The 135,000-nt window shown below is 44.3% G+C and overlaps 9 protein-coding genes across 14 annotated transcripts; 6 read left to right on the forward strand and 3 right to left on the reverse strand.

Moving 5' to 3' along the window:
- Positions 1-7,997: 7,997 nt before the first annotated feature.
- Positions 7,998-58,364, reverse strand: bsnb (bassoon (presynaptic cytomatrix protein) b; the record flags this gene model as incomplete). The annotated part of the gene is made up of 11 exons (XM_080000945.1): positions 7,998-8,038; positions 8,242-8,388; positions 8,513-8,621; positions 9,474-10,294; positions 10,724-12,815; positions 15,304-21,669; positions 22,925-23,764; positions 42,336-42,601; positions 42,788-43,331; positions 51,675-52,077; positions 58,183-58,364. 11 exons carry the CDS (start codon positions 58,362-58,364, stop codon positions 7,998-8,000), a joined length of 11,811 nt encoding a protein of 3,936 aa, XP_079857071.1.
- Positions 58,365-62,132: 3,768 nt separating this feature from the next.
- On the reverse strand, positions 62,133-74,506 carry bap1 (BRCA1 associated deubiquitinase 1). Its single transcript, XM_079999995.1, has 17 exons — positions 74,377-74,506; positions 73,822-73,851; positions 73,622-73,676; positions 73,107-73,239; positions 72,518-72,637; positions 72,213-72,274; positions 71,937-72,079; positions 71,718-71,796; positions 71,500-71,623; positions 70,880-71,015; positions 70,616-70,782; positions 67,369-67,502; positions 66,790-67,253; positions 65,357-65,604; positions 64,961-65,053; positions 63,941-64,013; positions 62,133-63,558 (listed from the first exon to the last, which is right to left on the reverse strand). Exons 1-17 carry the CDS (start codon positions 74,411-74,413, stop codon positions 63,425-63,427), a joined length of 2,232 nt encoding a protein of 743 aa, XP_079856121.1. The 5' UTR covers positions 74,414-74,506; the 3' UTR covers positions 62,133-63,424.
- Positions 74,507-75,176: 670 nt separating this feature from the next.
- On the forward strand, positions 75,177-91,221 carry rad54l2 (RAD54 like 2). The gene is made up of 22 exons (XM_080001490.1): positions 75,177-75,307; positions 76,552-76,739; positions 78,179-78,506; positions 79,141-79,277; positions 79,463-79,603; positions 79,856-80,091; positions 80,428-80,610; positions 80,703-80,836; positions 80,920-81,116; positions 81,432-81,774; positions 81,884-82,061; positions 82,182-82,394; positions 83,115-83,233; positions 83,594-83,712; positions 84,228-84,327; positions 84,571-84,776; positions 86,246-86,421; positions 86,787-86,983; positions 87,404-87,588; positions 87,747-87,836; positions 87,921-88,013; positions 88,487-91,221. Exons 2-22 carry the CDS (start codon positions 76,601-76,603, stop codon positions 89,482-89,484), a joined length of 4,512 nt encoding a protein of 1,503 aa, XP_079857616.1. The 5' UTR covers positions 75,177-75,307; positions 76,552-76,600; the 3' UTR covers positions 89,485-91,221.
- A 178-nt stretch (positions 91,222-91,399) lies between these two features.
- cyb561d2 (cytochrome b561 family, member D2) lies at positions 91,400-94,959 on the reverse strand. The gene is made up of 3 exons (XM_080000338.1): positions 94,709-94,959; positions 94,497-94,534; positions 91,400-94,386 (listed from the first exon to the last, which is right to left on the reverse strand). Exons 1-3 carry the CDS (start codon positions 94,830-94,832, stop codon positions 93,883-93,885), a joined length of 666 nt encoding a protein of 221 aa, XP_079856464.1. The 5' UTR covers positions 94,833-94,959; the 3' UTR covers positions 91,400-93,882.
- Positions 94,960-99,723: 4,764 nt separating this feature from the next.
- On the forward strand, positions 99,724-103,135 carry rassf1 (Ras association domain family member 1; the record flags this gene model as incomplete). The annotated part of the gene is made up of 6 exons (XM_080000978.1): positions 99,724-100,018; positions 100,293-100,417; positions 101,748-101,852; positions 102,004-102,289; positions 102,765-102,880; positions 102,986-103,135. 6 exons carry the CDS (start codon positions 99,724-99,726, stop codon positions 103,133-103,135), a joined length of 1,077 nt encoding a protein of 358 aa, XP_079857104.1.
- A 1,344-nt stretch (positions 103,136-104,479) lies between these two features.
- On the forward strand, positions 104,480-107,704 carry tusc2b (tumor suppressor 2, mitochondrial calcium regulator b). Its single transcript, XM_080000101.1, has 4 exons — positions 104,480-104,621; positions 105,262-105,462; positions 105,852-105,972; positions 106,064-107,704. The coding sequence occupies exons 2-4, from the start codon at positions 105,314-105,316 to the stop codon at positions 106,127-106,129; spliced, it is 336 nt and encodes a 111-aa protein (XP_079856227.1). The 5' UTR covers positions 104,480-104,621; positions 105,262-105,313; the 3' UTR covers positions 106,130-107,704.
- A 2,148-nt stretch (positions 107,705-109,852) lies between these two features.
- On the forward strand, positions 109,853-114,569 carry hyal2b (hyaluronidase 2b). 3 transcript variants are annotated; one of them, XR_013844159.1, is made up of 6 exons: positions 109,853-110,005; positions 110,342-111,320; positions 111,507-111,596; positions 111,677-111,956; positions 114,051-114,188; positions 114,319-114,569. XR_013844159.1 is itself a non-coding variant. In XM_080000495.1 (5 exons), exons 2-5 carry the CDS (start codon positions 110,379-110,381, stop codon positions 114,095-114,097), a joined length of 1,359 nt encoding a protein of 452 aa, XP_079856621.1. In that variant the 5' UTR covers positions 109,853-110,005; positions 110,342-110,378; the 3' UTR covers positions 114,098-114,569. The 3 variants fall into 3 exon arrangements, 2 of the variants coding, with proteins under 2 accessions (XP_079856621.1, XP_079856620.1); XM_080000495.1 differs by having other exon boundaries at positions 114,051-114,569; XM_080000494.1 differs by lacking the exons at positions 114,051-114,188; positions 114,319-114,569 and having other exon boundaries at positions 111,677-112,219.
- Positions 114,570-119,476: 4,907 nt separating this feature from the next.
- On the forward strand, positions 119,477-124,529 carry abhd14a (abhydrolase domain containing 14A). Its single transcript, XM_080000339.1, has 5 exons — positions 119,477-119,906; positions 120,370-120,647; positions 122,540-122,655; positions 123,202-123,437; positions 123,793-124,529. The coding sequence occupies exons 2-5, from the start codon at positions 120,388-120,390 to the stop codon at positions 123,973-123,975; spliced, it is 795 nt and encodes a 264-aa protein (XP_079856465.1). The 5' UTR covers positions 119,477-119,906; positions 120,370-120,387; the 3' UTR covers positions 123,976-124,529.
- Positions 124,530-125,019: 490 nt separating this feature from the next.
- LOC307230840 (aminoacylase-1-like) lies at positions 125,020-134,526 on the forward strand. 4 transcript variants are annotated; one of them, XM_080001291.1, is made up of 15 exons: positions 125,020-125,142; positions 125,927-126,067; positions 127,120-127,184; positions 130,496-130,600; positions 130,697-130,791; positions 130,933-131,009; positions 131,191-131,280; positions 132,400-132,456; positions 132,608-132,681; positions 132,859-132,908; positions 133,073-133,217; positions 133,310-133,378; positions 133,483-133,562; positions 133,670-133,730; positions 133,914-134,526. In XM_080001291.1, the coding sequence occupies exons 2-15, from the start codon at positions 125,941-125,943 to the stop codon at positions 134,076-134,078; spliced, it is 1,260 nt and encodes a 419-aa protein (XP_079857417.1). In that variant the 5' UTR covers positions 125,020-125,142; positions 125,927-125,940; the 3' UTR covers positions 134,079-134,526. The 4 variants fall into 4 exon arrangements, with proteins under 4 accessions (XP_079857417.1, XP_079857420.1, XP_079857419.1 ...); XM_080001294.1 differs by having other exon boundaries at positions 125,028-125,111; XM_080001293.1 differs by having other exon boundaries at positions 125,115-125,168.
- The last annotated feature ends 474 nt before the right edge of the window (positions 134,527-135,000 follow it).

Genomic DNA, 135,000 nt, shown 5'->3' on the forward strand with positions numbered 1-135,000 from the left:
TGCGTGTGCGCGTGTGTGCGCGCGCGCGTGTGTTTCAGTCAAAATCCATAATGAATTATATCTGATTCTCATATTTAATGTATATCTATATATTTATGGTCCATTTATATTCAATAAATAACTAAAACGTCACCTAATCACAGCTTAGTCACGAACAACCCCGTTGAAAATTGAAAGTCACAGACAGCTCCTCTCCGGACTCCGCCTCACAGCCGGGGCCCGTGTGTGCTGTAGCCCGCTTTCCGGGTCGATGTCGGGACTATCGATCCCTTCCGAGCGAGCGGCGTTTCCACCGGAGAGCGGTCGGGCCCGGTGGAGGGCCTCGCCATCTAAGAGTCGTGCATCGATTAGGGCGAAAGTCAGGAATAGTAAATAAAGACGGAATTCTCTGTTGTCGTTTTTGTTTTTAGTCCCCCCCCCCCTCGGGAGTAAAACCGGGTGATAAAGTTTGATTTATTTATTGAGGTTAGGGCGGCGCTGGGCGATGCTCGGTGCCGACACCTTGTGGTGCTGGTGATCATAGCGGTTATCAGAGCTTTTCTTTTCTTCTTCTGCCCCCCTTTGGATTACATTTATAACCAATTAACAAAAAAAAAAAACAAAGACTTTGATTTTTCGATTTCGATTTTTTTTTTTTTTCTTCGATCAAAATCCCACCCTAGGTTCATGGAATTTGGGAATTTATTATTCCATCATTACATTTTTAATTTGACAAATAACTTTATTCATTATAAAATGATTAGACTGTCACTCAGAGATCACGATTCCTAAAACAACAAAAAAAAAAAAAAAAAAAAAAAAAATGCGCGGAACCCCAAAGTCGAGCTGTTACATGCGTTTTACAGGGGGTCCTTTACCACACGCAGGGGCGGATGGTTGCGCGGTGTTCTAGGTGAGGCGAGACGGTGACTCAGGCTCGTGAGTAATCGCCTGGATTCTCAGAATATGCGTCGGTGCAAACAGGCTGTCGGAACAAAAAAAAAAACAAAAACGAACGCTCTTTATTCTTTTATTCCCGTCTGCTTATCACCCCCGTGGTGCGGCAGGCTCTCACGCCTCTTTTTTCCTCCTCCTCCTCCTCTTCTTCTTCTTCCTCTTCTTCTTTTTTTTTTTTTAATCTCTGCATGTCTCATTTGCCATCAGAGAGGTGAGTCAAAAAACCACTGAGGTAGACTGAGACCTTAAAATAACACGCACACACACACACACACACACACACACACTCGCACACACTCTCACCGGCTCCTTCTTCGGCTTCGCGATAGTGGCTCTGCGCAAGAAACACCACGGGAGGGATCTCAATGAGCCATATTCCCACGCACGCCGTGGAAACGCTCTCCAAGGCAAGGAACCCCCATTATAAACCACAGCCATTATAACCCTCAACGGGAGCCCAGCGCAGAGTGCAGAACGCTCGGGGGGGGGGGGCGCGCAATTTCGGCGCAGTCGCGGGCAAAAAGATCCCGGTCGAACGCACTGTTGTCGAACCCTTCCCGGAGAACACGCCCGCCTTCCAACCCCGTACACGACCGGGTGGGGGCAGCCGAGGACCATGGGTGCGGCTGCTGCTGCTCCCCGGGGTGACGAAGGTGCGACGACTGGGCGGTGGCTTCACCGGCTACGTCACGTCCTTGAGCTGGCAACGTTCTCCCACTTCCATTGGAACTTTCAAACAGTGGTGGAGGGGTTGGGGGGGGGGGGGGGGGATAAATCCTCTAATAAATATCTCTTCGAATGATATGAACACATCAAGAGAACTTTACCCCGAACCCACATTTGAATAGACCTGGGTTGGAAAATGGTGAACCTATCCTTTGGAAAAAGTAGAATAATTCAGGAAAACTGAATACTTTGTAAACAGGCCGTAGGAGCGCGCACACACACACACACACGCACACACACACACACACACACACACACACACACACACACACCGCTTCATTAGATATCGGCGTACGCTTTTGCTTGTTCCCTTGGCTGCTCTTGCCTGCCATCTGCACCGTCATCCCTTCTCTTTCTGTGCCGTAAACCTCATTTATTCCAGAAGGTTCTGTCTTTGTGCTCGTTGGACCCCAACTGCGTTCCATGTGTGCGCCACCGGGATAAGCCGGTGGGGCCCAGTGAATGGGTGCCTCTCACACACACACGCACGCACGCACGCACGCACACACACACACACACAGACGCACACACACACACAGACGCACACACACACACACACACACACACACACAGACGCACACACACACACACACACACACACACATACAGACGCACGGACACACACACGCACACACACAGACGCACACACACACACACACACATACGCACGGACACACACACACACACACACACACACACACTCGCACAAACAAACAGTGCGACAATCACTACAATGATGTCCATTTCTCTTTATTTATTTTCTGATTGGAAATTTCAAGGTCAATATTTTGATTGATCACATTACTTGACATGATGCACCAAAATTTACTCTATCTGTTTACAGGAATACACTGAATAGAACACAAGGTTTCACAACTGACGACTGACATTTTTGCCCATTGCACTTACAACAGTGAATGAATTTTTCCGGTTGTTTTTTTTTTTCTTTCTTTTTATTCTGTTTTTTTTTTTTTCTTTTCTCTGCTGTCTTGAACTCTCGTAGCCTCAGAGGTCACATCCATCGTTTTGAGGACCTCCAAACGGCCCGATAAAGGAATTCCGCACTGCATTCTTCTCCTTGTTTCACTGGCACACTATCCATCGAAACTCTACACAGAGGGGAGATCTTTCTGAACATTATTTGAATACATTTTAGCCAGCGCAAGTCAGCCACACGCACTAATCTTATTCCTTGTATCATCATCATCATCATCATCATCATCATCATCATTATTCTTCATCATTCTTCATCATAATGATAATAAATATTATTTTTATACACAAAAGTTGGCAGCAAATACGGCATGGGGATGCACATGACAGCCGTACTCAGAACTTAAAAGCTATACATAAGAATCAACCTTTATTTACAGTAAGAATGTGTCTTTCTGCCCTTCAGTCAACAAGGACGGCTGCACAGTAGCTTGTTCTGTCTCATGCACCTCAAAGCAACCAGAGTCTCTCCATCCACCGAGGTCCCCCGGGGCCCTTCCACCTCCTCTTGGTCAGATCCTACCATGTAGCCGTGGTGGCACAGTGACACGTTCGCAGCGTTTCACTTTTTCTTTTTTCGACAGCTGTTACCAGTCCGGCTTGTGCTTTCAGAGTGACATGCCCTGATTAGGTGGACGATTGGCTTGGGTTCAAGATGTGAATTTTTTTTTTTTTTATTATTATTTTACTAATGAACATTCGCTTGGCTCGCCTGTGAAAAATCAAGGCTCGGTGAAACCCCGGTGAAAACATGCCTCACGGTGTTCATTCGGGTATAACTCTCGAGGATATAAGGTCTAATCATGCACCTTCCAGGCGACTTGGCTGCCGGAATGGTCCGGCCAACAAAGAGAGAGTCCGTCAGATGGAACCATTCCATTCACTCCACAGATTAAACACCAACACCCAAATATGTACATTGACACGTAATTAATGAGAAGTGCTGACCATTTGCATCACATGTTTTTATAGCAGCACAGACAGTAACTGGAAGCCAAACACTGAGGAGCTCTGGTCAGCCAAACACACAAAGACCGAATGAGGGCTCATAAACAGCCTGACGAAGCCAGGCAAACCCATGCTCAAAAGCGACATGATGGTGGACATTAAAAACTAACAGTCTACACAGGTGACCCTTTGGCAACAAGTCCCCAAACGGGGAATGAGGGGTCTAAACATGCCACGAAAATAAAAACAAATCTACAGTAGTGTAATATTCAAATCCATACACACAAGTTGCTAAGTAAAAACATTTTCATAGCCATTGTTAACATTTCAGTTCACACTTTTGTTCATTTATTTTTAATTACAATGATACCAAACGTCCAAGTTCAAGATGAATCATTGCATAGAACATTTTAATTGACAATTGCTTTCGACCTCTGATTTGTGAATGTGTGTGTGCGTGCGGTGTGTGTGTGTGTGTGTATGTGCATGTAACTGTCTATGCATTTGTGTGCAGTGTGTTCTTGTTTCAGCAGTGTGTGTGTGTGTGTGTGTGTGTGTGTGTGTGTGTGTGCGCGCGCGCGCATGTGTGTGTCTGCTAGTGTGAATGTGAGTGTGGTATGCTCAAATGGAGGCAGTGGGCCCAGCTTGTTAGTGAGATTATCTCATTAGTAAATCAGTAACCTTATTAAGCAACATGAGGTCAACATGTCTGCCCAGTGGAGAATAAACTAAATCCTGCTGCTCAACTGTAACTGAGATGCAAGATGTGTGTGTGTGTGTGTGTGTGTGTGTGTGTGTGTGGGGGCGCGCAAATGCATGAGTGTATGTCCATATGTGTTTGTTTGAATGGGTGTACCTGTTCCATGCTATATGCACTTGCAAAGATATGCATGTCTGATGTCTGGACTTGGTTTACTGTTGTCGTGATCCCTCTGACAAAATATATTTACGGATATTTATCAACAGAAGGTTTGATATTTCCCACCACTAATTGAATTGACATTGATACCATTGTGCTATACACCATTTTCTGCATGCTATTGCTTTTCAAAATCAACAAGCAAAATATTGAAATGCAGGGAAACGTAAAGAATACACATTAAAAACTAAAGTATAACCAAATAGCAAAAAAAGAGTCACGGAAAAATTACTTAATAAATACACAAATGAGCAATTTACATAAGTACTCTGATTTGATTTATGTACATAGAGTATTATACAGCTGTGCAAAACAAAATAAAACATATGGATGGACAGTTTCAAAACATATGAGGTATGCAAGTAAAAATATGTACTGAATAAGGCTCTTCCTTACAGTGAATATCAGGCAAAAAAATGAAAAGAAACTAAAAGATGAGTCACAAATCAAAAAAAACAACAAAAAAAAAAAACGTTCCAGAGGGCTCTGGGACGGACAATAACGATGGCTTTGCAATGGCTTATAGGTAGCCGTGGCCGCGCTCTCATTTGGTCCTCTTCGCTGCTGTGTGAAGCTCACACTCGCCGGCACACTGGTAGTTTTTCCCCCCGTTTCCTAAATCTCCTAGAGTTAAAATAATTGGTGGCCTCAGCGGGTGGTAAAAAAAAAAAAAAAAAAAAAAAAAAAAAAAAAATTGTTGATATGGGCTTCTTCTTTCAGTGTTTTCTTCTGAAACCTTTGTATCTGCATTCTCGTGTCTACGTTTACACAAAGCTGACTGTAGACAACGCAAGGGAAACAGGAGAAATAAGAAAACATTCGATGAGAGGGTTCAATTCCCTATACTGGAATGTCGAGAGCATACAAAACAAGCATTCAGGGAGTAAAGTAGGGTCAGTTTGTCGTGCTGTGTTCTGCCTGGGCTCCACCAGGTATGAGGTGGCGTCGTGGGCTCTGGTAGGTCTCTTTGGTACGAGGAAAAACCTATGAAAATTCATCAGCGCACGCCTTTTCCTGGCGAGGGGAAAAGGCTCCGAATCGACCAATGTGGGACCAACCATCCAAGCGAGACATTGAACGCTGCGGTCGTGAGTCGTTTTCCATCCGTCCTCGAGAGGGCGCCTCTGAAGCTTTCTTTCTGGATCGAGCTCACGGTTCCCCCTCCCGCAAGGTGGGGAAGGGCGGTGGATAAGAGGGAAAATCCAAGATAGAAGAATTGCCAAGCACGTCGATCTTCTTCCACGGTCTCCAGGTTGAGCCGTCGTGTGTGGGCCCGCTATTGAGCAAATGAACCGAAGAGCCCCAGTGTAGCTCCTCTTGATATCGGGGAAGAGAAATAGGATTTATATTCGTTAACCCCTCGAGCTGAGCTATGTGAGACGAAATACTCATTTTTTTTTTTTCTTCTTTTTTTTTCTTCTTCTCTTTTCGAAACTGTTGTATCTGGAAGAAAGAGGAAAACAGAGTAAAAGCTCAGTGGTCCTACATCGTTCCTGATGATACAACACACACGTTTTACAGTCAACTACACGCTGCTCTTCAAAATTCTCCATTCGCCGTGCCACGCGTCATTGCCACAGCACACTGCGTAGATCAAGTCAAAACCTCTTGACGACGTGACAATTGTCGCCGGGCTAGTCCTCGCTCACTCGACAGTGTACAGCGGCCAATCAGACCCCTGCTGGGATTGGCGGTAATCCGTGCGTCTGAGCGGGCTCGCCTGCTGCTCCGAGTGGCACTGAGCGGGGTTTAACTCTGGATTCTCTCCATGGATCGTTCTGTGACCAAATACACAAGATACGAGCGCCGCGAGCGCTGATTCTACACCGTGGGTCAATACGTGTTAGTTTAAAAAAAGAGCTGAAGGGCTGTGCCCGCCTGTCGAGAAGATCACATCTTCCTGGTAAAGTCAATATGTGATCTGATGGGAGCTAAAGGCAGTTCATTTCGATCCATTTTACTTTACTTTCTGCCCCATTTAATAGATTTAGTTCATTAGCTCATTCTACTCTGTAATCAGTAATGTTTACTGTGAGTCATGATCCCCTGTGTGTGTGTGTGTGTGTGTGTGTGTGTTTGTGTGTGTGTGTGTGTGTGTGTGCGTGTGTGTGTGTGTGTGTGTGTGTGTGTGTGTGTGTGTGTGTGTGTATGTGTGTGTGTGTGTGGCATGAGTATGCATGAGTGTGTACATGTTTTTTGACAGTAAAGCCTCCCCTGAATAGTAATAGTCCAGTGCGCCTTGCCCCAGGTGATAGAAGTATGTGGAATTCGGAGGCAAACTCTAAAAATATTGATCCGTCCTACTGCTGCCTTCGACCTCCTACCTCTCCAGCAGTAGGGGCTAGAAGACAGTGACTTTAATTACCTTTCGTGACACCAGACAAAACCAATTTAGTAACAATGGTGAAAAATACAACCAATCCCAGCTGGCTGGAAAGCCACGCACGCACGCACGCACGAACGCACGCGCGCACGCACGCCCGCGCGCACGCACGCCCACACACAGAGGGATGAAAATGATCTAATGGTCCTCACTGATGGCCAAATGAGGCAGCAGAGCTTTGTTTTTAATCGGTGTGAGATAGTTCTGACAAGGCGTCCATTCAGTTGCATCCTTCTCAGCCCTCCGCGTGCGTCTACCGTGCTGAGAAAGCATTCGCCCCTTTTTTTTTTTCTCTCCAATCACCTGCCCATGTCTCGGGAGCTCGGCGCCGATGGGGCATCCTTTGAATCCATCTCTATTTGGTCATTTGAAGTGATAGAGGAGAGGAAACCCGCGGCCGGTCAATGTGGATGTGCAATCGCTGTATACAATGAGTCACCACGCTGCGGAGATCCGGACGGTGTTAATCTGCACATACTGTAGCCGCCACCAGATTCATTCAAACGCCACGGCCTGTTCCCACAGCTTGGCCTCTCCGGCTAGCAGACTGATGGGTGAGGTTGGAAATATCACCGGTGCCCTCGACCGTTCACATGGCTTTTGATTTTTTGTTTTGTTTGTTTATTTGTTTCTTTTTAAGAATTAGTTATCACAAACCGCAACTTTACGTGTTACGTTTCACCCCGGCATGAATTATTTGACTTGGTCTTGAAACAAGGTGGATATATATATTTTTTTCAAACAAGCACAGACAAGAAAGACACGTCAAAGAACGTGAGCGCGTCCTGAAACGGAGTTAAGGGGAGTTAATGAGATACTCACTGATGCACTCAGGGCCACTCCTCTTTGTCCTTGCTTCGTTTCCTCTATGATGGTGAAATGTATTAAAATGCTGTTTCATAGGTTTTTCCAGTACAAAGCCTCCAATTCCTCTCATTCAACTCCTCATACACTGCGAACGTCACGATCAGAATATTATTTCAAGTTAAAAGCGGCAATTTTTGCATTTTGACTTTTGTTTTTCCTTGCCACCGTTCTAGAAATCCATCCGTCTATTCACAAATTTTCACTCACTCACCCTCCTGTGTCAGTTCACCATAATGAAGTGAACTTCTTCCCAAGGCCAGACAAAGCTGAAATGGAGAAGATGAGCAATAAAAAGTAAGAAAACCAAACCAATACAAATGCCAGGAGAGCCTGTGTAACATGTCAAGTTATTCATGTCTTTCTCATGGGAAAAGATGAACTATTGTTAGACGTGCATGATTGGAAGGTACGTATGTATTGTGTGCATGAGCAGTGCATGTACTGTCTGTGTACTTATTCATGAGCTTACCATCTCCCAGCTTCCCAGCTTGTTCTGCCGCTCCTCCTGGCAAGATTTTGCTGAGAACGTTTTCTCCTTCTGCAGGTGGCTGTCCTGCTGTCGCACTGCCTACACCCCCAGGCTTACTACCTATACCAACAGGAGCTGCCTTGGAGCCTGCCGGGGGAAAAAAAACCCATCATATTTGAAAATTACAGAGATGTTGACATGTTTGCCGCTAAAGATGAACTGAGCCAGTGGGTGTTAGTTACTCAGTGTGGGGCCATGATGTGAAGCTTACCGATGCCTGTTAGAGGAGGTGTAGCTATTTTGGCTGGCTGGGCTGCTGCTGGGGGTGCTGCTGTATGCCTCACTCCTGCAGCTGCTGCAGGTGTAGCTTCCATTTTTGCCTGTTGTAGATAAAGTGTTGACAAATTTAGGGATGTGCAAGGTTAAGATTTTCCAGCTATACTTCAGTTTCTTTTATATGGAATCTATTTCATAAAATTTGTTTGATGATTGGAACGTTGACAATGACAATCATATTTTTTGTCTTGTGTTATGATCTGTCAGCACAAGTGAGAACTGATGTAAAATATTTTGATATTTTCTTCCTTTACAAAGGTTACCGGCATTTGTTACTATGGTAAAAACAAACAAGTCTGATGGCACAGTCACACCACCGGCGACGGGGTGCTGCAAAGCGACAGGCTGCAATGCATTTCAAACGGAGCTCAGCTTCATCCGGCTGCAAGGGGCGGAGCGACAACCGGCGACAAGTTGACAGCTTCACGGGGACAAGGAAAGTTGAGAAGGTTTCAACTTCATGCAAATGTGCGGTGCCGAGCGCCGGGCGACAGCCAATATGGACACCGGACCACCGCATTGTTATAACTTTTTTAGATTTAAAATGTCCCTTAAACTATCGATAAAATAAGGAACACGTGATTTTATGTTTCATCAACAAGGACGATTCTTTATTTGAAGGGACGGATGGCAAGATTATTTACGTAATTTTTTATTTTGCCAAGTAAACAAGCTACACCATTTTAATAAAAAATAAGTAGACAAGGCACCATTCATCTATATAATGTATATTGAATACGGAAAGGAGAGAGGTTTGAAATGTTTGGTGCGCCCACAACAGCCAGGGCAGAGAAGTCCCATTGACCTACGTTGACGAAGTGAGAGCTGCTCAGCTTCACGCTACAGCCCTGTCACCGGCGGTGTGACCTTACCATAACAGAAATTGTACGAACCATTGTTGTCGTTGGCTGCCCTATAGAAGACCCAGCTGGTTGTCGGACTTGTGGGGGGGGCTGGCCAGGTTTGGACTGCTGCTGCACCGCCCCTGCCCCTGTAGTGGTTGGAGTGGGCTGGGGCCCGGCTGCAGTGGTCTGTGGAGGCTGGCTTTGTTGCATCGCTTGCTGCTGTTGTGGTGCACGCTGCTGCTGACCTTGCTGGGCACCGTCAGGCACCTCAGTGCCTGGCTGTCTCCCAGACTGGGTCTGGCTGCCTGTCCGCTGTTGCCCAGCTTGGCCTTGAGGTTGCTGCTGCTTTGGACCTGCAGATGGATCCTGCCTCCTGGAGGTTGTACGATCTCCCTGTGGCCTCTGGCTCCTTCCCCCGGTACCATGGTGATGGCCCGAGGCTGGGTCACGGGAGAAGTCACCTGAGTCACGATGGCTGCCCTGGGAAGATCGTGAGTCTGGACCCCCTCTTCTTTGTGTGGAGGAGGAGCCTCTACCCTCCGAGCGGACAGAGGAGTCTTTGGGGTGTGTCCTAGAGGAGCGGGAGGACCTTGGATCCTCTGCGGAGTGACGGGACGTGCCATGCCTGCCAGAGCTGCTACCGTGGTGACGGTGTTCCCGGGACGATGCAGCGGAAGACTGGCGTTGTTGGTTGTACTCATCCTGGGGCCAATCCTCCTCTGGTGGCTCATCATAATCATGGTAAGTGTGCTTGACATTACCACGCCTACCTGAAGAGGAGTGCCCAACACCTCCATGGTGTCTTGAGCGATCAGAACGGGCCTCCCGTGGCTTTTCAAACCAATCGGTTTCCTCTTGGCCCAAATGATATGCTTTTTGGGACCAAAGTTAAGAAATATCAGTCAGTTTTGGTTTGGTTTGTGATGCGTCCGAGGAAGTGACATGCAGTTTTTAAGCCATGCAATATAACTAAAGGAAAGCATTCCCACATGCCAGCGAAAACCATGCAAAGTCCAGAGAAAAGCAAAGCAACAATAAAAAACAACAACAATACAATCACACAAAATCACCTTACATTTAAAAAAGGATGCATGTAAAACATAAATAAAAAAAACAGGCATATTTGGCTTTAGGTAAAAGGGAAAACATTCAAGTTTTTTTTTACAAATAAAGACAGGACAAGAGCTGTTGCTGCTCATGCTGCTCTTGATACACTTGCACGTGCACTTGCAGTCTCTTTCCAGCAGGCAACCGATGACAGGAACATTGCACTCAGGTCGTAATCATTCAGCACCAGTTACCTTCACTGTCTGAAACGGCGCAGTGCATGTCATCTACGAGGTATGGGTCATCTGGTTTGTAGACATGACTTCTGGGCACGTCCTTCATGTGGTGGTCCTGCACATCTGGCAGGGAATGGCTGGAGCCATACTGGTTTCTGACATCATGGGCGTCAGAAATGCCAGAGCCTCTTCCCATGCCCACAGGCTTCCCCACAGGACTGAGTGGGCTCTCCTCTTCTGAGTTTTGGCTACGCATAGGAGGCCTTCCACTACGTCCACTTCTCTGGGACCTCTCTAGAGCATCCCTCTCGTAGGACTTACTCCTGTAGCCCGCAGTGTCCCGCGAGGAAATCTTATCCATTCCATACCCCGTAGACCTGGACCTCCCCGAGCTGTACATGCGGTCTTCCTCCTCAAGGCCCTCCCGACTGGTGCCATAGCACTTCTGTTGGTCATACATGTTTTTCTTCAGCCCATATGTAGCATCATCTGGATGTTTCTTAGACCGAGACACAACTGTGCAGCTGCCCCCTGTTGATGTTGTCATGGTATAGGAGGCAAGGTCAGACTCTACATCCCGCGCCTCCTCAATTGGAGAGAATTTCGAAATTTTTTGCTCCATTCCCTGTTTTCTATGTTTACTCCGTTTAGAAGAGACAACTGCAGGGGCTAAATTCTTTGAGGAAAGTTTTTGGGTGCCTGAACCACTGCGTGAGCTTGAGTGCTTGTAGTCATCATAATAGTAGGAAGACCCTCCAGTCACTGCAGTACCAGTGTGGCTCTCCACTACCTGGTAGCCTGTTGTGCCTGTGGGTCGACCATAAGCATCCACGGGCTCGTCTTCAGGTCGTCCGTAAGTACTTCCCCGCGCAGGGCCATTCTCACTGCCATAACGCCCTGCACCAGGATGACCCAGAGCATCAGTAGATTGGCCGGGATGCTCTTTCGTCAACTCACTGATGTCGTCGATCATGACATAGTTCCTAGGAATGTTCTGCTCTAGGTTAGAGGTGTAGAGGCCATCTGCAGTATAGCCAGAGGTGGGGCTTTCCACAGAGTGGCTAAGGCCAGGCTCAGGGGGGCGGTACTGCCCATAGGCATTACTGTAGACTGAGCTGAAACCAGTTTCTGGAGCTGATGTAGCTACTGACACCGCAGGGTTGCTGATGACTTCGTAGTTGGTGGGAAGTTTCTGCTCGAGGTCAGCAAGAGACGTCTGCCTTGGCCTTTGGTGAACTGAGAGGATCTCTGCCTGGGGCTGGAAGGAAAGTCCAGGTTGGAAGGAGCTGTGGGTGGGGTATGGCAGGTTCTGGCCCGGCATAGGTTGAGAAGGAGGCTGAAAGCCCTGATGACCATGCTGTTGAATGCCAAGGTCTGTCTGATAGGAAGACTGGCCGTACATGTGGGATGAGTAGGTTCCCTGGGGCTGGTAGCCAGGGCCTGGAGGTGGATGGGGCTGGAAGGTTCCTGGTTGGGGTGCCGAAGGTGAAGGATACTGAGGGGTTTGAAAACCTATCTGTTGATATGCAGGTCCTGGCTGCTGTGTTGACGGTTGGCTCTGAAGATATGGATAGGACATATAGGAGGAGGTGGAGGGATACTGGGAAGTTGCATTGAGGTCATTTGTAAACTGGCTCAGTGGTGCTGTGTTTGGCCTTGTCAATACACCATTAGCATCAAAGGCTCCTGTTGCGGCTGCCAGCCTGAGGTTATTGAGCTCGCTGTCTGACATGTAGTCCCGGGCATCGCCCATACAACGCAGATATGCCAGCTCTCTCCTCTCTCGCTCCTTAACCATTGTCTCCTTGCGCTGAGTGATGCCTAGTTCCAAGTAGCGCAACTTGGCATCAATCTCCTTCTCCTCTTCCTCCAGCTCAGCCTGCTGTTTACGAAGCTTGGAAGACTCCTGTTCCACCATCTTCAGCTCACTCAGTAGGCCCGCCTTAGTGACCCCCTGGGGAGGTCTAGGCTGAACCCTCTGGGGCATACCAGGAGAAGTGTACATTTGTGCTGGAGTGACAATGGGGAGAGGAGACTCCTCTGGTGGGGGGCTGGGGAGAGTCCTCTTTACCTTCCTCATCAGAGAGTTCTGCTGCTGCAGGGAGGCCATCTGTTAGGAGAGGCAAAGAAACAACATCAGCAAACACTGAACTATAAACAGAATACATTTATGTAAATCAGATTCATTAGTGTACATTGGGTGCTCACAGTATGCAAACTCGCCCTCTCCTTTAGATTAGGGCTCAGGGCTGTAAAAGCTAGAAAGTTGTCTCATTTCTTTATAATAAGTTCACTTTTGTATTGAGGAAGCTTCCCTGCTAGTTCAGTTTGAATAGTTACATTTGAAGATGAATCATTATGTTTATTGTTTGGACAGAAGACCTTAAGTATCTCTTTGAATACTCCGCCTTTTAATATGATATAGGTGTCACTGCAATTAATGTAGTCACAAGAAAGCTGAATATGAATTCTATATCATTATCATGTTGCAAAATTGCCCATGAACATGATGTGTTTAAATTATTCTGATAATTCCATATCAACCAATTAGGCATTAGTCAAATATATTATACAAGTTATACAGAGATGATAAAATATTTTTTCTCTTTTTCCTTCTTGATTCTACATTGTTAAATAATTATGTCAAACTGTCGAACCTAGTTAAACTTCTATCTGTATAAACATGTAAATATCAAAGGTATAAGTGGGAATATGAGCCATCAATGTTTTTTTCTGTTTGTTTCGGAAGGAAGTAAATTATACTGTAAACAAATATTTTGGGTCTTGATGACATATTTGATCACACACATTAAGCAAAAAAGCCTGTATACTCTGCTGTTCCTAAAATATTTATTGGCTTTTACAAAAATGTGCTTAATGGCATGCAATTAAATGTACTGAGGTAAGAGGAATAAATGCTCAAATTATTCAAAAAGAAAGTCACGTTTGCTACTTACAAATTAGCTGTTTTGTGTAGACCCATGGAAGAATTACGTATCCTTGAGATAGTCATTTTTTCAACGCTCATAGATGACACGGAAACAGAATATTTCTATCCGAAATCGTCATCGAGCTATGTGTTTCTTCCTCGGACTGATTTTGCACTGACTGCAAAGGAAAATGAGTGCACTTTGACCAGCTGCTAACTAGCAGGGAAGACAGCAGGGCACTGCCAGGATGCTTTCACATTGTGTGTCCCCCTGGCATCTCTTAAGGGTTTGCCAGATATAGAAAGGAGCACATCACAGAGAGAAAGGGTAACAGAGGAAGAGAGGAAATTAGTAAGAGGGATGAAGACAGATGGACAGATAGAGAGGGAGACCAAGAACGATGCAAAGATGGGAAACATAAAAAAGTGTAGAATGGAGTATGAGACAATAAAAAGGGAAAGAGAAATATAAATAAAAGAGTGACAGGAAAGCTTTCCTGGCATGGCCAGCTGCTCTCCTGAGAACATTCTGTCACGTCCTCTGATGCCAAGCACTGTGTAATGTATCTACATTCACAGACAAGACTCTTCCAATGTGAACTGATCTCAGAACTCAGTACAGTATTCAATTTGGCACATTATTATAAATTATACTAGGCCATTAAATAGCCATTAAATGACCATATAAATATATATAACATACTCTGCATTTACATGAGATCATAGAACAATGTGTGGAACATAGCGAACAAGAGGGATAAATGTGTAATTAAATCCTGAGTCTCCAATTATAATACTGTCAACTCAAGACCCAAACTGGCTAAAATGTTTGTTATAATAATGCAAACAAATATGCAACCATCGCTGTTTTTATTGGGGCGGGGGGGGGGGGGGGACTATAGTTTCTTCTATGTTTTGGCAAGCTTTATAGCTGCGGTGGCATCTCTCATCAGCATTATGGTCTACTATGGTTAGAGGTTTGAAACAGTGAAAATCCTACGATGAAAAATATTGTGCCTTTATTATACTGTCAAGTACACCTGAATGGTGGGGACTGTTATGTCTGTCGGAAGTACTTTGTTTGAAAATGTACATACAGGCAGTCCCCTGGTTTCAAACGAGTTCCATTTTTAAGTCTGTAAGTTGATTTTGTATGTAAGTCGGAACAGTTACGTACCACTCATATCCAGCCTCAATTAGTCAAATGTAATGTTTGTCTTAGTACATAGTATATGTTTTACCTACAACTTAAGTATAAAAATAAAAATAATAATAATGATAATAATAATAATAATGATAATAATAATAATAAAAAATGTAACTACAGTACAGTATTTATGAGAGCGAGAGAGTGAGTGCGCACAGTGTTTTGAGCGTCGCCCAAAGTAGTACACCCATTCGTTAGTAGGAACCATTGTATTTAACTCGATTTTTTTAAACAATAGGCTTTACGAAGTTCGGTACGTAAATACGGGCATTCATAAGTACGGCTGTTCATAACCCAGGGACTGCCTGTATTCAATATTTTTACAATTTCAATATCAGCAAGATCAGAGCTATGTGATGAGACAAATTTGTCTGGATTCTAGTTTTTGGTATAAGGTGTTTGTGGACGTTCTTTTATATAATAGTATTTTAATATTGTCAAAGAAAGAATAATATGTCATACCTGACTGTTAGAAAGAGCCTGCTGGTGGTATGGGGAGAACCTGCTCTTGGCAGGGTCTTCAGATGTAGGGCTGAGAGGCTTGGGATCTGACATGGAGCGCTGCACACTCTTTATGGGCCTTGGTAGAGTCTGGTGGCGCTGGGGGGATTCAGCAGTGAAGGCCTTCTGTTGGGGTGTGACATGTGCCTTGTTGAGCTTCTCCTGGGACGCAAATGTTGTCTCCAGCATCCGATGAGGTGACAATGGTGATACTGGCGAGTATAACACCTGGGGAGATTTGGGAGGCTGGCGAGATGGAGACTCCTGTTGCTGTTGGTAGCCAATATCCAGGGGATCCGGCTTTCTCCTTTCAAACTTTGCCACCCCCTGGAGGCGTGGTGAGGCTGGATCAGATAGGTTGGAACCCACCATATGCAGACTGGTGGAGTATGGACTGATGGTTGTAGGCACACTAAGTTGAGGGGCGACCACACCCTGAGAATGGGCTTCTGGTTCTGTCTGGCATGCAAGACTTTCTCCTTTCTTGGTTCTCTCAGGGGCAGCTATGTAATGTAACAGGTCAACCTTTGAGGTTTCAGCCATGGTTATGTGGATTGCAGGTGAAACCCTACCTAGCTGCTCTGTCTCTGTCTGACATGAGGAATCGTTGGTGGTTTGAATAGCAATACTCGAGGATGACACTTTGGAAGAGACTTCTGTTTTACTCTCACCACTTGCATCAGAATGTTTTGATACACGTGACCTTCTGCGTCTCACTGGCTGCTGGTCCCATTCTCCCTGGTCCTCCTCATCAGTTTGCACACTACAATCTGCAATCCGCCGAGTTCTCCTGCGCCTGTTCATAAATCTATCCTCTCCATCTTCATCATCAGTTTGGACACAACTGTCTGCGATCTTTTTTACTGAGTCCTCCTCTGAGCCATCCCTCAGCCGAGGCATTGAATTCTGTTTCTTCATGATCCTGGAGTCAGCCTGATCATCACTGACTCTCAGAGACATTTCTGAGGCAGAACTATGAATAGGCCTTGAAGCCACCACTGCTTGAACAACCTGTCCATCCTGCCAGAACTGCACACTCTGTCCCTCTTGTTGAATTACTCTGCCACTCTGGTCGCAAATAATAAAACCTTGAGTAGGCCCTCCTCCAACAACTACCCCTTGTATGGCACCCTGTGCAGATGTTGCAGCCGCAGCTGCTGCTGCTGATGCTGCAGCAGCTTCTGCCACTGCAACAACCGCTGCTGCCTCCACTGCTGCTGTCTTCTGCCTTTTCTGCTCCTCCAATTGTTGCTGAAGTTGATGCTGCAGAGACTGTATCTGATCCAGCTGCACTCTCTGTTGGGCCAATTGTTCTCTTTGCATAATGAGCTGGGTTTCACGTTCTGCTTGCTGCTGCTGAAGAACTTGATGTTTGATTGTTTGCAGTTCTTGGATCTCACGTTGCACAAGCATTTGTTCTTTCTCTCTATGTCGCTGGAGCTCCACCCGGTCTCTCTCAAGCTCTTCGTGTAAGCGTAGCTGACGTAACTTCTCAAGTTCCACTCTCTCACGCTCTAGCTGCAGCATGTGCTCTTGTTGTTGACTCAGTCTCTCATCTTCCTTCTCTTTTGGTGTATCCGTGGGTGGTGAAAGTTTGGTGCTTGGTGTTGCTATAGCTGTAATTTGTGCCGTGGATTGGGGCTGGGCCTGTGGTTGGACTAATGCCTGAGGTTGAGGATGTGTTGTAAGTTGAATTTTTGGTTGGATTTGACTTAGGGATAAAGGTTGTGTTGGAGCTGTTAATTGTTGAGCTTGTAATTGTGACTGCATTTGGGCCTGTTCATGCTGAGACTGACCTTGAACTTGGGAGAGTGACGAAACATTTTGGATTGGGATTTGAGGTTGGGGTGTCTGTGGGTCTGTTGGGTGAATTTGTATTGCAGTAGTCTGAATAACAGGTGCTGTCACATTTTGTGCACCAAAGTGAGAAACTGTTTGGGTTGGTGGTAAGGTTGCAGTAACAGTTGTTGATGGCTTTCCAAGGTAGACTGGAGTTTCCTGGTTGGAAGAGTTGGCAATAGGTACACTTCCTTGGGCGGGGATGGAAGTAGGATACTGGTTTTGAGGAGGATAACAGTATGGTCCCTGTGTTGATATAGGCATTCTAGGAGTTACTTGAGGCAACCTGGTAAGACTAACCAGTGGTACAGCCGTCACACCTGTAGGGTAAGGTCTATATATACCCCTTGGCATGGGACGCATGACAGACCCAGGCTGGGTGGTAATTGGCAAGGTAGAAGCTATAGGTGTGTTTATGGTTGAGTATATCATGCCATCAGCTCCTCTCAAAGCAGCAGGGTACAAAGCCCGTATACTTGCTTGTCTAGCATTAATGAGGTTAGTTAAGGTTTGGCCGTGTGCTGTTGGCCTTCCATCAGGGCCATAGAGTAGGTTGGCTCTTATTGATGCTAGGCTTTGGTGAAGATTGAGCCTTCCCATAGGCCCTCCCCTTCCCGTCCCATATTGCATTAGTTCAGGGTTATTCCCAAAGCGGTTCCCAAAATGGTCCATTGAATTAAGAGCTGCACACATCCGGCTGATTTCCCTGGCAGTGGTTGCACTGTATTGTGCTAAATTTGAATCCTGTACTCCTATCACATCACGTGGACCATAGCCATAATCAGAATTTATATTTGACATGGAGCCATATCGACGCAGGGGTAACGGAGGGCCTGCAACATCTCCTTGGTGGCGCAAATCTGTGTAAGATCCATACTGTGCACCCATGCCAAGGTAACCACCTTCATAGGGTTGATTTATGCTGCTAAGATCAACTGGCAATCCCTGGTTATTACTCGGATGATGCTGAGGACCAACATCTGTCATAGAAGGTAGATTAGTGTCAGACATGGAAGGCTGCAATCTTTCTGGTGGGAGTTGTTGATAGGGTTTATGTTCATCTGTTACTCCTTGCATGGCTGGTGCTTGTTGTAGCCGCTGTTGGCTTGGGTTGTAGTGTGGGGCAGGGGGAGGATGAGCAACTTGTGGTGGTTCAGAGGTGGGATTTTTATCTGGTGTAACTGTGGAAGGCCTCTGAGTGAGGGAACCCGAACAGCTACTAGCAAAGGGCAGTTTGTAAACAACATCACAACAAGCAACTTGACTCTCATGTTTGATATGTCCTGTAAGATCAAGTATCTGAGGAGGGGGTGGAGGCTCTTCCTTCTTTACCAGCTGGGTCACTGTAGCCCCTTGTGATGTGTTACTCTCATCCAGTTGAACCATCATAACATGGGCCTTTCCTGTAGATAAGTTCATTACAGTGGGCTTATTTTTCAACTCCAAGGCAATACCACCATAGATCCCATGTGACTGATTAGAAGAAGTAGTCCCAGATGCAGGCTGTGGAGGGAGAGGTGATACCCTAGGAATGGCACTAACACTCACCACAGGTTGGGCATTGCTTGTCTGGCTTACGAGAAGGTCTTTTTTCAATATCAGTGGTTGGACTTGATTTGCCAAGTTGTAACGAGCAAATGAGGATTGCTGTTGATGCTGCTGGAGCTGCTGCTCAAGAAGCTGTTGTTGCTGCAGAAGCTTCTGCTGCTGTAACTGTAGTTGTTGCTGTTGGATACCCAAGTCCTCTAGACAGGCATCGATTTTCGGAATCGATGGGTCTGTAATTGGTGCCTTAGTCTGTGTTAAACACACTGCTGAACCAACACCCTGGCCTAGATCTATACGGTTTTGAAGTGGATCTCCATAAACCAGTGGTTGCTTAGGCTGGGATATAAACATAGAAGCGGCAACTGTAACACTTACTGTTGTTGGAGTTGAAACTGCTATATGTGGTTGCTCTTGTGCATTAAGATTCATGATAAGTGGTTGCACTGCTGTATGTCGAATAGATGGTGGTTCTGCTCCTAGAGAGTACCTTCTTGTGTCAGAGGCCAGTGATGTTAGATCCATCCCCTGTTCTGTCATTATAATTGGGGCAGGTCTCACTGGGGCTCTCAAGTCCACTATGTTACCACTTGGATGTATCACTTGACCCTGTCCTACAACCTTTGATGTACCTGGAATGTTTGAGATTTTACACAGAGAGATATTTTCCATTGACATAGATCCCCGACTATATGTGGATGTAGTGGTGACTGGGCTCATGGCAATGTTAACCTTTTCAATATTTTGGGGGTAATGTTTGGGGGATTGTTGTGGGGATGTTGGGGAACCTGTTGAGGAAGGCTGGGAACGATACAATGGCTTGCAGCCTACTTGTGTAGGTGATGACAAGGGAGAAGTGGAAGAATTTACAGTAATGGGCTTGGCAGCACTTGTTGTTTCTGAACCCAGTGTTATTACCATTACAGGTGAGTCTTGAGAGGACTGTTGACGTGTAAGACGGGGTGAATTTGCTCTATGAGGTACTTGGCTGCCAAGAGATGAGGCTTGAGGTGTAGAGCCATCAGGCAGGGAGGGAAGCTGCCTACCAACAGTGGGTCGCATGGATGATGAATGAGTGGGGCTTTGTGTCGGAGAAGTTTTGGGGGATAGAGGAGGACTAGGACCTTTAAAATAGGAAAATACTTTGGAGGAGAGGGATGCTCCAGATTCAGATGATGCAGCCATTGTTGGCCCCTGGGCACCTGACCTGTTTGTGGCAGGCACTGCACTTCCAGCTTGTCGATTCGTTGTGGCTGTTTGATTACCCTGTGCTTTGGTTGTGGAAATCCCAACAACACCTCCAATTTTAGCAGTCTGTGTCATCATCCTATTTTGAGTTTCTTTTGACAAATGCTGTGCTGCATGTATTCCTGGGATTCTTGGATCATTCCCAGTAGTGGAGAACGACATAGGTGCAGCGATTTGGGTAGGGCTGGAGCCTGGTGTTAAAACAGTTCCAGTATCAAGATGCTGTTTATTGGCAGGCTGTGGAGCACCTTTCTGCTGATTCTTAACAGGTTGTCCTTGCTTCTGCATCATCTCTGCTTTCCTCATCATCTCCTCATAGACTTCTTCTGCACTTTTTAATGTTTTATCAGGCAGAGAAGTCCCTGAGTTTTTTTCAGTAGGAGAGTAGAGAGATGTGAAGGTTGGAAGGTTGTACTCACTTCCAGATTTGTAGAGCTTTCCACCAATCATTTCAAACCCCTCGGCCTCAGAGTCCATAGAGGGGGAGTATTCCGAACAGGAGGATCTGTGAAGCTCCTCCATCTCTGCCGCTTGCCTAAGCTCCTCTGTTGGTGACGCATCCTCAATGGGAGAGAGGTTACTCGGGGGAGTTTTGGATCTTTCTCTTCGTCTCTGTGCCCTTAGCTCCTCCTTGTCCCTCTTTGTTTTCCTAGCAGTGCTACGGATCCTCTGCTGCTCCAGATCTCTCATTTGCTCCTGCTCTCTAAGTAGCTCCTCCTCCTCTCTTAGCTCATCCTCCTCAGAAGAGTCCTCAATAGTGGGTAGCAGTGGGCCATGGGATCTGTGGCGAGCCTTCCTCTGCTGCTTGGCCTCCTCTAGTCTTGCTCTACGACTAGGACTACTGTCACTATCATCCTCCATGGATGATACAGATGTGGGGGATGTTCCAGAAGTGTAACTTGGGGTGGTGGCCGGTAAGGTGGAAGAATATTCCCCTCTGGACCGCTCCTCTGGAGAGCCAGTAAGGCTCTCCATCTCAAGCTCTGGTTCTCTAAGGTCATGCTCAGTATTGAGCTCCATGTCTCGGTTGTAGCTGTTGGTGTTGTTCAGCTCAATAGTTTTAAAGCGCCTAAGGCCTCCTTGAGAAGCAATCATGCCTTCATCATCTTCATTTGCTTTGTAAACACCATCTGCTCCCTTTGAATCCTCCTCAAAACTATTGGAATGGTGAGTAAGACGCCGTCTCTCCTTCCCCAATTCTCCACTGCTTTTATGTCCCTTTTTAGTTTTCTGGCTTCCATGTTCCTCTCCCTCTTCCTCATCAGCGCTCATCTCCATTATTTGCTTTCTCATGTATTCCTCATCTGTTAGATCTTTATGTGACTTCTTTTGCCTAAGTGGTAATGGTGAGAGTCCACTCTCACTGCTGTCCTCAACATAGTCATGTCGCAGCTTACAACTAAGGTCATCTTCTGACTCTTCCCTGGTTGCTTCCTCATCTGAGTTGTACTCTCGTTCATGTCCAACAGACAGTGAGTGTGGTCTCTGCTTCTGGTCTGGGGCTGTCTTTGACTCCAGCAGGGGCCTCATGGAGCTCTCAAGCTTGGTAATCTCTGAAGGACTTGAAGCACCTCTTTCGTTGAGCTTAATTCCCTCCTCTCGGATCTGGCCTATGATCTCTCCCTGGGAACTGGATATCCCATCAGAAGAATAGCCAGTGTCACTTAAACTCTGTGAGCTTGATTTGTTGGAATCCTGTAAAAGACAGAAAGACAAAAGAGATCAGGGGCAGAAAATGGCTTGTTTTTGCCCTTAATCATGTTCTGATAGGGTTTATTAGACCCCTAAATGCATACTTTTATTACTCATTTTTTTTCAGATATATCAGCATAAAGAGTTTTATTAGCATTAGTTAAAATAAAATCTGGATGGAATATAATGGTGGAGTATGCTGTAGCAAGGAGAAAATTTGATTATAACAAGGTATAAGATAACAATTATAATGCAAAAAAACATTTTTCATCAGAGCACCAGAGATAGTAACATTTCAAGGTAAAATCAACCCAAAATAACATTCAGTGGTGTACTTAAAAGCAAGAGAAAGCAAAGCAAAGTCTGTTGTTTTTTTTAGGTGTGGTTCAGAAGCAATATGATTCCAAGAAAATTATCCCAGGAATGATTACTCAGAATTCGAATTCTTAAATGCTATCCAGTAAATTTCCAGTTAAGATCAGGTTTTGCACTTTATGAAGATTAGAATTTTAATTCAATCTATTCAAATCTATTCCATCTATTTATTGTTTGGGTTGGATTTGCCTTTAATGTAATGTACATATAAATGGCTAACCAAATTGACACACAGAGTGAATATAACAAACAATCAAACAGAGGAACATCTACAGACAAATGTCATTTGGTCACATGCTTGATTGTCATCTTTGATGCATTCTCCACTGTATTCTTCGAAACCACTGAAGAATAATGAGAATGAGAATTCATGAACATGCTCAAAATGTTAAAAAGGACATTGTCACAGATAGCTACACTAAACAATACATTGCATTTGATAGAATTAAAATAAAGGTTACAAAAGAACATAAAATAGAGTGGGATTGGCCAATGAGTGATGATGATGATGATGATGATGATGATGATGTTATCAAGTTGTAATCATTGTTAAGACATAAAGCAAGACCGATAACACTATTATAATTAGATTGTAGTGACAAAGGACGTATGAATGATAAAACAATGGAAGTGGCCAAAATATAATTATTATAAAGAAAATAAAGATAAATAATTGGATGGAAAAATTGAAGTTCATAAACAATAATGTACATAGTGTACTGCCATAATTTTACTGATTATGATAAGGTTGATCAAGAACAATGCAAAAATTAAAATAACGTGTTTTATGATAAGTTGTAATAAATGGAAGAAAAAAAAACAGAACAACAAACTGGTGATTCAAGAGTAACAGGTAAAGGCGAGGAAGTTGCAGGTAGCTCACTTCATGGTGGCTTGACTTCTGTGAGTCTTCAGTTATCCTCACATCTTTTGTTGAGGTAATAGCTTCTGACACAGCTTTCTTTGATGGCACCTTGGCTTCTTCTTTTAGAGACTTGGCTGTGACTTTAGTCTTCTCCTGACCCTGCTGTTGTTTCCGCATCTGGCTGTTACCTGTGGGTTTAGGTTGAGTAGTTGCTGCTTTGGTAGGATTAGTAGAGGCCTTGGCAGAGGTGGGAGCTGCTTTACCAGGGGTGGCTGATGGCTTGGCACCTGAAGAATTAGATGGGCCTTTAATCTGAGCAGAAGTCTGAGCTTTTGCCTGAACAGGCCCTTTGCCCTGTGAGGGGCCCTTTACTTGAATAGCAGACTGGGAATGGCTCTTACTCTGTGCACCAGATTGGTTAGAGACTCTCATCTGAGGAGAAGGTACCTTACCCTGTGAGGGTTGGGTTTGACCCTTACTTTGGGGATAAGATTGGGTAGAAGGCTTAGGTTGAGGGGAGGGTTGGGTAGAAGCCTTGGTTTGGGAAGAAGGTTGACCATGCCCCTTGGTTTGAGGAGAGGGTTGGTAAGACCCCTTGGTTTGAGGGTTGGGCCCAGCCTGTTTGACAGAGGAGAGAGGGCCACTTACTTGGGCACCCGGTGGTTTCTGTTGCTGTTGAGAACCTGTGGGCCTATGCCCTGGAAGTTGACTGGGCGCTTTCTGTTGAGGTGATTGTTGATTGGCTGGAACTGGTGGCCGGGGGGATCCCATTGGTTGTGGAATGGGAGCAGGAGCATCTCCCAAACCTCCTGATAGAGCTCGCTGGGTCTGGCAATTCAAACAGAGCCATTCTTTCTTCTGAAAAACAAGGAGAAATTTTGAATGGTTTAAAGCGGACCTATTATGCAAAACTCACTTTATCAGTGAGTACACACATTTGGGTCTCTGATGGGCCGACTAACAACCGACAACCAGTCAATTCCAACAAATCCTTTCAAAGAAAGAGGAATTAATAACAACTAATACCAACTGTCCGTGAAGAAACTGCAGCAAGGGAAATGCAGCAGCGCCCTATGGTTGTTTCTCAGCCACTGTCTTTTCCATCCACACCTCAAAAGTTAACTTGAAGAGCGGGTGAGTGTTGAGCAGTTGCGAGCACGTAAGGAGGGTCGTGCGAGCACGGAGGCAAGACCGGTTGCGTGCGGTTCCCCGTGCATTTTACATGCAAACGCTATGGCCCTACTCCCCTTCCTGGTTCTCTGTAGTTTAAAACCACAATATACATGTTAAAATAAACGTGTTAAAATGTACGTTGTTTGTTCGCCGTTAACAGTACACGCCACCATGTTGCCATGACATGCCAGATATGAGATGTATACCCTCCGCCAACAAGGTTTTGTTGTGCCACCCCAAGATTTTCTGTGGTCCCATCTGGCCACCCCTATCAAAAAGATCCTGGGGCGCCACTGTGCACGATCTGCTGTGCGGTTCTCTAAACAAAACCAATAAAAATAGTGTGATTTTATCAGAGATGTATTTATTTATTTTAAGCTAAAAATAAACAGTTGAAATGAAAATAATCTTAAATGGGCCTGAACTTTAACCTAATATTTATACATTAAGGAGACAATAATTCCCTAGTAATTGCATCCCCACAAGTTGTTCAAGATATGCCATTTTTATTTAATTAAGTTGTATTGCTTAACTAACGTCATTAAGTGAGATGAGAAAGTTATTGGGTCAGGGAAAACCAAGAACTTGGTATAGCCTGAGTGTGAACAAGTGAATATTTGAAAGCCTGTTCAAACGAGGTCTTTCATCTCCTTGAGAGGACTTCATCATCTGACAGTGTTAAGCATTTTACCAAAGAGCACACAGGGGAATGGTTCTGTGAGAATACAAATTAACACATCCTTTATTAGATTACAGACACAGCACCCAACTGCAATCAGAGGAGCATAGAGTGTACTGCGTACGTCTCATCAGCGTGAGCAGGAAAGGACCATTCGTCTTTCCCAGCGAAACTCTCTAAGCCCTATCTCTGCAAATACCCCGGGATCCAGACACTACAAAAAAATAAAATCTCAAGCAAAACCCATCAACGACAGGATATTAGCTGGAACAGATTCAATTTCAGGTCAATGCAGCCGATCGATGGGACTGCTGAATGGGAAAGAAATGGTTTTATTACAGGTTATGAAAGCTAAGTAGAGAGGAGATGGTACCATGTTTGTAACCTAGCACTCAGCTTCCAGGTCCTCAGCCGTCCTATCAGAGGACATCTTTACTGCAGTTGTGCTATCCAATTAGATGAAAGGGACAAAAGTGAAGATATTTTTTCCCGACAATTAATAATAAATAATAATAAAAACATTTAATACTGCCCTATTTTATTATATCTTTCTCGATCTGCCATAATACATTGCAAACATTGCAATTGCCAAGAAATACGTGAACAAGGTGAGCCATTTTGTACATTTTGGAAATAGACAGGACTCAAACGATTTAGTGAGGAGATACTCCTTAATGACTTATCAGATGATTGATATCAGATTAAAGAAAACAATGCCTACAACTCTGTAGTTCCAGAGGGTGAAACTTCACCCTACACAACATGTTGAACATACTGTCCACAAAGCAGGCACACGCAATAGCTCTGGTGAATGTAAAGTGATGGAATCCATTCTACATCAATGATATTACTGATTGATATTTATTGATATAACACAATAGAAGACTTGACCTAACTGCTTTTGACATGAAAATAAGAATAAATAAGTGAATGATAGTGATCAGGGGATGCTGTAGGTTAGTGTTTCATCCTGTTCTGCCCACTGACTACCGTTCCAAACAGGCTAGTCACCAGCGTCACGATTAAGGATATCCACGCTGAAACAAACAATATTGTGACACTAAGCAGAGAAAGTGTGAAGCAGCTTCAGATCTTTTAACAACAACCGGCTGACCCTCTAGTATGGAGTTGGGGAAAATCTCAGGCAGGAGCAGCCTAATTCTAGAGGAGAGTTAATAAAGAATTTAGCAGAGCAATCTGCTGCCATGGCCTTGGCTTCGTATGAGAGATAAAGTTGCATTATGTTTTGTATCCCCAAATGGTGTCCTGTCTTTATAGCCCGTGGCTTTTAAAAGCTGCATCAAAATCTCTAATGACAAACTCCTAACTATCTGTATAAACTAGTAGTGGTGAAAGTGGGTGATAAATTCCACCCTTGACATCTAGCTGAATATGCACATTATTATTTACCATGTGCTATACTACAAGTGCCCTAATTTATACAATATTTTGTCGGGGGAAAAAAAAATCCTCAGGTGAAAACATGATGGAGTCATAGTCAAGTCGTCCATACAAGCTGGAATGAGGCGGAGGCAGATCCCAAGCTATAACCATATTAACTCACCATAACACTGTGTGCAGCATATGGTTCATGAAAGAAAGTATAACCCTTTTTAAATATTTAGTAGACATTTCAATAGCTGTAATGATGGAACAAACAGATTGTACTGGAAGATTTCCAAAAACACCTGAATGTGCCGGTATCATATACCATTTATATGTCATATATCATTTATATATTTGTATGGTGACAGATATATGAGGTTTACAGTCACAACATGCAGTCTACTAATAAGGGTTGTGCCGCCTCATTCATTAAATTTCACTGCATATATGTATGGAAGTATGTATATGTATGTGACAAATAAAAAAAAAAAAAAAAATCTTGAATCTTGCCTAGAGGCATTGTCCTTTGTGAATGTTATTAATTAATATTATTTTATTAGGAAATAAGGTATATACTTGCAGAAAAGGCATTTCAGGCTTTTGTTTCTGATATTTAATCTCTGCAGGTTGCATGTTGTTTTTTTTCGTTGTTTTTTTTTTTTGCTTTTTCCCATTGCCAAATTCAAGGTTTATGCTGTTTTTCCTATTTTTAATATTCTCATACAAGTACTGTATTTTCCCTGTAGCCCAAATCAGCGTATTAGTTGTGGTCTTTTGTATCCACTTACAAGTCGTTTTACCTTTCACACCGCCCACCAACTAGTCGAAAAATAGTTTTGCACCTATTGGCACTTAATGGCATTTTCAATATAAGATGGAACCTCTTTTATTGTCGCTAAATCCTGCAGGACCGTGCTGACTGCCAAGGGAGGCCATAAAGTGCGGAGGGAGTCATTGGCATTCTAATCAGACACACTTGCTTTGTTTTCATCCCTCTCAAGTGTTCCACTGAGAAGCTAAATATAAACAGGTGCAGTAGAACATGCCATCTGTGCTATCCATTCACATTGCAAAAATGAAATTCTTTAAAGAATATATTTATAAATCTATATACTGTATGCAGTACATAGAGAATGAGAGAACATACAGTATATACAGTATATAACATAACATAGAGTATATATATATATATATTTCTATATATAGAGAAATGTGCTATAATCTCTGTATAAACACAGAGATCTGCATGAACACGGACTATAAAGGCCACAATGCCATTGTTCATCCCATCCTCTAAAGAGTCCATCATTTCCTTCAATGAATATGGGCTCGCTCCAAACTGTGTCCAAACCAGCACATCCAATCAGATGCTGGTGGAATTTGATGTGTGCTCATAAAATAAAATATTTTAGAACATAATAGACCATAATAATAGAACATTTACATTTCATTTCATTTCATTCCACCAAGGAGTTTCCCTCCTGCCCTGTTTTGCAATGAGAAACAACATCTCTCCGCTCCCAAATCGGCATAACGTCACCGTGCGGGTGAAAAGGGAGTGAAGGGGCGATGCCAAAGCGGAGCCCAGAGCAGCAAATTATTGATGTAGAGTGCTTTGGCTTGTGCGGCGGAGAGTGATGTAGGCTGCGCGCACGTCCTGAGATCCTGAGGGTCGTGAGAAACACTGCGTGCTTCTGGGGCGGGGGGGCCAAGATGGCGGCTTGATAACAAAAGAAACAGTCTAGATGACTGTCCACTGTCCACCAAAGAACCTCAAGTGTTAAAGAGGGCATAATATGAAAAGCTCACTTTTACAGTCCTCATGTACATACTTTGGCGGGGGTACTAACCGGCCCCCATCTGAGTATCTCCACCCACGGCTTGAGAAATACCGCTCGCCGCTTATGTCGAAGCTGAGAGTTAGGCATGGGAACTGCTTTGTTGCTGGCTGCACAGTCCAGCACAAATATATATTAAAAAAAAGTATACCAACTGTCTGTGACAAAACTGCAGACGAGGGCAATGTCAGTATTTAAAAAAATAATTGTGCTGTGTGCTTCTTTTGACGTTTAGCACGAGCTAAGCGCTAACGTTAATAGCTGAGGCATACCTGTCAACCCTCCCGTTTTTCCTGAGAAATCTGCCGTATTTTTTATTTCTAAAAAAAAAAAAAAAAAAAAGGTTGCCGATCAGATCTCTCTGAGGTGTCGCCAAAGACAACAAAATAAGAGCTTTTTTTTTTTTAAATAACTAACAATTAATTTGATCATTTAGACCAGGCCAGTTTCAGGGTCAGGCCAGTGGTTCTGGTGGACCCCGACCAAAAACTGCGGCACCACTTCTAGTGGACTATGGACGTATACATCCACTTCTTGTAAAATCAACACATATATACTGTATATATATATATATATATATATATATATATATATATATATATATATATATATATATATATATAATATTCAATGAATCTAATTTCCAATGTGCTTTTATATTGAAAAACTGTTTCCAGCCATGTGGTGTGGCTGTCATGACCTTGTGTCACGTCCTTCGTCTCACAGGTCCCAACGTTGTACAGTTGTTGTGAGTCAGGTCAAATGACAACAAATCTTCTGAGATACTCACTTGCTACGATCAACCTCTCCACATCGATATCAACGGTGCACTCAACTGGGTGGATTACTGCACTACTGTTTTTTTGTGCAGTAAACTAGAGCGGTTCAATTATGGTCCAATTATGTTTGGGTCGTGGGGTAATGACGAGGGACAAATGTGGATCCTGAGGCTCCAACCACTGGCTTAAGACGACTGTTCTGATTTCCACGTCTGTAAGTGTGTGTGTGTGTGCCCGTGCATGTGCATGTGCGTGTGTGCGTGTGCGTGTGTTTGTGCGTGTGCGAGTGTGCGTGTGTGTGTGTGTGTGTGTGTGTGTGTGCGTGCCTGTGCATCTGTAATTAAGAGCTTGTTCCTGCGCTTGCGTGAGTGTGTGCGTGTGTGTGTGTGTGAGTGCCCACACACATGTGTGTGCCTCTCATATGGAGACAGTGAACCCAGCTTGTTAGTGGATTATCCTGTTAGTGAATCAGTAACCTTATTAAGCAGCAGGAGGTTAACAGGTCTGTTCAATGGAGAGGACACTTAACCCTGGCCCTGAACGCTTGCGGAACACCGCTGACCTGACAGCAGAGCTGCGACTCACATCGGAGGGAGAAACCAAACCAGTGAAGCTGATGAAGCTTGTCACTTGGATGTGGACTGTTGTTGGTGTAGAGGTTTCTGTCCCTGGGATCAGTGAGGAGTATGTCCAAACACCGGGGCACCTTGCTGCGACCGTAATATGCTGCGCTTGACTCGGCGCCTCCCATTAAGTCGGTCTTAAAACTCACAACGCACAACTTTGTATCTGACCTTTGACCCCCCCAGCAGGGAACAGCAGGTATAATTCCTCACTTACAATTACGTCTTGCCGTAATTGAGGAATATTGGAAAATTGCCTTTTTTTTTTTTCACCCTCCTTATCCTGACCTGCTGTATCAGTCATGTTTCATGTTAATTGTCTGGAACAAGGACAATAATGCAGAAGACCGAGACCTATTCACATTTTATAATCCCGAAAATAATGATAATCTCCCTATCAACATGTCAGACACACAAAAAAAAATCAACTTTGTACTAAAGCCTCGTGGAAGACTTTCTCACAAGTATTGATTAAACTTTCCCTATAAATAGCTCATACGAATTATATTGATTATATATATAATTATATAGCAACTTTTTTTTTTTTTTTTTGTCCCCATAACAGACAACAGTTATAGACATCGCCAGCTGGCGGCAGCCGGAAAGGCTGCCCTTTCGCTGTCAAAATAACGAGAGATTGAACACTGCAGGTTACCAGATGGGAAAAGGTCAGAAAGATTGATCCCACTCTCACCCTCAGAGAAGATTGCTCAGACACCTCGGCTCTGGTTCATCACACTGCTTGTGCACGCCCGGAAGAGTGTATGTGTGTGTGTGTGTGTGTGTGTGTGTGTGTGTGTGTGTGTGTGTGTGTGTGGGAAGCCACCGCTTATGCAGTTGTGAATGCACCGTGGTTGGCTCCAGAATGAATCACTGATAAGAGACTACCATCCTTAATACTTATCAAGCGCAACACGATTCAATAAACGAAAGCAGACACAAAGTCAGGGAATCAGATTAAACGGTAAGGCTGAGTGGAACGTCATTTCCTCTTCTGGCCCACGGAGGGCGCCAGAGAGGGGCAAGGATCACATGGTAGGAGATGCAGCCCCGTGGGAGCGTACACACCCATACATGAACGCGCAGAGGAGGGGAAACGGGACGCCGACAGATTCAGGGGCGCAATGTATATCGGTGAAACATTATCTTCCTTTTCCTTCGGCAGCATCTGTTCCCTATGCCTGGCTCCTCCGGAGGAGAGGGTGCGCCGAACGATGTAGAACAATGCAAAAATAAAGGCAACCAGGATCAAGGTCGAGGATACATGGCCAGAGATGTACCTTTTGTATTTATTAGAGAGCACACACACGCACACCCGCCCGCCCGCACGCACGCACACACACACACACACACACACACACACACACACACACACACGCATGCACAATATGAGGTTGAGATGTGTTTGGCAGTGTGTACACAGGTATGTCTTACTGTATGAAAACAACCTCAGCATCCTCAGTGTCAGTCAGCGCACAGCTAGACACTCACTTCCACACAGATCCTCCACCAGGAAGCAGGCCACACGCTGACAGCATGAAATGTCAGCTGTCATTAAAAAAGCAGCCGCACAACCCCTTGAGTCTCAATATTTCAAATGCTCATTATAGAGAAGGCCGGATCACAACCGTTCCACGTATGGGACCCCCCCCCCAAAAGAAAACAGTAAAGATGAACCAAAAAAAAAATCTCTTTGGTACCACAGTACCTCAATGTTTCACTTTTCGTGTGTGTGTGTGTGTGTGTGTGTATGGAAATGATCAAGAGCCGAAATTATCAACAATTTTACAATTTTAAGAATGTTCTCGCGTTAAAATCGTCAAGAATTCACAAAGCAGAAAAAAAAGAAAACAATTAAAGTTGTGAGGGGTAAGTAGTATTTCTTCAAGTGACAACCTATAACATCATCCTCATTGTGTGGATGACACGACTAGTCCCAGAATCCCACACATCATGTGCAATCACATCCCCTCTGCCGTCTTCTTATTAAAGATATTAACCCCCATTTCAACCGACTTTCAAACTGAGTGACCATATGATAATTCTTTCCTCCATCTTGACCCACATTATTCAATAAAATATGTAGCGTTTGCATCTTTCCCACCAAAGAAAAGACAAGTTTAGTCCTGGTTCAGTGGGTATAATGTATTTCAGTGGACGGGACACCTCGCCCCGTGTGATCCCTGCGTTAAAAAAACAGCAACAAAAAAAAACAAGTGGCGAAAGGAGGACGAGTGATAAAAACCAAAGGCAGACGCCGTCATAACACATAATACCGTACAAGATAAAACACTTTATGTCCTGGGTCTCACAATGATTAATGGGACATTAACGGAATAAATTTGTTACAAGTGAAGGTCACAGAAGCAGAGGGTCACTGTGAATTATTAACCATCGCGTGCACGGCGGCACCATGCCAACCAGGTGAGAGCGAGGTGAGTTTAAGGTGAGTGGGGAAATGTGTCACACACAGGTTGAGACACGCACGCACACACGCACGCACGCACGCAAGCACGCAGGCACGCAAGCACGCAGGCATGCACCAGTAGAGCGGTCCCATTTTCCAAGTAATTAAAAAAATTGAATTGGAATCAGTCTGTAATGAAAACAACTCGTGTTATTCAAAACCACTCAAATAATCTTGTTATAGCCAATCCTGTTATTCGATGCAGTATTGTACCCAATATGATTTCCAGGGCAAGATTTGGAATCGTTGTTTGCTGTAATCCCCATTATCCGCTGCAACCTCTAAAAAGAAAAACCACCACCCCTATCGCAAATTGCTGGGAACGGTCGAAATGAAGCGCAACCGTAAGACCGTGGAGTGCACGGCGCGTGGCCCGGGCGAGCGGGCGCCTGCCGCGGCGGCCGTGCCCCGCCCCGCCCCCGCCCCCACCACAGCCATGACAGGTCGGTGCGAGTCAGCAGGTATGTGGGTCAATCCCCCGGGACTCCTTCAACGGGGCCACGTGGTCCCTCCGGATTAGCGAGGAAATTAAGGATCATCCACTGAGAAAGCAGGACTCCGCCACAGCCACTGAACCGCCGTCCAGCGCAGCGGAAAGGCCCGTGGCGTGAAGCTTAATAACCTGTCGCGTGATGTCCCGTCATGGTGTAGAAGTGGAAAGCCTCGCGTTGGGTGGAGCGCAGAGCGGCCCGGCCGGTCTGCCTCAAGCTCAGCGGGAACACCATCCTTTAGCTTTAAAGCAAACATTGCTTTTCAGCTTTGTGCGGCATAGTGACACTCTGAGCGTGAAGCGGTAATGAACAGATATTTCATCTCTTAAAGAACCACTTCTGTAACCTGACCTCCAAAGAGAAGATAATCCATTTTGGAAAAAAAAAATTGGGACTTTCTGACTAGGTTGAATTGTTTTCCATGTGTAGTTAAGAAGGCGGAACTATTCTGTAAATTAAAATAATTCTCCTCTCTTTATAAATATATGTAACGTCCAATATAATATGGATTATTATTGCTTTAAATTTAGATAATTTTGATACTGTAATAACACATTGACCTTGTATTAAGGTTTGTCAATGAACCCTATCCCTTGCAGACACCCCACCCCAGGACATATTAAAATGTAATGTGTCCAAACTACTCCATAACCCACATTGTCCCCTTGCTTCGCAGCAGTTCTCAGAGAGGGGAGCGATGCAGCAGCCATAGCGTTAAGCGAGGGAGGGTCAAGCACAACGCGCTTTGTGCAACGTTCTCCCTGCGATCATCCTTTTCAGGAAAACACCACGAACCCCTGAAGCCGAGGTGGTTCTTATGTGAGACTGCAGTTTGTTGTTGTTTTTTTTCAGAGGCTGGACTCCCATTCTACGGTTCATGGGAGGAAAGCGTCGCTGCAGGACAACAGTCTGTCATCTGCCATTAAGTGTGTGTCTCAGCTGCAGCACCCCCCCCCCCCAGAGCCTGTGTGCTTCAGTGTGTGTCTGTGTATTATGTGTATTATTAAGTAAGTAGTAGTAGGAGTTAACTAAGTATAGATCTGGCTAACTTTTCAAGCCCCTAAAATCTGACCTGGCTTAGCGGTGGAGTTTTACTGTCTACTTAATGGAGTGCCGAGGCTGTTGCTATTTATATTATATTTAGGGGGGGCGGAAGTCCTATTGCTTTTGTTAATGAAAACTGACGTCAGTGGTGTATGGATCTCATCGATCCGCTGCACTCACAGACAAGATGAATTAAATGTGTATTCGGGGCAGTTCTGACATCCCGTCGTCCAAGTTTGATCCAGATCGGTCTATTATTGTGGAATAATTTAGTAAAAAACTGTGGGACGAATTGACAAAGAATGGATTGCGGTCGCTCATAGCGGCATGAATTGCGCATGAATTTGCGCCCGCTATCTTCACTGTCTTAGCATCCGATTCACAAAAGATATAGCGCGAATGACATGCCAGTGCAAAAACACGCCCATAATGTTTTGCTATTTTCCCTTGTTTTGCAAATATCCATGTGGCAAAGCAAATAAGGGCAATTGTCCGGCGGTGGACAAAAGAATAAAGATAAAACGGCAGCAGTGCCTCGATCCACTCTGCTGCGAGATTATTAAGCATACCTGTCAACATGGGGATTTGAAAATGAATGGAAATGGTTGCCCTTACAATTATTTACTTTGCCTGATGGATAATTGCCATGAACAGGGTCTCCCAATGGGGTCTGCCCGGGTCTCTCCGCGTTGCTCGTTACGTGTAACGCAACCAGACACTTTGCGATCTGATGCAATCAGACGCATAACGGGCAGACACGCTGGGAGACCCAATTGGGTCTCACTGTGTGTCTGATCGCAAAATCCTCGTTGTGCGTACGGGGGTGTTGCTGTGTGTAACGCCCTCGCTGGACCATTTCCATTATTTTCAAATCCCATTGTTTAATTTGGCAGGTATATATGCTGGGAGGGAGCAGATCAGCACCGCTGCCTTTATTTTTGTACGCGCAAATACCACCAGGTCTCTACAGATGGTTTTAGTGTCACTCTAACTAAGTGTGGTTATGAGCGCCCGTGTTTGTGAATGGATGTTATCTGCAACAAAGCTCATTTGCATGGAAAGAGGCCAATTTTGCACAAAATTCATGCATAATACCTCATTTAAATATGCGCAAATAGCGCCGGCGCCAACGCTATTTTGCATTAGGTAGGTCCCCACATGCCATGGCTCCACCCCCTGACGACGTCATTAGCTTTCATGTCATCAATTAATTGATGATTGTTTGTTAAGGTTAGCAACTATCGATTAACGAAATTCTGTTAAATTTGCATCCATAGTTCGGAGCAGTTCCAACATGCCGTCGTTCACGTTTAATCCAGATCGGCGGTTCAGTATTGTGGATGGAGTTCGCCACGCACAGGGGTAGGCTGCGACACAGAAATCTTTGTGCGCATGCACAAGTTGAAGGAGTACACAGATACGCGATTTGACTTTAACCAAACGAATATAAGATACAAACTCTTAACTTTACAAAGTCATGAAGAGACAGGTATTATTTTTTTGCTATTGACATTCATTTAAAAAATTTGTTTAAGTATTACCAGAGGACAATTGGATTAAACAAAGCGCAGCATATTAAATGTCATAAATATGAAGACAAGTGGCACGCACCATAGTAAGTTCTACAAAATAAAAACCCAATAACATAACTGTCAGAATTTATAGATATTCCAGAGAAATCAATGTATCCAATCGAACTGAATTATAATTACTGGTAACTGTAACCATAAGCTATTTCATAATACAAGGAACATGTATTTATTGTGTATGTGTATGTGAAAAATGTACTTATTTTTGTGTTTTTGAAGGCAACATTTGCATTAATGTATGCTGAAGCGGTTACTGGCTGTATTGGTGTTGAAAATTATAACTTTACATTATGAAATATAGTCATGCCAACTGCTAAAGCCATTCAGAGATGGCATAATGACGCTTGCTTATCAAAAATTACTGGCAATAAATTTGCAATACATAATCGTGCTCACAATATTGACTAAAAAAATCGTTATTAACATCTCAGCCATAGTCATACAGCCCTACCTCAAAATGATAACTGCAGTTTAGTTGCGGCGTAGGAAACCCACTCACAGCAGCAAACACCGCCCGATCATAGAACTAGACAATGAAAACAGGCCGATACAAATGCACTTCTGCAGTCACGAAACACATCGGAACAGAGAGCCAGAACAGAGAACAGAACAGAGAGAGTTGCTGCACACTCGCCCACTGAACTTTAACGAAGGGCCGACAACCCAATACGACACCGCCTATTGCTGCCTGCAGCTATGTTGTTGTTGTTGTTGTTGTTGTCAGCAATGTATGCAGACCCCCTTTTTTGTCGGCTGACCAGGACCTCAGATATCATATCTGTCTGGAGCCACTTAAGGAGATTGTTAAGGGTTAAATTGAATAACTGAGGGACCAGTGTGTGCTACGCTCCCCCTCCCTCTGTAGCTTCCTTTTTCTCTGTTCACCAGACGGAACCTCCAGTTGAGACTTCCGTCGTTCGCAGCCAATACTTTTGCGCTCCGTGCCCGGCACTCGACCAACCCCCTCATCTTCACCGAGACCAATTAAGCGGCGCTCCTCCCACACCGCGCGGGAGGCGCGCCTCGCCCTGCCTCCGCCGTTTCCGACGGTGGGGGAGAGCCTGGAGCAACGTTGCGGCTCGTTAGCAACAGCCAGCGGGCCTTGACGAAGATGAGTTGTGAAGAGGTGATTAAGCCAACTCCGGGGTCCCTGTTAGGTTTCAGAGCGCCCTCGCAAAGGTAGGGAGGAAGGCATTTGAAGCCAGAAGCACAAAAAAGGAACGGACAAGTAATCTTAATTCAATAGAGCCACCGTGCTCTTCGGATGGTCATTCATCATAAGAGGTGATATTGCCGCCGGGGTCGGTATGGCTCGGAACAGGTCGAGGCTGGCGCTAGACGCGCCTCATGAAAAATGAAAACCTGTGAGACCATTGTGCTTAGCAGACTGAGGAGAATAGGTTATACGGAATATAATGCCACTGGCTCCAGACTAGCTGATGGCCTAGGCGGCATATCTTTGCCTTTGCGCTCAACGGCCTGATCCGAAAAAAAAAAAAAAAAAAAAAGACAAGAAAAGGCAAACGATAAGAATATAAAAGCAACTTCTACTATAAAATAACTATTGAGGCAAATCTGTGATGCACAGGGGTGTAGTGCGTGAGTTTAACCAAGCTTACGCTGAGCTCCCCGCTTGCCGCAACACACACAGCCCCAAAGCTGAGGGACAGAGGGGCGTTTAAGCCTTCCAAACCAGCGAACATCCCAATTCCACTTCCGTTTAGCTTCCTGATGACGTTCTGGTCACTGGCTGCGTGACGTCATCGAAAGGTGCATCACTTGGCAATGACGGAACGCGGCAAATCAATTAACCCGGCATGAAACCCCCCCCACGCAGATTGGAAAAAACGGCGTTGAAAGCGTAACCTTTTCCCAATTATAGTTTTGTAAAACACTCTCTCCTACTTAAATTATGCAAATTAAAGAGGGTAGTGTCACAGCTTAATCATACAACAGGGCTTACTATTCTCAGATGGCGCTCATTTGTGTGGGTGGATCTTTACAATGGTGTGTTGGGGGGTTAAGCACCATACACAAGGGGATCACTACACTCCCTCAACAGGGATTAGAGCCGCCAACACCCTAAGCTATCAGGTCACTCAGCGCCATGTCTCGGTCTCCCTTAGTCTCTCGTCTTCCCCCCTACAAATAGACTGTCTTTATGTGCGGGGTTTTTAAAAAAAATGCTTTCCTCGACTCTGCTGCTAAATCAACAGCGTGGGCGCCGTATCGAGAGGGCCGAACGGCTGTGTTGCAACGTCAACCGCATGCAAATTCAACCGGCGGTAATTGCCAATTCGCTCAATGTGTCAACAGCGAGCAGCCTCCCGGCGCGGCATGCGGACGGGAGCAGGAGGAATGAAGGGAGGAAAGCGACGCCGTGAGAAGAGGAATGAGCGCGAAGACCCGTCCAAGTAGAATGAAACAAAGACTAAACGGGGACGAGAGAGCAGTGACACTGGTTTACGAGTGAACAGACTTTTTCTGAATTAAGGAATGACACAGGAAGAGCAAAGAGACGGGGGGTTGTGTTCAACATGTCTGATGCCGTTGTTCAAAATCAGCGCTTCGTAATGGAAAGACAGCAGACGGCACACGGGAGCGATGACGGAATATTTCGTAACATGAGGTCCCACAGACTGTTTGTAAGGGAGCTACGGTCGCAAAGAAACCTTGATTGAATCCCAAAGACAGAACAGTGACAGTTAATGGTGACAATGTATTTTCGAGTGTACGCCTGTGGGCGAACGCCTGTTTACAGATAATCAATTGTGGGATGGATTCGTAATTAGTACGTTCAGTCCTAAAATCGCAATCGATGATGCACTTTTGTTGTTGTTCGGATGATACCCCGCGGCAGATCGGCAAACCTAATGATAGGGCTGCCTCCATTAATGTAGACACAAAAACTCCATTCATTGCTAAGATTATGTTTTGGTGTGTCATTTTAGTCTCTCTCTCTCTCTGGTTAGCAGGTGTGTGTGCCTGCATGCATGAATGCTGAGTGTAGCTTGTCCCTTATGTATGTGTACTTGCCAGAATGCAGTTCAGTACTGTGTAATTTCAGGCATGGCTTATTATGCGTGCTGGCTGGCACAGGCCCATCAGTACCTGCCCCCGAACCGAGAACTGATGGAAATATTAAACGGCAGCAAGCTGCCGACTGTACAGTAGACGCTTGTTGGGTCTGTGTTGGTGTACAATCATCGGCCCATTTGGGAGAGGGCTGAGCTGAGTGCTGCGGGCTTGGATGGATGGTGCCGGCAGCCATCTGGCTCTGGATGGAGCCCCTGTGGGAGTCGCAGAGCGGTGCCAACCATCAGTAGCACTTCCAGTGTGTTCCGGAATGTTCTGACGTGCTCAGCTATACTGGGGCGCCGTGTGATCATGGCAGCCATGTTGCTGCCAACCTGCGACATATTCACAAATGTTCTACACTTACGCTACACTGTGTTATGAGCGTATCACTGTATGTCTGAGTGTATCGGTGTTGAAAACAAAAATTGTATTCGCCGTGGAATATGTCCACCCATTTCTCTCTGCATTTGTGTTTGAAAGAGAAGTTCCCGCTGCGTGTGAAGAAATGAAAGCAAGCACAGCTCGGGGCATAATGTGATTCTTCAATTTAGGTGATTTAACACTGTTTCCTATTTGCAAGAAGAAATGTTTTAAAAATGAAGTTTTTCAAAGAGAAAACATGTGAATGTGCAGTCTGTTCAAACCATCTGATGTCAGCCGCAGCGTTATTGCACGTTGGGATAACATCTAGTTGAATATCGTCAAGAGACATTTAAAAAAAACAATATGGATAAAGTTAAGAAATTGTCATATACATTTCTTGGCCTTAGTTACTGAGTTAAAGTAAAAATGTGTGCATTGTACGACAGAGGTGTATGTCTGGCTGTTTGTGTTTGCGTGTGTGTGTGTGTGTGTGTGTGTGCGAGTGCAAGTGCGTGTGTGTCGTTAATGCCTGCATGTGCGGGCATGCATCTAATATTAAAGTGAAAGTACAGGGACTAAAATAGTCATTGTGTTTGTCCACTATGCTAATGTGCCCTGTTGTGTGTCCAGGTGACCACACAGATGCTCTGTAAACAGCGTTTAGAGACTCATCACACGCACAGAGAGAACTGCCAGACGACAGGTCAGACAGTTCGGCTAAAAGTGGCCGAAAAGAGTTACCACTAGAAGTAAACCAGTTCTGCTGTCCCACTTGGAGTCATCTCGCCTGGAAGAGCAAAGCTGTGGTCGGGCCAGTGAGAAAAGCCTGCAGGGCTGACCCCAAACAGGCCATCTTTACCCCTGGAGCAGTGTCTATTTATATGGATCTAATTTAATTATTAATATCAGCATTTTCGTTTATTTTAATTTTGTAAACCGTTTCTGCCGAGCAGGTGTTATTGCCGCCCTACAAGTCTAATTTGCAGTCAGACACATCCACAGGTGTGGATCGTCACTGATCGCGAATAGTAGGCGCCTAACACGCCTGGTCGCAAACACGGGAGCGCACGAGCACACAAACACGGGCCAGACCGCGAGTGTCATCAGCAGTCAAACACGGAGCTCTGCCTGTTCTAGATTTCACAAGCTATTTATAATGTTCTCTCTTGCTGAATTATTGATGAGCTGCGTGTTTTTTCTTTTTTCTTCCTTTGCATTTTGTGAATACGAGAGACTCGACCCCGTCGCTAATGACCCACTCAGCCCGCCCCCCCTCTCTCACCATCACCGCTAATAGGGTTAAACCCGCACGTGGGTTTGACCACGAAATAGATCTCAGGAAAGAGGGGCCGAGAACTAATATAATAGAGTCCGCAGAGGAGTCTAATGCAATCGAATACGCTGTGTCAGGCACCTCCCTTCCTACATGTACAATCAAGGCCGAGCTGCAGAGAGACAGCCATTTTGCAGCTTCCGGAGAGGAGGAGGGGCGCTTCCGAGGGCGAGAACTGACAGGGGGCGTCAATCAGATCTCAGCGAAAAAGGGTTCAACGTTCTATTTACACACTGTGCAAACTCTGGGGAGACAGCGGTGACACCGGTTTAGCTTTAATCTCCTGGAGAATTAGTATGGGGGAGAAGACAAGCACATCTCATTTACTGTCATTTACACATGGGGTTCAGCAGTCGCTTCCTCGCTAATTGGCGGGGAAAGCATTCCGCCGTCCTGCAGGACGGGAGCCAACATCTCACTCATGTCCCCCCCTCCCCTTCGTCGCCATGGACGCATCACCTTTTCCGAACGCGGATCCCTCTCGCCCCGCTTCTCTCTCCCTCTCTCTTAGTAGTGGCAGCCCGCTGACGATTAATGTGGGTTTTGTCGCGCCATGCGCTGCGGCCGAAACTCGCTTCGACTGAACAACGCGTTTTTGCGTCGCTCCTGCTTCCCCTTGGGTTCCAGACGCCAGGGGGTTCGGGACCCTCTCGCGCGGCGAACGACTCATTTGCGGTCGGTTCGCACTGCACTAACAGCTAAATAAGGAACACCAGAAGCAGGGAGAGGGAATTGGGGTGAGGACGGCGAGAACAAATCCCCAATGCGCCACAGCAGCTCTAGTTCTACTCGGCTGCATTACGCCCTGATCCATATTTTGCAGCTGTCCCGTCAAAGCCCGCGGAACAAATAAATGCCGGCTTCCGGGGATCGATTCGGCGCCGTCGCCACTTTACAAATCTGTTGCGTTCATTCGGCCTCCACCACAAAAAAAAACCAAAAAAAAAACCCAGAGGTGTGTTGGTGCTCAGGGGCGCCCGCAGGTTTCCATCTTGTGAAACGGCCCCCGGATCCCCTCCATTACACACGCATGTAGTACACCAGGCAGTACGACACAATAAATCAAGTTTCATACAAATTTGAATTTTAATCTTCTGTATTTTTGTATCTTCCTGATGAGGTAGAGACAGGGTCGGAGGGATGTGAAAGGTGATGGCTCGCACGGAGTTGACCGGCGTCCGGCTACAGTGCGCGTCGACTGGTCAGATGTGTGACGCTAAATGCCGGAAGCTCAGTTGGCGTGGTTACTCGTGTATTCCTGTTTAAAAACAAGCTCCTGACCGACCGGTTTTTGAAACATTAACCCTGTGTGTTCAGAAACGATGTCCTAAGTCGCTAATCTCTTCGGCATCGATGAGCCAAAAATAACATTAAAGGATAATGGGAGTACGCATCCAGTGTACTTTCCTTGTTGTTATGAGGGATTCTTTTTTTTTTTAAAGCGCGGGTCGGATTATTTTATTTTAATACTGGTTCTAATTCTAGTTAGTTGAGACCCAGATAAAAATAGACCTCCGCACCCTCAACGCTGTTCCAAAATGTTTTCGCCCGCTCTGGCACAAACCCCGCCTGCGAGCTCGCGCCGAATGGAATCAAAATGGTTCACAGTTATGGGAGAGAGCGCAGCTTTACGCTGGGCTGGCTTTCAGATTTCTGCCGGCGGGGATGGGAGGATGACAGACAAGAGGGTAATAAAAAAAAAAAAAAAAAAAAACAGCATTCTGAAAGTTTGCGCAGACTTCCCGCCCGTCAGTGGCGGAGCACGAAAGTCACGGCTGACGAACAACATCTCTGTTCAGACGCCCGGTGACAACCAGACGCCGGTGAAGACGAGGCTGGCTCATAAAAAAATGGAAAAGAGAAAAAGCTCTTGCAGAAAGTCTGTTATTATTACAGCTATCATTCAATGGGGATTGATTTGCATATCCAAGCTCTGCGGTTGCCTCGCATGTTGAAGCTGAAACAAGCCCCCGTTCCCATTAATTGAGGACAGGGGACGCCTAGGGAAGGTAGAATGACTAAGACCCGCTGTCCTGACTTGTGGATGACACGGGATGAGCGTATCTCAGTCGCTAATTAATATGAAGATCATCCATTAAATCAGAATTGGTAATATCCCATTACACAGAGATTAGCCGTATCTTTCGGAAAGACACAAGGGGGATTGCGCGCCGCCGAAGTGAGTCATAACAATGGCCTCACTCTGCTACCCGTACGATCGGCCATGACGAGCACTTCCAGGAAGCGGGGCGCTGAGCAGACCGCACGGGAGAGAGGCGCGAAGGAAGACGGGGGAGGCAGCGAGGCAGCAAAAAAACATCAAAGCCTGATATACAGTAATTAATATGAGGGACAGCATGGACCACAAAATGTCAACCCCTTGACCCAAAACTAGCAGGAACACTCTTTAAATCCCAGCTCTCAGTCCTAAGACCAGGCACTTTCCTGCATGACACAGCATTTTTCTTCTTTTTCAAAGAGACAAAACTTCAAAAGATAATTCAGTTTCTAAACAGACAGACAGAACCCAACCACCCTCCCCCGCACGGCTGAAAACACACTCAGAAGACGTTGTAAGGACCTTACCTCAACGAGGTGTGGAGTGGGGTTGAATCCACACATGTTGCACACCTGGGACTGGCACTGGGTGCACGTGTTGTAATTGGGAGGTTCTGCGGTGTTGCCCACATTGAGGCTTGTCTTACAGAGGGGACAGCAAGCTTTGGGTTTGGAGTGGGGGTCCTGATAAGTCTGCGGTTGTTGGTGGTGTTGCTGAGGAGGTGCGTTAGGCCCTTGTTGGGTATGGGGGGGTCCTGACGGTTTGCCTGCTCCGGGCCCTGGACCATGAGGCCCTGGACCATGAGGCCCTGGACCATGATGTCCTGGACCATGAGGCCCTGGACCATGAGGCCCTGGACCATGAGGCCCTGGACCATGAGGCCCTGGACCATGAAGCCCTGGACCATGAGGCCCTGGACCGTTAGGCCCTGGACCGTGAGGCCCTTGACCGTGAAGTCCTGGACCGTGAGGCCCTGGACCCTGAGGTCCTCCGGGTTTGGGGGCTGGTTTTGGCGGTTGTTGCTGGGGTTGAGCAGTCTCTGATATGAGCGTGCTGGCCTGGTTGAGTAGAGAAGCACCAAAGCCAAACAGTTTCCCGAAGGTCTGCTCTGGGGGCGGGGGCTGTCGTGATGGGGAGCTTCCTGCACTACGGGTCTGGTCCTGACGTGGGTTCTGGGCTTGGTGGGCAGGGGAGTTGCGGGATAAGTCAGGCTGGGACGGAGCCTTGGCCATACCAGGGAGAGGAACAGCCCCCGGCGGCAGTTTCACCTGGTGTGGACTTGGGCCAGTCTGTTTGTGAGGGCCAGGCGTTTGTTGGGGTTGCGTGGGAGGTTGTGTTTGAGGAGGTGCCTGTGTCTTGGGTTGAGTCGGGGGCGCAGGCTGCGTTGAAGGATCAGGTGTGAATTCCGGTTTGGCAGAGTGGGAAGGGGAGTGGATCTGCTGCTGACTCTTGGAGCGTGGCGTGGTCATGTCCATCCCCAAAGCTCTCTGCATCTGACAGTTCAGACACAGCCACTCCTGCACCTATAAAGAAAAGAATATTTACACAACGTTTACCACGGTGTCCTCATAATCTTGTCATAATCGTTATTATACTGTACTGTATGTGTTATACTAACATCAATGCCATAGTGTGATTCAACAGTAAAGATAAAAGTTTCATAATATAAATATTTGTATAGAACCACAGTGCAAAGTTTCACATTCAGCACATAATTAGGTGTCTCTTTATTCCTGGCTTGAGCATGAAAAAAAAAATGAGGCACTCTGAGGGAAGAGAGCACTGACTTCACTTCCCTCATAAAACTGCACAATTTCCAAGCACTGGCCACCCCTCTCTTTTCCATTCTATCCCTCCCTCATTTTGACTCACTTCCTCGTAAAGTGTGCGCGCGCATGTGTGTGTGCGTGTGTGTGTGTGTGTGTGTGTGTGTGTGTGTGTGTGTGTGTGCCTCCCCACTTAAGTCCAGTACCACTATCCCTCTCCTCTTGTTTGTCCCTCCAGCGTCATCTACTCCCTTTCTTCACCTTCCCATCTCCTTTGCCTCCTTTCATTTTCTCCTCACGTTGCAGTCACAGGCAAAGGTGAGTCTGCAGGTCCCAGCGATGGCACCCGGCCATATGTAATAATTGGCGTCCTAGTGCTTTGACAGCTGCCACACTACCATCCCTGCCTTGGACCGTAGGCCTTTACCTAAAACCACATGTGACTGACTGATTATACAGTATTATAATAGCACACAGAAATAAAAAAGGCTGTAGATGAAGGATGGGGCGCTGAATCAACACGGTGGCTTGTCATTTATGCTCTAGAATTAAATATCTCTTCAACTTCGCTACGGCTACATAGTAAATTGACCTGAAATAAACATCGTCATCATCATCATCATCATCATCATCATCATCATCATCATCATCATCATCATCCTCACCACCACCATCATCATCATCATCATCATCATCATCATCATCATCATCATCTACAGCAGTGCTTTCAAGAGGTTCCGGGGGTCCCCAGAGAAATGGTTAATAGTTAAACTTCACCATTATTTCATTTTCAAGACATTAGGAACACCAGGGAATGCACAATAATATGATGTGTGACTGTGATCATAGTTTCACTGGAATGAGAAAATCTTCTCAGATTGAGGTCCGAGGGACAAAATGGGATGTAATACCCTAATGCAGGGGTCTCAAACTACAGGGACCGGGGGCCACATCTGGGCCATGAGACAATTTAATGTGGCCCTCTATATGGTGATGATGCTGTGTACTGATCAATTGGCCCGCAAATATTTTATTCAAATCACAATGCTTAATCAATCCACACATATGTACTTAATGTTTTCAAAATATAAAACATAATTAAATAGTCATAAGAGAGCTTTGTTTAACAGGGTTACGAGGCAATTCACTCATGTGCGGGAAAAAAAACATAAAACCAAAAAGAAAACAGGCCGGTTTTCACTTGAAGTTCAACACGGCCCCCCAAGAAGCAGACAACCTGGCCGGTGGCCCTCAGGCCCCATGTCATTTGAGTTTGAGACCGATGCCCTAATGGCTATCAAATTGAGGGTATTAGATGTGAAAAAAAGTTGAGAGTCATGTACAAACTTTACTTGGAGTAATTGCAGTGAAATAGGCACCCAGTACATCCCCACCCACTCCTTCTTATAGCTTAACATGAAGATGCATTTCTTTTTCGATCTGCACGTCCAATAATGTAGGATGCATAGCGCATTTTTACATTGCGGATTTATTTCAAACATAATTGTACGGCTCCAATCTCTTGCATCTGGTCAGTGTGTTAATGTGTCTGTGGGTTGCTCCATCGTGCCGTCGGTACGTTTTCAGCTGCCTGGATGGGCAGTCAGTCATAGACTCAGAGGTATCTCAGCTCCTGCGCCTGGCCCCCCGCCAAGTCCCCAGCCTAAGTACCTACCAAGACACGGTTTTCACTGTCGATCAAGGGAGCCGAGCGGCCAGCAGGGGAGCCGAACCCCGGGGACAGTCGCGGCGATGGAGGCAGCGAAAATGAGATCACCTAGCTTTCATTCTCACCCCCCCTGCCCCCCGTCTTAATAAGGCACTCAAGATGAAAAAGCTTCTCTCGTGTGTTATTTCTATTCCTTGATCTCCTTTTTTCTCTCCTCCCAAATACTGGATCAGATAACCACATTACTCCTCGTGAAAAGAGAGAAAGCGGCGGCTAGGGGGCCGAGCCGCTGTTTTATCAATTACTCCCCTTTTCTCCCCTTGTCTCCGCCTCATCTTATCGCTCTCAGCTCTGCCCTTGTTATGAGGCAATCATGTGGATCTTTATGAAATCTGATGCGTTATCACGAACAAACAAGCACGCGGCGGCAGGCTCGGCCCGTGCCTCCCACCCCTCCTCCTCTATCATTTTTCCGCTACGCCCTCCATCTTAGTTTCCCTCGCCCATCTGAATTTCTGCCTTCTCTCCATCTCTCCTCTCACCTCCCCTTGCTCTGCTGCCCTCCGTTCACATCTCGTATGTACATATTGATTACTTTCATCTGGTTTCTCTTCCTCAGCCAGCTATACTGAGGAGCAGATTCAATTCCCACTTAGCTACATACAGTTGTTTGTGTGTGTGTGTGTGTGTGTGTGTGTGTGTGTGTGTGTGTGTCCGTGTGTGTGTCCGTGTGTGCGTGTGTGCATGTGCGTGTGTGTGTGTGTGTGTGTGCGTGCGTGCGAGCACAGTTTGACCTACATAGATACATCTTTCTTTGAGTAATTAGATCGTCTGCAGTCGAGGGTGACGGAAAAGATGTCCGAGCGAAAACGAAAGGTCATGGACTCCGGGAGCGGAGCCCACGACGGTGCGTGTGCCCGGGCCCGCCCGGACGCAACGGGACGCTCCAGCTCTCTTGGCTGTCGCGAAAAAAACAAAAGGTCCCCCCGCCAGAAATAGAACCTTCGGGCGGCGAGAGAAACTCACAAATCTGAGGTCTAGATCAAACACGCACATGTGCATACGAGGGGGAATCTTCCAGGTGCAATCAGCGATTTGGGTTGTACGAGCTTTTGCCGTCCTCTGACCCAGGACGCTTAAAACGATCATAGGTTTCACCAAAAAAAAAAGTTGTGGTAAAAAACAACTTATTTTGGAGCGGGTTTCATAATGCGCAGAACTTTGCGCAGCCCTCCACGTTTCAAACGATGTCCGTGTCGACGACGGCGTCTATTCATTTTTGCCAGGTGGCTCACGTCCCAACCCTACACATCACATTTAGTCATTTAGCAGACGCTTTTATTCGAAGCGACCTACAAGGGAGAATAACATTCAAGCTACATTGCAACAGAGACATAAGTGTACAATAAATACTGCTGGGTAGTGCTAAGTAATTGTAAGTTAGGAGAGGAGGTACTCTCTGAAGAGCTGGGTCTTCAAGTGCTACACGCATTTCGGTGCATTGTCTTCACCCCCTTTCCCGGGATATTTACCGGAGCTCGAAACGCAGGGGCTCGGTCACTAAACACGGCAATTCACGGACGCAGATGCAGGCCGATACGGCACAGTCCGGCGGATCACATTGCAGCAGGGCCATGCAGCACGTCCGGCTGCTGAGCTCTGCAGTTTTTGAACGAGTTTGGGCAGGGGGGGCGGGGGGGGGCTTAAAAAGCAACGGCTCGTCAGCTCATAATAGATTGTGCCAAGAGACATCAAAACCGCTACCAATGTGCCCCGCCCCTTTTCTCTGTCCTGCTCTCTCTCACACACAGCGTGTTCAACTCTTTTACCCTCCACCCGTTTTCATATCCCCGCCGTACAAGCACTACATTTGAACATACCGGGATGGAACGTCTTAAAGTGAAGATCTGCAGCTTCAGATTGCTTTAAAAATCACATTGCGATTAAAGGTGAATGATGTTGTGATTTTTAACGATAAAATTAACTTCTGTTCTTGTTTATATTAATCTGCGGAAAGTATTTCCGGGTGTTATTTTTATCTTTTCTGCGTCGGTCGCAACGAGAGCGTGATCTTCGCTGAAGGACGTCGTGATTCACCGGCGTGAAAATACAACGTTGTCAACGGGTCTCAGGGGCCTGTTGCAAAGCTGGACGAATTCTCCGCCACTTGCTAAAAAGTGTTTCAACAACATTCCATTGAAATAAAAAAAAAAAAAAAGCACACCTTATCACCAAGGTGTTGCTCCACCTCCCCTGTCCATCTCATATCACTGCTCAACTAACCAGGGAAGGTGTCCAAAAATACAAGACACATCACGTATTACTTTATGTCATAAATATTTCTCGGTCTTGCATACATCTCACGTCTGCCGTGAGATAACCAGCGAGGAATCTTGGTACTGATAAACAGCTTCATTCCGCGCCCGCCACGAAACCCTTCAAAACCCAGCGACACATCAGATGTTTGCGTCTTATTATTCGGACGTAGATGACGTTTCGACGTTTACGTCTCAAACGTCCATTTAACGAATCCAAACCAACATGTACGGTGTCGGGGGAGTCAAATTGTGATCAGCGATCACAATCAATCTCAGTCACTCTCTCTCTCTCTCTCTCTCTCTCTCTCTCTCTCTCTCTCTTTCTCTCTCTCTCTCTCTCTCTTTCTCTCTCTCTCTCTCTCATTCGCTCTCTCTCTCTCTCTCCTTCACTTGCTCGCCCGCTCCCTCTGCCCTGCTTCCCACTGTGGCGTCTGTGAAACGGGAAATAATTGCAGGGAGAGGACATTGGAATCTATAAATAGGAAAGAGACCAATTAAGCAGACAACACCACGTGCGACGGTGGGGAAACACTTGTGATGGTCCTAAATGTTCAGTCTGTCTCTTCGCTCCTCTTACCTTCCCTCTCTCTCTCTCTCTCTCTCTCTCTCTCTCTCTCTCTCTCTCTCTCTCTATTTGCGTTACTCTCTCAGCAGATTACATTCCGAGCAGCTCAGCCAGTTTTGTTTTTTTTCAATCCCTAACAAGCTTTTGTTTTGATTTTGGATATATGCAGACACACGCACGCACGCACGCACGCACGCACGCACGCACGCACGCACACACACACACACACACACACACACACACACACAAACACACACACACACACGTATATGCAAATAAGTGCACTTAATTTACATGCACACATATTTCGTCACCATTGATACAGAGAGGTTTTCGTTTAACTGCTTCCTGTTGATGTCTACATGAACTGCATGCCTGTCACAAGGCTGTTTCAAAATGATTCACCGCCACCGCGTGAACAAGAATCACCTCGCTATGAAAATTGATGGTACAGCAGCTTCACGCTGGATTTCAGTGCGGCGCTGCCGCTTACTAAAGCTGCGGTCCGGGACAAGACGTGAGGAAAGTTCAATCTCCATTCCGTCGTCCCCCTCAACACTTGGAACACGAGCCCACATTCACCTCATAATGTCACCTAGAGTCAAATCAAAGCACCGCCTCCAGCCTTTGAGATTTTAATGAAAGAACAGATTGGAACCTTGTTTCCCTATTTGACTTGAGGAGAAGGAATGCTCATATCAACAGAGATCCTTTCCCCGGATTTCTCCAATTTCACAAACAGACATTTGACGCATATATATTCATAACCCTGATTATTTCCCTGCTTGCCAGCAGCATATTCTAAATGTCAGGCAACAACTAAATATTGTTAAGAAGCATTTTAAGCAGCATCTTGGGTATAGTCTGGTGGCTGATCCGGTGGCCATCTCCAACCTCATCATCAATACTACATGCGCCGCGGCGAGACAGCGGCCGTACTCTGGAGAGCAGGGGGGGGGGGCAAATCTTTTTGTCTCAGAGACAGGCTCGCAGTCGAGCTCTTCCCCTCTCTCCCTGCCTGTCGCTCTCCCAGCCGGTGTGTGACAGGCTCACCGAGGCTCCGCTGATAAATACCCACAACATCCACCTCCGCTCTCCTCTTTACCCTGATGCCCTCTTCGCTGTCTGTCGTGATCTAGTCCTCACTGTCATCTCCGCTGTTTCTCGGTTCTTTTGTGCTCGCGTTACTAATGCCTTTTCCATTATCCCTCCTTCTCCCTGCCCTCTGCGCTTCGTTTCTGTTGCGTCATCTCTCCCACTCGCACACGCACACACACACACACACACACACACACACACACACACACACACACACGCACACACACGCGCACACACACACACACACACACACACACACACATACAGTATATACCTGTATATAATGCACATATTTACATACTGCAATGTGACATGCAAAGCATTCCCTCACTCTATACCTTAAGCCTACAGTTGCTTATATTGCTTCAAAGTCAGTGCAAGTGGCATTGCAGTTGGGCTGCAAATGGCATCATGACTCACTGGGCTTGATGAGAGACTTTTTGACAGACGAAACAACCATGCTTTATTCATGGTAACAGCGAAGCACAGCCTGGTTTAAATTAGGTAATTTATTTTTGGAAAACAGGCAAAAGGCAATGCCAGGTACCTGTTAACAGGGGCATATCATTTTATATAGATGAATTTTGTTGACAGAGGTAAATGCCCTTTGAATTCACTGTTTTGTATGGCATCGCCTCAGTGGAGGCTTGTGTTACGTAGCTGACTACTGAGCATGTGCAATGAGTTTATGTTTCAAAATGGAGCTCGCGATGGACGCTCCCACGCCCACACACTTTGTTTTAACCGGCCTAATATTTTCCCTGTTTGTTTAAATCGGATCTTTTTACAACCTACATTCATAATACACATAGAGTTAAAAAAACTGAATAATGACACATAGGTTTTGCTTCATATAACATACATATTTCATTGCCGGGAAGGACAAGAACTCCACAGCTGCAGGGAGCTGTGGGGTAGTCCATCAGTTCAATCTCATGGCAGGGATGGTTTATTTAGTATTTTCTTAAAGAATAATCTCTTTTTATCGATGAGTGTTTTTGTGTTTATTTTGCAGTAATTTAAAATGTGCACTTGCATTATTTAGTCCCTTGTTTCATAATATTTAGAGTTAATCATTTTTCTTTCTGATATTTCTTTCTCTCTCTTGTGTCTTTTTGGTTTGGTCATGTCCCTATATATGTTCCATCCTGTTTCTTTTGGCCAGGTCTATTAGGTGTGTCTATTTGTCTTTGTGTTGACTCCTGTTCAAGTTCTTTTGTCCTATTTTTTTCGTTTTTATCATACTTTAGTTAAGTTTCCCCTTGTACCTGTTTTGCAACCCTCCTAAACTGATTATTTCTATTTAGTCAATGAATCCAAATTTCCCCCTCACAGAGCTCTACAGTTCACTACCCATGAATTAATCATGAAAAAGGCCAAATACTGTAGATGCCAAATTCTTATTCTATAACTATTCCCCACACACTGGCATTCATGACTGAGCCTGATCATAAGATGAAGGTCACATGACGAGGGGCAGAATCAGGAGTTCCAGTTCCATCTCTTCTACAAGTCTGAATCACTGCCTTTATCATCACGGCACGTCAATCCCTCCAGGAGAGACGCAAATTAAATCATTAAAATGTAAGAGAAAAATATTTTGGCATTGAAGCAGCCAGTCATTAATACAAATTTGTCAAATTAGATCAAAAAAAGGAAACAGTGTTCTCAAATAAATATGGAAGCTGGATTAAAATGCGCTGAACACACTGAAATGACGAGAAAATAGAGGAATCTTGCGTTGAGATATATGGGAAAAGGCATCTATCTAAGGGCAGATCACACAGGATGACAAGGCAAATGAATCCACACGCTCCAAAAACACGAAACGCAAATGTGTCCTCTGCAAACACCTCTGTTTTTCATTTCTAACTTCTGTGTTGGGACACTGGGCGTCTGTAAAATGCTGCGTGGACAGCAGGTTTGTGTTTTGTGTTTCAGGTTTTTGGAGCATGTTGATTCATTTGCAGTACGTCGGGCTTTTCGCAGCCACCGCAGCGGAAAGATTCCTTATTGGATAACCGTAGGAGGAGAGTAAATGGAAAGGTGCACCGAATGAATGAATAAAGGCGATATTTGAATTAATATCTCTAAAGAGAAGGTGTTTCTGTTTGGACAGGGTGGCGGTGATATCTTTACGTGCATAGACATTAAACCCCCTCACTCTGAAACCGCAGATTCTATATGGACCCATTTCCTGTTGCAAGGATTCCTTTTATTCTATTAAGCAGCGGACAGGACATCTGGGTTCAAGCTTCTGTGACCGTGAGCATCTGCCCCGATGTGTCTGTCCCGGAGCAGGAGGATAAATCCCTGCACGCACCGGCTGCTTTGTATCGCAGTCCCAGCGCTGTAACCCTCCTAAAACAAAAAAGGAGGCTTTATATATGGGGACATAAAAACTATTATACTTCAAAAGGATTCTCCTGAGCAATCTCCGTGCTGCCTACCTCTGTGAGATGGGGGTTGGGGTTGAAGCCACACTGGGTGCACACCATGGAGCGACACTGAGTGCACGTGTTGTAGTTTGGCTGGTCATCCCTGGTGCCCATCAGGTCGGTGGTTTTGCAGACAGGGCACAGCTTGCTGCTAGGCATGGGTGCTATTTGAGGCACGGAGTAGGGAGAGGTGGGGACGCTGCCCCGGTCCGGAGACACCGAGGGGGACCTGCCGGTCCTGCCGCCGCCCACGTCCACCTGCAGGCTCTTCCTGGAGATGTGGCCCCGGCCCTGCTCTCCTTGAGGGCCCGCCGCCTGGTGGCTCTCGTGAGAAGCCAACCTGTCCCCCGTCCCAGGACCGCTCTGGACCCCTACTTTGGGCCCAGGTTCTGATTGGGGTGGTCTGCCAGGGCTGCTGTAAAAAAAAACAACAAAAAAAATAAAAAAAAAACAGACAGGGAATGATAATTGAGTTGATAGGAATTGAGTCCTGTCCGAAGAATGAAGCGATTCTTTAACTCTCACTTGAGAGACATATTTGAAGACAAGCAATTCACACATGCAGCTTATAAGAACTGCCATCAGCAGCAAAGAAAAAACAACAAATAAACTACAGCTATTTAATTTAATGTCCATTAAAATAGTAATGTGTGTGTGTGTGTGTGTGCGTGTGCGTGTGTGTGCACGAGTGTGCGCGTGCGTGCGCGCGCAGGCTAGTATGTTCTGCTTGACGAAAGACCGGCTGGCTTACAAAACTAAGCGCACTAGTCGGAGAATGTTCTTTCATCCCGAGATAAAATGTCAGAGCAGGCAGGGTCCCTTTTTTTTTTTTCGAGGCGTTTGTGAATGTGAATGTGGAGCCGCTCCGCTCCGCTGCCTCCTACGCCCACTCGTTCAACTCGCTAACCTCGACGGCCATGAAAGGAGACCCAGTTCTCAGAGCCCCGGGGTTTTGAGGCAGTTGGCAGCGCTTGGTCTGCATAGCGCCCATTACAACCGTCAATATTAGTACAAACGAATGTGCGGAGACCGAACCGGGGTCACACATTCTGGAACACAAACAAACAAGCTTGTCCCTATGACCAAGTACCCAAACAACTAAACAGTGTTTTAGTAGTATAGTGTACCGTATACTACTACAAAAACACAGTATTACATATGTAGTGTTGTGTATGTTGTGCATACTCCTGGACTAGATTCTCTTGTCAGAGAAGCCCTACATACAGTAAATACGGAACAAAGTTGTCTTGATATCACGACGACCAAATCATCGGCGCACAGGAAGCAGAATGCGGAATATTCATGTCGCTCCGTTCCTGTGACGTCCCCTGAGTGAATTGTTCTCACTCTGCCGGGTGTCTCCCTGAGGTTTGATGATATGCTTCGTCACATATCAACAGCAATATGTCTGATCACGCTTGTCGACATGTGCCCGATCGAATAGTTGATCGCAGGATTTCAAATAATAAAAAAAAACAAAAAAACAACAACAACATTGTTTTCCACTGTCACAGCAGCTCGTAGGTTTGCGCTGTGTCCGTGTCTTCGGAGCAGCCACCGCCGCTCGGCGTCCAGGCTGAGCGAAGGATGTATCTAATGGAAAAAAAGGAAGCTAAATAGAGCATGTTCTGAGCGGTAAGTCACTGCTGAAGGTGTTTTGGGCGGAATGCTTGGCTCCAGCCCTCCTCTCCTCTCACCAGGTAGCCTCCATTCACTTGAGCGACACCCCCAACCTACACTCTTAAAATCACCACCGAAAAAGGCTGGAATTGTGTGCAGTTTAATACCATGCACCATTTGCCCATAATGTGGAGCAATACTGTCGATGGAAATATATCAATCACGTCCGGGTACGCGCTAATTAGAAACAGCATTACCTGCACATTGGTATTAGTATTTGCACCTCGCGACATGTTGACTTGAAAACGAATGGAATTAGAAAACATTTCACGGTAGGAACACATAGGGAGGCTTCACTTTACAGTAAATAAGCGTAAGCAAACTCCACTCTTCCTCCTCTCCTGAAGCTTTTGTGAGAATGATTTTGTTTTCATTTCCACTGCAAGTTCTACGAGGCAAGCTCTGGTAACGACACATTCTTTGGATCTGGATCGTATGTCACAACACGGCTCCTGATAATACCTTTTTGATCTGTGCCAGTGTGGGAGAACACCAGTGTACTGAGGTAAAATAGCTGACAGTTCATATATAAGGAGGTCTTTTATTTATTTTTTGGTTCGGAAAATCAACCTTGAACCCCAAACAATTCTGGCTCTACCCTAGAAGTGTCCGTTCTGATACCTATCCTTGATGGCAGGGAAGGGTGCAGAATCCACCCTGTTTCACATACTGTAGTTTCCCTTGATTTCATTCCTGGGCGTGATGACACAGAACGCACATCTCTGTTTAGCTATTTCAGCACTTCACAAAATCTTCCGGTTAACAAAAAAAAAAGCCTGTGTATGAGTGTGTGTGTGGGTGTGTGTGTGTGTGTGTGTGTGTGTGTGTGTGTGTGTGTGTGAGTAGGTGTTTGTGTGTGTGTGTGTGTGTGTGTGTGTGTGTGTGTGTGGCGGTGTGTGTGTGTGCGTGTGTGTGTGTGGTGTGTGTGTGTGTGTGTGTGTGTGTGTGTGTGTGTGTGTGCATGGGTGTCGGGCTATGTGCTGTACATGTTTAACACCTGCAATCTTTTTTATCGCCGTAAAAAAGAAGGGTTACTTTATAATGCAGTGAACAAAAGACAGTGGAGAGCACCTTGAGTTTTTTTTGCGCAACATTTATACTAATATTTGAGCGGTGAGACATAGCTCTGAAAATGCACGACAAGCCGTGTTGGGTCTATCTGTGAATTATGCCGAAGCCACAGAGCCTCTCTAGTTTGGAGAGCATCTCCCCGGCTATGATTATATAAAGTCAACTTACTATCACAATAAAACGAACAAACAACACAGCTTGCCACGTTCCCCGTACAGGTTGATGACAATATCCTAAAATCACAGCTGAAAAATACTCAGAACAATTAACACGACGTCTGCGGCGATACTATGTAGTGGAGTCGCAACAGGCGTACAGTGGGATCAAAGCAAACACGTTAATATGACCACATAAACGACACAGACCACCGTTATGAGAGCCAGCTTCCGGGTTTCTCTCGGCCTTTGAAGAAGTGTTTTCGTATAAAGGTAATATGAAGATACATTTTTTAATTGTGTATACAGACTAAATAGGCAAGCACTTTCCTTTCAATATGGTTATGGATTCAAGTCACCTTTCAGCAGCAGAACAGGCTCGTTCCCTTCTTATCCTCCGCTCTTTTGATAAAAAGTCAGCAGTGCTTTACAAAATGTTGCGTATGAATACACCTAATAATAATAATTTGTAAATTATTTCTAGCGCTGGCATAGGCGTCATTCTCGACTGGACTATTACATTAACGTAACCTTAGTTCATTGAACATGACATATTTTAACAACATGTGCTTAGTCTTATGTGATAAACAACAGCTCTTGTAACAATTTTTCATTTTCAAAACAAGTTCCCTCTGAGTGTGTGTGTGTGTGTGTGTGTGTGTGTGTGTGTGTGTGTGTGTGTGTGTGTGTGTGTGTGTGTGTGTGTGTGTTGGTTTGTCAGGTTTATGGTTTACAGATTTATTCAGTTACTCACATATTTGCCAGGTATCCAATGCCTGCATCAGCCTCACTATACCCATGAGAATCTTTCTCATTGATTTGTACCTCTGTACGCTGGAAAATAAAGTAGACTAGTGTGGTAAGAAATGTGTGGTTGCATCCCTTCTGTAGAACATTACAAGAGCAGAAAATCTATTCAGCTTGTAGTATTTTTTTTTGTGTGTGTGGGCTGTTATTGTGTCACGAACAAAAAGCTTCCAAATGCATGGCAAGCTGGGCTAAAGCACCTACTTGCATGTGGGTTTTTCACTGTAGCAACTGTTGCTATGCTACCCCCCAAAAAATCTTCGTAGTCTTTCGTAGAATTTTTTTTTTCACCTAATTCTTTATACTATATGTGATGTCATATAAAGATGTCCTGACATCGTGGTCGCAAAATCAAGGTACAATAATGCAATGTCATCAAAATTGTAAAACATTGTAAAATGTAATTTTCTTTTGAAACGTAATTACAATGTCTTCAGTATGTCTGCAAATAAGCTATGATTCATATTGTGGTTTTTTTTATAGGCATAGATAAAAAAGGATAATAATCAGATTCATGGAAAATATGATTATTACATTTAACATTGTCAGCTATCCTATGTTAATTATTTACATAAAATGTATTAATTTAGCAGATGACTTTGTCCAAAGAAACAAACATGAGAGGCTTGAAACAATAAAAGCAAATATCAACCATTGGAGCAACATCGAACTTAAATGCAATGTTGCTAAATGTTCCTGTTACTAAATTCAACCAGACACAAGATACTGTAAGGAAGTTATCAATGTCCATGTTAAGTCAAGCAGAACATATTTTATAGGCCTCTTTCACAGTGAAAGCCCCCTTTTTTTTTACAGTTTAAGGGCGATTTGACGGCACCACCTAAACATAAACAAGACAAGGACAAAAAAAAAAAAAACCCAAACAACCCAAAAACCCCAAAGGGAAAAGAAAGAAACCTTGAGAGGGGACTCACCTTTCAAGGCGGCCGGATGTACAATGACGGCCGTGAGAGCAGATATGCCATTGCAATAAGACGAGTCAACAGAGATATTGAACGGCCATTACCCACAATGAAGTAACATTTGCATAAAACAAAAAGGACACGGACTGGAGACATCCGGAGTTCGGCTGCAAAGGTCAGCGCCAGTTCTCAACAGCTGCTGCATTTCCAGAAGCCAAATCCCACACAGATAGACAGACAGCGGTACAGCAGCAGTGATGTTTTTAACACAAGATGAGAAAACATTGAGTTGAGGCTTTAAAAAACGTTTTGCTGATTTCATACCAACTTTCAACGCTTTTCCGCTTTGGTTTATATTACGTTTTATGACTTTGTACAAATTACAAATTCATCGCTCGAGGGGCAAACAAGATCATTTTTGTCCTGGTTGGTGGACTGACTCACTGTTAACTGTACTTAAACGCCACTTATCTGTACTTCAATGGCTGCAACCAAGTTAGAATGTGAAAGCACAAGTAATATATCTTACTCGTGTTTGTTTGTAACATACCACCGCCTTTAGAAATGTTAGATTTGGGGTGACATTTCTTACAGCTTGAGTGAAGAAAGACTTTAACTTACTCTAACTCTAACTTTAAACCTAAATCCCAGCCTATACTACATATAACAATAATAGATTTTGCTCAATTTCCAAATTGAAAGATTAAAATTTTACTGGGTAAACCATGGGCTGTAAACATTAAAACTCACACTGACATAATCAGGCACGACAAAAGTAATAATTCAAAGGCTAAATAAGCAAAGTGATATAAATAATAAAGAAAGATGTAATAAACATGGGCCTGTATCTCATTTCCACCATGTTTTTTAGGACACAGACGCTAGTGCTGTCCACAGCACAGGACATGCACGATAAATCAACTCTAACTTGGGCGTTAATGTTGGAAGAGGAGACTGCGGGGTGCTTGGGAGGTTCCTGTGCTTATTATTATTATTATTATTATTATTATTATCATCATCATTATTATTATTATTATTATTATTATTATTCGGGTTTGGGATCCAACAACCGAGACAGCAACGTCTGATAGTTCGAAGAATCCTAACGAGCCACGCTTGTGTTCCACGGATGCGAGGGTGTCACCCTGGAAGTGAACACTCCCACGCGGCTGCGAGTGCTTTATTACCAGGACTGGCTTTATAACATCAACCTGCAAGTTATACCGTCATACAAAAAAAAAAAAAAAAAAAAAAAATGAACATCGTGGGAGATATCACATCAGGAAACGCAAAAACGTTTTGACGCGAACACAACACATCAAATATTCGACCGTTTCGCGAATGACAGTTGACTGTAGGTGATGAATTATTATTGAAAATTATAATTTTTTTTCTTCCCCCCTCTGAAAGCCACGTCGGTTCAGTTCCATTCATGAACACCAGCAGCCAGGGGGCTTTGGCCCATTCATAACACTCATAGATAGACGCTCAGTGCGGGCGGATAAATTCCTATTTGGCCTATTTTCGCATTGTTGACCAACTTGCGAGCGTTGTACATTTTAATCGCGCCCTACGCGGATCGCGTCAAAAAAAATCGCAGCCGCTAATAGCGAGACGTTGTCTGGGGGAGATGCCGAGGGGGGGGGGGGAAAAATCCCTCCGTGACGGGTGAAATGTGTTGACAAGGATAGTGAAATAAATAATTTAGCGTCGTTCAAGTCTCCACGCACCGACTCCAACCCGGCGCGCTCGCCGTCATTTAGGTGCCATCACAAAATCGCGTTTATTCATTGTGTTCGTGGGTTTTTTGGGGTTTTTTTTGTTTTGTTTTTTGGGGTTTCTTGGGGGTTTTTTTTGCGGGGAATCGCCCGAGATCGCGGCTACCTGTTAATCCCCGGGCCGGGTCCAGCCCCGGTGCCTCCGGCCGGCGCGCCGTTGCTGGGCTTGAGGAGCTGTCCGCCGTCCGCTGGTGCTGAAGCGGAAGCCGGTGCCCCCGCCGCAGGGACCGCGGGGCCGGCCTGGCCCGGCTGGCCGCCCTCCCCCTCCAGGCTGGCCTCGTTCCCCATCGTCCGAAGGACCGCCGCGGCGGAGCGAAGCGCCGACGCGGGTGGTTCTACGACAGCTGCGACGAGTGGCGAAGACGGAGCTCAGCGCTGCTCTCCTTCCGCCATCACCGCGTACGATTCAGCATCCCCACACGGAGCACGCGCGCTGACGCAAGGCGCGCGGGAGCGAGCGCCGACGCGCGCGTTCACGGCAGCCGTCGGGCTCCTCACGGGAGAGGTAATAAAGCGGTAATAATACGGATGTTGTCCGTGTGTAGTGGAATAAGCTTGTTGGGGATCTCTATACGTGCATATAGTTTTCTTTGGAAAAAAATGTTGGTGCGTTTTAGATTTTCACTTTATTGCTTCAACAATGCTGTAGTTCAGAATCGGAATGCCTTTATTGGCATTGCACGCGGCACAAACAACAAACATTCACGTGCTTTTACACTCCCTGCCTTCCTCCCCACGACCCACCCATAGATTCACATTTACATCAATTTACACTCCCTCCCCATAACCCGCATCACGCATCCACACACACCCACACCCACAATAAAAAACAATAGTACACAATATAAAACAATATAAAAAGACAAGTATAAATATAAAGTGGCTTATGGCAGATTAAAAAAGTGGCTATGACATTCTATAGTGACACTGATTTGTTATGATGTCACGGGGGGGGGGGGGTTGGCGGAGGAGAGACAGAGTTCAGTTCAACGATTGCTGTTGGATAAAACCTGTTCCTGAATCTGGCAGTGCGTGTCTTTAGTGACCTTTACCGTTTTCTTGAGGGCAGCAGAGTGAACAAGTGGTGTCAAGGATGTGTAATGTCTTTCACAATGTTACATAATGTTGGTCCTTCTGCAGCATCTGTACTGGTAAATGTCTTCCAGGGGGCGCAGCAGGAGACCAATGATACCCTGGGCAGTTATTATCACCCTCTGGAAAGCTGCTCTGTCAGCTGCTGAACAGTTCCCAAACCAAACAGTTACGCAGTAAGTCAGTATGCTTTCTACCGAACAGCGGGAGAAAGACTCTAGCGGTTTTGCAGACAGATGGGCCTCCCTCAGTGTTCTGAGCAAGTAAAGTCTCTGTTGAGCCTTTTTTAACAACTGCGGCAGGGTTCACAGTCCATTTAAGATCCTCACTAATGTTGACCCCCAGAAACTTTAAACCAGGCGCCCTCTCCACCTCCTCTCCCCCTATTTCCAGTGGCCTCAGCTCCGCTCTATGTCACTTGGAATCAGTGATGATTTCCTTTGTTTTATTAATGTTCAGAGAGAGGTTGTTGTGGACACACCACTCAGACAGTCTGTGCACGTCATCTCTACAGGCGACCTCGTTCCCATTTCAGATGAGCCCCACCACGGTTGTATCGTCCGCAAATTTTATGATCACATTTGTGGGGTGATGAAGCAAGCGGTCATGAGTGTACAGAGCGTAGAGGAGCGGACTTAGCACACAACCCTGCGGTGCTCCTGCGCTGAGGGTCAGGGTCGTCGAGGCGTAGGGTCCAAGTCTCATCGTCTGTGGGCCTTCACTGAGAAAGTCCAGTATTCACCGACACAGTTGAATGCTGAGGCCAAGGTCCGGCATTTCTCTGACCAGCTTGCTGGGTATGATGGTATTAAAAGCTGAGCTGTAATCAACAAAAAGCATCCTGACATACAACACCTTCTCCTCTAGGTGTTTTAGTGCAGCATGGAGGACAGTGTTTATGGCCTCCTCTGTAGATCTATTGGCCCTATATGCATACTGGTGTGGGTGGAGTGAGGGGGGAGAGACTATTTAAGGTGACCTAAGACCAGTCTTTCAAAGCACTTGGAGACTACAGATGTAAGAGCAACGGGCCTGTAGTCATTGAGGGAGATGATGTTTGTCTGCTTGGGCGCCGGGATGATGGTAGTGGTTTTCAGGCAGGCTGGCACAGTGGTGTGTGACAGGGAAAGGTTAAAAATGTTTGTAAATACCCCCCGCGAGCTAGTGAACACAGTCCCGGAGCACCGTTCCAGGGATCTCATCCGGGCCAGCCGTCTTACTAATGTTAACAGTTCTCAGGGCCCGCTGTACCTCCTCCAACTGGAGGGTAAGAGGCTGGTCAGGAGGGTCCATTTGGAGAGAGGTTCTCGGAATCGGGCAAAGAAGTGTTTGAGAGAAGAGAAGAATCTTTAATTATCACGCAACACACCACACATGCACATGCTTTTGGATGGTGGCCGGTGAAATGAGGCCTCTGCATTTAATCCATCCTCTGGGGGCGCAGCCAGGAGCAGTGGGCAGCATTCGTCGACGCGCCCGGGGACCTGGTAATGAGTGTCCATCACTGGTCAGACAATGATGTGTGCATGTTTTTGGTGGGGGTCCTTACTGACGTTAGGTGGAGGAAACCCCAATGCGAGCACAGGGAGAACATGCAAACTCCACACAGGAAGGCCCCTAATCTGGAGATAACCCACCTGGAGCACGCTGCCAACAGCGCCCCATGCGGAAATCAAAGTTTGTTAAGTGCTGTATTCCCTGCCACATGCGTGCCGTATCCTTGGAGGTGAAATGGGCCTCGATCTTCTCCTTGTAGGACATTTTGGCTGAAGCTAATGCCGCACTTAAGGTTGTGCCTGGCAGCACTGTACAGTTCTTGTTGTCAGATTCGTGGGCCAAGTCCCGCTCCTTCAGAAGACGCTGAACCTCCTTAGTCATCCATGGTTTTCTGTTTGAAAAGACATGGAATGCGCTTGATGATGGTGACACACCCCACACAACATCTGATGTAAAAGAGCACTGCTGCCGTGATCTCTTCTAGGTCCTGGTCATAAAATTGACTCCAATCTGTGCTCTGAAAGCAGTCCTGCAGTTGTAAGGTTGCACCCTCTGGCCAAGTTTTATTAATTCTGGTAGTGGGTCTCTGCTTTCTGCTGATGGGGATGTAGGCTGGAATTAACAACAATGATTGGTGGTCTAACTGTCCAAGGGGGAGGGGGTAAGGCTCTGTAGCCTTTAGGAATGTTAGAATAGACACCGTCTAGTGTGTTCTCCCCACGAGTTGGGCATTTAACATGTTGCACAAACCTTGGAAGTCATTTCTTTAAATTGGCGTGATTAAAGTCACCGGCCACGATAAAAACCTGTGGGGTTATAAGTTCTTGAATGAACTCAAATAATTGCATAACATAGAATATTTTGGTAAAAATAAATCCCTAATTTTGAATTCATCTTATATTTATGGAGCTGGCACTTTATGAGAAACAGCCATTCAATGTATTTTTGTGTGTGCTCCTGTTGGCTGTTTCCGTTGTTGGTGGCGGGGTCCGTCTTTAACTGGTATTTGATAAACCAGTGTAGCTCTGTGAACAGTAAACTGTCAGCATGGATGAAGAACAACACCTTTGGATGAAAAATGTCCCCCAAATAAATCTATTGATCAGAAGAAGGTAAACGTCACAAAATGATTTGATTGTTTTAGGGCGGAGGCAGGGGTTGGCCCGACGTTAGGGGGAAATGTTGCAGTTTCAAGGACTTCTAGGACTGCAACATTTCCCACCAACATTTTTCGGGGAAAAATAAACGATACGCTGACGTTGGGATACTGGAAATGAACGCCTTGCTGAAGAAGAATGTGTTTGGAGAAGAAAGCACATTCTGCTCCCTCCCACAGGCCCCCAAAAAGAAACCGTGAGAAAATGTCACTGAAATGAGCGGATAAACGAGGGCGCTGGTTCAGGAAAAATACAAACGCATAGAATTTAACTTCATTAAGTTTTATTTTACAAAAAAATGAGTTCAAGGAATCTGACATACAGGGCAAATCCACTATGCCACCGTATTTAGTGCTAGTTTTAAGACCCAAAAAACATTTGATTGTAATACAGGACCTTTGTAATACAGGACCTTACTATTGATACGCAAATGAGAGCCAATTAATGTCTGCTATGTACAGCTCATCAATCAGCCGAGGTTCTCCCTAGCGTACACTGGCCAGTATTACAGAAAAAACACAGTTGGGCGCTTATTATTGCACCTATTTTTAGCCTCAAAATAGTTGATGGTCACAGTACTAAATGTTTTCAGAAGCCGACTAGTTAAATAATACCCAGACAAAGTCATTATAAAACATGAATCAATCAAAATATCTTAAGATTTAAGACAGATATTTAACATGGAGCATTATCATGTATCACTCAACACTTGTTGAGTTTATTGGAGCATGAATTGGAAAGGACAACTTCAAATTCAACTGAGCTCGCCGCAGCGCTGATGCGGAGCTGACAAACAGATACATATGTACAAAAACACACAAATGCACACAGGCAAATTATCACCGCCCCACTCAGAGAGCAACTGCAGGTACAAAAATACAATGACGGCGTGTCATTCTTTTACAGCACCCCAGGAGAAATATACAGCTTGAGCTATACATACAGTCAAGTCAAACAGCTTTAACACCGTATCAGTTGAAACACAGGTCATAATGAAACGGTGAAGGGTTTCCTTAAAGAGCATCATAAAAAACGGAAAAACTGGCGTTTTTATTCTTGTAGGGGAATAAAAAGCTCAAAGGCCAATCTTCATTTCATTTACAGTCACTGTGGAAAATGTTAATTAAGGTTTATTCATTTGTTTGATTCACACTGAAACGCAGAAAAAGGCATCCTGCCGAACGAGCATCCATGACCTTAAGATCAGAGCAACAAACTCTCTGTAGAACAGTGGGAGCAGCTGTGCATGTTGATCGGGGAAGATCTCTGAGGAGCTCCGTGGAAATGATCCTTCACGAGTGAGAGGCCAAATAGTAGGCATCGCTCAGAGAACAACACGTCCCTCCTTAAAACCACAGCCTCTACACGGCAGTGGCACAGAGAGGGGGGATTCACATGAGGACTAAAATGGTAACAGATATATACAACCAGGTATATAAAAAAAAAAAAAAAAAATGACCAAAGATTTCAGATGAACAGGATGGGAGAGGGTTGTTTTTTTTTTTTTTTTTGCAGTACATCGATTTCCTTTCTCCCTCTCTGCAGTGATTGTTTGATGCTGGGTGACCTGGAGGCACTGCTTCCAAAACTTCCCGCGCGGAATTACTGGCGCTTGGCTTTGTAGGGTCGGGAGCGTTTCCTGCGATCCGGCTTCCTCTGTTTGTGCAGGCGGCCGATGCTCACTCCCTGCCGGCGACGCACCGAAATGTTCTGCTCCACCAGGCTCGCCAACATGCCTGGAAAAGGAGACCCAAATTGACGGAATTGGGGAGTGAAGAGGGAACATCGCTGCGACGACGGATTTTGCTTTTGAAAGATCCCGTCCGTTTATAGTTTCGCTAAACGGTGTCGCAAAGGAATTCTGGATATGAAAATAAACTGGGTGTGGGTGGAGGACACACACACACACACACACACACACACACACACACACACACACACACACACACACACACACACACACACACACACACACACACACCCCACACACCCCACACAACCCACACAACCCACACAACCCACACGACGAGGAGACATCAAAATAGAATGGTAAAAAGTTTTAAATGCAGTACAACGCGAGGGGAATGGAAGCTTGAGATCCCCGTCGTTTGACTTTACCTTCTTGTGCGAGCATGGAGATAAAGGTACAGATGAACTCATCATAATTATGGGTCCTCCGCTGGTCATCAATCTGAACAAGTTCAACATTTGGGGAGACACAAAGTTATGTTCCATACATGTACAGTAGGGCTGTGTTTTGGCAAGAATCTGGCGATACGACACGTATCAGGACAGGGGTTACGATTCAATATATTACGATATATCGCGATACTGTAAGCAAGGCGATATATTGCTATATTCATTTTTTTTTTAATCTAATTTTAGGAAAACTTTCATAGTATAAAGAACACACCACCATATGCATAAAATCGGAGTAAAAAAAAATTTACATTTTTATGCAAATCAGAATAGTGGGACCTGAATTACTTTCTTATCACAGTCCCTGTAACATCCAACTTCATAGCACTGCTTTTTGTGCAATCTGAGCCTATATCCTGGCCTATATCAGTAAGTTTTGCGTGTGGAACATACTTCAAATCCCAAATTAATATGTTCCCACACAAACATATTAAGCGGCAGAACCGGAAGTTTGTTAAGCCTCTGTCTCGCATTTTGAGTGTACTTACATATACAGCACCCTTAGCTTAGCTTAGCTTAGTTTAGCTTATCTTAGCATAGTCTAGTCTAGTCTAGTCTAGTCTAGTTTAGTTTAGCTTAGCCCAGCCATGACCATGAACGTCATGACCAATGCAAACAAGAAGCCAGAGCTTGACGACCCCCACTCATCATCACACCGCCATCAAAGCGGTGAAATACAACAACGGACAAAGACAAGTGGATAAGACGAACGCAGTGCGCCGACATAGTTCAGTGGTGATCAGATATGTTTCTGGCAACACGTCAAACTTGATAACTCATTTGCATCTAAACTATTCATTTAAAATCGATAGCGCTCTTTGAGAATCGACACGGTATCACAAAACAGAAGACCGTGACACTCAAGTGTGTGGATATTTTCTTATATCCCGAACGTGCAGTAATGCACGATCATTCCAAATGCAGGTTTTGGATACTTGCTTTATATTTCTTCCTCTTCTCCACCTCCTCCTTGAGAAAAACTTCATAGTTGGCGATGTCAGCCTCTACACACTTAAGCAGAGCCAGCAGCTCCTGTTGGGGACATAAAAATAGAACGTTTCTGGTGCATTTCTTTATTAACAGCCCGAGAGGGGCGACAGAATAGATTTGTAAATAAATGATGAGGAGGAGATGTGACTCGGATTTCTCGTAATATCAGATAAGTGAATCTGGTTTGAAAAAAAACAAAAAAAAAAAACAAAAAAAAAAAAACAAGATAACAGATTATCATCATGTAGTTCAACGGGATGAACCACAACACTTTTGAACGTTTACCATGATAATAAACTCTTCCGTGTCTCTCAGCTCGACCGTGAAGCAACCGTTTGAACTCACTTTGGGGGAATACTTCTCCCCGGGGGGTTTCTTGCCCCCAGCGGCCTCCGCGGGGTTGGTCTTCTCTTTGCCGGCTTTGGCGTCCGCGCCGTCCTTGCTTCCCTCCTCTTTGGCTGCCGCGGACGCCGGCTCCTCTTTGGCCTCCTTCTTCGCCGCTTCCTTCTCCCCTGCCAGGTTGCCCCCTTCCTGTTTGTCTTTCGCCTTTTCGGGGGCGCAGGGCCGTTTAACACCGTCTGCGGCCGGGTCCACTGCATCGGCAGCGGGCGGAACGACAAAGAATAAATAGAGGCAACGCTGATCCCTTGAAAGTGGTAATCTGTAAGGTCATTTTGTTGGGGAAAAAAATAACAACAAAAAAAACCCCCAAACATTTGATATTTATCCCATATTCATTTCGCTGGCATTTCTTGAAGAAATAGCCATTAGGTGTATTTGCGTTCCATTGTTGACCTTTCCCGGTCAAGGATGCCCTGGTTGGGAATGTGCAAGAAGTGGAAGGCAGCGGTGGTGAATTTGATGAACCGACATAGCGAGTAGACTTGGATAAATATATCGGCAACCGTTTTCTCTGGGCGATTTCTTGTGCGATTTTTGTCCCTTTTTATTTGGCTAGTTTAATGGTCTCCTCGAGAATTCAACTGGGGAAAATAATTAACCTGTCTTTGAAACCTAGTTTGTGTCGCCGGGGACAGCGATCTGCGTCGCTTCTCACTTTCAGTTCCTGGTGAAACCTCATGCGCTGTTTATTTTGTTTGGACAGTCCTCGCTTTGGGCAAAACCTGGCGGCTTTGGCGTCGCAATCAGTGATGTCACACTCGGCCAATCTGAAGCTTGGTTGCGATCCGCCACGGTGCACCAATCAGAGCAGAGGTCGTCGGACAGATCCAACCAGCTTCGAGCCGCGTGCAGCTTTTGGGTCGTGTTGAGAACAGCGTAAGTTATGCCGGTTTTTTTTCTGCATGACGGTTGTAAAGAATTATCTAAAGTGGAGATGGAGATTGGAGACTTTTCACGCCAGAGTTGGAAATGATGTTTGCAGACAGAGGCGACGAGGAGCAGCAGATCTATCAGAGCCTCGTCAGTGAGAAGGGCTCGCAAAACACCGGTTTTTCGCCGGTTGTTGGTCTAGCGGTGGCCAGATAGGAACATTTTTACATATCACCCAAACCTAATGGCTAGTTGTACTCCGTAATTAACTGTCAATATGAACAATTTCAAGTAACCAAGAAAAAACATCGAGAGAACATCTACAAGGCTCCATACGTTGCAGTTTCAGATGTAATTCTGGCACTTGTAATGTAATCCATCCTACACACCCACACGCCAACACACAACGCTTACGTTTGTCAGGACAAGGATCAGAAATGTTTTAGTTGGTGCGTAGTAATTAATACTTTGCCCTTGCTAATATCTAATACTACTATATTACTCACTGGGTTGGGGGAGAGAGTAGATGACCCCGTCTTGCTGAAGGTGGAGTAAGGCGACGCTGACCGAGGGCCCCAGCTCCCGCACGGCGCGGTTATGCCTCGAGTCCAGCCTCAGCAGGTCGTCTTCCCCGAAGAGGACGCGAGAGAGGTGCGAGGCCACGGGGCTGGAGGGGCGCGTGGCGGCCTGGGAGCGTGCCGGCGAGCGCAGCGGGGAGTTGAAGGCGCTGCCGATCTCGGAGGCCGTGTCCGTGCTCTCGTTGCTGGGCGTGGGGGACGGCTGCGAGGCGGCGGTGATGCAAATGCCCCCCGTGCGGCCCTCCGTGCGCACGGACAGGGGAGTGTTTAGGGCGTCCTTCCTTTGGACCTCTTTCTTTAGCTTCTCAGCCAGAACACTGAGGGCGATCTGACTCTCCATACCGCCGCCCGCCCGTCCCGACCGAGAGCGCAAACTCGCCTTCCGTCTGAACCTGGATCCAAAATTTCACCAAGACAAGCGTTACCGCCATGAAACCTGTAAATCCAGGGTGAACTCTCTTTGGACAAGTCGACACAAAGAATATGACAACCATTGGCAGGGCTAACCTGCTGGATGCGCCTGCTGTGGCCGTCACTTCCTCTTCCTCATCTTCATAGTCATCCTCATCATCAGAATATGGCGGATGAGGAGGCACTGACACCCTGGTGCGACCAACTCCAGCAGCGAGGTCTTCCTCTTCCTGTCCATCACAGGAAGAAATAGTAAGATTATGAATGAGCTGAGTTTAAGCATTGGACCGACGCAGACATGTTTTAAATTGATGGGTATCTCTTCAAATACACCTGATCGTGACGGGCAGGATTGCAGCTGCCCGCCACATCCCCACCCACATGGCTCGCACCCCACCTGTGCCCCAAACCCTTGGCCTATTGTATGGTTGCCGTCATGCTTCTGCCTTGGCGTGCTTTATGACTGTCCTGCAATTTTAATACCACTCGTATTAGCTTAGAACACACACACACACACACACACACACACACACACACACACACACACACACACACACACACACACACACACACACACACACACACACACACACACACACACACACACACACACACACACACACCTTACTCCAAACAACACACCACCAGAGTCTGCAGGGCAGGAGGGGTGAAAGTGATTCGGGTTCGATATGCTTGGATGACTCGCACCCCGACCCGCCGCAATTTTAACTGCATACTCAAACAGCACACATTCAGCACTGGGGTTCCCAGGGTGGCCGGGCGCAGGCAGGTTGGTGTGAGGGTGTCAGGGGGCGACCGGGTGGGCCCCCTGTTGGCTGTGTTCGGGTTCTGGCGGTTTGCCCCTTTTGCTAGGTTGTTTCCGGCCTGCCGCAACCCAGAGGGGCTGCGGAGCGAGCCGCCAGGCGCTTTCCAGGTCCCCTTGGTGGCTGCTCGCCGTCGTGGGTGTGGGTTGTGGTGCGGGAGGCGGTGGTCGGCCTTGCTCCCGCTGCACGGCTTCTCTGCGGCGCGTGCCGGAGGGGCCGCATGTGTCTGCGGGTGATGGCGGCGTTCTGTTCGCCTCAGGGTGGTTGACGTAGGAGTGCCCTGTGGCATGCGCGAATGGCTATGTGGGTGAGCGCTCGGTGCTTGTGGCTGGGTGGGGCATCATCGGTTGCAGTATGGCAGGCCTCGCCTTTACACGGGCCGTTGGTGAGCATGGGGGCCCTGCCAGCTCACCCGCGGGGTCGGTGGTTCCGGCGGGGTGCCGGTCTGTCTGTCTGTCTGTCTGTCTGTCTGTCGGCTCCAGGTCTGTGGTCGTGCCTAGCACTCGCGGCCTGGGTTCTGGGCTTGCGTGTGTTTCTCATGCCTGCACATGGGGATGGGCTGTATGTGTGAGCTTCAGGGGTACCGGGTCACTTTGTGCTTTCTGGTACTGGTTTGTGCACCTCGGGTCTTGTGTGGGTGTATCTCCGAGGCTTCTCTGCGGGTTGGGGGTCTTCTGTGGATGTTGGGTCTTCTGTAGCTCTGGTGACTTGTGCTTGGAGCTTTCCTAAGGCCATGGGGTGTCCATACGGCTGCAGGACTGGCTGCAGTGGCTGACCTTTTTCGCTGCTTGGAGGCGTGACGATATAGGTCTTACTTCATACACCAGAACAGAGCAGGGACAAGTCCTGTGCATTCACCGGTAGACACACAAATAGCACGCACGCCCCGGAACGCAGAATCGCGATTGTGGCGCCTCCCCTTGCGGCTGCCTGCGCGAGCACCTTGTGTCGATTACGCACATTTTTTTTTTTTTTTTTGTATTTTTAGAGCTTATTGTGCGTAATCACCGGGTGTCATGACATTTCACTGCATATATGGGTGACCATATGTATGTGACAAATAATCTCTTGAACTTGAACACCCACCCAATTACATCCTTCTCCTTTTCTCTTCTTTACTGCAATAGCTATCACAGGAAGAGGCCACGCGCCGTAATTGCTGTTCCAATCTTTGTCTACTAGATTAATCACATTCAAAACAAATACATGTTGTCGTCTGATGTTTCTGTTTATGTTTTTGCAAGCACATGTTTGTCTGTCTCGCCCGTGGTGATTCTCCCCGTCTTGGAGAAGCCAGAAGTTGGTGGCCGTCATGTAAAACTAAAGAGCTGTGCTCTTTTCATCCCACAGGTCATCCACAGGACAGAGTTTTTACAAGTAATCAAGTAATCCATGATGATTAATAAAGAAACATTGCAGGATGAGAATTTAAATAAATAAATTATAATTATTATAATTATTATTAATAATTATAATACTAATATTATTATTAATAATAATAATAATAATAATAATAAATAATAATAATAAAATAGATAAATGAAAATAATAATAATAATAATAATAATAATAATAATAATAATAATAATAAGTGCTAAAATTTTGATGGTAAACTAACTTGTAATATGAAGAATGGCACCTCTTCCATTCCCACTTGAGCTGGTTATTAGACTATGTAACTTCTGTGTTTAGGTTCGAAACCACGGGAAAGGGGCCTTACGCTTTACAGCATTACAGCATTTGCTTGATGTTTGGCTCCGGTAATTGCCGTTTTTTTGCCTGGAAAGATGTATTAACAAAACGATAAATTATAAACTTGCCGGTCTAAATGTCTGGTAATAATTCTCATGTAACCTAGGTGTACATTTTATTTGCGTTTTTAACATATGCTGAAACGTGACCGATAAGGTTCAAATTTGTCTGGTAAAATAAATTCTTTACGGACACTGGACTGAGTTTTACGACAGTGGGGTAAAAGTGTAATTGCACTCAGAAACTGAAGGCCCGCAAATATCAAAAGTAACAGCTGCCTTTCACATTTAAAAAATTGGATCGAGACATGGGATCTGATACTACATATTAACAGACTCAGATAAAGGACCTCTCCTGACAATCCTCTACAAATCCAAATCAAATCCAATATTTCAGCGTAGCATTTTGACAATATCTGCTGAGCATTCTGTATACAAGGATACAAGAGTATCTAAACACTACTCAAAAATAATCACTAAAGCACCTCAAACTTCTCATCTTCCAATCGTCTCTCATTCTGCAATGCTACTTGTCAGATTCAATTTTGACATCCTTCTTATTTTTTGTTGACTGTAATGTTCTTATTTTGTCATTATATTATTTTTGTATTTTTGTTAATTTACAGTCCATTTTAGTAAATTCATATTTGACTAGGCTTAATTATTACTCCGTGACTACAATCAGATTAAAATCAAAGGCTATTTGTGAAAAGGCTGACATTAGGAAGAAATGAAAATGAATGTCCTCCGGGTTCTTCTCCGCCCTACCTGCATCGGGGACTTGGCGTAGTTGTGGTTGTCCAGGAAGGCGGGCAGGCGCTGAACGATGGGGTTGGGACTGGTGACTGAACCTCCCCCTGCTGGTGCTGCTGGTTTGCCCATGACTTTAGCGTTGCCTGAAGGACTGGCAGCAGGCTGAGACTGGTTCACTGGGTCTGCAATAATATAAACTGGGTTTGTGTACTGTATCAAGGATATCATTTATGTAAAGAAACTCTTTAAGGGCTTGAAGAATATGGCCAATTTCAATACCTGAGGAGGTCTGCGGAGTTGTGGTCGCTGGTTCTGCGTCTCCCTCCTTCTTGATTGCAGCGGCTCCATCATCAGGAGAGGAGGAATCTTGCTGCTTTTTGTCCTGAACAAGCTCAGGCTGGGTGAGCCGTATCAGCTAGGATGTAAAAAATAAATAAAAATAAAAAGGGATTCGTAATCATCATCATCATCAACAGATTATCAGTGCATTATAAAGCATTTAGGGATACACACATCCGTGCATTCCAATGCAATTTGGATTTATACAATTGATCAGGTGTTTAACTGTTCCTGTGCTTGAAAGCGGTCTTAAGACCTTGGCTTCATTATCCGTCCCATCAGAAAAACGGACAAACCTTCGGACAACTTCAAATATATATTCAACTGGAATCGTTTTCCAAAGGTTGTCGTTAATTAGATAGAGTATTACATCATCTAAAAATGTTCTCCATATTTTTTCCAAAGAAAATGACATTTCAAAAGATGCCTCTATTTCTACTGCACATGATCAAAAAGGTTTGTTTAAAACGCCTCAAAGATTAACCCCACGTCCATGGTGAGGCGGAAAGTGCACAGGGTGCCTTATAACTTTCACGAGTTGGATTATTTTACTTTCTAACCTGCTGCAGTCCCTCCAGGACAGTCTGTCGATTTCTCTTTAAAATTTCCAGTTTGGACTCATACTTAATCCTGCGGTCAGGTACCACTGCCATCAGATTGAAGCGGATGTCATGGTACGGCTCACTGGAATAAGACAAATCAGAACTGTTGAAGCGCAAGTCAATGTCAATGTAGACTCAGATTCAGAAATATTACAGGAAACTGACTCAGGACTTACCCAGCAGTGGCCAGCCCAATTCTCTCCATGATGACCCTCCGAGCCTTATCTGTCCATTCTTCTTCTTCTCCCCAAGGCCCTAACAGGCCATTTGCAGTATTACTTACAAATACAATACTTATCAAGACCTCTTTTGTACTATACCCAATGTAAATTAGTATGACAAAGTACAATGAGCGCTTTGTTTATATGATATATTATATTAGTAGGAAGCCTCACCATGATCAATGGGGTAAGCCTTGAGCCCATCAAGTTCAAAGAGGCGGTCTTTAATTGGCACGTAGCTAACAAAGTGGAACGCTTCCATGGTCCGCACAGCACTGATTCCATTCTGTTTCTCTGGCAGGTGCCTAGGCTCCGGTCTCCATAGAAACAACAGAATAGAGTTTGAGACAGTGATGCCAGAACAAAGCCTGCAGTCTCTCAACACAAGACAGAGCAATCATGGCTTTTCCTTGGAACAAGAGACGTCTCACGACTTCAAAAGTTACCTACCTTGCATGGCTGTTGTGTGCTTTGGCAAGCTCTGGGGCATTCCCTATAGCATAGCCTTTACTCTGCAAAATACAACACAATCACTTGTGGAATTCCAAACAATATTTTGAATAATGATTTGCTAAATCAAATGATGAAAAAATCAATAAAAACAAGATTATTATCTCAGAAGAAAATGTACAATACGGTACTGAACGGTAGTCAACAGTATTAATAACACAAATAATTCAGTATCAACCTATTTCTAGACACAGGTAAGTGAGTTTAATACAGAAATAATGACATAAAGAGGAAAACATTCTTACCTCTGGACTGAAACCCTTTGTGAAAGCCTTCATCCGACTAAGAGTGTTGCCGAGTTCAACGCCACTGCAGTTGAGCAGAACACTCAGCAATGCATGGGTGGCACAGGAATTTGGTATCAGCTGAAACATTAACACAAGTCATGAAGTTTACTAAAGAAAAATTGTAAACAGGGTAACTTAGTACGGTTGTAACGCCAAAAGCAGCTCCAAATATTTCAGATAGATGTTCTCTGCAGATGAAGCTTTTTTAAGTATTATAATAACTTGTTTGATAAAAAAGACACTGATTTGCGGAAATAAAAAAATACATTTATGTAGGTAGATCATTAACAAAGCGAGCTAAATAACCATTTTGTGGACAATTATGGCTGCAGATTTTATGCTTTGTTCTTCTATTAAAGATAATTTATTCAGACCAGGAAGTATAGTAAATTATGTTAAGACAGGTTTAACTTATACTAATAACAGTCCTTGTTAAATTACCTTTTTTTCAATTAGAATTATTTAAACATGAGCTGTTGGAGAAAGAGATGTGCTCACAACAGTATGTACAGTAAATGGCATCGTTTGTGATGATATAAATCCTCACCTGATGTGCAAAGAACATGTCATTAACAATTTCCTCATCGATGACCGAGGTCTCATCCACCAGGGTGGAAACTTTCCTCCTGGACCTACGTTCCTCAATCCATTTGAACAGGAAGATAAAGCCATAGACAGGACTAAAAGGAAATGGAAATTTAGAGTCAGTCTTGTATGTCATGTATGTACTTTTTGTTAAAATCTGGCAAGAACAAAGCCAGGTAACTAGCCTGCCCCTCTCTCTCTCTCTCTCTCTCTCTCTCTCATTATTTGAAGATCATTAGCAACATTGCCAATGGCAACTATGACAATGGTGCTATTGAAACACCTGGAATATCTGTTTTCTTTTAGGTATGATACTTAAAGTCTACCTGAGTAAAAAAAAATGTGGTTAAAGTTAAGGCAAAGACATTGCAGAACATTAACGTGATTCTACTCGGCACAGAATTCCTCAAACAATGTTTAACTATGGCTAGGGAAATTAACTTTCCGAGTAGTTTTCTTTGTCCATACAGTACATACCTTTGACACTTGCTTTGAAGATCATAGATTTCTTCGACCTGGACACCTTTGATACCTGCAAAGGAAAACCTTTTGTTTTCTTGGTAGCGATACCATTGCAGATGTCATATTCACCTTTTGCTTGTCGATATTGTCAGTTAGCAGCTCTTAAGTTTGTAACTACGTGTATTTGTTTAGATGGTTCTATACAAGCTACTCACCAAAATCTTCGACCAGCAAAGTAAACAGTCCTGCAATTACAGCAAAACACTTTTGAGAGTTTATAGATTTTAAGAAAATAATAGCTGGAACAAAATAGGGTCCAATGGACAAATAGACAACGTTTTATGTGTTTTTCTTCAAACTGTACTCTGTAGGAGTGCAATGCAATAAGGGAATAATTTCAATGGTTAATCAAAGAATGACCGTTATAACTACTGAAGTGTTTTAGTGATTTCAAACTAAGACACCAAAACATAACACAATGGTGGTATGTTACTTATTGACTTCGTGCAGATATTCGGCACAGCATTTAATTATACATAGGGCTCTTCTGTGGATTGATGGAGATCGCTAGCACTCTGCAGGAGCTTAATTAAATAGTCTAAAGGGATTGATCGTGGTTAAAGCTCGTATCTGGGCGTAGTGTTCAGTAGCATCATCGGCGGCCCACAGGTATATCATCTCCAGCTAATAGCTTAGTAGTTTAGTAGCTTAGCCACTAAGCTACAGTTAGCACCGTAGCTGTCCAGCCTGATTCAGTCCACATTTCCTACCCGGGTCACTCTCGAGTTCCAGCCAGCCTTTGTTCATCTTTGCATCCGTGCACGGCCTCTTGACAACTAAGATGGTTTCCAATCCATGTTGAAAAGACGGACATTGATCATTATCTGCGATGGACTGAACGTAAACACAAAGAACTGCAGCGGCGCACGCATTCTACGTCATCACGACGCGCGACTCCAACAACTGCGCGAAAATGATTATTTTGTGTATTGATGATGTTAATTATGATAAGAACAACAGTTCATGTGATCATTCGTGGTTTTGCTATTATACTATATTATTCTGTATTAATTTTATTGATGAAGTTGTATAATTGTGCGGTAATATGGTATATTGGCATATTGGTATTGGTATTTCACATTGATGCACGAGAAGTCTAATATCAAATATTTTTATTTTATGAAAAAAAAAAGATATTTGTGCGAACGGGCATTCAAAAAAATAAAAGTGGGTGAAGACTCCAAAACACTAATGCTGTGTAACAACAAACTGACGAGGTGGCTACATCAACTTTTTAAGAAACCATTATGGAACAAAATCCCAGTTTACCGGCCATCATCTAGTCCATAGTGGAGTAGACAGTGGGGTTGCTGATGTGTATTTTGGGATGATATATCATTTTTAACAGAGAGGTAGTTTTGGTCCTCTGTATTAATTCCACATGTAAGAAAACGCAGTTTATCGATATCGCAAAGAACCGGCGCCGCCACATCGCTGTCCTTCTTTCCCCAGCGGAACCTTTGATTAGTCAAACCACTTCCTCCGTCTGGGGACGGACTTTACGGTCACACTGGAAAAAAAATGGCAAATTAGCAGCTTTTGACAGTCCATTTATTAAAATATACCAAATACAACCCGGTTAGTAATCACTGCATGCATTACTCTAGATTCTCACAAAAGAAAAACGCAAACGTATAAGAGGTAAGATCTCAACCCGGCTGTAGTTTGAACATTAGAAATCGGCATCTTGCTAATAACATGTTAGCTAGCGTGTTAGCGGTAGCCTGGATGCAACGTAGCCTGTAGCCAAGCAGCGTTTAACGTTTAAAACGATCCGGTTTGCCGGTGGGTGCAAGCACGTTAGCTTGAAGCCAGCCAGCCAGCCAGCCCCCCGTCCCGTGCAGTCGTGTGGGGTGCAATGGACGGTGTGTGGCTGGCTTGTTGGGACCGAGTTCATTGTTGTGTAATCAGCATGGTGATTCACTAACAAAGCCAGGGCAAGGGGATATGAACACCACCTGCATTCAGTCCAACAGGTTTAAACGACACAGGGATGTTTCCATTGTTGTGATTAGAACATAGTGTCAGGTTATCTGCTCGCTCCACCACTGGCTTGTAGGTCAGGGGGAGAAGTCTCTCCCATGTTCACCTCATTAAAAACATCACTTTCTTTAAATTTCCAATTGATTATGGATGCCATGCCATGTTTTCCTTCTCAGTGTCAAACCAGTTATTTTCTAAATAGGGTTGAGTAATATTGAAGAATTTATTATCATCTATTGAACAGCATTTTTTTTTATATCAATACAATAATATTACAAAATCTACTTATAAACTAAAAGGCATCGCAAATTTATTTGTGTAGTTCATTTCATACACGTCCGTGGTTCAAAGTGCTTACATCAGGCACATCACGTTATATAAATGCAAAGAAGAATAACACCTTAAAAAGTTAAACACAGATTTAAAAAAAAAATACATAATACAATCACTAAGATAAGGCTAAAGTACAATTTAAAAGCCGTGAGCTTGGTACACCCATCTGACATGATCATGCCTCTTTCTACGGATCGCGTGGGAAATCCCACGTTTAACTGTTCTGAAGTCTATGGTCTTGTTAAGTTTGATGTCAGATCAAAATGTTAAACACATTCAAACAAAACCCTTTAAATATTTCAGATCTTGTGACAACTTTGGGGGAAAGTCTCATTGTTATCTAGAATATACTCTACAACTTGTATTGTGTGACAATAGATATGGAGTATAACTTATTACAATTCCGAGCCATACTTTCAAAACATTGTGCTATATGATGTCAGAACTGAACAGAATTTCTGCTATTTTAGTTATTGAGAATCATATCATGATAATGTTATTGATAATAATGTTATGATGCAGCCTGGTGAACATGACTTCTTTTTTTTTTTTTTTTTTTTTTTTTTAAGGGCTTCTGATGAGGATGTTCAGGTAATACTCCGAGCCCCATAAGACACCATGTCTGAAGAGGCGAAATCAGAAAGTGACTTGGAGCAAAATCTTAACAGTGAAGATGAGGATTTGGAATATGAGGAGGAAGAGGACATGGAAGAAGACGGGGATGATAATGATGGAGATGATGAAGGTGATCTCGTTGGTGAGCGATGGCTGACATGACCCGATGGTTGTTATTTTCCTCTTGATTATGCCAGTTCATCATAAACCCCTTTGAAATAATGCAAATATCATCCTGAGATCAGTTAGACTACAGGTAGAGACATCACCTGATTCATTTAAATAAAATTGCAAGTAATTTTTTACCATTAAATAAAAAATATCAAATCAAATTGAAGTTCATGTGTCATATGCACAGAGCGGTACAGCAAGGTTTAATTTGTGACTGGCAACGCAGCCACTCAACAATGCTAATGAAAATACCATCACAAACAGACTTAAGTAAGTAGTAAAGTATGTACGAAACTAGTATCAAACCTGAATAACACAATAAAATATAAACCACTTCCAAAATAGTGCATATAATATTAAACATACTCTAATGTTACAGAAAGATTACATAGCAAGTTAAATCATTTTTTTTAAACCTAATTCCGATCCCCATATGCCATTTAGTTTCCTAGTCATAGAATTGTAGCTAACTGCATAACAAATTCTAAAAAGGGACATATTATGCTTTTCCTTATTCTCTGTCATATACTGTATATAATGTTACAATGTTAATATTAGACATGGACTAGGTGTCAAATAATGAGGTAACCTAATGCAAAGTAATTGCTGTGAACAAAACGCTCAAGCTTCCGGCCGCTCTGACTCTCTGCACGAGGTGACAGAAGCTCGTCACAGATTTCTTTATCATGGTCATCTGCTCCATCTGATCTGCTGTGTGTTTCTCCAAACAAAACCAATAGAGATAGTGTGTTTTTATCATAGATGTATTTATTTATTTTATTTTCTGACGTTTACAATAAACAAAAAATCCCCGGGTACGAGAGTCCCGGTGCATCACGGCGCAGCCTCCGTGTCTCCCACAAGCTTAGCGCACTGCAACAAAAGTTGGAACTAACTTCTAAATTAGGCCTTGTAGATCTAATATGAGTGAAGATTCTGGATTGCTTATTTCCCGCCTCAGATTTGTTCAGAAACAGATCGTAGTGTACTGAAAAATGAAATTAGTGAAAGATTACATAGTGAATAAAACGGAGCCCGGAGTAAAGCTCAAACCCCATTGGCTCACAGAACCCGGAACTTGTGCTCAAACCCCATTGGCTGAGAACTAGGGGCTTGGCCGCTCATTCGCAATTAAAACTACACACACTGAAACAGCCACTTTTGGAACAATCCAGGTTTAGAGGCATGTCACAATGGCTTGAATGCATAATCTGGTGTGGTATTTTCAGAAAAAACTTCAAAAACATGTTTTGGGGGCCTCAGAGACGTATATTAACTTATGTAAAAATTAGCATAAAAGGTCCCCTCTAAAAATTAGGGACGTCGTTTTCTTTTTTCTTTTTTTTTTGTCAATTACATCATAGAACATTACGCTTAGTTTCATGATGCCCCATTTTTTTTTCCCCACAGATCGATCTGCGAGTGCCCAGGATAATGCGGAAACATCTCCGGATGGCGAGGATTCACATTCAGCCACCTCTGGAGAGCCGTCCTCAGAGCCCTCATCTCAGCCTACATCCCGCCCCTCATCCAGAACCGCTTCCAGACCCGCCTCTCGCTCCCAGCCGCCAACCAGCCCAGAGAACTCCAGCCAGAGCAACAAGCCTCATGCCGGAAAAACAAAGGAACAGAAGTCTAAATCATCCAAATCCTCCAAATCCTCAAAGTCCTCGAAGTCCTCGAAAGGCTCAAAACCTCCAAAACCATCCAAACCTACTCACATGAGGAAGAATATCAGGTGCATTTCTCTCGCTCTCTCTTGATCTCTTATTTTTTAATATATATATATATATATATATATATATATATATATATATATATATATATATATATATATATACATACACACACACACACACACACACACACACACCGATCAGCCATAAAATAAAAGAAAATAATAATAAGTGGGCAAGCGTAAGAATCTTAGTGACTTTGACAAGGAGCAAAATTGTGATGGCGAGATGACTGGGTCAGAGCATCTCCAAAACAGCAGGTCTTGTGGGGTGTTCCCCATATGCAGTGGCTAGTACCTACCAAAAGTTGTCCAAGGAAGGACAACTGGTGAACTGGCGACAGGGTCATGGGTCGTTGGACCACTTTTGGTAGGTACTAACCACTGGATATGGGGAACACCCCACAAGACCTGTCGTTTTGGAGATGCTCTGACCCAGTCGTCTCGCCACCAAAATATGATCCTTGTCAAAGTCACTAAGATCCTTACGCTTGCCCATTTTTCCTACTTCCAACACATCAACTTCAAGAACTGACTGTTCACTTGCTGCCTAAAATATCCCACCACTTGACAGGTGCCATGATGAGATGAGATGAGCAATGTAAAAAGTATTTTTATCTTTTCCTTTGTGTTACAGAAAACTGCTGAAAGAGCATCAGCTAGAGGCTGGAACCAAAGCTGCCCAGCAGGAAGAGCTGGAGAGGAGGAAACGCCTGGAGCAGCAAAGAAAAGATTTCCCGACCACAGCCCAACTTGTCACAGAATCTCAAACAGGTGAGTAGGGGGATTCACCTGTTCACCTGACAGGGGGGTCCACCGCTATGTCATAATGAAGAAACGACACCTTTCACCCTGAAAACATTCCCATGTCAGAGTCCTCATCTTCTACTCAACTCTCTTTCCATTCCCTGTCACCTACCTCTGTCCGGTCTCCCCCCCCCCCCCCCCCCCTAAATCAGGTGAAACTGCTTTGAGATCAGGGGAGTTATCTCAGTTGGTCCCTGCTCTCCTCAGCAAGCAGGATGTGATCTGTCTGGATAGCAGCGGCGAGGAGGACGAGAAAGAGGAGGACAGTCTTCCTGCGGCAGCCATCAGAGATGGTGAGACATGGATGGAAACAGTTTACTGATTTACTCTTTAACAGCAAAGCATCTAGGGCCGGGTGATTTTTTGACAAAATCAAATGTTAGAATATTTGACTAATATCTCAATCGGGATAATGTACATAATATATCAACTAATTGACATTACAGAACCTTTAAAATGTTACTTTGTGAGTCAGTGATTCCTGTCCTCTTAGGGTTGACACCTTTTTAATGACACTGTGCCTATTTTTCCCAACGACAACGCAGATGTGATCGAGCTGAGCTCCGGGGACGAGGACGCCCTGCAGATCAGCAACGAGTCAACGGACGAGGACGCCGATGGCGGCGGCGGCGGCACGGAGGAGAGCAGCGGAGCGCACATCAACGATGCTCTGAACCAGCCCGACGCCCAGGGCCGAGTGCTGGTCAATATCAACCACCCTGCGGAGGAGGAGGATCTCTACCTTGCCCCGCAATTAGCCAGGGCCGTTAAACCTCATCAGGTATGTGTATTTACCCCTTCTCCTTCGCTCCCTCCCTTGCTCGCTCTCTCTCTTGCTGGCACTAGCTTTCTCTCCTTTCTGCTCACGCTTGTTCCTGTCCCTCATTTGCATCATAGTCACAAATGAATTGCAATAGGACATTTCTGTATTGTACTGCTGGGGAATACCCAGCCCCACCTGTTTGATTCTGACTTATTTTAGAATTCTTCACTCAGGTTTTTATTTTTTATTTTCAAATCTTTGTGTTTTTCTATTTTATTTTTTTTTATGACCAAACGTTAGGGTGAGGTTAATCCTGCTTTTCAACATGTACCGTTCATCTTTCCTGTCTCTAAGGTTGGAGGGATCCGCTTTCTGTACGATAACCTCGTGGAGTCTCTGGAGCGGTATAAAACCAGTAGTGGCTTTGGCTGCATCCTGGCCCACAGCATGGGTTTAGGGAAGACCCTGCAGGTCATTTCCTTCATAGACATCCTGCTGAATCATACTGGAGCACACACTGTGCTGGCCATCGTCCCTGTGAGTATTCTGTGTGTCTGCTGCGTGGCTCACATCAACTATTTTAAGATGATAAAACCAAACTCACGAGTGTTTGTTCCCCCCTTTCTAAGGTGAATACACTTCAGAACTGGTTAACCGAGTTCAACCTCTGGCTTCCACCCCAGGAAGCTCTACCTCCTGATACGGACCCTGCCTTAGCTCAAGGACGTACCTTCAAAGTGCATATTCTCAATGACGAGCACAAGTATGTAATGGAGCGTTTTGTGTGCCTGTGTTTGAGGTTTTGCAGCCAGTTGGCAACTTGTAACCTGTCAATCCGCCTTGTAGAACAACTCTTGCCCGGGCAAAGGTGGTTGAGGATTGGTCCAGGGATGGAGGAGTGCTCCTCATGGGATATGAGATGTACCGACTGCTGTCCATGAAGAAGAGCTTTGTGATGGGCAGGAAGAGGAAGACGAAGAAGCCGGCTGGGCCGATCATCATTGACCTGGACGAAGAAGACCGACAGCAGGAGCTCATGAAAGGTTGGCTGCACTCCTGACATAACGGAAGCACCGTCGCTGTGTAAATTTGCACTATTTATCGACCCTTTCTTTTCTTTTTTAACCCTAGAATGCATATATTGGGTGAATTCCCTTTTTTATTTGTACGTTTGTACATATTATTTATTATATATGTTGCACATATTTTTCTTTGAAAAATAACGCGAGGTCAATTCGGACCCATCATCTAAGATAAATAATTACGCTGGAATCCTTATGATGGCTGTGATGTGAATTTAAAGTCCATGCCGATGTGATTTATTTATTTATTTTCCCTCCCACTTTGTGCATATACAGGAATAGAAAAAGCCATTGCGCGGCCGGGCCCAGACGTGGTGATCTGTGACGAAGGTCACCGCATTAAGAATTGCCACGCCAACACGTCGCAGGCACTGAAAAACATCCGCTCGCGGCGCCGGGTGGTGCTGACCGGCTACCCCCTGCAGAACAACCTCATCGAGTACTGGTGCATGGTGGACTTTGTTCGGCCCGACTTCCTCGGCACGCGTCAGGAGTTCAGCAACATGTTTGAGCGGCCCATTCTGAACGGGCAGTGTGTGGACAGCACACCTCAAGACGTTCGTCTCATGCGCTACCGCAGCCACGTCCTCCACAGCCTGCTGGAGGGATTCGTCCAGAGGTGAGCGTTTCATCAGTTGGGTGCGTGTCAATAAATCGGTTGGGGCAGATCCCCGTCGAGCAATGTAACTTGCCCTGTTTTTTTTGTGCTGTTTTTTTCTGAATTTTAGACGGGGTCATGATGTGCTGCGGGACCAACTTCCCACCAAGGAGGAGCATGTGATCCTGGTGCGGCTGTCCCCCATCCAGAGAGCGCTCTACACGGAGTTCATGAACCGCTTCCGAGAGGCTGGAAACAGCGGCTGGCTCGGCCTCAACCCGCTGAAGGCCTTCTGCGTTTGCTGCAAGGTGGGACTCCTGATCGAGCTTTTCGGAGGAGCCACATCTGGGTTCTACTGGATAAAAGGCTTTTGTTTTCAAGGTTTTTTTTTAAATAAAGTGGACTGTCTTGTTTCTTACTCGGCTCAGATCTGGAACCACCCAGACGTCCTCTATGAAGCTCTTCAGAAGGAGAACCAGACCAGCGAGCAGGACCTAGACCTTGATGACATCACTTCCTCTAACCGGTGCTCTGGCCTTAAGGCCAAAGTAGCAGACTCCACCAACAGCAAGATCATGTCCGGCCTTCTCCCGCTCAACCCCATTCAGGAGAGAGCCAATCAAGTTATCACATATGAATGGGTACGGTCTGACTCGCACTTGAAATATGCACATTGGAAATCAGTATCAAGGTTGTAGTTATTTCATCGTTTTTTTTGGGGAGGTGGGACAATTGACAGTTGACAATACGACAGTTATTTTAGTCCAGGACAGGCCTAGATTCTATGCAGATGGAGCAGATCCTAAGACTCCAGATAACTTCTTAATTCAGGACCAAGGCTCAGCTCGAGCCTCAACTTTACTTAGAATATTTTTCATGCTGCTATTCCTTTTGAGTTCCTTTACATTTATTATGGAGTGAATATTTTAAATATATTATTTCCTTATGGAATTGCCCACCAAATGTCGGATAGCTAACAAACAAAAGGAGAATATTTGACTGAATTGAGCATTCATTTGTAGTTTGCAATAGCTTATTAATATAAATCTCCATTTACTAGGTACATACATACTTAATATTAATTATTAATTTATATATTGCCATTCTGTTGCCAGTTTGTTTGTTTTTACCATGGTCTATTTTCCTCTGTAATCTTCTGTTGACCTGAATCCATCTGAAGCCAAATGAGAATCCATGTGGGCTGAGGTGTTAGTGGTTGGCATGGGTGCATTTGTTTAGATAAGAATGTTATTTACTTGCCAGTCCTGCCAGGATTTTGGGTGACTTGGTCGGCCTGAAAGAGACTATACGGGCTATATTGCATTTTGAGTGAACACGCTTTTTTTGTTGACTTTTCCCAGGCAAAGGACATAATGTCAGATTACGAGACAGGACTTCTCTCGAACTCTGCCAAGATGGTTCTGCTCTTTCATTTGATTGATGAGAGTGTGCGGAAAGGAGACAAGATCTTGGTGTTCAGGTTGGTCCTTTGTTGGCAACATTTTTGGGCCAAACAAAGATTCATAAACCATTGATTTGATATGAATGCCGACGTAGCTGTCGCTCATGTTTCGGTTGGAGCTGAAGATTAATGTTTGATTGCATCTTCATTGGAATTCCAAACCCCGCCCTTTAAGAGGCCGTAAACACGGTGTTTTACTTTATTCACCTTCATGTCAACCTGTAAATTACTTTAAAACGGTAGATATTACATTTCACTGCATATACGTATGAAAGTGTGTATATGTATGTGACGAATAAACCTCTTGATCTTGAATCTTGAATATGCCACGGCATCTTTTGATGGCTTATTCACCTGTTTTTCCTGTGTCCATATTAGCCAGAGCTTGTCCACGCTCAGCGTGATCGAGGACTTCTTATCTCAGAGGCCCGTACTGACGGGCAGCGTGGCCCCCGACACACAGAGCCAGCACTGGGTCCGAAACCTCAACTACTACAGTGAGTCATCTAGCCGCTGCTCTGTCTCCATAGCAACATCCACACAGTATGCGTGCTTTGTAGTTGTAGTTGTAGTAGTTGTTCCCTATCCGCCTGTACCGAGACACGTTTCTGCTGTTTTAGAACGCGATACTTGTAATATTTTGTTCCCAGCTCGTCTGACACTTCATTTATCAGGACATGTTATCAAGTCTAAAATATACAACTGTTACGTATTTTAATTTGGTCGTTGTGATATAGGCCAGATAATAATTAATAATTATATAATTGGTCATGTATGCTAGGATAAAACATTTTTTTGCTTTGTTTATTTTTAAACTGTAGATATTGAGTCGGCGTGTTACACATTGAAACGTGGCCATGGATAGAATACATTTGCTCGCCAGTAGTATCAGGGCACCCATCTTGGACACAAACGCATTCATGCACGCATTTAACTTGAAGGTAGAATGTTCAGGCGTGTTCCGCTCCGTGGCATGTAGAGTTTCAGTGCTGTCACCTTATTTTCTCTCCAGGACTGGATGGCAGCACATCTGCCTCAGAGAGGGAGCGACTTATCAACCAGTTTAATGACCCCGACAACATCAACGCCTGGCTTTTCCTGCTCTCCACCAGGTAGGTGCCACATTTATTGCTACTGGTTCCAGTACTTAGGCTCCCCCCCAATCGGAGATATTATTTTTAGTGGGAACCTAAACGATGACACAACACAGAATCTCAGGAGTCTCTTTCCCAACAACAGTTGGAAAAATAGATGTTTCTTTTTTTTTCTTTTTTTTACTTCCTGAGCCCAGACAATCCAATATAACCTTGCCCATAATTCTCACTCTGGTGGTCACCTCACTCTGTTCCCACCAGGGCGGGTTGCCTGGGTGTGAATCTTATCGGGGCCAACCGCGTGGTGGTGTTTGACGCCTCCTGGAACCCGTGTCATGACGCCCAGGCGGTGTGCAGGGTGTACCGCTACGGTCAGAGGAAGCCCTGCCACATTTACCGCTTGGTCTGCGACTTCACCCTGGAGAAGAAGATCTATGACAGACAGGTCTCCAAACAGGGCATGTCCGGTAAGAGCCTGTTGTCATGTGTGGGCGGGGTTTCTGTTTTTGTTGTTCTGTGTGCGTGGGATGGGATGGATTCATTTGAGGGAGGCCTCAAATGAATAAATATTTGTGTTGTGTCCATAACCAAAAAGGTTGAGCTTGATGGCTGAGAATGAAAATCATCCTTATCCAGTCACATAATTCATCCCGGTAGTGGTTCAGTTTTCTATTTCTGTACAATATTTCCTGTTCTTTTAGAATTTGTTGATGAATTTGTAGACATAGACATAATTGTACACTATGGATAACATATTGAATGTAATTATTATCTTCTGAATATTTCATGTATCTTTTAAGCCACCTTTGCTGAATCTGACAACCGATCAGACGGCACCACATTTCAATTCTTATTTGACTTGTTCCTTTTTTTTAGATGACCAAGTTATATAGTGCTGATTATATTTACGCAAGTTTTATTTAGCGTAGAATTAGGTGAATAAAGCCCCTTTCCCACATGGAATCTGTAACATTGCTGGATAAAAAAAAAATCCATTAAAGGCAGTAGATAGTCATTCCCACATTGGCCTTGACAAAAAAGTTGTGTATGGGGTCTGTTCCCACGTAGATGACGGTTCTGGTTACATTACGTGCCGCTCGTGTTAGAGGTGTTTCACATCAGGTGAGACTACGTAACAGAATCAGTTTTTAAACCAGCGCGTCGCTCCCCGTCTCCCCGCCTCACGGACTCTTCCCTCCGCCGACCGAGAGGGGACAGAGCCCCCCCGTCCCCGGACGCAATAACCCTGAACCCAGAGTTATTAAATCAGTGTGAGCATTTTCAACTAGTCCTACTCCCTCAGCCTCCGGAGAATGAACGCTCTCCACCCGTTCTCCGTCTCCCTGTCCGCTCGCTCCCTCCGGCTCCGTGCTGCGGTGCAGCCGGCGGGAAAGCGCAGAGCTTGTGCCTGATGTCCCCGCACCGCACCTCGAAATGTAGAAGACACGTCTAGGGTGTGAGTGGCATTTTAAAGAAGATAAATAATAACATTTAAGAATATAAAGACCTGTCTCCGTAAAGACGTGGTTCAATTTCTCAACTTTGCAGCCGAGCTCCGAAAGCTTTTTTCTGACTGTTTTTTATTTTGAGGGGGGGGGGGGTTCGAAAAACAAATCCTTTTTGTAAAAACCCACCATTTGTTGCTTTATTTGGATTCGGATCCACCCCTACTTTACAGAAATGTTACAGCTTCCACTCCCACACACTTCATTCAGAGCCTTACTGGAAATTTGCCGAAAAAGTAATACTACTTCGAGCAGGGGAGATTTACGCAACGACTTTTACAGAACATCGACACCGGCTTGAATCGAAAATAGATTCCATAGATTGAATTTACCAGCTTTTCCATTTAAATGACCCCCCTCTCTGATATTGACAAGATATCATTTCCTTTTGCGCGATCGCCATTAAAAGCCTGTGATGGTTTGTTTTGAAGACCGTGTAGTAGACGACCTGAACCCGGTGCTGAACTTCACACGTAAGGAAGTGGAGTCGTTGCTGCATTTTGTTGAAGAGGAACCCAATCAGACCTCGGCGTCTCTGCAGCCCCAAGCGGACATGGAGGAAGTCATCAGCCAAACCTGTCTGCTCTACCCAGAACTCATCACCAAGGTACAGAATACAAACCACAAGTAAAGTGCTACAACATGAGGTTTGGGGTTTTAAAACAAAATGGCCATTTAGGGCCATGAGTTAACGCTACCCTTTTCCATGTTGTAACAGCAGACAACAACATGTGGCTCAAGAATGTGATTAATGCTAATTATATTTGATGAAAACATCCACTGTTTATTTGTCATTACCTGTTAGCAAGGGGGTTTCATTTAATTTTAAAGTGCACATGTGAAAACTTAGCTCTGGTTGTTAGCATTGAATTGGGAAATGTGTTCACAAAGTTAAGCTGAAGGCTACAAAGACAGTTTTTGTCTCAATGTTCACCAAACAGGTTCTGTGTTGTTTTTGTTTTTTTTCATCAGCAACCTTTTCACCACGAGTCTCTTCTTGTGGACCGGAAGGAGTCAAAGTTGACCAAAGCAGAGAAGCGAGCCGCCAAGAAGAGCTATGAAGATGAGAAGCGAGCCTCTGTTCCCTACTCCCGCCCCTCCTACGCCCACTATTACCCCACCAGCGACCAAACACTTGCCAACATACCAGCGTTTAGCCAGCGCAACTGGTGAGGCTGTACCGGCGTCAAATCCACTTTTAGCCTGTTTACTAGTCAGCTCACACGTTTTACATTAGACCTGACTAGTTTTCATGATACCTCATATTTAACTTTTTTGTGTTTGTTAATTCAATGTAAAAGCAATGGTGCTTGCGCCTTTCAAACAAACAAGCACAGCAAAATGAATTCACTTTGAGAAACACAAGTGGAATTGTACTTGAAACTTATTATACGCTCGTTTTCTCACCATATCTTTAGAATTTTCAAAAAAGTCAAATGGACAATATTAAACATCTAAATGTAAAATGTGTGCGCTGACTACTAGACAGCCTCATTTTAGGTTTTAAAAGAACTTGAACCTCCATATGTTCAGCCCCTGAACTGATGACTCTAACACTGTGAACCATGTATATTTTCATGCATTGCCAGGCGTCCAATGAACAGGCCAGACGACAAACCCGTGGCCAGCGTTCGGCCAATCCAGTCGACCCCGATCCCCATGATGCCGCGGCAGGTGACCATGGGCGGGGCCGGCTCCAGCTCTGGCGGCGGCTTTCCTGTCAACTTCCTGCAGAAGGCCGGAGTTTACGTGCAGAGGATCGTCACCACAACTGGTATTTGTTCTTCTGACATATCACTGTGTATCCGTGCTGTGACGGCGGGGTACAAAATGCTGTTTAAGCATATCACAAGTGTGCTTTTCTTGTTAAATCACCTTGGGATTTGAGTTTTTTTAGTTTTTTTTTATGTACCTCTTTGTCTCAATCTACAGACATTGTGATTCCTGGGGCTAACAGCACAACTGACGTACAGGCCCGGATCGGAGCAGGAGAGAGCATCCACGTGATCAAAGGCTCCAAAGGTAGCGACACCAACGCCCCGTTGACGCCATCTGCCCATACATCAATCCAGTGGTTCGTCTGACTCGCTGCGCTCCTCTTCACAGGAACCTACATCAGGACCAACGACGGCAGGATCTTCGCCATCCGATCCGGGAAGATCAGCAGACAAGCGATGGGGGGCTCTGCCACATCGAGAGGTACAGTCGTTATTTCACCCGGAAATTCCCGATTATGTCTCGTGAACAAATAGAATTGACCTCACTGGTGATTCTATTGGTCCGTCTTTGACTCCGCTTCAGAAAAACGAGTCATCGAATGATTGAGACCATCCCAAGATACCGTCATAAGATGAAGCTTGACTAATCCTAGAGGGAAATTCAGGCGTTGCAGCAGTAAAAAAGTGCAGTTGAGAAAGAGATACAAATAAAAATGACATCAGAAATAACACACATGCACACTATCTATCTAAGTCTACGGTAAGTACAAGCATCATAGTTTTAGGTCTAAAGGGGCGACGGGGAGATGCTTTACCTTGAAAATTAATCTTATGGAGTGAATGCACGTTATTGCACAATTCAATTTTAATGAAAAGAGGAGGCAATAAAGAAGATTGATGATGGAGATGAATGTAACTTTTTTTTCTGATGTTTCGCGGCACCATGTTTTGCAGACTCCCAGGGTTCCCAGGCCCACCCCTTCAGCAACGGCTGCTCATCCCCAGCGGAGCTGCAGCGCAGCCCAGACAGAGACGCGCGCCCCGCCACCCCCGACAGCCCCGAGATCCTCCGGGAGCTCAGCCGCTACACCACCTCCGCCGACAGCGACGCGGCCCGCATGGCGAACGAGCTGCCGTCGCCGCCGGACATGTCTGCCGCGCCGTCGGCGGACAGGGGCGGCTCGCAGCACAACCCGGCCGCCGACCTCAGCAGGCATCTCCGAGACGGCCTCCTCGGCTCCGGCGTGGAGGCCTGTGGCAACAAGCGCAAGATGAGCGCCGACGGCGGCAAGCAATTAGGGAACAAGCGCGCATCTGCGCCAGCACATTTCTCAGGCCTCTCGCTGGGCAGCGGGCTCAACTTTTCCCCCATCAGTCTGAACTCATCTTCCTTGATGGGGAACCTCAGTCACATGAGTCAACCGTACCTAATGAGCGGTAGCGGCAGCTCCTCCTTCCTCCAGACGCCAGGCCCGGCGCTGGGCGACCTACAGAACATCTTCCCCTCCGCGGCGACGGACCTCATGAGCCCCGCGTCCACGGGGAACGGACACCTCCCTTCCTCCTCCTCCCCGCCGTGTTCCTCCCTATCCTCTGCCTTCTCCACCGCCAACACGCTTCCCATGTCCTCCGCCGCCTCGGCGTCCACCTCCTCCCTGCCCCCGTACCTGATGAACCCCAACATGGCCGGTCTGCTCTCCTCAGGCTTTCCCCTCAACTACAGTCAGTCCCTGCAGTCTGAGCCAAGAATGTACTCCAACCCGCTCCTCCCCGGGACGGGAGGGTTCCCTGCGTCCAGCCCCGGCTCAGCTGCTTCCAGCTTTCTGTCCCACTTCAACAGCCCCCACTCCAGCCTCCTGGGAGTAGCCTTGAGCCAGCCCGACACACTTCTGACTCCAGAGAACGGCGGCAGTAGCTCAGATGACGACGTCATTGAGGTGATGGGGCAATAGACAGTCATGGACCTGACGATGTGACGTTTTGTTCCCCCCACACACAGTATCTTTAAACGTGGTGTTGCCTACACGAGGACTGAGAACTCTCACTAAATGTGGGAATAATAACATGTTTACGAGAATAGTTGTGGGGAAACCAGAGACGATAACACTTTTGGTTAAACTAATTGTTCTCCCTGCTATGTCGGCCCTGTAGTTATTAGAAATGTTGGGACGTATTAGAATTAGAAAGTACTTTTCGTTGATAAAAAATATACATATCCAAATATATAACATTTTCAAAAATATGTCCCCAATCTCTAGTTTGGCTGGCCTCGAGTTTATTCAGCTAATTTGCTGGTAGAGCAAATTACATTTTCATTAAGCATATATATTCTGATTTCATTTAAAAATAAAATAATTGAAGTCACCTAAACAAAAGAGCGCAGACTTTTAAGTAAAAATGTAATTGGTAATAAATATTTCCATTGTATGACGTACAAATGTGACAATAATTGTCAAAATATCTTTGAACTTTTTACCAAATTAATATCCACGATCCTCCTTAATTATAGAATTTATTTTGCATTGTCATGGTTTGGTACAAGTCCACATTTCAGAGATGTTAATAATCTGCGTCATATTTCGAGGAAATGCATCTAAATAGCAGTTTGTTACTCTCACACATGCTGGCTTGAATAAAACAACAAATGTTTTTCACAAATATCTTGATTTTTCGGGCCAAGCAGCAGATTAGTGATACAGGTTTTCATTGTGTGGGACCAGCTATTTTTTTAAGGGGATTTCCAAGCACCTCTTGGATAATACAGGTACTCCTCACTGAACGAGCTACCTGTTTAACGACCGTTCGGACTTACGACCAGCTTTCCGACCAGTCTGGATTATGGGCTGCGTACAATGCCGCGGTGTCTCAACGTCAAGCATCTCATCTCATCACCGTTTGCAGTCTCAGTGTGGTTCCCGCAGTCCGTCAGTATTCACTACACGAGCGTTCGCAATGGCCACGCCCCCTTACCGCGAAATAACACTCGCTAATCGACCAACCTGATCCTAGGAACGGAACTCGGCCGTAAAGTGAGGAGTACCTGTACTTTTGCACAAGGCTCTGCCATGCAAATTATTATTTTTATTTTCGACTGAAATGGAAGAATATGACTGCAGATTCTTTGTGTTGGATCATCTCAACATCTTGCTGCAGAATTAGCAGTGAGAACTAATCATACAGGTACTCCTCACTTAACGACCGGGTTCCGTTCCTAGGACCAGGTCATGGAAGCGAATTGGTCGATAAGCGAGGACCAGTGTTATTTCACGGTAAGGGGGCGTGGCCATTGCGAACGTTGGAGTATACTGACAGACTGCAGGAACAAGAACGGGGATGAGATGTATATACAGTGTATATAGTGTATATAATGTGCACAGCGTACAACACAGACTGGTCAGAGAGCTGGTCGTAAGTCTGAATGGTCATTAAACAGGTAGGTCGTTAAGTGAGGAGTACCTGTATTTAAAAACACACCCAAATAAAGTGCTGGAAAGAAAGGCCAAAAAAACTCGGCTTTGAGTCTAATTCCCCTTGAGAAAAAAATTGATTGGAAAGGTGCAAAATAGAGTAAGGAGGTAATGGAACATGGCAACTGAAAGCCATGCACTGGAGCTATTCTTCAGAGAACATTCTCCAAGGCTTCTGACAAATGTAAAAAAATTCAGATGATATTTTAGTTATTAGCTATTTGACAAACATAGCATTCCCTGTCTGAAAGAATACTGTATGTGGTCTGGATGTTTTGATTATTCTATTATATCTGCAATTGTTCATATTTTGTAAATAGCGGTCATGGTCATTGTTTATATTGCAAGTAAATACTGTGCAGTGTGCAAAAAGGTTCAATGGGAAGGCTTGAGGGAAATGGTTTTAGACCACACACATTGTGGCTGTCCCTGCACCTTTGCCAGGGAAAAATGATTTAATTTACTTTCTTTTGAATAGCCCTTAAAACTAAAAATGAATGTACTTTCATGCTAGCCTTTTATTACACAGGGGGTTTTGGACATGTTCCTTCATTTTCAGCCTTAAATGACACAAAGGGGTCTTGAGTCTTAACATTTATGTCAGCCCATCCCTCTCCTAATCTGTTGGAAGAAATGCTGAGAAGCAAACCAGTTGGTGTCCACCTCAAATTCCCTGTTTGAGGTGGACTCCACACGATGACTAATTGAGTACCAACCAGGACTGTTACTTGTTCTCCTGCAAAAGCTCTAGGATTTGTTGTTACTCGCGCAGTTTTTCCACTTTTTACTGTTGTTGCATCAATCTACAGATCAATCAAGTCAACCTTCATGGTGCACACTTCTGACTGTTACGTTCTGGTTGAATCCTTGAATTGGAATTCAGTTACAATGGTGTGCACACAGCAGAAGTGTACTGTAAAACACAGTGAAAAAACCCGCAACAGATTTGGCAGCATCAAATGGCCTTACCGTATCAACATTTCCGCCATGATGTAGCTTTGCAGAAAGGTGTATTTTCAAAGTAGAGCACTAAGTAGCTTATTTCACTGTTCTAGCTGTAGGTCAGTGCTGCTTGGGGACTGTTTTGCCATTTGACCTGTAGCCTTGTGTTTCTGACTTGTGACGACACCTCAATGTAACTAGTTCAGGGAAAGGTCCCTCTCCTCCACTGACATTAACGATACGTTTTGTTGGTTCTTAACGTGGTGACAACACTGGATTACAGAAGGCTTCAGATCTTTCCTTTGTCGGATCTGCCATTTTGTTCTGAAGGCCCCAGACTCTCAGTACCACGCCAGTCTTTCTTTGTTTGCTGCTGTCCCCTGGTCTGTCTCCCTGTACGCTACGATCTCCCTGGTACTCAGTTCCCCTCTGTGTTCAAGCATGTTTCAGAACATCTTATTGGGTTTTATCCAATTTTAATTCAGAAACACCTGGCATTTGGACAATGGTTAGTACAAAGTACATATTTGCCCGATTTTCTGTAAAGTAAAACACTTGCGTCCTCTGAATCAAATAGGACATGTTTGTTTCTGTTTTTGTTTTATTACAATCTTTCATTAAATGTTTTTTATAATGTATTGTTACTGTTAGCTCACATATCGTAGTTCATTCATTAGTTCAGTGCGTTTATCGCAATTATTTATTTATGATGTAAAATATATCTTTTTTTGTAATTACAGTTTTTACCCTTTTTGTTTTATTGACCCATTGGTGGCTGATCATAAAGAATTGTCATTTCGTATACACAGCCTAGAGTGGAGCAGAACATAACTGTTATCAATGTTATTTTAACAATAAACACTCTTGTAATGCCATGTGGATGGTTTGTAAAATAAAAAAATAAAAAAGCAGCTATAAAACATACACCGATCAGCCACAACATTTAAACCACCTGACTAATATGGTGTAGGCCCCCCTCATGCAGCCCAAACAGCTTTGACCCGTGGAGGCATGGACTCCACAAGACCTCTGAAGGTGTCCTGTGGTCTCTGGCACCAAGATGTTAGCAGCAGATCCTTTTAAGTCCTGTAAGTTGCGAGGTGGGGCCTCCATGGATCGGGCTTGTTGTTCCAGCACATCCCACAGATGCTCCATCGGATTGAGATCTGGGGAATTTGGAGGCCAAGTCAACACCTTGAACTCTTATGTCATGTTCCTCAAACCACTCATGAACATTTTTTTTTTCCCAGTGTGTCAGGGCGTGTTATCCTGCTGAAAGAGGCCACTGCCATCATGGAATACTGTTGCCATGAAGGGGTGAACTTGGCCTGCAACAATGTTTAGGTAGGTGTCAAAATAACATCCACATGAACGCCAGTTCACCAGTTGTCCTTCCTTGGACCACTTTTGGTTGGTACTAACCACTGCATAGGGGGAACACCCCACAAGACCTGCCGTTTTGGAGATGCTCTGACCCAGTCGTCCAGTCATCACAATTCGGCCCCTGTCAAAGTGGCTCAGATCCTTACGCTTGACCGTTTTTCCTGCTTCCAACACATCAACTTCAAGAACGAACTGTTCACTTGCTGCCTCATACCTCCCACCACTTGACAGGCGCCACTGGAATGAGATGATCAATGTTATTCACTTCACCTGTCAGTGGTTCTAATGTTGTGGCTGATCGGTGCATAATTTAGCATATAAAGTCGTTTTTTAGGCAATTGAAATGTGATGGTCAAGGCAAAATAATACAAATTACAGCATGAATAACAGTTGGTATCAGTGCTTCCTGAGGTGGGGACAACCCCTCATACAAATAATAAAGAACGTACACGTACGCTTTAAGTGTGAAAATAACTTGAAATGTATGCTGTATAGGTCCCTAGTTGAAATCATGGCATGGTGATAATATGCATGTTTTAACACACGGGAGCATTTACGTCAGGACTGTAAACGTTTTTTAGCCATGTACGCATTGGTCACTTGGCTCATTATAACAAAGGCACTCAAAGCGGGGCAAAAAGCAGCCAGGTACCAAACACGTTCTCCCACAGATGTGGTGAACCAGACGGAGCCGACTCCCAGGAGGAGGCTGGCGCTGCCCAGCAGGTGCGTCAGCAGCCCGGACGCGGCGTGGTAGCGTTTCAGCTTGGCCAGCGACCAGCCTTTGGCGAGGGCGTGATAGAGGAGGGGCAGCGCCCCCAGCGCCTGCAGCCCCGCGGCGCACACCGTGGCCAGGCCCAGCAGGCCGTGCCACGAGGTGAAGTGGGGCTTCCCGTGCAGGTGCTTGTTGTAGGCGATGGCCGCCAGGCCCAGGAGGGCGCAGCAGACGCACAGGGCCTGCAGCGCCCAGTGGACGCGCACCTTGGCCTTGCGCGAGAGCTTCTTGACCGGGGAGCCGTGGGGGGAAAAGAGCAGGATGGCCTCGGTCATGAAGAGCGAGAACTGGTGGTGGAGAAATGGAATGTGAAGTCAGATCCAATGGAAACTTTTTGAAGAAACCTTTTTTTGTTGTTTGTTTTTTTAAATAGGACTTAAGGGATGCTACAACTTACAGCCAGCGTCATGAAAAAGGGATGCCAGGAAAACCAACCTTAAAGATGAAGGGGGGGAAAAAAACCAAAATGATGAAAAAATCAATGAGGGGGAGCACTGGTATTAGGCGCTGACGCAGGCCTCTGCTGACGTCTTCCGCTGTCAGATGATGTCAACAGAGTAGTGACACTGATATACGGGAGCTATAGCAGGGAAATAAAAACACACTCACTTGTTCCCGGTCGTGAAAGGACTGTTATTAATACGGTAAATGACGCGCAGGACACGTGAGTCAGTATGGCGCACGACGCTCGGGTGAAGCCGTAGATCCGCGGCTCGGACTCAGCCTCCGCCATGTGTGTAAACGAGCCTGCGTCTCTTAGGTGAAGTAAGCATCCAGTGTCATAACACCGAATCAAAAGTAGATACGGAGTCTTGCGCTCAAGGGATGGAGGCGGTGATATTTACAAAACGTGGACAGGAAGGAACGAAAGAATAAGCCCGGTCCAAGAAAGTGAAATACAATCGGTGGGAGGGGAAAAAAAACCCCAAAACGTTAAGAAGCTGGTGTTGGCTTGCCGCCATTCGACGTGGACACTTCCGCCTTTTCCCCCGGATGCATCATGGGAAATGTAGTCCAAGGGTCTCCAGCGCTGACGGTTGCTGTTTCTGTGCATCTTAAGTTATGTCGACAGGTGGAGGTTGTTGTCAACGTGATCCGTTTTCGTGTTTTCATTGTGGAGTTTTTGGAGGGTCGCTTCCATTCAATTGCAGAGAGAAATTGCGAAGATTTACGACGTGTACAAACGACGGAGAAAGGAGGGGAGAGCAGGAAGGGTCGAGGTTTCACGCAAAAGACGGTGGCCAGATTTTCTGTGGCAATTTTTTCACCTCACAACACCTCCGAGCCACCTCTTAACTCAAAAATGCAGACCGACCGCTCATCTTATTTGAGCTCAGCTAAGTTTAGCTTAGCGTAAAATTGCACAACAACCCAGTGCAAAAATGTCCACGCCATCACGCCCTTCCCTCGCTACGCTTTCTTTTGTCAAGTTAACAATTAATATTTCTTTCAAAAAATATGAGACACTCCAATGTTACGGTAATGTAGAGGTACATTACAATGTCCTTTTGCGGTGACGCGTGACAGTAATATATTTTTTTAAATAAGAAAAGCATTTCGGACATGTTTTATGGTGGTTTCATGAGAATGACCCTCATGGTGCCTCATGGAGGAGCCGGCCATTCCAAATCCATCGACTGAATGAACACTCGCCGGTTATTTTCTGTTCGGTTTCCCTCCAATAAACTCGTGACTCCAATAGGTCTCGACCAGACAAGCAAACAGGCAACCGGCACAACTCAAAAAACACAACAACGTGTTTGCATGACACGAGTCATTGTGTCCGTCTCTCTCTCACAAACACAGGCGATAACGCAGGAAACACTAATATTGACCGTCGAACAATGTGCTCCGAACCCAGGCTGCTCAAACAATCGTTATCCCCGAATGTTATGACGGGCTCAATGCTCCCTCTCGTTTCTGACCATAAATCTTTAGATACAGCTTTCGGAAGACAAAACATTCCTGATTAACATCCGCTGTCTGGTACGCGCCCTTCATCTCAACCGTGTTTTCGGGAGAACGAAAGGACGTTCAAGGCACTCAAGTGGATCCACTTCTAAAAAAATGTAAATAAAAAAACCCTTAAATAAATTGCGCTGAAACATCAGAAAAAACTACCGACCTACTCGTGGTGGCTGCGAGAGCCTTCATCGGGGCGTCCGGCCCAGCGAGCGGACAGAGTACGGCCTCTTTAAGTTCATTACCATCATGATAAACCTGATCCACCGATCACAATGATGGTTCATTTTGTACGTTTGGATGAGGAGACAAAGACAGTGGTCAGAAGATTTACTTATTAGGTACCGGTACAAACACGCCCCGACACGCCAGGTCGCCTGTAAATGCAAAGAGCCCCGATCTCTGGGGCGGGCTGGTTATTATTGTCTCTGTGGTGACCTTTACTGGCATATGTCACAACACTGTACGATAGTGTGAACGCAACACATTGCTTTGCGACACAAGTTGACGTACAACAGCGATCCGTCATCCGTCAGCGCAGAGAATATCCTATTTGTGATGTCACACAAGCGGCCACTAGATATGGGACAAAATAACATGACCTTATAATGATCACATGGAAAGCACAGAGCAGTTAGAACACAAAAGACAAATGGGGGTGAGTGCGATGACCCATCATTACCATAAAAATGACATCAACAGGTATCAGGTGCGAACGTACACAACATCCGTAAGTATTCGCAAATAACCAAAAGCACAAATCTAGAAGAAATTTATGAAAAAGTAAACAGGAGATGTCCTTTCTTTCTCTGATCACTGACTGAGTGACCACTGTGACCAAAGAACACCAGTGGAGGCGATAGCTAGTGTTCACTATGATCACTTCTCCTCTAGTAGAAAATAAACTATATATGGGCCACGGGACTACAGCACTTAAATGGAGTGAGAATTTACATAACAGCCCCCCTTCTTTGGGACAACATATTTAAGCCTGGGGCATTTTTCCCTGGGAATGATTATCCAATGGCCCTTTGAAAGATTGAAGAGTCCGTTCATTGTCAGGATACTGATCACTTCTTTATAGTTTGTTAGACTTATAAAACGATGAACAGTCTCTGTTACTGACAATTTGCTTTTTGTTACAGCAGCCAGACCTTAATTTAGATTCTAATTAAGTTTCTGGAAACACAGACTGAATCCAGTGGCGAAGCTTAATGATTTATTTATCATTCAGGAAAGCATTATTCTCCTTCTGATCCAACCTATTAAAGTAATGTACGTTATTATTATTATTATTATTGTTGTTGTTGTTTTGTTGTTGTTGTTGTTGTTGTTTTTGTTGTTGTTATTGATGATGTTATTACTATTAGAATTACTATTATTTTATCATCTTGATTATAATAATAATATGATTATTATTGTTGTTGTTGATATTGTAACTTCTTACAATTACATTTAATGTTGTTTTATGATCTTGGTTCTAATAATAATAATAATAATAATAATAAGAAGAAGAAGAAGAAGAAGAAGAATAAGAAGAAGAAGAAGAAAAAATATTATTTTTGTTGTTGATGATTTTGTTACTATTAGAATTAATGATTTTTTATCATCTTGATTATTTTATTATTATTATTATTATTATTATTATTATTAGTAGTAGTAGTAGTAGTAGTAGTAGTATTATTATTATTATTATTATGATTATTATTAGTAGTAGTATTATTGTTGTTGTTGTTGTTGTTGTTATTGATGATGTTATTACTATTAGAATTACTATTATTTTATCATCTTGATTATAATAATAATATGATTATTATTGTTGTTGTTGATATTGTAACTTGTTACAATGACATTTAATGTTGTTTTATGATCTTGGTTATAATAATAATAAGAAGAAGAATAAGAATAAGAAGAAGAAGAAAAAATATTATTGTTGTTGATGATTTTGTTACTATTAGAATTAATGATTTTTTATCATCTTGATGATGATGATTATTATTATTATTATTATTATTATTAATAATAATAATAATAATAATAATAATAATAATATGAGGATTAATAATAAGAAGAAGAATTATTACTTAAACGTGAATCCTGGGAGTGAACTACACGTTTTATAATTGCTTAATGAAACCCTAATGGAAAATATAGGATTGCCAAAACGTTGGGTGAGGTTTGTTAACTTCGTTTTTTGAACACATTTCCCCGTCACGCCGGCTCAGCGTGGACGCGGTTCATAACAGCCCCCCCCCCCCCCCCCCCCCCCCCCAGGGCTCCCGGTCCCTCCCCGCAGTTTGGGTTTTACACGCGGATTACGCGCGCTAATCCCGCGGTCGGCCCGTGCACGCGCCATTCGAGGAGCGTGCGCGGCGTCGCCCCCACGGAGGGCAGCGTTTCCACGCCGGGCTCGTCCTGCACGACGCGCGTGGGAGGTGGTGGGACGAGGTAAGGGGACTTCGCGGTGTCCCGCCCGGACGATCATTCCGTCGGTGAGTCCCGGTGAGACCGGTGGCGTCCCGTGTGGGCTCCACGCGCCCGTCTGCGCCGTGCGTTCGCCGCGCGGGGGCTTTATTGCGACCCGCGCGCACTCGGTGGGAAACGACGCGGAGAACCTCGCGAAACAGCGCCGCGTTCCCGTCGACAATGTCGCCCTTGTTTATCTTGCGTGAATAATTGTCCCGTTCCGTGACCCACTTGGCCGATGGAGCCCGTCGGTGGTTCGGTATTCTGGTCACAATGCAGACGATAAACCAGCAAGTTTCCCCAGAAGCAACTCATCTAAAGCAAACCGTTTTATCGCAATACATTCTGCGTTTGTTTGTACCATTCAGATATAAAACTTTGCTGACCAGCTGTAGTATTCGCTTATCGATGATGTGCACGAGCACCATGCCAATGTAAAACTGTCGTAAGTAATAAAAACAACTGAGATGGGATGGGATTTTACTCAAAATCTATAGATTTGTTTGATGAAGATATGATTATTATTGTTATTATTAATGACATAATACGTAAAACACATCATATCCTTATAATTGTAAGTATACGGCGCTTGTGTGAACAGCCCCTGTAGTAACTGACAGGTTCAATATGAAAACCATATAGTTCTAACTGTACAATTCCCCTCGACAAGGAGCAACATGAGTTGAGCACATTTGCAGCGGATTATCTTGTCCCACATATTAATATAAGATTATATGTCCTGGCATCGAAAAAAGGTTAATCCCTTGTTTTTCCTTTTGTGAAGTCCATATCATACCACACTATACTATATGATTTTCTTTCTTTCCATATTTTAGATGTTTTGATAGGTTTTTGCTGTGAATATTTTTTAAAAAGCAATAGATATCGTTGTGTTATGTATGTTGTTATGTATTCTGGGATGCAATAACAATTTCCTCAGGTCCCCGTCGGCCTCTCGTTTGGGCTCCGACGCTCACTAACCCGGAGAGGAATTGAATCATGAAGCCGGGCTGATGCCGACAGAACATCCTGCCTGTTACATCGCCTGCCTGTCTCCTCACCGGACACGCTGGAGCTCCTTGGCGAGTTGAGGTGTTTGGATCAGTGAGAACCCGTCTTAAGACACAAAATGTTGCGCGTCGCTCGCCCTGGCCGTCACCCGCTTCCGTGACCCGCCCGCCTGTGCCTCATGCACGATGTCTAAATGTGAGCTCATCGAGCTGAAGGACCTCAGCGCCAATGACCCCATCGAGCTGGCCGCCCCGCGGGCCAAGGGGGCCGCTTCGCCGTTACCCGCGAGACCCCCTGCCGTCCGATCCCCCGTGGTCCGCCTGGTGGGGGACAACGTCAGCGTGGAAGGGCCGTGGTTCCACCCGGCCGACGCTGGGAAGGGTCATGACTTCCAGCCCTGCAGCTACACCCACCTAACCTGGTGTGACCTGTGCGGAGAATTCATCTGGGGTCTCTACAAGCAGAGCCTGTGCTGCGCGAGTGAGTACACCGTCCACATGGACGGAGAGTGAGGCGGAGGGACGGAGAGCGAGTGAGATGATTATATTGAATATTATCGTCCGCCGTTTTCTGCACAATCCAGGCCTCTCGCTGTGCAGTGACCGAGTCCAATATCAATTGCAATCAAAAGTTAATATTTAATTTAAAAAACTATCCTCGCATGTAGCTTTAACCCGTGATTAGAAACAATGCACGTGCCCAATCCTGCGCTCTTCCTCTTTTTCCTTCCCCGTCTCCCGTGTCCCGCGCCCAGACTGTAGCTACACCTGTCACTACCGCTGCCGGCCCCTCATCCAGCTGGACTGTAGCACGGACAGCGCTCAGTCGCCCGACCACGCAGACAGCGCCACGGACGCCATAGAGACGGACACCAATGTGGTGAGGAGGAGTTGGAAGCCATTTGTTGGGATTTCGAGTAACGGCGATGCTTCGTCATGGACTCTCTCTGCATGCGCCGCAGCTACCACCCTTAACCCTATGGATGACAACCGCCTCTGCACTTGTTCTTCAATAGATTTAAAAGATCTAAAAATGTCAAACACAAGGATAAAAGAAAAGCTAAGGGATTTGTACTGCCTGGTTTTTAGAGTGTTAAAAGGGTTGAGCTCTCCAAATCTAGCACACCTTGTCTAGACAAATGATTATTATATTATTATAATAATATATTACTATACGTGCCACCGTGTGTCTTTCCTCTGACGCACACGTGAAAACGTGCAGATGGAGGCGACCAGATTTACCATTGCTGTCAGCCGCCGCTCGTTTGCCGTATGTCCACAACTTTACAGATTTTATTACTTCTGCCTTTGTCGGGGTATCTATACCGCCAGTAATTTGGGAGAGCGCCAAGGGGAGGAGGTTGCCAGGCAATGCACAATAGCACAGCTGTCTTGTTTGAAACTCACCAAAATGTTTAGAATAATGTGGGACAACGCATTTAAAGGAGTTAGTCAAGTCGAAAATGTGCATTGGTCAAGGAGGTCTATTTGCCAATTATTGACATTATCTGCCAAAAACATAATTCCATACTGTGTTATTGTATGTATAATTCTAAGAAATATTATAGGCGTTCAATTAGTTGTGGGTCGACCCTCCGATGGGGTTTAATTCCTGGGGAGGGGCACATCAGCACCTGGAGGTTTAGCGCCTTTTATTTTCAGAATGAGCTCTCACCAGAAGGAGAGAGAGACAGGGAAAGCAGCACCACTGGTGTCGTTCGGAGGCTGACGGTGACTCTTGCACAGCTTCATTGATTCTGTTGCACCAGCCGCCTCAAAGTGTGGAATGACCCGGGGACGTTCAGCCAGAGACCAACTCTGTCCCCGGGATGAGTTGGAATCAGAGCCGTTCGATTTTTACGCAACATGCGCGTCTTTCCCCCGTGGAGGCAAGACGGCTGGTGGAGCTGGTGAGACTCTTGACGCGGTGAATTGACCAATGGACTATTTATTTTTATTTTTATGTGTTTCTTAAACGTGCGCGTATATAAGCTGCCGTCATTTTTCTATTTATTATTCAGTTTTACAAGTGGGGAATGAAAATAAAAAATACACTTCGAAATGCTTAACGATGCACTGATATTCAGCTTCACGAATACTATCGATACTCAAACACTCAAGTCCTGGAAGATGATGGGGCATATTTCTTCTCTCATATTTTATATAAATATGATAACATTTGTAATGTTGTAACTTGTTTTTCATTCCAGGATGAACAGGTTGACTGGGGTAAACAGGAGTTGACTTTAGGTGAAATTCAGCAGAAGATTAAAGAATATAATGCCCAGATCAACAATAATCACTTCATGGTGAATGTAAGTAAATCTCGATTCATATTCATCATCTGAACCACCATTATAAATGACATGTTCCACCCAGATGCACAGATTGAATGATGTGTACATATGTTAATGATTTCAATAGTCGCAGTGTGTAATTGAACGTACACATCTGTCCGCTTTTCAGAATAAAGACGGCTCCTACACGGGCTTCATTCGGGTCCAGTTTCAGCTGGCTCGCCCCGTCACCCTCCCCCCGCCGCGGAAACTCTCCCTGGTCCACGAGGCTCCGGGGCGGGGCCTCGCCAAGCGCCGCACGTCCTTCTACCTCCCCAGAGACGCCGCCAAGCACCTGCACGTCAGCTCGCACACCAGGGCGCGGGACGTGATCCAGGCCCTGCTCAACAAGTTCACTGTGGCGGACAACCCCGCCAAGTTTGCCCTGTTCGAAGGCACCGAGCGACAGAACCAAGGTGAAGTTCCGAAGCGTCGGCTGAAGGAATGTTGGAGAATGTTCTAGATATCAAATGAACATTAGATGAGATTAAACTAATTGTCATTGCACAGAGTACAAGTACTGAGGCAATGAAATGCGTTTCACCATCCTATTAACTGACGTATCTAGGATCTCATCTTCCGACTACTAGAGGACCCGCTCTACCTCCTGAGCCACTGTGCCCTATACAAAAAAATTAAAAATTCAAATTAATAAAAAAACAATATGCATTTCACCATCCTAGTAACTGACGTATCTAGGAGCAGTGGGCTGCCATATAGAGGTGCCCAGGGAGCAGTTAGGGGGTTAGGTGCCTTGCTCAAGGACACATCAGCACGCTACCAGGAGAAGCCGGCGATCGAACCGTCAATTTACTAGACGCCCCGCTCTACCCCCTCAGCCACAGCCCCCACAAGGTCACGACGCTCTCTGCGCTTTTCCTCTCTCCGCAGTTTATTTGCGTAAACTGTCCGACGACGAGTGCCCGCTTCACCTGCGTCTGTGCGCCGGCCCCAGCGAGAAAGTCCTGAGTTTGATTCTGAAGGAGAATGAAACAGGAGACATAAATGTGAGCGTGAGGCATCGAAGGGAGGGGGAGAAAATCACGACTTATTCAACGGCCTGTGCGCTCGTCGACAACGTGCGTTGAGAAACCTTTTTCTTTCCCCCACAGTGGGACGCCTTCAGCCTTCCGGAGTTGTGCAACTTCCTGCGGATCCTCCAGCGCGAGGAGGAGGAGTACGTCCGTCGGATAGTGAAACGCTACGCCCTCGCCAGGGACAAGGTGAAGCAGGCGATCGCCGGCGTCGGCGTAATCGGCTGATTTTGTCTACGGCGAGGTGAACCGAAACCGGCTGGCGGTGACTTTCGGAGATGGAGTAGAGCACATGCAGCATCTGATGGTGATGAAAGCAAAATCGATGTATTTCTGCAGCACCGGGAAAGGGAGGAACTGTATCCCACGTTTCTATGGTTACCACTGTCGTTTAGAACTGGAAGGGAGAAAATGTCCTGATGTCATTATGTCTGTGAAAACGTAGACTATCGTACTAGAATATTTATAGAATATTTATAGAATATTTATAGAATATTTATAGCGCTTTCAGGGGACACATTTGAGTCTTGTGTTCATTATTTTCAGTAGATCCAGATGGTTTTACTCATTGTACCTCTACGTTGCCCTAATCAGCAAATTCAGGTTGTTGAATTAAAATATAGTACTGGGGCAGGACGTTTGCTTTTTGGAGCGTCTGACCATTTTGAAATGTCTACTAGACGCCTCATGTCAATCCACTGAGTTTTTATACATTTATTAATATTTGGCACTTTAATTGACTTATCAAATGAGAAATGAATGAGGGAAGTTAGAAAGTGAATCAATCAAATAGTATATTTGTATTTCAATTACCTTGAATTTATGTGAATTAATAAATTACTTTACATGACTTCGTCCACATGTTCTGAATTGTTCTAAATTTGTTTTAATATAAACAGTTACCTCTTCTAGTTATGCAACAAAACACAAGATTAAAGGAATATTTTTTCCTTCAAAATGGGACATTTTTATCAATATGTTTGCATTAAGCTGATATGCAGTGGTGGGAAGTAACAAAGTACTTTGCTATTGTACTTCAGTGCATTTTTTAATTATCTGTATTTACATTCAGTATTGGGGACTTTCGACTTTTTACTCCACTACATTTCCAACACAGTCATGCTACTCGAGTAAAATCGTTTTTTTTAACTGGATTTATCAAATTGCTCATTAATGATTGATTAGGTCCATAATGTTATGACACCAACAATATTATTTTATTATGACTCGTAATCAGGATCTATATGAAAAGCACAGCCGCACTTTAGCCTTATTATAGTCTTGTTATATCAGGGATATGACAAGTGCTTGTACTTTTAATACTTAAAAGTACATTTAACAGCAACGACACATATTATTTTACTTGAGCAAAAATGTCGATGCGGTACCATCACTTTACAATTTGTACTTTTACTCCAGAAAAACGTCTTGCGTTAGTAATTCCTCATGCAACTTTTTTTTTTCAAATGTTATATGAATGTGGATCCGATGAGTGGCGCTGCCGCGTCGTGCTGCGTTCCCGTCAACCCGTGGGGGGAAAAAACCGTACACGAAGAAGAACCGCAGCTAGCCAGACGGCACAAGGTGCTACGTGTAGCCGAGGTCCCTGCAAATGCTAATTAGCATCAGAGATAGCGCGCCATCAAAGATAATAAACATTATATCCATCTAAACATTGTTACACCACGCGGATCCACACGAAGAGAAGCCTCTGGTAGGTGTTGCTCTCCGCGCCGCTCGTTTTTAAACAAGCCGCTGCGGGCTGCGATAGTGACGTTAGCCCCTCGGCTCGGAAGGGGAGAGCGACCTGACCGCTGTGCCCGGTGTTATTAAAAAACGTTGCAATGTTTACGGAGCGAACCATCACGAACGCTGCCTCCCTGCTCTCAAAGGCGGACACACACAGATTTGTGATCGCTGCCAATGGAGTCTATGGAAGTTTGTGGGTAGTTCTCTTCTGCCATGTTGTCAAATGAATCAGCTAGTCTGGTAGAAAGACGGATAGAGATCTGAAAATGCGTTGTTGACAGCAGCACACATCAAAACAATGGCAAACAATGATAGTAATATTGCAAATACATTAAATCATAGGAAGAAATTTGACAATAAACTAAAAATTTGTAAAAACAAAACAAAATAAAAATAGAGAATAGCAAGGAATCGTATCCGTCGACCTAATGGCTAATCTTGTGATTTAAGCGGTCCTTATCAAATGCAGATTGCATATAAAATGGCTGCATCTAATCCATGTTTGTGTGGCTGTAACTTCACATTTTGACGCCGATTCGGGTATTACTGATTTTCTGCTCTAAAGCAGCGTGTAACGTTCACTGTGACGTTTCCCCTCATTCCAGAATAACCTACAGGGAGCGCTGTGGCCAGGAAAATAATGTGCCACAGTTGAAGATGGGCGGTAGTGGATCCAAATCCAGAGGATATTGGCCTTTTTCTGGCTCAGGTACTGCTGAAGACCCAGTACGGGAGGGGAACGAGCATTCACTGGCACGGCTCCGAAGTTTCCAAAATGCAACGCCGTTCGTGTTTACTAGGCGAAGGTAAATATAGCTCTGGCCGTGTGTCGACTGCATTATGCATTGAACAAGTGGCTTATTATCTGTGTGTGTGTGTGTGTGTGTGTGTGTGTGTGTGTGTGTGTGTGTCTCTCTCTCTCTCTCTCTCTCTCGCTCTCTTTCAGGAGCCAGTGCTCTGAGAGGACTGATCATTTTTATACATTGATAGAAACGTGCCTTCATCTAATTGACGATGTGTTGACCTGTGTTGAAACCATGATAATCATGTTACTACTTTTGGGCAATATGTTCTATAAAGACTTTTTAGTTGGGGGGGTTCAACCATGAGCTATAACGTAATTTATAATAGTGTGTGTAGTAGCTTGGTTTCTTTATAATATGTTGTCTGGACTAACAAATATTCTGTGTTTCAGTTCTTTGTACTTTGATGAGGATGGCGACTTGGCCCACGAATTCTATGAAGAGACTATTGTGACAAAGAATGGACGCAAAAGAGCCAAACTGAAACGAATTCAGAAAAACCTAATACCTCAGGTTTGTGGATGTTGAGAAATTCTAAACTTGGATTGCACTTACGCGTGAGTGGTGTGTCAAAATATCTTTTCTCTCTGTGCCATTCCTCCAGGGAATTATAAAGCTGGATTACCCGTGCATCCATGTAGATTTTCCAGTCGTCCTCTGTGAAGTTTGATGTCTGAGCAGCGTTCTCACACTAGCTACCAAGTCAACGCCGTCCTGTAGTTTCCCAGTGCCGGAAACCTCAACCCTCCTACGAAACACCGTGATTTCTTTAAATATCTGATGCTCCATGTGGACTGCGTGGTTTGTTGAGCCTCTGCATCTCAAATCTGTCCATTGTCTGTGTGCATTAGACACGGAAGAGGCTTCAAATGGGGAGTGATGACACATCAAAGACCTTAACACAAGAAGGACACAGCGTTGCTCCAATAACCATTTTAAGTTTATTATGTGTGCCTATGGACATTGGATTAATGTGGTATGATGAGTTAGAGGATAACGTAAGGAGTTCTTATACATGTTACTCTGGAGAGCAGAATAGGAGTGTTTTTATCCAAAAATGCTGAGCCAGGACATTTAAACGCACATTTTGTGTACAACACCTGGATGGCTTGCTTAAATATCATTCATGCATGAAACTGCATCTGCTTATTGGCAAATATCACTATGGAGTTGACAATTTTGGCCAACAAGTTCAGGAGTGTTTACTGTGACGATGTATGTCTGTTAGACTGGCTCGAGTTCAAATTGTGACCAGAACTCAGACGCACATATGTATAGAGTAGCAGTGAGTCTCGAGATTCTTTTTGCCGCTTTGGCTCACTACGTTCACCTTTAATTTATAACTGTCAAAATGAATTTTTTATTTAAATTCAAAATGCTCAAGTGTCATTGTCTTTTTATCCTGCTAAATATTTCAACCAGGGGATGGATATTAAACGAAATAAATAAGAAAATAATCCCCCATGCCATTAAAGAGTACTCAAGAGTTTTCAAATCTCTATTTCGTCAGGATCTCCCATGAGCTTTCCTTAGACAAATCCTGCATTAATTAACTTTGGGTAAAAAAAAAGTGATTTTAAAGCTAGAATTAAGCCTTTTTATTTGCGATGGAATCAAACACTCAATGGGCTTCACTTAAGTTTTGCTTACTATCTGGGCATTTAAAATGTAAAACTTAAATATGCGGCTTTATTAGAGAAATGATCGAAGAGAAATCACAATTGGCAGATGAACAAAATCCGACAACAAATTAAATAACATGAGAGCCTTGGGGAGTCCATCATCATTGGAAGGACAAGAACTAGCTGTACAGGAAATTAAAAGGACGACCCTGACTGGGAGGTGGACTTTTTGTTTGTGCTTGAGGGACGCTGATAAAACAGACGGTACAGGCCTCAATTTCTACCTTCGTGGGAAAAGGATTTTCCGCAAGGCCGTCTGATACCTTTCTTCTCAAAGGATAAAATCACGTCTCAGAATCCACTTAACTTTATTGCTGACGTAGATATTTTACCTTGTGATTATGTCTCATGTCGTGCAGTTTGTTATCTACTCACAAGCATCTATTTGGACCAAGTCAAAGATGAGATTAAACAGCAACAGTTTGTGCTTTCAGTGCATCTTTTCATTAAGTTGTAAAAACATCCTGGGCAGTGAGGTAAGCTGTGTTGCTAAAAGGAAAATACACTGTGCTGCAAAGCATCCTTTCTCTGGTTGAATTATAATTTGGGAGTAAATGTTTGAGACAGGACTTTTTCTTAAAAAAAAAAATAAACTATATATATATATATATTTTAAAAAAATTGTTTTTTTTTTATATATATATAAATGTTTAGGGATAAGCACTTTTTGCCAAGCCAAGCCTTGTTAAATAGAATAGAGTTTATAGGGGAATAGAGTTGCATGGGCCATCTTGTCACAGATTTAATATCGATAAATCAGTTACATTTACTACTGTCAAATGGCTCAAAACTAGCCTTCAAAAAGCTTGACAAATGTCGCCTTTGAAAACAGGAAACCATTCTGGCATAATGTCTTATATTTGCATTGTGAAAAATCCTTTTTTACGTTTACTTATACTGAGGGCTTCCCACTGGTTGCCTAGTTGACTGCCCAAAATGTATTGGTATAATTCAAACATTTCCAATATTAAAGCAAACTGAAAATACTGTAGTTTTTGCAAAATATTTTTGAAAGTGGCTATGAACATGTTTATTTTGATCTCTTTGATATTTAAGACAACATACATTATTTATCTAGAATTTTAGCTTTTGTTGTAATAATGCCAACATTTCCCTGCGGGGCTGAATAATGTTTTAATTATATCTTAATTATACTGGTAAATCACAGATCTAATGAAAAATATTTTCAATTGATTTTTTTTTTTAAATAAAGCCTCCTGTCAGTGTAAAATTAATTATATCTAATATAATCTATAATAACTATAATATACTCTAGATAGAATTATAATATTTCTCATTACATTTGTGATTGCCATAGCGTGTTGACATTCCAAACAAAGAAGCAATCAGGGGTCTCTACTGAGAATATAAACGTGTTGTTTTATGAACTGAAAGGATAACCTGTCATATTGAGGTTTTGCACAAATCCATGTAATACAGTTTGCTAACAGGAATGCACAGAGGTGGAGTCTCTGAAGATATTTAAGTGCCACTGGTCGACCTCATCTAGGAGGAAATGAAGCTATACCTCCTCCACTGCTGGGAGAGGACCATACACTACGACTGAGACTTGAGATTTGCTGGTAAGAGACAATGACTTGATGAATTTTGAATCATGGGCATTCAATATTTCTATTATTAACTTAAAAACATTCGCAATTGCAACAATGGCTGGCTGTGCCTTTGTATTGTGGTTTACTTTTATCCATCCTATGGGTAAGGAATATGTGATAAAGCTGTATATATTCTTAAATGTGTCATTACACCTGGAAGGAGTATCTACCACAGGAGCTGAATGCTGTGCAATGTCAATGAGACATTCAATTTAAAAAACGCCCCTGATAGTCCCTATGATAGTCCCTATGATAGTCCCTATGATAGTCCCTATGATTGTCCCTATGATAGGCTCTATAATAGGCCCTATGATAGGCCCGATGCCCCCTTTAAAATATGTTATGTAGAACTATAACACGATTCAATATTCCCGATTTGTCCAGAGATCATGGGGAATACTTGATGGAACATACTTTTAGGTGAGAATGGGATAATGCACGATGAATATGTATTCAAATTAAGGGAACGTTCATTTCTTATTATCACATTATCACGCAGCTCATCTACACGCATAATTTAGATTTAAATAACCATGCCACTTGTGATCTCACATTTAGACGTCTCACGTTGAAAACGGGTCAGTCCAAGCTTGCAAAAAAACCCCAAAAAACAAAACAAAACAGCGCATATAACTGTATTGTGTGAGAAGTTTCTATGCGCGACGGTTGAATAAATTTCTGCGAGCCGGTCTGGGCGTGATATCGCGTGACGTCACGTGACAGACGCGCGCTCGGCGGAGAAGCCGTCCGGGAACAAACGTTCTTCCGCGTGGGAGGAAGCGGCAGCCGGAGCAAGTCCCGTGTGTTACGGTTCTGTTCTCCGAGACGTTGTAATCGGCGCCGCCTTGTACGACAGCGTCCACGCTTGTAAATGACAACCGAAGGGCTAAACGTCCCGCGGCGTCACCACCACCACCACCGCCATTGGCGGTGAACTCGGTTCAGCTCCGCTCTTCCCCATTCTCGGCCAGTTCGGCTCGGGTTTCGGTCGGACGTGCGCGCCGCGGAACGGATAAGGCAACGGATAAACAAGGAGCACGGATTGGACCGGGAATGGGCAACGCTCGGAACGCGGCGGGGGGCTCGGGGCGGCGCTCGGCCATGCCGTCCGTTTGAACGCCGAATGGATGGATCAAACAAGTGTCGGAGGACCGACGGAGGAGGAAGTAGCTTAGCATGTAGCCTTGACTCGGGAAACTTTGGGAGAAGCTTTCTCATTGAGACCACTTCAGGATAAAGACTCCAAACCATGTTCGTAATAGTTGTTGGCAAGATTATTTTATTCGACCCCATCTATATATCTATCTATTTATTAACTGATACGTTGAAGATTCCATTCTTAAGGTGTATTTGAGTAGCAAGGATGTTGTTTAACGTTTCTGTTTATATACGCTGTCCAGGGAGCTTTTGGTAGTCTCCCTAAATTCAGGAGAAACTAAATGCCAAGTTATGACTTTTCATTGTTTAACCATTTAGACATTTGAGCTGGATAGTGAGGGTGGGACCCCGTGTAAAACACCAACGCCATGTATGCTGACCTTGTCCCTGATGGACCCGGCCAATTCGCGCTGTTGTTTCTTTCCCCAGAAGAGGTGAGGAGGAGGTGACTCGAGAGGAGGCGACCATGCGGAGCGGGGTCCTTCACCAGCTCTGGGCGCTGGTCGTGGCCCTGTCCGCGCCCTGGGAAGGTGCGTGTGTCCAGGAATTGAAGCCGGCGATGCCGCCGTTGTTTCCCCACAAGCCCGTCCTCCTCGCGTGGAACGCCCCGACCATGGACTGCTACCCTCGGCACGGCATCCACTTTCCCCTGGAGCAGTTCCAGATCGTGGCGTACCCCACGGAAGGGTTCGTGAGGCAGAACCTCACCATTTTCTACAAGGACCGCCTGGGGCTCTATCCCTACTACAAACGCGACGGTGCTCGGTGGAAGGCCGTCAACGAAGGTCTCCCGCAGACCGCCAGCCTGTCCCGGCACTACGAGAAGATGCCGGAGGGGGTGCAGAAATACATCCGCGAGCCCGGCGCGAAGGGCTTGGCTGTGATCGACTGGGAGGAGTGGCGCCCGCTGTGGATCCGTAATTGGGAGAGCAAAGATGTGTATAGGGAACAGTCGCGGCTTAAGGTCGCAGAAAAGAACACCGGTTGGTCCGCGGAGCGGGTGGCGAAAGTGGCCCAGCAGGAATTCGAGTTATCCGCAAGCAAATTCATGCTCGAAACGCTGAGACTTGCAAAACACCTGCGGCCGAACCAGTTGTGGGGCTTCTATCTGTTCCCGGATTGTTACAACCACGACTACAAGAACGACCTGAAAAGCTACACTGGGCGGTGCCCGGATCTGGAAATAACCCGCAATGACCAGCTCACCTGGCTGTGGACTGAGAGCACCGCGCTCTTTCCGTCCATTTACCTGCCTTTGCCGCTGCGCTCCACGGGCTCCGGGCGACGCTTTGTCCGCAACCGGGTGAAGGAGGGGATGCGGCTGGCGTCCACTGGGGATGGAGCAGCACGACCCGTGTTTGTCTACACCAGGCCCACGTATGCCAATGAGCTGATTGTACTTACTGAGGTTAGTGGGCTGGACCGTCTTCACTCTTGTCTGTCATTGCCAAAGCAGCTGTAGTAGACATGTAATTATTTAATATCTTCTTTTATACTTCCCATTGTGCCTGGTTCCAAAAACTGCTAGATTTGGCCCGCTCCATGTGTATACTGTCTTTTTTTGTGTCAAGATTATTTATTATTTTTTTTTAAGATTGACCTGGTCTCTACCATTGGTGAAAGCTTTGCCCTTGGGGTCGCAGGTGTCATCCTCTGGGGAGATGCCAGCTATGCAAGCAGCAAAGTAAGTGGCATTTCTTAATCGGCTTATCCACAATCCCCTTTATAGTTTGACATATGAGGGCATGTTTTCTCCCCTTCTAGGCCAACTGCTCCAGCCTGTATGAGTATCTCCGTGGGCCACTTGGTCGATACCTCCTCAACGTGTCCACTGCAGCGGAACAGTGCAGTCAGGTGTTGTGTAGTTCTCACGGCCGCTGTCTACGCAAACTCCCAGACAGTGACACATACCTGCACCTGAGCTCCTCCACCCATAGCATCACCCGCCAAGATGGCAGGTTTAAGGTTACAGCCGTGCCTGGCCAAGGGAAGTTAGTGGAGTTCGGCACACACTTCCAGTGCCAATGCTATGGTGGGTATAGAGGTAAGGACTGTGCTCGGAGTGAAAAAGGACAGAATAAAGCCTCCTCTGTTCTGGGAACTTGGCCCCTCAGTCTCATTTTCCCACTCGGACTCCTCACTTTGCTGCACTGAGTCCCGGTCATCTGTGCCACTCTTCTATGTTGCTGCATTTACATGTCCAAGATAAATACAATTACAGCACACCTAACAGGCCTTTTTAAAAGTTAGATTGAGGGATTATTGCCATCAGATCAAAAGCCTTATGAAACCAAAGCCGTGATTAAATTGTAATGGCTAAGATTTAAAATGGCATCAACACGTTCTGTCATTCCGAGATAATGTCTTACCGAGTGTCAGCCTCCATCATCTGGCAGTTTGTGGATATTCATTGCATTCTTTTAAATATACTGTGTATATATATATATATATATATCTTTGCGATTTTTGCCTTTATTGTAGAGTGCATTGAAGAGACACATGAAATATTGGGGTACAGAGAGAGGGAGGAACATGCAGCAAATAACCGCAGGCCGGAATTTAACCAGAGTCGCTCTAAGGTATTTTGTCTCCATGTTATGTGCTTCCTGGTTTAGCCACCAAGTTGCCTGATACCTATTCCTTTCTAACGGTGGAACTACACCAGGCGCGATGGCGTAGCGTATGGGTGTGGGCGAAGTGCTGCAAGTGAACGCTTCCTGTTAAATCCATGTTAATCCACTGTTGGAGCTACAGTGGCCGATTCAGCCGCGCGGCATTTCTCTACTTTTGCGCGAGAGGTCTTTATTTTTCTGGCTAAGCGAGACTTTTTCATAGAAATAGGATTAAACTACAAAGTCCAATTCCAATGAAGTTTGGATGTGTAAAATGTAAATAAAAACAGTATACAATGATTTGCATATCCTTTTCAACCTATATTCAATTGAAGCACTACAAAGACGAGATATCTAATGTTCAAACTGATAAAGGTTATTGTTTTTTTTTGCAAATATTCACTCATTTTGAATTTGATGCCTGCAACACGTTCAAAAAAGTTGGGACAGGGGCAACAAAAGACTGGAAAAGTTGAGGAACGCTCAAAAAAACACCGGTTTGGAATGTTCCACAGGTGAGCAGCTTAATTGATCCAATTAAACATGAGTGTCATGATTGGGTATAAAAGGAGCATCCCCGAAAGGCTCAGTCGTTCACAAGCGAGGATGGGGCGAGGTTCGCCCCTTTGTGAACAATGCAGTTGTGAAGTTGCTTTTGATGATATTATGGACTGTAGATGATGAAATCCCTAAATTCCTTGCAATTGTACATTGAGAAACGTTGTTCTTAAACTGTTGGACTACTTGCTCACGCAGTTGTTCACAAAGTGGTGAACCTCGGCCCATCCTTGCTTATGAACGACTGAGCCTTTTGGGGATGCTCCTTTTATACCCAATCACGAACCTGTTTCCAATGAACCTGTTCACCTGTGGAATGTTCCGAACAGGTGTTTGTTTGTTTTTTTCGAGCATTCCTCAAATTTCCCAGTCTATTGTTGCCCCTGTCCCAGCTTTTTTTTTGTAGGCATCAAATTCAAAATGAGTATCTGCAAAAAAAAACAAAGTTTATCAGTTTGAACATTAAATATCTTGTCTTTGTAGTGTATTCAATTGAATATAGGTTAAGGATTTGCAAATCATTGTATTCTGTTTTTATTTATGTTTTACACAACGTCCCAACTTCATTGGAATTGGGGTTTGTATATAGAAATGTTTTTGTAATGAGTGCAATACATTTTAATGTTTTATAAGTCTACATTGCACCAGACCTAGAGCTGCTGTCAGATTTACTCATTGATCAAGACCTGTTTTTAAATACAAAGAACAAACACATATGTAATACATAGGAGTAATGCAATACAGTAAAAACACACTCCACTGACCAATTTCAATTTCATTTGTAGCTCACATCTTAATTATATTAAAAGTTATTTAGGGCAGACTACTATAAAAATATATTTTTAAATATGTTTTAACTGGATAATTCCAAGACCTTGTTTAACTTCAAGTGTATGCAGTGTTGTAGATCATGGGACATATTGTGAGAGTCTAAACAAGATCAACATGTTATGTCATTTTTAAACAAGTAATAAGCAGATGCGAGGGTGCGGGATTAGCCGACACCAACCCGTGACTCCCGCCTCGCTCCACTCCCTCTTGTCCAGCGTCAGGGTCCGGAGCTCTGCAGTGTTGCCGGCCCCGCTGTCCCGCCGCAGTGTGTCTATGTAGGTGGTGCGTCTTTTTCCCCTCCTAGCTGTACCCTGGGTTGGTTCCCACAGGATCAGTTGGCTTGCCATGAGTTCCGGGTGTCTGACGCAGTCCCCGGCCATCCTTCTCTCTCTGACTTTATCATAGACCCGCAGGAGGCTGCTGTAGAGGTCCCCGTTTGTGATGTGGTCCCCCCCCCCCCACGTGACATCCAGTGCCATTCGAAGCATCCTGGTGTAGACGCCATCCAGGGCTTTCTTCTGCTGTACTGTAAGTGACCATGTCTCGGCCCCATACAGCAGCACTGACTCTGCTGAAGCCACAAACTGCCGCCAACTTGAGATCATTTCCGAATTCCACTCTTTCCTCATCCCGTATAAGGCTTTCCAGGCCAATGCATTCCGGACCTTCAGATCTTTCTCTGTCGAGGCTATCCAGGTACCTAAATACTTAAAGTCCTCAACTACCTCAAGCACCATCCCCCCGGCAGTAGCAATGGCTTTGTCCTCTATATTGAATGCCATTACTTTTGTTTTCTTGGCATTGAGTGTGAGGCCGATCTTCTTGCACTTCCTTTCTACTGCCAGTAGTAGCTCCCTTCCTTTCTCTGTTGTGTCCGAGAGTAAGCTGACGTCGTCTGCAAAGTCGAGGTCGGTAAACATGATTGGATGCACTTGCGGACTTCCTCGGGACTAGCGTGAAACCTAGTGTTTCCTCCCTGCCATTGATTGCCATCCTCAAGGCGTGGTCTAACGCCCCGATAAACGGGAAGGTGTTCAGGGTACCCCCTTGTAGCACGCCTGTCAGGATCTCAGGATCTCAAACTCTTTGGTCTCTCCAGCTTGGGTCAGAACCTTGGTCCGAGTTTGACTGTAGCTAGCCGATATTGCCTGCACCACATTCTCGGGGACGCCGTAGGCCTTGAGGATGTTCATGAGTTTTCCCCGGTGTATGGTGTCAAAAGCCTTTTTAAAGTCAATATAGGTAATCACAGCAGGCAGGTTTCGGTCCCTGACACCTTCCAATATCCTCCTCAGAGCCACTATCTGCCCAGCAGTTGTACACTTCAGGCGAAAGCCATTCTGTGAGTTTCTCAGCAGAGGATCCATGACTGGTCTAAGACGTTTGAGAATCATCTGGTTAGCTGTCTTTCCGACGAGTGAGCTCAAACTAATTCCTCGGTAGTTATCAGTCTCGGTGAGGTAGCAGATAAGCAGAGATCACAAAGATTTATTTTCCACACTAACTAATAAAAACATTATTTCAGAGATAAAATGTATTATCAAACTGTATTTAAAAAATTGTTCTTTTCAATATCCCTCCTTTCTACGAAAACATTGACGCGTCTGGAACGCTTCACCACAAAGCCGGTGAGAAACCACGCCCCGCACCAGCGCACTGCGCCAGCGCGCCTGGTGTAGTTCTACCATAATGCCAAACCACTTCTTGGCTTCTCCCAAGATTATGTGCCTCTTTCTCTCTCTCATTGTTCTTTGAGTTTCTGTAAAATCTCGGCCCCTCCCATACCTATGCTGCAGGAGAGTAGGGACCCTTGATTTATTTTGAATTGGAGGGATATTCTTAAATACTCCTTCAATATCAGAAGATAAATCATTTTGCAGAATTCAGCTTTAACTTAAGGGGAAAACTTGAATGCATATTCTAAGTGTATCTTACCACGAAGAGTGTCTTACAAAGGAAAAATTGACGAGCGGTACAGCTTTAATAGAGATGCTTGTTGAAATTCTACACAGAGTGGGTACAATTAAGTGGAACTCTTGTTTTCTCAATCCACATTTTTCTGACAAAGATGAACATTGCGGTGTTGAGCTTTTCCAAGCTGTTTCCTAACCTCTTCTGGCTTTCAGCCTGGAAATTAGCAGTGAATCTGAAGGTTTCACACTTAATATTTATCTGTGACTCACTGGAATGAAAGGCTTTAACTCTTTGCTTTCATTTAGTATTATGCCTTAAAATAGATGACAATATACTAAAGGTACTTCATGCCTCTTTAGAGAATTATTTGTTTTAAATTGTGTGGTTCTGTGAGCTCTTACAGTATTATATATTTAATACTTATGATGGGCAAGGTTATTAACACAAGATTAGATAAAATGGTACTTTATTGACCCCTGTAGGTAAAATTCAGGTGTTGCAACAGCTCAGTGTGGAACATGAGTGAGTACAGAGTGAGAAAGTAAACACTATATTTACAACGTAATACTTTCAAGTTCATATTAAGAAATTCCCAATAGATAAATATGATTTTCATGTTAATCCAACTGGGTATGAGGGATTCTCCGAAATTGTCCACTTATCATAGCAGAACAGATCACACAATGCCATGGCTGACCATCCTGGAAAATCGAAGTCATAAAGATGTTGGGGAAAAGTAAAAAAAAATAAAAAATAAAATAAAAGTTATACTAAATTGGATGACGGATGGCAAATACAGCTGATGATGTTAACAAATGGGGACAACTGGAATCTGGAGGTACTGGAAAATAACTTGTATTTTAAAAATATGTCTCAGATTCAAAGATAAGTCATTTGAGATTATAAAAAATATGAAGTTTCTGTAGTTCTGCACTTTAGCCATTATGCTATTTGGGCAAATGTCACCTTATACTGTGGTGACACTTACATAGGTTCATTCATGTGTTCTTGATTAATGCAAAGGGCCTTGTGAGTCAAAGTTATACATTAATATATACAGTATTTCCCATTACAATAATAACAAATTCATGCAAATTGTATTCTAATTTGAATTTAGTATTAATGCTCGATGCTGTGAAAGTTTGCTTATTTTAACAAACACAAGTCATAATGACACTGGTTTTGTGGAACAGCATATAAATATAAGAATTGAAGGATAATTATCTTTGGGTTCTTAACGTCATCTTGATACGTTGTTTCCAGAAGTCATTATTTGCAATTCATAACCACACATGCTACCTGGTAATTTATAATATTAGGACGAACTGTGCTTCAACTATTAAAAGGCTTTAAATGTAGAGCAATTGCTTCATATTCAAATATATAAGGTAAATATTAAGTATTTGCAGTAGCCAATGAAAACATTTGAAATATTAGTTTGCTTTACGGAATGTTCAGAATGCAGGTAAAAACGCCCCAATTTTGATTCATTGTATTTTACCTTTTTCATTTAGATCAGATTTTTAGAGCAGAAACAAACACGGATCCGGATCTTATCAAATTGGACCTAATATGCAACCAAGTGGAACCCGTCATTTTTTTTATTTAATCATTCACCGTCTCTGCACAAGGTGTCTGCAACTGTGTAGAATATGGGCATATATGCATGAATGCCCCACCATGCATACATTTTTTTCTTTATTGGTGACCATATCTATTTGTATATGCGAATTACAGTCCATTTCAGGATGGTTGCTCTGTACTAAATGGGAATATGACATAATTTACGATGTGTATGAACGGTACGACAAAAAGGAATGGAGTAATAATTTGAGTATTTAGCTCTGCTGTCTGAACAAAGCAAACCGGTGGTTTGTAGTGGTTTGTTGTGGTTTGTGTTTTGTAAAATGATTGTTGTTTTGCCTTTTTTTAAAGTCTCCATCAAAATGGAATATTTTGATAACTTTCTCACAAACAATAAAAGATTCTCAATTGAAGCTTTGTTTGGCCTTCATTTGTGGATTATTTTAAAGTCCTCAGAAAACAATGCTCTTGAGGAGTTGCATATTTTCTGAATGTATGCAATTAAAAAATGATTGCTTATACTTTGATCGAGAACAGTTGTTCCAGGGGTCCTCAGCAAAATGATATAAAAAGCACCATGCACAATTATGTGCGGTAGAGCTGGTGGTCTAGTGATCTAAAGGTTGCTGGTTCGATCCCAGGCTCCTCCTGCTAGCATGCTGTAGTGTCCTTGAGCAAGACACTTAACCCCTAATTGCTCCTGATGGCTGCGTCCGTCGGTGTTTGAACAATTGTAAGTCGCTTTGGATAAAAGCGTCTGCTAAATGTAATGTAATGTTTTGATCATAACTTCACTGTTATGCCAATGTTATTTACAATTCAGTCATACAGCGGAGGCTTTTAATTAAAACGATATACAGGAAGTAAAAGTTTTGCTGAGAAGGACTGCAGACATCCAACCACTTGACCTGTGGGCAACAGTCACTGCCTGGACCGTGATCCTCTAAAGCAGTCATTCCCTAATGTTAGAACGCCATGCCTCGCTTTGAAATGTGAAAATCTTCTGCGGCCCAACAAAACCTTTAATCACAACTCTGATCACTGAGACTAATATGAAGTATTTCCCTATGTTGTTGTTTTTTTATTTCATAAACAGAACAATTCTATGTGAACATGTTCCTACGGCAATGCAGTGCAAATTAAAAAATCCATCTACATAAAGCTAACAATTTCTAAAGCAACTGTAAATATAGGGTTTGCAAATAAAACGGTCAGATAAATGAACACCACAATTTAAATGCCATGGCTTTGTTTTATTAGTTCTGATTACCTTTTTAAAATATTTCATCATAAAAAGGTCATGCTAATTTCGAACTGAATTACACAGTTGAAAGTTAAAAACTTTAATATATTGTAAATGACCTCTGGCAGGCCCACCAGGGGGCCGTGGCCCATCCTTTGGGAAACTGCTTTAAAGCAAACAGCTGTACGTCACTTGTCGCCATGCAACAGGCTGACGCTGCCTTCTTTGCGCTCGGAAAAGTCTGATCTTCGTTTGGAAAAAGTGCGAAGGAAAGACCATTTAGGTCGGAATTTCGGGGCCGATTGCTCGGGCCCGGCCTCAACGACCCCGTAGTTTTTAATGCTGTGAGAACGTAGGTCTTCTAGTTTGTGAAGTGTAAAAAAAAATTTAAAAGCAGCATCCGTGTCCCCGGGCGCGTCCACGGATGCTGCCCACTGCTCCCGGCTGTGCCCCCCGGAGGAAGGACAAGCCAAGGATGGGTTAAACGCAGAGGCCTCATTTCACCGGCCACCATCCAAAGCCTGTGTGTGCGTGCATGTGTTGTAGTGTGGTGTGCCGTGTGACAAATAAAGCTTGTTGTTGTCCTTCTTCTGTGAGCGTCCGTGCTTTCCCGACCGAAACGATGGAGCTGGAGATGGGAACCGTCGACTCGAAATGACAGACTTCCGAGTTCGAACAGAACGCAGCACAAGCGCCTTTGGCAGTTTGAGCCGGAAATGACGTTTTGGTTCGCGTCGTTGTTTTGTGCAACTAATCTTGTAGACCGATGGCGCACAATGGAGTCCCAATATGTCAGGGCATACTGACGTAAAAAAAAAAAAGTTAATGTAAAAAAATATATACCGCGCATGTACTTTGTCGTATTCTCTCAAGGTTACATTAATTTGGCTCCAACGTTGTTTTATACTTGGGTATAAAACATGACCGAGCGGAACGTTGGCTGTGCGACTTGTTTCCCACCAACATGAATGTATAGCGCGAATATAAAAATGCAGAGTATCGTCGGCACCAACCTGCGTCTGATCCCGCTGATGTTGCAGCGTTAGAGTCTGACGGAGCAAGATCTAGAGGAAGTCAGAAGTCGTTCGTTTCGTCGTTATAAACCTCGAGGGAAGTTGAACGGCGCGTTCCGACTGGAAGCCCGTTGGTTTGAACCCCCAACGCTACCTCGCCAGTCAGGAGACATGATGCAGCAGCGGACACTCTCGCCCTTCTGCCGTTGAAATCCTCTCACTGCGATCGATTTGTTTTGGTATGTTGTGTGAACTGGTGTTGCCCTCTCACCCGAGATGCGATCTCACCCGATCAATGATACGGCAAAAAAAAAAAAATGTATTTTTACATGCAAAACGTGCATATGATCGTGTGCCTTTCTGTCATAATGTTTCCTGCGGATCGAGGATATTTTTTGGAAATAATTCTGTTTTCGTTTATGTAAAAATGTTGTAAGAATATATAATACAACATTTTGTTCCTCCATCTAATGTGTGTACACCTTTCTTTAGCACACATTATAAAGCCTTTTTAGGACATTCCATTTTAATTAATTTGGTATCTTTGTGCCTTCATCGAAATACAAAACCCTTAAATGCAAAAAATGTATTTTTATACATGCAAAAAAATGTGTTGATATATATGCAACAAAAATGTAGTAATATATATATTTAAAAAAAAGTATTGATATATGCACCTTTCTCTCTTAATGTTTCCTGCAGGTCAAGGATTTTGTTAGGATGAATTTCCTGCGTAATCGACTTGTTGTCCTCGGCCTGGTGTTAGTGGCCACGGTGCTTCTGTATCTGCTGCTGCCCTCCATCCGCCAGGGCAGCATGGAGCCTTCTCTGGAGGTTCAGAGAATGGGCTTGTCGGCCTCTCCTCCTCCACCTCCGACCATCAACGTGTCCGTCCGCACTGGGCAGCTGCCGGGGGACCCCCCACTGTTCTTCAGAGAAGCTCTTCCCATTGATGGAACTGGTCGGCAGATACTGCCCAGGTAAGAAGAAATTTCCCCCCTACCAATTCTAATGAAGTAGAATTAAAATCTTGATACAAATGTTTCTTGTATTTTGTTTATTATTATAGTAATCTGTAATTCTGTTAAAGAATCCGATATTTATTTTTTATTCTTTTAGTCATCACTTTTCAAGAAGCAAACATTCAATGTATGCGTTCCTCTATATGCTGTTGGTATTGTTGGTGGCAGGGTCCACCTTCCCCAGCAAAATGCACTGACCGGGCAAGTGCATGAAATGGAAAAACAGCCACAGTGAATTTGATAAAAGAGCATTGCTAATTGTAGTCAGTAACTACCATCACTTTGGAAAAAAAGTGTCTGCTAAATGACAATGTTCAGCGCTACAAGTACGTGCGGGTACTCTTGGACAATAAACTGGACTGGACTGGTAACACAGATGTCCGGTACAAGAGGGGCCAGAGCCAGCTTTATTTCCTGATGAGGCTCAGATCCTTTGGTGTGTGCAGGACTCTGCTGAAAATGTTTTACCAGTCAGTGGTGGACAGCGCAGTGGTATGCTGGGGATGGCAACATCAAGGAGGGTGACACCAAGATGGATACTGTGAAGGACGTGGCCAATAGGAGAATGAGGACCAAACCTTCTGGCCATCGTGGACAATCCCTCCCATCCCCTTCATGACACTGTGGCAGAGCAGAGAAGCTCCTTTAGGAACGGATTATTAAAACTACGTTGCACTAAGGAGCACTATAGGACATCTTTTCTGCCTGCCGCATTAAGACTGTACAACTCCTCCTCTGGCTGGCTCAATCAGGGTGATCAGAATCAGGCTGGAGAGTGTTAAATCCATACTGGACTGTTCTTACTGTACATAATGTTTCAGATGTCTATTTTGTTTTTATTCTATTGTCACTTTATTTTGCACCTACCTATCTATCTAATGATATGGATAAAACTTCTACACCCTCAGATGGCAAAGTCAGAACAGACAAAACCAGACAGACACAATGAAGGAGACGCAGACGGAACATTAGTGTAAAGCCGAAGCCGGTTTTATTGCCTGCCACGAGGCTACAACTACCCTGGGGTTGAGGTGTCCAGTCGGAAAATAACCCCCTGGGATGGCCGTGTCCCTTCTTATTACGGACTTCTCTTCAGATACTCGCTTCCACTCGCACCAGGCGCTCGCCTTCTCCCTCTCTCCTCTCCTTCCACACTCTGACTCTCTGCAGGAACCCGCCCCCTAGACACCTGGGCCAATTACCCACTATCCTGGACAACTCCCCTCCAATCAGAACCACTTACGCAAATTATAGCAACCCACCAATGAACTTGAACCCCCCCCCCAACAGTCATACACACACTGTCACACTATTAAAAGTTGTTTATTGCAGACGACTATAAAAACATTTTTTATACCTTTTTATTAACTGGATAACTGCAAGACCTTGTTTAACTTAAAGTGTCTGCAGAGATCATAGGACATATTGTGAGACAGTCTAAACAAGATCAACATGTTGTGATGTAATATTTAAACGTGTAATAAGCAGAAACCACAAAGATTGTAAGATTTTTCACACAATAACTAAAGATCTTCTATGAACTGAATAGCTGGTGGAGCCAGTGGGAAACCACTCTGCACGCCGCGGCCGTACACTGGGCCAATGCGCCCAGTGGACTTCTACCATTAGTGAACACGAGGGTGAACGTAGATGTTGAATAGAAAGGTTGCAGTTTTGAAAGGAATTCTTAGTTTTGCAGTGCAATCCAGGCAACACAGACGATTGTATGGAATACCACTTTAAAGAAAAGTGCTAAGTATTTTTAATCCTGGCAATAAATTAATGGACCGACCTGCTTCATTGTCTGAAACCGAAGGTTTCCTAATGATCCAATTCTTTCTTTTATATAGGCTTCAGGTGGTCCTTCTGCATGGCCAGGCCTTCACATCAAAAACATGGGAAGAACTTGGGACCCTGGCACTACTGGCAACTAATGGATATCAGGCATTGGCTATGGACTTGCCAGGTAGTGCTTTAAATGAAGTTACTGGCATTGATGTAAAACTGGTTTCTGCAGACTGTACTTGATTTATTATGTCACACTTCGTAAACTAAATTAACAATAAATTAACTGAATGTAACTGAACTCAATAACGCTTATCTGCTATAAAGGTTTTTAGATACAATTTTAATAGTAAAAACTACATCCCACAGTAAAAACTGTTCCCCACAAATTCCCCAAAAATGTTACTCTCATCAGTAGCCATCTGCGAGACTAGGATTATGTAAATCCTACCTGAATTAAAATTACTAGTAGTTTTTTTTTGGTTTGTTTGCTTTTTTTAATATACACAGTGGTTACATTTATTTTACATGATTTATATCTATAAATGATGTGCTCCTGAAGCTGTTCATCATTTAGTGTGATTAATCGCCATTGTGTTTGCAGTATAGATTGGACCTCTTATTTGAACTTGAACTTTTTTGAATTTGAAAGGACTTTTGCAAACCCTTTGGGGCTCTGTTCATCTGAATAATTTTCTCTTTGAATTGTTTTTCTTTTCTCTTGAAGGATTTGGAAATTCGCCTGACTCAGATGCCTTAAAGACGGATCAGAATCGAGTGGACCTGCTTCGACGTTTCATGGAGGCTTTGGGTGTGAGGACTGCAGTGCTTCTGAGCCCCTCTATGAGCGGCCACTACTCCATACCTTTTCTCTTTCAGCACAGTGCTCAGCTGCATGGCTTTATCCCCATAGCCCCTGTTGGAACCCGAAACTACACTCCACAGCAATATCAAAATATTCCGGTGAGATATATATATATATATAATAAATATATATGTATAGGCTAATTAACCTCAAAGCTATACGGCATCCTATTTTATATAGTCAGCCATGTCCAGCCAAGTTACACGTTGATCCTGTTGAATATTATATGAATAATTACTAATATGTGTTGTGTATCAATCTGAGCATCACGAATGAATATCAGAATAATCTGTGCAACCAAATGGTGACAAGTACCAACAATGGCTAGATAGCTGTAATCCTACAATTACCCAGATGAAACTCGTGAATCTATATAAAATGTTAAGTCAACCTATTTATTGTCACTTAACCCATTTTTTCCCCCATTTCTGACCAATGTCATTTGGCTTTTAGACTCCCACTCTGATTGTGTATGGAGCCCTGGACACTAATCTGGGCGCCCAGTCCCACAAGAACCTCATGCAGCTTCCACATCACGTAGTGGTCAAGCTGGAGGGGGCTCGCCATGCATGCTACATGGAAAAACCTAGAGAGTTTCACCAAGCACTGCTGGACTTTCTCAGCAAGCTACAGTGAAATGTGAAGCAGGACAGAAGACAAAATTGGGACAAAGACAAACAAGGGAAAATAACTTGTATCATAACTTCATTATTAAATTATAATTGAGTGTCTCAAACGTTAGACTTGTAACTTGACAAAATGTGTTTGTTCACAGTTGGTTTTGGAGATTGAAAATGCCAGGTTGAGCTTTACGTTACATGTCAGTGGGATAATGGTGCAACTACCCGTTCTTTACCACAACTCGTATTTACAAAAAAAAAAAGTTATTTATTTGGTTCCCATTATGTCACATGGACACCATTACAACACTATTTAAATCAGTCAAAAAAGTTTTTGACCTTCATTAATGAGGGTCATGTCTCCATGTTTTTAATGTCTATTTGCATGTGAAAGAAGATCTAAATGTCTTTGCTCCATTGTTACTATTTTAGGTTGGTGACATAGGCAACTGTAAGGAATTATTACTGATTATTCCAGAAGAAAAACGTTGCATTCGGTCTATGGATTTTACTTTGCAATATTTTCTGCTTTTCTGAAATTCAGCTTGAAAAAAAAATCTGTAGTGTATTCTCCAAGTGAAATATAATATATTTGCGCTCTGCATACTAATAGAATGTACATGAAAGATGTCCATGTTAAAAGGTGTGTGCTATTTAAATGAAGATGTTGTATGTAATATATTTGCAATAGTTTTGTTTGGACAATCACACATGGGGGGGAAAAAAAAAAAACATACAAATGAGTTATGTGCATAGCGTACAATAAAATCTGAATGTGTGCACTCGCAATGAATGATCCAGGAACATTGGTGTTAAGGAGCAGTGTTGCTGCTCAAACATATCCAAATCAAACCAACGCGGAGTTCTATTTATTTAAAAGTTCTTTTCTTGACAAACAATGTCAATTCTAGGTTTCAACCACATTTTCTCAAGTCATTTCTCCACAGATATAGTTTCAAAGTTTTCAAAAGGCCGCAATCCCAAACGCTAGTGGCCGTTGTTCTGCGACGCATGACGGCGGAACGTGGTATTTTATTGCGAAATGCATCCACCCGTAAGAGGGGACGACGCGTGGGACTTTTACTGCGAAAGTCCAAAGCCAACCAAGTGGGCGCTTGTTTCCTGTGCGGGGCTCGACGCGGCGGAGCGGGGGTCAGTGAGGCGCAGCTCGGCGAGTGTGCAGGTCTGTGTGCGGTGCGGTGCGGTGCGGTGCGGTGAGTCGAGTCACGTCCAGCTGGAGGACATTTACTGGATACACTTTATGAAGGCGCCGGACTTCCATCGCCGTTGACTTTTGGCTCACTCCTCCTCGCCGTAGCTAGCCACCCTGGGGGGGGGTGGTTCCGTAGGACCGGCTCGGTTAAAACCAGGTCGTGCGGAATTTATACGTTGACACCTTGTGGAGCTGACTCAGCCAAAACAATGTCCATGGCCATCTGTCCGGCATCCTCCAGCTCGAGGCGCCGCCGGCCTGGACTTTCCACCGTTCTCTCTTTCCACGTTTTATACCTTCTGCTTGGCTCTTAGTCTGTTTGGCTACGGCTTCCCCGTGGTCTCGCACGCTCACTTCGTGGCCTCTGCGTCCGTCGAGCTGGGAGATAAGTTGTCTCAAGGAGCCATGTTACTGTTGTTTGTAATCCCGTGACTGGGCCTGACATTTATTATTTACTGAAGCCAGAAATAATATGACCGTGGCAAAGCGTACAGCGATATAATCTGTAGGCGCTCTGTGAACAATGACGTTGAATCAAGTATATATTGTATACATCCACGTTCTGATTGTGTGATCAAACTTCTTAAAGAGGCTCGTTATGTGACGTCATGGCTTTATTTTCCGTCTTAACCTGTCGAAAAAACGAATATCCTTCACGTGTGACAATAACGTTCCCAAACCGTCCACCGCACTTCCCACGAACCCCGAAACAGCTGCTGTCAGGGTTACTAACGCTCGAAAATTCTCCTTCTAGAGCATTAACACACAATGTTGCCCGACAAGGACGGTCCAAGTGGCGGCGGCAGCCAGAACTCCTCTTCCGGGGAAGACCCTTCTGTGGCTCTGTTCAGAGAGTACCTCCGCTTGAAAACGGTACATCCAGAGCCTCACTATGGTAATGTTGTTGTCATTTTTGTTTGTTTGATTTTGTCATAAATGTATGCTTAATTTGTTCCGTGGCCTCGCCAGCGGTTACCTCCTATTAAACCAAAATTACAGCAAATACAGAACAGGTCCATTTTTCAGCAGCTCTAATGCACTGTGTGTTACTGTGTGTTTATTTTGGCAAATAAATGTTTGTTTTGTGGTTAGTTTGATCTTGTAAAAAAGTAAGCTGCCAAGATTACCAGCAACTACAAAACAGGTTAATTTTTCAGCAGCTATAATGCACAATGTGTTACTGTGTGTTTATTTTGGCAAATAAATGTTTTTTTGTAGTTAGTTTGATCCTGTAAAAAAGTAATGTGCCAAGATAACTTATAACCACCAGGGTCGCTTGAAATACTGTGTTAAATACATCAGTGGAGACTTAATAGATACCATGATAGATATGGTATGACATAATTGCTCTTGGCAAAACAAAGGAAAACATAAGTCACCAAATTGACAAAATTGGTCCCTCGTGGTACATCTAAATCAAATAAAGCAACTCGGTTTGGAAAACAAGAGAATTTGGAGTATTGGTAATGGGTGTTCAAATATTTGAGACGCCTGGTGATAGCACCTTGGTCGAGGTTTCTCGTCATCTTTCACTTTCAAATTAGGCCGAACCTTGTTGCCTTCACAACATTGTCATTGGCTTTCCGAAAGCCATTGAAGTTATTTATTATCTGCTACACCACCATTGCACATGTAATTGGTGCAGTGCACGGAGGGTTCATTTTTGAACCACACCACCTTAGATAAGCAAAAAAGTCTTGTTGCCATTTTTCTGCACACGCAGCCTTTTCTGACACTCTGTCATCATAACCAGAAGACGCTCAAACTCCTCCAGTAACAACAAACAAGTGTTTTTTTCCTATTACAGTTTTAAATTGAGACTTAAGATGGGTGAAATATGTACTTCATACAATAGCCAATGTTCTTCTTCGATACATTGTAACTTGGTAACAAGATGAGAAAAGGTTTTAAACAATTGGAACTAAAATACATTCCATTATTTTACAGATGCTGCCCTTAGGTTCCTTGACAGAATCGCAGAGGAGCTTGACCTTCCCTTGAAAAAGATTGAGGTGTGTACAACTCGTGTCATTACATGTATCAACAAATAACCTCTCCTGAAACCATTAGTATTTGGGCGATAATCTGAAACGGGACCTACTATGCTCCTTTTTACACAAGTTAATATAGGTCTCTGATGTCCCCAAAATATGTTTTAAAATTTTCAAGATTCAAGAGGTTTATTCGTCACATACATATACATACTTTCATACATACACTACTCACAAAAAGTTCGGGATATTCAGCTTTCGGGTGAAATTTCAGGATTAACCTAAAATGCACTATAACCTTTACAGGTGAACTTAATTTGACCTTCTCTAAACTTTTGAATGCACATGTCCAACTATTCAATGTTTCAGTACTTTTTGCACAACTTGCTGACTCTAACAAGGAGCTGAACGGCAAAATTCACAACAGGTGTTTCATCCATGAATCGAACAATACATTTCCTGGGTCAATTAGAATTGGTATTTAAACAGTCCTCTTCATCATGCTGTTCACATTCTGACATCATGAGACCAAGATGACACCTAACAATTGATCAACAGTACCTCACCACTGTGAGGCTTTAAACCGGATGTTCTCAGAGGGAAGTGGCCACTGAGCTTAGAGTGTCACAGAGTGTCATCAGCAGGTTGTAACAGAGATACAGAGACTAGAAGAGTCACAAAAAGGCATAGAAGTGGACGTCCTTTGGCCACATCCCACACTGATGAACCTTCATTGTGAACAGTGCCCTGCGGAACCGGATGATTTACATTTACATTACATTACATTACATTTAGTCATTTAGCAGACGCTTTTATCCAAAGCGACTTACAATTGTTCAAACACCGACGGACGCAGCCATCAGGAGCAATTAGGGGTTAAGTGTCTTGCTCAAGGACACTACAGCATGCTAGCAGGAGGAGCCTGGGATCGAACCAGCAACCTTTGGATCACTAGACCACCAGCTCTACCTCCTGAGCTACCATCCCATTATGATCCCACGTACCATCCCACGTGGCATGATGATGCCACTCAACTCCAGCCACATTTAAGGGAGGTGAGAGGCACCCAAGTGTCCTGTCAGACCATTCGAAACCATGGTCTACGTGCTAGATGTGGTCTACGTGCTAGACGACCTGCAAGGGTACCTGACCACACCACCAGGCACAGGCATCATCGTCTTGTATGGGCCAGGCAGCGTTGACGCTGGACGAGGAACCAGTGGGCTTCAGTGCTGTTCTCTGGTAAAAGTCGATTCACGTTGAGCAGAAATGATGGCCGCCAATGATGTTGGAGACGTCCTCTGTGATGTGGACTCCCAGGTATTTGAAGCTGCTCACCTTGTCAACAGAAGTCCCATTAATCACAAAGGGCGCGTGATCACTCGATTGTGATCCTCGCCTAAAGTCCACAATCAGCTCCTTCGTTTTGCTGACGTTCATGTGGAGGCTGTTGTCCTGGCACCAGAGTGTCAGGTCAGTCACCTCCTCGCGGTCGGCCTTCTCATCGCCGTCGGTGATCAGGCCCACGACAACGGTGTCGTCAGCAAACTTGATGATGGTGGTGAAGATGGACCTGGCCACACAGTCGTGTGTACAGGGAGTACAGTAGGGGGCTGAGGACACAGCCCCGGGGGGGATCCTGTGTTCAGAGTGAGGGAGCTGGACATGTGCTTCCCCACCCTAACCACCTGGGGCCAGGCTGAGAGGAAGTCCAGGATCCAGACACACAGCGGAGTAGTCAATCCAAGCTCCATCAGCTTGACAGCCAGTCTGGTGGGGACTATGGTGTTGAAAGCTGAACTGTAAGCGATGAACAGCAATCTCACATAGGCCCCCTTCCGGCCATCCAGGTGCGTGAGCGTGGTGTGCAGTACCTGGGAGACCACGTCATCCGTGGATCTGTTCTGCCGGTACGCTAACTACAACGGGTCCAAGGTGCGGGGGAGGGAGGCGCAGATATAATCCTTAATCAGCCTCTTGAAACACTTCATGACCACCGAGGTGATGGCCACCGGGCGGTAGTCATTCAGGCAGGTTGGAGAGGCGATCTTCGAGACAGGAATGACGGTGGACCTCTGAACACCCGGGCTCGCTGGTTAGCACAGGTCTTCAGTACTCCCCCAGATATGCCATCTGGGCCCGCAGCTTTCCTGGTGTTCACCGGCATCAGAGCCCTCCTGACGTCATGCTCTGACACTGAGAGTGCGCACTCATCCCCAGCGGTGTAACTTCAATTAGCTGGCGAGCTAGCGGGGCTGTTGCCAGACTCAAACCACACATAAAAGGAGTTAAATTCGTTGGCTAGGGAGGCGTTAACACTCGTGGCTGAGGAGGAGCTGCTCTTGTAGTTTGTTATAGTCTGCAGCCCCTGCCACAAGCGTCTGGTGTCCAGTTGCTCCATCTGTAGCTCCACAGTCTCTCTGTACATCCGTTTAGCGTCCTTCACCGCCCTCTGCAGATTCTATGACGCCGCTTTGTAATTGTCCATATTTCCCGATACTATTTCTTGCTGAAAATACCACTCAGATTATGCATTTGAGCCATTGTGACATGCCTCTAAACCCGGGCTGCTCCAAAACGGGCAGTTTCAGTGTGTGTGTGTGTAGTTTTAATAGTGAATGAGCAGCCAAGCCCCTAGTTCTGAGCCAATAGGGTTTGAGCACAAATTCCGGGTTCTGTGAGCTAATGAGGTTTGAGCTTTATTCCAGTCTCCCTTTTATTTACTCTGTAAACTTGAACTGTTTTCACCTTCAGTACACTAAAATCTAATTCTGAATACATTTGTGGCGAGAACTAAGCAATCCAGTTTCTGAATCTTGACTCATATTAGATCTACAAGGCCTCATTTAAAAGTGAGTTCCAACTTTGGTTGCGAGGGTGTCATGTCAACGTCGAAAAATAAAATAACATCAAATAAATCGACAATGAAAACACCTTATTTTTATTGGTTTTGTTTGGAGAAACGCACAGCGGATCAGATAGAGCAGATGAACATAGAGAGAAATCCGTGGCGAGGTGACGTCAGCTTGTGCAGAGAGTAGAAAAAAACTATGAGAACTGAACGTTTGGCTCACAGCGATTATTTTATTAGTTTACCTCATAATTTCACACTTTGGTGTGTGTGTGTGTGTGTGTGTGTGTGTGTGTGTGTGTGTGTGTGTGTGTGTGTGTGTGTGTGTGTGTGTGTGTGTGTGTGTGTGTGTGTGTGTGTGTGTGTGTGTGTGTGTGTGTGTGTGTGTGTGTGCATATGACAGAAAGTAAGGAGAAGCGTAATAGGTCCCCTTTAAGATAAAAAAGTGTTGAAAACAGAAAAATAAACACTCTTTGTTCAGGTCTTTCCTCACAGAGTCGTATCCATCATGACATGGGAAGGGACAAACCCTGCCTTCAAATCCATTCTGCTAAATTCACACACAGATGTGGTACCAGTATACCAGGTGTGTTACATAAATAATACTACTGTACAACATGGTAGAATTTTTTATTTTTTTTAATATTGGAGAGAAGAAACTTGACATGCTTTTCCTCTGCAGGAGCACTGGAAGTACGATGCTTTCATGGCTGTCAAAGATGCAGAGGGCAACATTTACGCCCGAGGAACACAGGACATGAAGTCTGTAACTATACAGTAGGTACAAATAATCTTTTAGTGTATATAAATATAACAACTTGTTTTTTTCTCCTGTGTCATCTCAAAAGCTATTACTCCTGCTCGGTCACACCTCCTTTGCACACGTCAGTGGTCCTCTCGCTTTTTCCTACTTGGTAGGTATATCCAGGCCGTCAGAAGACTGAAAGCCGAGGGAAAGAAACTCACGCGCACTGTGCATTTAATGTTTGTTCCCGGTAAGAAGTCCAATTTATTCAACCCCTTTCAGAATGTTACCTCATTGTTTGTGCCTGAGCTGAGAACGTAAGGTGGTGTGCTACTTTATGGTTGATAATTAAACGTTTGAACCTTGTCATTTTGTGATAATTGCACGGTTGGTGTTGATTATTGATTAACGTGTTGTTCTTTGTCTTTCAGATGAAGAGGTTGGAGGTCACAAGGGAATGGAAACATTTGTCCAGCACCCAGAGTTTCAAAAGTTAAACATTGGCTTTGCACTGGATGAAGGTAGATCCCTGTTTTTATTTTGTTTGTGTTTTGGTTGTTTTATCTATTTATTTATTTTTTAACTTTTATTTATATATATATATATATATATATATATATATATATATATATATATATATATATATATATATATATATATATATATATATATATATATATATATATATATTTAATTATTTATTATTCTATGTGGCTTTAAAATGACATAAAACTCTATTATAAATATCATTTATGTTGTTTATATTGACAGATAAATGTCTTCTCCTGCTCGGAGAGCATGTTCCACAGTAACGTCATACCTTTTTAATTTGTTACACAAGAGCTAAGTATTGTTCTCAATGGTGAAGCCTCAGGGCTACAGTTAAAAATCCATCCCATCACCAGATGAGTTATGACTCTGGGGCAAATCTCTTCCACTCTGAGAACAAAGTATTTTCCATTTGAAAACCTCATCCTGCCGTCGCTCCAACTGGGATCCTGAAAGTCTCTGTTGTCTCTCCCTGTTGTCAATGTCCCATCTGTTTTAAGTACCATTAGACCTGTTTTAAGGCCTTTTTTTGGGTGTTTGATGAAGAATTCTTGCCCCATAACTAATATCCTTCAAAATAACAATTACATTTTTGAAGAATTCCAATCTGGCTTCTGCACTTTCCACAGACCGAAACAACTATTATCATGGTGAAAGATGTATTACTCATGGCTGATTCTGGTGACCATCCAATCTTAATTCATTCAATCTGAGCTTGGCATTTTACATGGTTGACCCCTCTGTTTGAATCCATTGCTTGGAAAGTGGGTTGGTATCAGAGGCTCCACTCCTTACCACGCTTCCATTTTAGGTCCTTTTATTGTTTCTAATTTATATGTTGCCCTTGGACCATGTTTTCCTGAGAACAATATCAAGTTATGCTGTTTTGTCACACCTAAACCCAGAACATTTTTAAATATTAAGTGTCAAAATTGTTATTTATTAAGTATTGGATTTGGATCGGAAGTTTCCAAAATGCAACACCATTTGTGTCTACTAGGCAAAGGTAAATATAGAGGTGTGTGTGTGTGTGTGTGTGTGTGTGTGTGTGTGTGTGTGTGTGTGTGTGTGTGTGTGTGTGTGTGTGTTAGGGCTCGCTAACCCGGGGGAGGCCTTCACAGTGTTCTATGGAGAGAGGAACCCCTGGTGTGAGTATTGACTATATTAGAGACCGCCAGCTTTCCACAGACCGAGAGGTGTACTCACTACAGATGAGCCAAAATCCAAGGATTTCAATTGGTGCATAGTTGATGATTTAATCATCTCTGAATCAAACAGGATTATTATTATTTCTTTCAGGGATCACAATCCATTGTCCAGGCAGTCCTGGCCATGGGTCTAGGTTTGTGGAAAACACAGCTGCAGAGAAGCTGGTACATTTTAGCTTCCTAATACCACACATCCAAACAAAATGGATCCTTCTCACGCAGCACCTTTGTGATATAAAAAAGAAAAGAAAGCATTCACGACGTCTGGAAAGAACTATTTTAGTCGTTGTGCCACTTTCATGAGCTACCTGAGTATGCTTTACTCTTTTTGTTTTCTTTTAGCGCAACATTATCAACTCATTCTTGGACTTCAGAGAGAAGGAAAAACAAAGGTGAGATGCAGGCGATGTGATTTTAAGATTTCTCCAGCTTTCAGATCTCTTGGTTGACTTTGTAGTCGCCATATTCTGTTTTTTTTTTTTTTGGTTTTTTTTTTTCGTTTTTTTTTCTTCCTTTTTAATGTTGTTTTTAATCAGGGGGAATGGTTGATTTGCAGGTTAAACACCAGCCAGTGCTTCACACTTGGTGACGTCACCACTGTGAATATGACAATGGTGAAAGGGGGCTTGGCCTACAACGTGATCCCTGCTGAGATGGACGTGAGCTTTGACCTGAGAATACCGCCCACGGTTAATCTTCAGGTGGGGCGTTCTGCATTCAACTCCACGGCTGTTTATTTTATTTTATTTTATTATTATATATTTTTTTATTATTATTTTAATGTCACAATCAGGAGTTTGAGAAACAGATCAAACTGTGGTGTAAGGAAGCAGGCGAAGGAATCACCTACGAGTTTGCACAGGTACGTGTTCTTAACACTTAAATATCCTTATTTGAAGCGATGCTTTTAATTTAATTAAAATTTTTCTGGAATAGTCTTTGACACCAAACAACCCCTTGTTTCAGAAACACATGAACCAGAATGTGACGTCAACAGACAACAGCGACCCCTGGTGGCAAACCTTCAGCACTACCTGCCAAGCCATGTAAGGGGCCATAGCTTGCTCACGAAACCTACAAACCGATTTTCAAGTCATATTTTACTTTTTCTCTGACGGGTTTAAGCAAAGCTTCATGTTTGTCTCATCTGTAGGAATATGACTTTGGAAAAAGAGATTTTTCCCGCCGCCACAGATAGCCGTTTCATCAGAGCAGTGAGTATAACTAATAGGATAACCAGCAGTGACAATTACAAACAGCTCCTCTTATATTTCTTTGTGATTTGCATATTCAAGTTTTAAAGCTTGAGCATTACATGTTATGTTATGACTATCATTCATCCACTTGACTGATGTGACACTTAAGCTTCTCCAATGGATTTTGTTTCTTCCCTCTAGGTGGGTATTCCAGCGATTGGGTTTTCCCCAATGAACAGGACACCGATTCTGCTTCACGATCACAATGAATACCTGAACGAGCAGATCTTCCTCAGGGGCATCGATGTGTACGAGAAGCTAATACCAGCCCTGGCCAGCGTTCCCGCCTTCCCTGACGAGGCTTAGTTAAAACAAAACAAAAAAAAACAACCTCCTCTAACACCTGCTCGACATATTACACTGATGAACCAATGACTTTATCTTGAATAGTTTCCTGACATTGCCAAAGAATTTCAACATTTATTGCGACACAAGCTAACCTTAGTCCAAACTGAGCACTTAGACCTTGTAAACATGAACTTGTGATACTTCTCAGGACACAGCTACTGTAGTAGCAATATGGCGTCATCATCATATCAACATTGTATTTTAATTTTGTCTACGTATGCGGTAATAGCACACAGAACCATGTGTCATGGCGGTATGGAGTAATTTGTGAATAATGAATAACTATCACTTGAATCACATCCTTTGATTGCCACTTTTTAAATTCATCTTTTTGAAGTTTTGTTTGATTACACAGATTTTACTTGGTATAATGGTAGGTTTCAATAAAATAATTATTTATTAATGATGTTGATGTTATTCTTTCCTCCTTTTTCTTTAGCCTAAATTAAGGAAAAATGTAAATGACTTGTGAAAAACAGGCTTTACTCAAGTTTACTCTCAATACATTTCAACAATGTTTTTAATCTTACTAACTAACTGCTAGCCAGCGTTGCCTTAAAATTAATAATCAATATTAATCTGCACATGGTTTTAAAAGAAAAACGCAAGGACAATTTCACGCAGTCTGAGAAATTAATTGAAACCGTAGTTGAAAGGTCATTTACAGTATATCCAGTGAAGAACAAATAGATCTGCATTTGTGCCCCCTTTGGAGTCGCTGTCCAATTAATAGTGTATGGCTCTCCAAGGGGGATTAGCAGGAAGTGTACAGTGTGTAATTAGAGTCTTGTGCGCCCCTAGGACCTGACAGCAGCATTAGCACTGTGAGCTGTCAGGAGGAGGACGACAAGCTGCAGCCACGTTCTACATCCCAGAGGAG

Source organism: Zeus faber (genome assembly GCF_960531495.2).
Source record: "Zeus faber genome assembly, chromosome: 5".
NCBI lineage: Eukaryota > Metazoa > Chordata > Actinopteri > Zeiformes > Zeidae > Zeus > Zeus faber.

Coding starts and splice junctions, on each gene's coding strand:
- bap1 (XM_079999995.1), bottom strand. CDS start 74,413: ATGAACAAAGGCTGGCTGGAACTCGAGAGTGACCCGG. Junction 71,016..71,499: donor TCCTGGAGGGACTGCAGCAG/GTTAGAAAGTAA, acceptor TTTACATCCTAG/CTGATACGGCTCACCCAGCC. Junction 65,605..66,789: donor CTACTCTCTCCCCCAACCCA/GTGAGTAATATA, acceptor CTGCCGATGCAG/TGGACCCGGCCGCAGACGGT.
- rad54l2 (XM_080001490.1), top strand. CDS start 76,601: ATGTCTGAAGAGGCGAAATCAGAAAGTGACTTGGAGCAAAATCTTAAC. Junction 86,422..86,786: donor ACCCAGAACTCATCACCAAG/GTACAGAATACA, acceptor TTTTTTCATCAG/CAACCTTTTCACCACGAGTC. Junction 87,589..87,746: donor GAGGATCGTCACCACAACTG/GTATTTGTTCTT, acceptor CTCAATCTACAG/ACATTGTGATTCCTGGGGCT.
- cyb561d2 (XM_080000338.1), bottom strand. CDS start 94,832: ATGGCGGAGGCTGAGTCCGAGCCGCGGATCTACGGCTTCACCCGAGCG. Junction 94,535..94,708: donor CCTTTCACGACCGGGAACAA/GTGAGTGTGTTT, acceptor TTCATCTTTAAG/GTTGGTTTTCCTGGCATCCC. Junction 94,387..94,496: donor CCTTTTTCATGACGCTGGCT/GTAAGTTGTAGC, acceptor CTCCACCACCAG/TTCTCGCTCTTCATGACCGA.
- tusc2b (XM_080000101.1), top strand. CDS start 105,314: ATGGGCGGTAGTGGATCCAAATCCAGAGGATATTGGCCTTTTTCTGGC. Junction 105,463..105,851: donor TTCGTGTTTACTAGGCGAAG/GTAAATATAGCT, acceptor TCTGTGTTTCAG/TTCTTTGTACTTTGATGAGG. Junction 105,973..106,063: donor AGAAAAACCTAATACCTCAG/GTTTGTGGATGT, acceptor CCATTCCTCCAG/GGAATTATAAAGCTGGATTA.
- hyal2b (XM_080000494.1), top strand. CDS start 110,379: ATGCGGAGCGGGGTCCTTCACCAGCTCTGGGCGCTGGTCGTGGCCCTG. Junction 111,321..111,506: donor AGCTGATTGTACTTACTGAG/GTTAGTGGGCTG, acceptor TTTTTTTTTAAG/ATTGACCTGGTCTCTACCAT. Junction 111,597..111,676: donor CCAGCTATGCAAGCAGCAAA/GTAAGTGGCATT, acceptor CTCCCCTTCTAG/GCCAACTGCTCCAGCCTGTA.
- abhd14a (XM_080000339.1), top strand. CDS start 120,388: ATGAATTTCCTGCGTAATCGACTTGTTGTCCTCGGCCTGGTGTTAGTG. Junction 122,656..123,201: donor ATTGGCTATGGACTTGCCAG/GTAGTGCTTTAA, acceptor TTTCTCTTGAAG/GATTTGGAAATTCGCCTGAC. Junction 123,438..123,792: donor AGCAATATCAAAATATTCCG/GTGAGATATATA, acceptor TTTGGCTTTTAG/ACTCCCACTCTGATTGTGTA.
- LOC307230840 (XM_080001291.1), top strand. CDS start 125,941: ATGTTGCCCGACAAGGACGGTCCAAGTGGCGGCGGCAGCCAGAACTCC. Junction 126,068..127,119: donor ACATCCAGAGCCTCACTATG/GTAATGTTGTTG, acceptor ATTATTTTACAG/ATGCTGCCCTTAGGTTCCTT. Junction 132,457..132,607: donor TGGAGAGAGGAACCCCTGGT/GTGAGTATTGAC, acceptor TATTTCTTTCAG/GGATCACAATCCATTGTCCA.